We start from the raw sequence: 144,179 nt of genomic DNA, 5'->3' as shown, positions 1-144,179 counted from the left end.
ATCTCCTTTCATTCTGTTTGGATTTATTCTGTGTTTCTTTTTAATCTCTTATTTGAGATACATGTCTTTAATTTTTGTTTGTTTGTATTTTATTAGCTAACATGAGCATAAAATGATGAAAGTATTTGCTTTATCCTACAAGTGCGTCTAGTCAAGGCTATAATTTTTCCAGTAGTCATGTATGGATGTGAGAGTTAGACTGTGAAGAAAGCTGAACACCAAAGAATTGATGCTTTTGATCTGTGGTGTTGGAGAAGACTCTTGAGAGTCCCTTGGACTGCAAGGAGATCCAACCAGTCTATTCTGAAGGAGATCAGCCCTGGGATTTCTTTGGAAGGAACAATGCTAAAGCTGAAACTCCAGTACTTTGGCCACCTCATGCAAAGAGTTGACTCATGGGAAAAGACTCTGATGCTGGGAGGGGTTGGGGGCAGGAGGAAAAGGGGAGGACAGAGGATAAGATGGCTGGATGACATCACTGACTCAATGGACGTGAGTCTGAGTGAGCTCCGGGAGTTGGTGATGGACAGGGAGGCCTGGCGTGCTGCGATTCATGGGGTCGCAAAGAGTCGGACACGACTGAGCGACTGAACTGAACTGAACTGAACAAGTTTTGTTTTTTCTATTCCACACGTTTTGATGAACAGGGTTTTCACTATCATTCTGTTCCAAGTATTTATTAACTTTTCATTATTATTTCTTTTTTACCCTGGAGCAATGTATATTTTAAATTTCTAAGTACAGTATCTCAAAAGGCTTTTAATATGGTTTTTTTTTTATTAATTTTTAATCCTGAGACCATGTTCTCTAATCACTCACTATTAAGTTAAGAATTAGCAACAAAAAGAGAACCCAAAAAACTTCCTCTGTAAAAGGCCAGGTAGTAAATATTTTAGGCTTTGCACAATATATATAATAGTTTCCGTGGCATAGTCTTTTGTTTTTGCCACACCACGTGGCTTCCCGGATCTTAGTTCCCAGGGCAGTAGCGCAGTGGTGTGTGCTCAGTCGTGTTCGACTTCTTTTGCCCCCATGGGCTGTAGCCCACCAGGTTCCTCCATGCATGGAGTTTTCCAGGCAAGATCCCAGACCAGGAATCTAACCCAGACCCACAGCAGTGAAAGTGCTGAGTTCTAACCACTGGACTGCCAGGGAATTTCTGTGGCATATTCTTTAATGGACTGTTATGTAGCCATTACGATGAAGCATTTTTAAAATATCAATATGGAACTCTAAGCTACATTATAAAATAGACAATGCACGATCTAGTGTATATATGGTAATTCAATTTGTATTTTAAAGAATATATTAAATATAGGTGCTTACATATGCATGGACTATCCTGGAAGGATATATAGGAAATTGTTAAAAATGAGTGTCTCTACACCATGACCAAGTGGGCTTTATCCCAGGGATGCAAGGATTCTTCAATATCCGCAAATCAATCAATGTAATTCACCACATTAACAAATTCAAAAATAAAAACCATATGATTATCTCAATAGATGCAGAGAAGGCCTTTGACAAAATTCAACATCCATTTATGATAAAAACTCTCCAGAAAGCAGGAATAGAAGGAACATACCTCAACATAATAAAAGCTATCTATGACAAACCCACAGCAAACATTATCCTCAATGGTGAAAAATTGAAAGCATTTCCCCTAAAGTCAGGAACAAGACAAGGGTGTCCACTTTCACCGCTACTATTCAACACAGTTCTGGAAGTTTTGGCCACAGCAATCAGAGCAGAAAAAGAAATAAAAGGAATCCAAATTGGAAAAGAAGTAAAACTCTCACTGTTTGCAGATGACATGATCCTCTACATGGAAAACCCTAAAGACTCCACCAGAAAATTACTAGAACTAATCAATGAATATAGTAAAGTTGCAGGATATAAAATCAACACACAGAAATCCCTTGCATTCCTATACACTAATAATGAGAAAGTAGAAAAAGAAATTAAGGAAACAATTCCATTCACCATTGCAACGAAAAGAATAAAATACTTAGGAATATATCTACCTAAAGAAACTAAAGACCTATATATAGAAAATTATAAAACACTGATGAAAGAAATCAAAGAGGACACTAATAGATGGAGAAATATACCATGTTCATGGATTGGAAGAATCAATATAGTGAAAATGAGTATACTACCCAAAGCAATTTACAAATTCAATGCAATCCCTATCAAGCTATCAGCCACATTTTTCACAGAACTAGAACAAATAATTTCAAGATTTGTATGGAAATACAAAAAACCTCGAATAGCCAAAGCAATCTTGAGAAAGAAGAATGGAACTGGAGGAATCAACCTGCCTGACTTCAGGCTCTACTACAAAGCCACAGTCATCAAGACAGTATGGTACTGGCACAAAGACAGACATATAGATCAATGGAACAAAATAGAAAGCCCAGAGATAAATCCACACACATATGGACACCTTATCTTTGACAAAGGAGGCAAGAATATACAATGGAGTAAAGACAATCTCTTTAACAAGTGGTGCTGGGAAAACTGGTCAACCACTTGTAAAAGAATGAAACTAGATCACTTCCTAACACCGCACACAAAAATAAACTCAAAATGGATTCAAGATCTAAATGTAAGATCAGAAACTATAAAACTCCTAGAGGAGAACATAGGCAAAACACTCTCCGACATAAATCACAGCAGGATCCTCTATGATCCACCTCCCAGAATTCTGGAAATAAAAGCAAAAATAAACAAATGGGATCTAATTAAAATTAAAAGCTTCTGCACAGCAAAGGAAACTATAAGCAAGGTGAAAAGACAGCCTTCTGAATGGGAGAAAATAATAGCAAATGAAGCAACTGACAAACAACTCATCTCAAAAATATACAAGCAACTTATGCAGCTCAATTCCAAAAAAATAAACGACCCAATCAAAAAATGGGCCAAAGAACTAAACAGAAATTTCTCCAAAGAAGACATACGGATGGCTAACAAACACATGAAAAGATGCTCAACATCACTCATTATTAGAGAAATGCAAATCAAAACCACAATGAGGTACCACTTCACACCAGTCAGAATGGCTGTGATCCAAAAATCTGCAAGGAATAAATGCTGGAGAGGGTGTGGAGAAAAGGGAACCCTCCTACACTGTTGGTGGGAATGCAAACTAGTACAGCCACTATGGAGAACAGTGTGGAGATTCCTTAAAAAATTGCAAATAGAACTACCTTATGACCCAGCAATCCCACTGCTGGGCATACACACCGAGGAAACCAGAATGGAAAGAGACACATGTACCCCAATGTTCATCGCAGCACTGTTTATAATAGCCAGGACATGGAAACAACCTAGATGTCCATCAGCAGATGAATGGATAAGAAAGCTGTGGTACATATACACAATGGAGTATTACTCAGCCGTTAAAAAGAATTCATTTGAATCAGTTCTGATGAGATGGATGAAACTGGAGCCGATTATACAGAGTGAAGTAAGCCAGAAAGAAAAACACCAATACAGTATACTAACACATATATATGGAATTTAGGAAGACGGCAATGACGACCCTGTATGCAGGACAGGGAAAGAGACACAGATGTGTATAACGGACTTTTGGACTCAGAGGGAGAGGGAGAGGGTGGGATGATTTGGGAGAATGACATTCTAACAAGTATACTATCATGTGAATTGAATCGCCAGTCTATGTCTGACGCAGGATGCAGCATGCTTGGGGCTGGTGCATGGGGATGACCCAGAGAGATGTTTTGGGGAGGGAGGTGGGAGGGGGGTTCATGTTTGGGAATGCATGTAAGAATTAAAGATTAAAAAAAAATAAAATAAAATAAATTAAAAAAAATAAAAATAAAAATAAAAATGAGTGTCTCTGGAGAAAACTGGGGACTGGGTACCAAAGATGCGAGACTTACTTTTCACTATATACTTTTTGATATTCTGAATTTCTTTTTTTATAACTTGTATTATCTAGTTTTAAAAGCATTAAACCTTTAAAAAATTATAGGCTGGCATTTTATCATATAACACTGTTTAATATATACTTTCCTCGCTTGTCCAAAAGAAATGTCACAAGTAAAAATAAAGGTTACTTTGAAAACAGGTAAGAATATTTTATTAACACCTATTCTCAGTAGAATAAAGAAATCTTAAATGTTGACAAAAGAAAAACAAAAGACCTTAAGCATGCATTAAAAACTGGCTGTTTGTGGCCTTTAAAAATCATATTTTAAACAAAATTACCTCTTGTCTGAAGTCTATTCAGATTCCAGAGGAGTTTAGCTCTTTTTTTTTCTTAATATATTTATTTTATAGAAGTATAGTTGACTTACAATATTTTAGGTACACAGCAAGGTGATTCAGTTATATATATACATATATTATTTAAAAATTATTTTCCACTATAAGTTATTATAAGATATTAACCATAGTTCCCTGTGCTATTTAAAAAAATTTTTCCAATTTTTTGCAGCATGTGGGACCTTAGTTTCCTGGCTAGGAATCTCAGGGATCAAACACACTTCACCTACATTGGAAGCAGAGTCTTAACTGCTAGACCACCAGGAAAGTCCCAAGTTTAGCTCTTTTAAAAGTTGAGCTGACGAAAGTTAAAATCTAGGAGAAAAAGTCCAAGAGTCATAGAACTTAATATGAGTTAGGAAAGTTAAATTTCAAAAGCCTTACATAAGAAGTAGCAGGGCACAGCAAGAGCATAAACTTTGAAGATTTCTCACCATGTAATAGCTACAGGAATTTGAATAATGGCTTACCTATTGGTTCATTTTCTTATCTGTGAAGTTTATCAACTACCTGACTCCTTGGCTGTTTTGGATCTCCTGAGAATACACATCCCAGAATGGAGTATTGAACAAAGTTGGTTTTCTCTCTCTTCCCTTGGTATATTGTCACATAGAAGGAACTATGATGATATAAATGCTGCTTTTACTTTTTTTTATAATAAGAAGAAAATGATAAAATAACACTAAAGAAAATATATGAATGATAACATATGAAATGTTGTTCATCAGTATCATTGTCATTGGGGAAATGCACATTGAAAACCACAATGAGCTACATCTACACACATACTAGAATGACTATAATTAAAAAGATTGATAATTAACAAGTATCAGCATGGATATGCAGCGATTGGAAATTTCATAAGTTGCTGGTGGGAATGTCAAATGGTATAGCCATTTGGAAAATAACTTGTTAGTTTCTTATAAAACTGAACATGTGTACCTCCTGTTATGACCCAACCATTTCACTCCTAAATAGTTGCCTGAGAGAAATGAAAACATGTTTAAATAAACACTTGTATGAAAATGACCATAGCAGCTTTATTCATAATAGCTCCAAACTGGAAAAACCCCAATTTCTATCAACTCATGAATAAGTAAACAGTTTGCTATATAGCCATGCAATGGAATTTTACTCAAAAGAAAAAGGAACAAATTATTGATACACAGTCATTCAACATGGATAAATCTGAAAAGCATTGTGCTAACTGAAAGAATCCAGAAACAAAAGACTACAAACTGTAAGATTCAATTTATATGAAATACCAGGCAAAATGGTAGTGTCAGAGACCAGATCAACAGGTGTCTAGGGTTGGGGACTGGGGGAAGGAACTGGCTGTAAAGGAGCACAAGAAAAATCTGGGGGAGGGGATGATAAATATTCTATATCATAATTGTGGTGATGGCTGCACAACTGTACGAGTGCTAAGTCGCTTCAGTCATGTCTGATGACTTTATGAACTGTAGCCCTCCAGGCTCTTCTGTCCAGGGGATTCTCCAAGCAAGAATACTGGGGTGGATTGCCATGCCCTTTTGTAGGGGATCTTCCTGACACAGGGATCAAACCCACGTTGCTTACACCTTCTGCATTGGTGAAGTGAAGTCACTCAGTTGTGTCCGACTCTTTGTGACTCCATGGACTGTAGCCTACCAGGCTCCTCTAGTCCACGGGATTTTCCAGGCAATAGTACTGGAGTGGATTGCCATTTCCTTCTCCAGGGGATCTTCCCGACCCAAGGATTGAACCCGGGTCTCCTGCATTGTAGACAGATGCTTTACCGTCTGAGCCACCAGGGAAGTCTAGATGGGTTCTTTACCACGAGCACTACCTGGGAAGCCCATATAACTGTATACATTTGTCAAAACTCTTTGCACATTTAAAACTGGTGAATTTTATTTTTTGTAAATTATACTTTGATAAAGCTGATTTTTTTTAAACTGATAGAAGATATAATGAACAACCTTATGTCCAAAATTTAAGTTTAGATGAAATGAGCAAATTCTTTGAAAAACATAACTTACTGAGGTGACACAAATAGGAAGGTTTTCTAAACTAAGTACGTTTGTGAGAAAGAAGCTAATACTGGCAAACAAACCAGCATCATACTTGTCAGGAGCATTAGAGGATGCAATTAGGACTTGTTATTTGTTGTTATTGTTGCTGTTTTGTTTGTTTCGAACTAGTATTTTGAAACCATATTCATCCCTCCTTTCTCTGTTTGCTTTTTTTTTTTTCCTGCACCAAAAGGCTTGTGGGATCTCAGTTTCCTGGCCAGGGATTGAACTCTGGCCACAGCAGTGAAAGTGCCTGCATCCTAACCACTAGATCACTAGGGAACTCATTATCCCTCTATTTTCTTAGGAACTTTATCAATGAGTACTCTATTGCTTTCAGAAAAAAAAAATTCAACTACATTTGTTTACCAGAAACCCGGAGACATGTATTGTTAAAATCAACTATGAAAACCACAAAAGAAAAACAAATGATTAAATATATGAAAGATATACATAACTCAGTGTGAAAATAAGTATATACCCAGGATATTACAAAAATTATAGTAGAAAGAATTTTTTTCCCCATTTATCCTGTCTTTGTAATTTCCAATTTGGTTTCAGTAGAAAATAAAATCTTACTTAATATGTCTTTATGAAGATCTGGTAGTGGGTAGGAGAGGAAGGTAGGTCTCTGGGTTGAATTTTTGCTTTCTTTAAACAGAAAACTATTAAAGAGATTATTCCTACCCCCATTTTTCTTCCCCTTAAAAAAAGATAAAGCTAAAGTTGAATCTGTAAGTTATTGACCTTGCTTTTGTGTATCTGCACTCATTCAAACTTATTTACATAGTGTACTTCCTCTTGGATATCTTCTCATCTATTTTTGCTCTTTTTTTTCACTCAATTTAATAAATCAAGAAAAATCATCCAGGGCACAGACTCCTAAAGTTGGAGACAGATTCCTTGGGTCAAAATCCCAGCTCTTCCATTTTCCAAATTCAAATTTTCCTATGCCTAATATTAATAACAATAAAAACATCACTGACAGTTATTTACTATATGGCATAGAGCAGTTAAGTAACTTGGCCAAGGTCATGTAGCACTTGCTACCTGGGAAAAGCCTCACCTTTATGGAAATTCTATGCAGAGGCAAATTAATCTAGACACTCCCATTCAAGTCCGGGAAGCAAATTTCCCTTCAACCCACCATTGTTGATTGAGCAGCCACGGAAACAAGACAAGACTTACAACCCTAGGTCCTTGATCATCTCAAGGGGAGGTGAATAAGGAGACAGCCCAGTAGTTATGTGTGAGAAACAGACATGGGAAGAAAATTGGGGAGCTGATTTAAGTATGGATCTGAGGTCCTAGAATAAATCAGTAAAAGCTACGGGACATTGGAAAGGCAGCCTTAAAACATGCTCTTTAGAATCACCTTGGGGCTTCCTAGGTAGCGCTAGTGGTGAAAGAACCTGCCTACCAATGCAGGAAACATAAGAGACGAGGGTTCATTCCCTGGGTCGGGAAGATCCCCTGGAGGAGGGCACAGCAACCCAATCCAGTATTCTTACTTGAAGAATCCTGTGGACAGAGGAGTCTGGTGGGCTACAGTCTATAGCGTCGCAAAGAGTTGAACGTGGCTGAAGCAACTGAGCACAGAATCACTTTGAACCTACAGATGCTGCCAATGTCTGCTAACACAATTTTTGTAGTGGTTCTTCCAAAGTGAATTGACAAAGCCAGTCTGGTGAACACAGGGTTCCAAGCTGTTTACCTGGGACTGAATGGTCTCCCAGGATGTGGGACTTTCAGTTTTGAAACTGAAGAATTAAAGCAACCCTGGTCAAACTGGAAGAGTTAGTTGCCACTGCAGAAGTAAACTATAACAATGTTTGCTAGCATCTGTTGATTACCTGTACTGTGTTAGGGGCTTCTCAGGTGGCTCAGTGATAAAGAATCCACCTGCCAATGCAGGAGACACAGGAGATGCAGGTTCGATCCCTGGAGGAGAAAATGACAACCCACTCCAGTATTCTTGTGAGGAAAATTCCATGGACGGAGGAGCCTGGTAGGCTACAGTCCAGGGGGTCACAAAGAGTGGGACACAACTGAGTGGCTGAGCATGCATGCCTACTATGTTAGATGGACACTGTTCTAAGAATTTTCCATATGTTTGTTCATTTAACTCTCCTAATAACCTCACCCACCATTTGAATACTATCAGTAGCTCCATTTGGAGAAGGAAATGGCAACTCACTCCAGTATTCTTGCCTGGAAAATCCCATAGATAGATGAGCCTAGTGGGTTACAGTTCATGGGGATGCAAAGAGTTGGACACGACTTGTTGACTAAACAACAACAATTAGCTCCATTAGGCAATGAAGGACACAGATGCTCAAGGTCATTGTTCCAGGAAGTGTTGGGACCAAATCCAGACATTGTCCTTCTGGGGTCGACCTTCACATTGTTCTATCCTGGACAAACATCCAAATATCCAGCTGTGCTTTATATCTGAGGTTCTTGGATCCCCGGGAAAAGCAGAAAGGTCAGATTTGTAGGGGGCCAGTATTACAATGGATAATGCGTCTGACAAATGATCAGAAGAAAGGTCAGACTTAAGAACCAAAGCATTAAAAATGTCTCTAAATTTGAACCCAGGACTGCTAGACTGACAAGTCCATGACTCTCTAGGGCAAAATTCCTTCTGCTTTGGATGAAGTTCTAGGTCCTTAGGACACTTTGCAATTGGTTCTTATGGGCTCTGACTTGTTCCCAGACAACAATGGTTTAAATAGGACTCAGTCTCAGTACTGCTTAGCCAATATTTTTCTCTCTTTAAAAAAATAAGTTATCATTAGTTGAGAATGTACTGTGTGCCTGGAATTGTTCTGAATACCTTGCCTATATTAAATCATTTAATCCTTATTTCTTGTAATGAGTCATATGCACACCTGCAGAAATTTGAAAGTTATCTCTTTACCCTCTTTTAAAATCGATGATGGCTCATGAGGAAAGGGAAATGTATATATTTATAGCTGATTCACGTTGCTGCATGGCAGAAGCTAAACAACATTGTAAAACAATTATCTTCCAATTAAAATATAAATTTAAAAAATAAGAAAAAAATAAAATTGATGCTGGCTAGTTGGATAAAATAAATTGATGGAGAATGGAACATGTTGATACTTCAATTAATATTTCTCCTAGTATATAAGTAATTTTGTTTTCTCACAGATAATCTCTGCTTTTGCAATATTCTGATTTATAACCTATTTGTTTTCCTTTTAAACACAATTTAATTCTCCCCATCGAAGTTCTATAGAAGTGTTCTTGGTGATTTATAAACTCATGATTTTGGTGTTAAGGAGCTTTAGAAATGTTGGTTTGCTTGTTCACAGAGGTTTTATCAGGCAGTTTCTATGCCCCCATGCTTTAGGGGAGAATGAGAAACCACCAGCATCTGTGGAATCTGTTGAATAATTTGGCTTAGAGCACTAATACTTGGGGAAGAAAGGATTTGAATGGAGAGGGCTCCGCCCCCCACCCCACCCCCGCCCATTTCTCAACCACTCTACCAGAGCCTTGGATTTCTGTTGCTAGAATATTCTTGCTTTCAAGTGGGATTTCCACTTCTCAATTTGTATGTTGCCATAGGACTAACAGTCATAAAAATTCATGTCCTCTTCCAACCACCCCATTTTTTTTTCTCCTTCAAAAAAGGAGGACTTTCCTGGTGGTGCAGTGGATCAGAATCTGCCTGCCAGTGCAGCGGATGTGGGTTGGATCCCTGGTTCAGGAAGATTCCACATGCCGAAAAGCAACTAAGCTGATGTGCTGCAAGTACTGAAGCCCAAGTGCCCAGACCCCATGTTGCAGTAAGGGAAGCCACTGGGATGACACTGCAGCCAGAAGCCTGTGCACACTAACAAGGAGTAGCCTCTACTAGACTCCACAATTAGAGAAAGCTAGCGGAAAGCAGCGAGGACCCAGAGCAACCAAATAAATAAATTAATTAAACTTTAAAAGACCTTTAAAGAAAAAAGCCTTCTCTGGTGGCTCAGACGGTAAAGCGTCTGCCTGCAATGTAGGAATCCCGGGTTTGATTCCTGGGTCGCGAAGATCCCCTGGAGAAGGAAATGGCAATCCACTCCAGCATTCTTCCCTGGAAAATCCCATGGGTGGAGGAGCCTGATAGGCTACAGTCCATGGGGTCACAAAAAGTCGGACACGACTGAGCGACTTCACTTTCACTTTTAAAGAAAAAACCTCCAAGGAGGGAGAGACTAAAACTTTCCTTGGAAAACCAAGACTAGTGAATCAAAAGCCTTTATGGTAAGGAAAGGCAGTCACAGCTTGGATTTGCCAGTTAGTCTCATCAATGGTGAATTATATTTATAGCATTTTGTATAAATTCTTGGCAAAAATGTACTGTCCTATGTCCAGAGCAGAGCCTGCCACCAACCAATAAGTGCATTTTTTTTCTTTAACATTTATTTATTTGGCTGTGCCAGGTCTGAGACATGTGGAATTTTTTAGTTGCAGTATGCAGGATCTAGTTCCCTGATCTTGGATCAAACCTGGGCCCCCTGGATTGGCAGCTTTGAGTCTTAACTTCTGGATCACCAGGGAAGTCTCACAACTTTCTGTTTTAAAATAATTTCAAACTTTAAAGAGTTGCAAGAATAGTACAGATTCAGCAGTTATTAATGATTTGCTACATTTGCTTGTCTTTTTTTATTTTGGGGGGCCCAGCTGAGATCTATTTATTATTTATGCATAAATTTTTAATAAATCAACAAATATCATGCTCCTTTATGTCTAAATAGTTTGGTATCTATGTCCTATAAACAAGGACATTCTCTTATATAGCTGTGAGGCAACAGAAAACATATATTGGTCTCTGCCCCCAATTCCTGAAATCTTTGTAAATTCCTTCGTGATAAGAGAGAGTACTAGGTACATCTTTTGTTCTATTGATGTGACTGGATGACCTCCCTGGATGGCTCCTAGGTGTGGGCTGGTCACCAGAAAGACCAAACTGTGATTAGAGGCTTGGAATTTTCAAACCCAGTCTCCATCCTCCAGAGAGAGGAGGGGTTTAGAAACAAAGTTAATAACTGATCATGCCTACACAAGGAAGCCTCCATAAAATCCTGATAGTGTGTGGTTTGGTGAGCTTCCAGGTAGGTCCTCAATGGGAGGGTGACACACCCCATCTCCATGGGGCCTGAAGCTTCTGCATTCAGGATCCTTCTGGACCTTGCTCTATACTCTTCATCTGTCTGTTTACCTATATCTATTATCATGTCCTTTAATAAACTAATGAACATAAGTAAACACATCCCTGAGTTCTGTGAGCTACTCTTACAAATTAATGGACTCCAAGGAGGGGGTCTTTGGAACCTCCCACCTACAGCTAATAGTGAGAGGCCCAACTGGTGTTAGAAATTAGTATGTTAGCTCACGGGGTGAAGGGCAGTCTTATGGAACTGAGCCCTTAACCTGTGGAATCTGATGTACAGTTGTAGAATTGTGTTAAATTGCAGGACACCCAGGTGGTGTCAGAGAATTGCTTAGTGTGGGGAAAAAAAATTTTTTTTGGTGACCAGAAATGGAGTGTTTGGGACTTCTCTGGTTGTCCAGTAGCTATGACTTCATGCTCCCAATGCAAGAGGCATTGTTTCAATCCCTGGTTAGGGAATGGATTCCCACATGCTGCAAACAATGATCCCTCATGCCACAATTGAAGATCCTGCATGCTGCATCCAAGATCAAAGATCCTGCATCTCTACAACTATGACCCAGCACAGGCAAATAAATATTAAATTTCAAAAAGTGAAGTATTTTAGTTAAGTAGTAAAGGAGACTCATAGGGAAAAAACATAAAGGTGGAAAACTGAGTTTTTTCCCTTTTAATAACCATGGTGTAATTTGGGAAATTTGTTATTGTTATAATACTTAATATATTGTTCATATTTGAATTTCACCAATTGTCCCCAGTCCCCTCATTTGGAAATTGATCATAGTGAGAGTATATGTAGTTCATTTATCTATAATGAGGTTTTGTAATAAAGCACTTAGCTCTTGGCTTGACACAAAGTAAGTGCTCAATAAAAATTAGTGATTGTTACTATTATCATCAACCTGTACAATGGCAGGCAGAGATAGCTAGTTCTCCTTAAAATTTTCTCAACTTTCGCCATTGGGATGGGGCCATGTGATCCAGTCTGGCCACAGGACTATAGGTGGAAGTGCCATGTGCCACTTCTGGGCTGAGGGAGAGCTTTACAAGCTGGGGCTCTTCTCCTGCCACAGTGACCCTGGAGGCTTTGTGTTCTAAACGGAGTAGCTACAAGGTGGAGATAGGCTGCCTATTTAAGTTGGTGTTGGAAAAAACTCTCTTGGTGACCAAAAGTGTCTTAAGTGGGGTGTTCTATACGAGTAGTAAAGGAGAGGAAACACACAGGTGGGAAACTAAATTTAAAATAAATAAGAAGTAAACTTTTTTGTCTTAAGCCATGGATATTATATTTTACTACAGCAACACTCAACATTTCCTTGATTAGGTAGCATGTCCACATAATATGTGAACAATAATTTGACAATTATTCAAAAGACTAAAACATACTGTTAATTCTATCTTTACTGCTGGTTGACTCTATGTTTATTGAGACTGCCTGACTGTCCTGCCAAGTGGTGATGCAAAACCAGGGTTCCTGTAATTGTGAGTATAATAGTCTAGTAGGGGAAACAGGCATTAATCAAATAATGGCATAAGCAAATGCAAAAATGTGACCAGCTTATGCTATGAAGAAGGGAGAGGACTGTAGTGCTACAAGAGGCTATGATTGAGAAGCAAGATCTGACACCAGCAATGTCATCTTGGGTAACCTGGCTTGTTGTTTACCTGCTAAATCGTATCCAACTCTCTTGCAACCCCATGACCTGTAGCCCACCAGGCTCCTCTGTCTGTGGGATTTCCCAGGCAGGAATACTGGAATGGGTTGCCATTTCCTTCTCCAGGGGATCTTCCCGACTCAGGGGTTGAACCTGAGTCTCCTGCCTTGGCGGCAGATTCTTTACCACTGAGCCACCAGGGAAGCAGCCTGGCTTAGTATCCTTAGTAGTTTCTCTATAAAATGAGTACATTGGCCTAGTTGATCCTGAAGGTCCCTTCTTTTTTAACTCTCATATTCTATATTTCTGTGTGGATTCCTCTTTTCTCCTTGTTTGTGTGAGCACTTTTTAATTAAAAAAAAAAAAAAACAAATTTAGCAGAAAATTTGGCTAGCACATGAGGCAATGTGACTTCTTTCTCTATAGCTAACTTAAATTCAATAGTGTTAGGCAGCCTCCCTCAATGTTTTTGCTGAAACTTTGGAATAATGCTTACTAATCATCTGCAGGGGAAACTTGTGAGCCATGAGTAAGCAGTTTCATTGAGTGACAAAGGCAGGCGGCTGACATCCATTTAGCAAATTCTCTGGGGTAGAATTCGAAAAGTCCATGAAGAAATCTGAGGGTGGAGACAATATTTCCCGCTTTGGCTACCTGAATTCCCATATTATTCATAACTTCATAAAATCTTGAAATAGCAATGAGTTTTCTCAGGAGCATCATAGTTCTTTTTTTCTAATGCTTCAGTGTGAATGTTTTGTGGTAGCTGGAAGTCACTGAGGGATAAAGAAGAGAAAGAGCTCAGAAAAACTGAGCTTATGGTAGCTCAGTCACTGAGGGACTTGGCCAGAGAATGCAGATTTGAGTCTGTGTGCTGAGGTCATATGCTCTAGGAAGGCCCTGGCTATCAGGCTAAAGAGACCACCCACAATGAAGGATCCAGGGACACAATCCTACCTCACAATGTTGCCAAGGACCAACAATGAGTACCTGGCTTGTTCATTATCAAAGTTCACTACCTCATACCAAGTACCATAATAACATGAAATAGTGGACTTAACACAATCTAAAGAAAGAAACAAAGTACTCTGAGTAAGAAAAGCAAAAGGCGTGATTTTCCCCCCTTTTTGCTAAATGGATGTAATGATTGGAGGTCTTTGCTACGAGTTTCATAACACTTGTCTGCCCTAGATAGGTGTCAAAGAGGAAAAAACGACAGAAAAAAATTAGCACAAACTTCAGTTCATGTGACTTTGATTCCCACGTTGATGGCAGCGAAAAAGCCAATACATAACTGCAAAATAACTTTAAAAAAATTACATGACTAAGCAAAACTGGTATTAATAAGCCAGTTCTTCTTTTTATAAAGGACTCGAAACTTGCTAACATAATAGGAGCAGTTTTCTCATGCCCATAGAACCATTTTCACATCCCACATCTTGCCAGTTTGATATTTCCTTCCTTTATTGCTTAAAAGATTGTCAGACATTTTTGAAAGGAGAGAAGTCAATTAAAATACATTTAGACTGTTCTTTAAAAATTCTAACAGGACAAGGAGAATTTAAAATATCAAAAATGATTAAATATGACGAGTTTATTTTTTGAGAAGGCAAGGAACTTTGGTTAATGTTCTGTATCTCTAAGGGAAAATACTATATTTTGTTCAAAGTAAATATGGTTTTTTGATTCACTCAAGCAAAGAAATTTACTTTACTTCATATTCTTGAGTTGTCTCAAACATTAAGTCCCCATAAAGTTCTTCATGATAATACACATATCTAAGATGGTATGGAGACTTTGGGGACTCACTGACTTTCAAATCCTTTTCTCTTTTAATCAATGGAACTAGTGTCTCATGGGAAATGTCAACATATGAAACATATGAAAGCCACTTTGATGGGAGAGATGACTGAAGACCCACCTCAAACTCAATCCAATATTCATGTCAAATAAACTTCATTTCACTACTTTATCACCAGAAACCAACAAAGTATCTGGCACAGATGTTTGTTGGAAGAATATGTTATGCTGCTTCAGTCAATATCAAATAGAGATCGCTTATAATACATATTACAAAAATTATAAAAATAAATAAACCCCAAATATTCATCAACAGATGAATGGATAAAATATTACATATACATATATATTTTATATCTGCAATGGAATATTACTCAGCCATAAAAAGAATGGAATTTTGTCATTTGCAGCAACATGGATGAACACGGAGGATATTACACTTAGTAAAATGTCAGACAGAGAGAGACAAACACTGTATGATATCACTTCTATGTGGGATCCAAAAAATGCAGCGGACTAGTAAGCAGAGTCACAGATGCAGAGAACAAACTAGCCACAGATGCAGAGTTACCAGTGACGAGAGGGAAGGGGGAAGGGGAACATAGGAGCAGGGACGTAAGAGATACAGACTATTAGGTATAAGATAAGCCACAAGGATATATTATACAACATAGGGAATGTAACCAGTATTTTGTGACTATAACTGGAGTATAACCTTTAAAAATTGTGAATTACTATATTGTACACCTGTGATGCATAATATCAAATAGCAAATATACTTCATTATAGAAAAAACAAATTAAAAATAATGTAATAACAGAAACTACCATTTAGCATATTCTTTTTAATAATAGTAATTAGCCAGGTAACAGCCTTTGAATACGTTTTAGTTCTTGGCAAAGCAATGTGAATTCATTTTCATTAGAGAAACATATTTTGAGCTCGATAGGGTACATGCATGCGTGCTAAGTCACTTCTGTTGTGCATGATTCTTTGGAACCCTATGGACTGTAGCCTACCAGGCTCCTCTGTCTCTGGGATTCTCCAGGCAAGAATACTGGACTGGGTTGCCATGCCCTCCTCCAGAGGATCTTCCCCACCCAGGGATCGAACCTACGTCCCTTATGTCTTCTGCATTGCCAGGCTGGTTCTTTCCCACTGGGAAGCCCCTCTCAGATGCTACAATGAACTGAAGAGCTCAAGTACCTGGTGTCCACTTTGCCTGGACACTCTTCTCTGGTCTTCATGTGACTGGCTGCTTCTTCTCTTTCACCTTTTAGGCTTCAGCTAAGATGTCACTTTCTTCCAGGCCTTCAGGGATCCTTCTATCTAAAATAAGCCTTTTCCCCCAGTTATATTTTATCACACTACCCTACCCATTTCCTCCACAGAATTTATTGCAATCTATACATACCTTGTTTATTTATTTGTTTATGTGTTGAAAGTGACATGTTCTGCCTCCTTTGCAGGTGAAGCCCAGGGCTAGGCACAGTGGCTGGCCTATTGTCAGGGCTCAATGAATAAAGAATCAAACATGTAGTGCCCCAAAGTACATAGCTGTCCATGGTGAGCTTAGAATTTAATAGGAGTTTGAAAACAGTTTTTGATTGGAATGGCTGCAGATGGAGGGGTTCCCCAGCCCTGGAGAGGCAGTCTGGAAGGACAGAAGACTTTAATACCAATTGATTAATATCAGCCCCCTGTTTGAACATGCCAGACCAACTTCTTCCCATCCATGGTATTGAACCTCACTTTCTCCAACTGTAAATGAAAATAACATCAAATTTGATGTCTATTGATAAAAACCTTCTCTTCTCCATGCATACTGATAAATTTCGCATGAGGCAAGGGGACTCTATGGGAGCGCCTCATAGTGTATATTTAGGAGATGGGAAGTAGGGGGTGGGATGGCTCATTTTGAGCCAGTGAACATAGTTTTATTACGTAGATTGAGATCCAACTGGGAATAGTTGCACTTTAGTTAGAGAGGGTCTACCAGTTTGTCTGAAAGACTCAGGAGCTTCCTAAAAGGCTCTTATTTCAGGGGAATTAGTTACTGGGAAAAAAAAAAAAGCCAATTTCGAGTGTTGTCTATCGTTTATCAGTCAGATTGAAGAGCTTGTGTATCGTGTCAAAAGCAAGAACTGGACAAGCTGTTTTGACACAAAGGTTTTAGTAGGACATAGTGGGGGAAGGAATGTCCCGTTGTTCTCTGTAGTGCAGTGATAGGGTTACCGAATCAGGTCCAGCTGCTTAGTACTCAAAAATCAATACTCATGAGACAAACAAATCTTGGTAGGAAAGGAAAGTTACTTCTAATCAGAATGCCAGCAATCTGGGGAGATGGTGGATTCAATGCACGCCCCCCCCCCCACCCCACACACCCCTTCTCAAAACCAGCTCCAAAGATTCTGCTCAGCCATGAAAGTTTTTAAAGGGAAATAATCTCAGTTAATCATTGAGATGGGGGTGTGGGTCAGAGTTGCCACCATCCCCCACTGTTTGCAGGCTTGTCGACTTTAGATGCTCTCTTGTTCACACAGTTTGTTGATGAGGTTACTGAAGGGGAAGCTAGGGAAGAGATCCGGTCATCTGTTAATTATTTATTCTTCATTTCTACTTCTTCGATCTACAGAAAGAATCAACAGATTAGGTGAGGTATTGTGTGGTCAAAAAGATCTGAAATGTGTCCTTAGGCCAGAGATGAGTAGAGTGTGGGGGTGCCTGGTTTTGGGTTAGTAACAAGACAAGGAGACCTCCTGCAGAGAGCTCTGTCTTTACAAAATCTACTTATAAGAGCACAGTGTGAACTCCCTGTATGATGGCATGAGTATCCACCTGTATCTACTCCCATTAACTGCAGGTTGAGAGGACATGTCTGTGGACTTTGCAGGGGGCCTAGGAATCTTCTAGTCACATCTAGAAGGTAGAACCTAAGAGATGCTCTTTATTACTGTTACTCAGTTTCCAGCTTTTCATTTCACTTTATTCCTCTATGTCTCCTCAACAGAACATTTTGCGAGTGTTAAAGAGAAGGAAGTAAATCTATGTGTGTTGATACAGAATATTCTCCAAGTTATATCATTTAAAAAATTTTTTATTGGAGTACTATTGATTGACAATGTTGGGTTACTTTCTGCTGTGCAGCAAAGCAAAGCAGTTACACATACACACACACCCACTCTTTTCTAGATTCTTTTATCACATAGGTCATTACAGAGTATTGAGTAGAGGCCAAGATATATTCAGTGTAAAAAAGTACAGAACAATGTAAATATTATACTGCCATTGATAAATAAAGGAAATATACATATAATGCCTAGAAGACATTGGAAGGATACACAAGACCACTCAGATCAGTTCAGCCTCTCAGTCATGTCTGACTCTTTGCAGCCCTATGGACAGCAGCACGCCAGGCTTCCCTGTCCATCACCAACTCCCAGAGTTTGCTCACACTCATGTCCATCAAGTTGGTGATGCCATCAAACCATCTCATCCTCTGTCGTCCCTTTCTCCTCCTGCCTTCAATCTTTCCCGGTATCAGGGTCTTTCCAAATGAGTCAGTTCTTCACATCAGGTGGCCAAAGTATTGGAGCTTCATCTTCAGCATCAGTCCTTCCAATGAATATTCAGGACTGATTTCCTTTAGGATGGACTGGTTAGATCTCCTTGCAGTCCAAGGAATTCTCATGAGTCTTACTCTAACACCACAGATCAAAAGCATCAATTCTTCAGTGCTCAGCTTTCTTTAGTCCAACTCTCACATTCATACATGACTACTAGAAAAACCATAGCTTTGATTAGACAGACCTGTGTTGGCAATGTCTCTGCTTTTTAATAGGCTGTCTAGGTTTGTCATAGCTTTTCTTTCAAGGAGCAAGCATCTTTTAATTTCATGGCTGCAGTCACCATCTACAGTGATTTTGGAGAACAAAGGCTCTTTAGTTTGTAGTGATTAATTCTGAGAAAGTGACTCTAGGTGTGGAAATCCGGGGAGAGAGAGACTTTTTTATTATTTCTTTTTCAAACATATCTACATATATATATTATCACATATCTTGTATACATATAACTTTTAAAAACTATGCATTGCAAAAAATAAAATTAAAAATGACTGATAAGGAGAGTGAAAAAGTTGGCTTAAACCTCAACATTCAGAAAACTAAGATCATGGCATTTGGTCCCATCACTTCATGGCAAATAGAGAGAGACTTTATTTATTATTTTTTTGAGCTCCAAAATCACTGCAGACGGTGATTGCAGCCATGAAATTAAAAGATGATTACTCCTTGGAAGGAAAGTTATGACCAACCTAGATAGCATATTCAAAAGCAGAGACATTACTTTGCCAACAAAGGTCCTTCTAGTCAAGGCTATGGTTTTCCCAGTAGTCATGAATGTATGTGAGAGTTGGACTATAAAGAAAGCTGAGTGCTGAAGAATTGAAGCTTTTGAACTGTGGTGTTGGAGAAGACTCTTGAGAGTCCCTTGCGCAGCAATGAGATCCAACCAGTCCATCCTAAAGGAGATCAGTCCTGGGTGTTCATTTGAAGGTCTGATGTTGAAGCTGAAACTTCAATACTTCGGCCACCTGATGCGAAGAACTGACTCATTTGAAAGGACCCTGATGCCAGGAAAAATTGAAGGCAGGAGGAGAAGGGGACGACAGAGGATTAGATGATTGGATGGCATCACCAACTCAATGGACATGAATTTGGGTAGGCTCCGGAAGTTGGTATTGGACAGGGAGGGCTGGCGTGCTGCAGCTCATGGGGTCGCAAAGAGTTGGACACAACTGAGCGACTGAACTGAACTGATAAGTTAGTCTGAACTTTCTTATATTGACTATTACTATCTAGCCTAAATAAAAGGAAAAGAACATACCATTTAGAAAATAATATGTAAACATTTTCAGTTTTCATATATATGAGAAATATTTTCACATACACATATATGTTGTCACTAAGTCATGTCTGACTCTATATGTGTATAAATATATGTATATATACATGTATATACACACATACATACATATATTATTATTATTTTTTAATAAGGAATTTTCTTATTTTGGGTAGGCTGGTTTCCTTCCCAGAACAGAACATAGCAATACTGCTTAAGAGGTCTGGCTCTAATATCAAACAGCTTGAGATTTAATCTTAGGTATGCCACTTACTAACTATGCACCTTGGGTAACTTAACCTGTCTAAGCTTCAGTCTCTTTGCCTTTGAAATGTGGGAGAATAGTCGTACCTAATTTATATGGTTGTTAATGAAGATTACATGAAGTAATGCACTTGAAGTGGTTAGCGTATTGGCTGACCCAAAGTAAGCACTTGATAAGCATTATTAGAAAATGCATGATGAAAATGAAGGGCACACAGCAGTGAGGATTTGTGGGAAGTTAAATCTGTTTTCCTTTTTGAAAAATGTGGACATCCAGTGACAAATATCGATAATAAAACACTTTAAGAGAAATTCCATTGTGTAATTGATAATCTAGTAATTTCCAGTCACTGCTTGAAGTTTTGGATGTGGATTAAATGGCAGGGCTCAGTCAGTTTAGAAGAGACTGTATTACCTGTGTTATTGACACGTCTTTCTGGATGCTCTCACTATTCCCAGTTTTCCCATGTGTCACTTAACAAGGTGGATAGAACCAGGGAACAAAGAGAAAGAGAATAGTCCAAGCTTGATTATAACTAATGAGCTAAGCAACCTCAAGGCCACACTGGCCCCACTTGCAAAACAGGGAGACTGGCCCAGATGATTTCTCAGGTTCTTCTAGATCTAACAGTTCTACAAAAAAGCCATGCCTGCTTAAGCTCTCCTGGTCTCTACCGATTCTATATCCTGTGTTACTCCATTCTGATGAACTCAGGTTATGAGGTGACAGAAAGCTGTGTAAAGCGGGAGCTAAAAATAACCTCTTCCCATAAATATTTTATCAAAAGCTAGAGAGCTAAATAAAATAATTAAAAATCAGTATTAATGTCTGTTTTCTGAGAATTTTCACTTTGTTATTCATTTTGTGAAGAGAAGTTTCCACCAGAAACTAAATTAAGAACGAAAACCTTCAGAGTTTAAATAGAAGAAACAGACTTAAGTGACTAAAATCTACTAAGAATCATTCTGCTTTATATCTACTATTCAGGTGACCCAGTACTCTTAACAGGTGTACTCATTTAGCTCATATTTTCTAGCATTTTGTAGAAATGTTATAAATTATGTGTAATAATGATTAAATGCTTTGCATTTGTGGAATTGGTGTCTCATAGTTTACCAAGAGATTTTTACAGTTTAATAATTTACAATCAAAACACCTGTCTGGTCATGAATTTGATAATATACAACATAGCTCTTTTCTCTTGTCAAAATGATAAATTGATATTTGAGTTAGGGTTTATTTTATTTTATAAAGCAAATATTGCAAATTGGTTAAAAAAAAACTGTTCAATAGAAATGCAAAATAGGGTGGTATGTTCTGGAATGCTTCTTTTTTCCCACAATAGTGAGTTAGGCAATATTCAAAGAACTTCCTTATTTTAACTTTAAAATTTAAAACAACTTCTCTATATCAATAATAAAGTTTCTTTGTTTTTTACCAGGCAGGGAGTTCACTTCATTATTTGATATGCAACATGGTATTTGGTATAAAGCCTGTTGTTTAACCAGGCTACTAAAATCATGTTATGATACTAATTCATATGCTATAGGACCAATCTTTTATTCTCTATAATGCTGAAGTTCTCATACAAACTATGTGCTTTTGGTTTTGGAAGTTGCGACAGAAACAGCAGTAGCAAATTTCATTGTTTCAAATACCAAAGAGAAAATTTTATAAACTCATTTTAGGAATTTTAATATTGTTAATTTTTGAATAGATCAAATTATGGGGAAGTTCCGCATTGCCTCTTTCCTCCATGTTCTGGAAAATGACAGTATAGACAAGCAAAGCACTTGATTTATCTTTGGGATAATAATGCTGAAGTGAGTCATTCAGTCATTCAACAACACTTTATTGTATATTTACAATTTCTTTCCTCACAGGAAAGAAAAAGAAGTATATAACTGTGTACTTGCACATACACAATGATAATCATTAATTGCTTGTAGATGATGGTTTCAAACTCCAAGTACCAAAAATGGATACTCTAATAGATTAAAACAACAACAACAACAACAAAACACTGGGAGCAGCAGCACTAGGTTAGCCAGGGAAGGCTTTGTCCAGCACAAAGAGCTGGAAAAAGATGGATTTAATTCAAACAGGGGGAAATAAATGGAGGAAATATCCCAGGGACAAGAAGCAATATATAAAACATTATAGTATTAGTCAGGCAAAAGACATGTCCTGAAGATAGTAAATAGGTCACAAAGCATAGAGCTTAAGGGGTGGTTTGTGGACCAGTAGCATTAGCATCCTCCAGGAACTTGTAGATCTACAGAACCAGAACATAATTCCACATCTTCATGGTTTTTGAGTGCTCTGTATCTATATTAAGGTCTGAGAAGCTCCAGTCTACAGGTTCTTCATTTCATGGAGGAATCTGAACTCCAGAGCAATTGGATGTCTTTCCTGATGAAAATGCAAACTGCACTCTAGAACCAAAATCTAGCCATTCCTGGAAATGGTGAGTTTCCCCCCAAATTCCACAATGTCTGCCTAGTTTGGAGAGAGGAAGTAAGTCAGATATGATTGTGAAAGTATTTGATTGCCAAGCTAAGAAACTCAGGTCTCATCTACTCATGAATTCAATAAACATTTATTGAACTCCATTGTGATAGCACTGGGGATACAGAGAAGAATAAGAAAAGCCCTACCCTTAAGGAGGTCACAGTCTTATGGAAAACTAAGTAACCAACAATTATAAATATCATTGTGAAAAAGAATTTTAAAGATTTATAACTGAGAAATTAATGATTTATTCAGTTAACATTTACTGAGTGCCTAGTATATGCAAAATGATGGTATTCAAGCATATTTGGGACTGGGGAGAAAAAGAGATGGAGCAATTAAGTGGCTACCACCTAAGAGTAGGAAATAAAGGAAGAATAAATAAAGTTTGGTTCCTGTGAATTTGATGGAAGGTCAGAGAAGAAGCAAGTCTTCATTAACTCAGAGGTGGTGGGGTGAGGTAGAATTTGGATCACTGAACAGAGAAACAGGAAAGTGGAGAGAATGAACCATATTTTGGGAGGTTTGTTTTTTACTTTTTAGCTGGGTGACAGATATGTTCGACTTTAGATATGTGGATCTTGAATGCATGTTCAAAGAGAACTTTCTAGTAAGGAGTGGGAGGTTCAGAACTGGAGCTTAAGAGAAAAACAGGGCTGGATAAATGATTGATCAGATGTTTTTTCTTCCTAACAGATCATTTGAATCATTGGACAGTAAATAGGATTGATTGTGCATTTTGAAGCTGTCTGTTGCAGGTTAATTACATTTTGTTTAAAATAAATCTTCAAACTTTCCTTTCTTAGCTGAGAACAACACATGCTAGTTCAGTGATCTCAATCACAACTATTATGTTCACTAACATCACTTTATTTCCTTTTCCTGCTAGTGCAACTGTAACAGCAAAAAAAAAAAAATTACAATAGCAAGTTTTTCTTTCAACTCCATTTGCAAAGTCCTACTCTAGTACACTTCACCTGTGTTCACTTTTTAAATGTGTTAGCTAACTTCGGAAACCACAGCTGTCTTGTATCCTACAAAATGTGAACAACTGTATCAACGGTTATTACAGTCAATGCGCAGCTGAGTGACTCAAATTTCTCAAGAGTTAATCATGCAATTTAATTTTAACATGCAGATTTCATGCTATATTTACCTATTATGCTCTTGCTTTCCCCAAGCTTCTGGCAAGATTTATTGACAGATTTATTCCAACTACCAACTTCTACGTGGTATTCTCATTTGGTAGGGACTGAGTCTTATTGTGGTAGACTTGGGGGATGGAGTGTCCTGGGGTGATTTCTGAGCACTGATGCCACCATGACTCAGCGGTAGATTTCTCCTACATACCTGCGGTGTTGATTCAGTTCATATAATGGAGCTTCCATGCTGGTTTTCAGAGAGACCCTTGCAATGTAGACAAATACATTCACTTTATAGAGGAAAAAACTGAGACTCCACACGAGGAAATTCAGAGTTACAGCTGATGGTATGGGCTTTGCTGTTAGACTAGGACTTGAATCTAGGCTCTGTCACTTTTAACTAGATGACCTTGGACAAGTAAAAACAAACAAAAAATTCAGCTAGTTTACTTTTATTAAAAGAGTAATCCATGTACATGGTATAAAATTCAAACAATATAAAGGGTATACAATAAAAAATGTCTCCCTGCACTTCAAGTCTGTAGTCCTCTGTGCAGAACAACCATTCTTAAGTGTTTCTTGTGTAAATGTTCAGAATGTCATGCATTTGCAAGCACAGCATAGTACAAATGTGGCTGTGCAAATGCGCAAGCATATGTATAATTCCTACAGCTGACATTTTGGTCAGGGGTATATATATTTAAAATTTTGTATGTAGATCCTGCCTAATGGTAAATGCACTGTGGATGAGAGTGACAATTTTCCCACACGGAACTACTTAAAAATTTTACAAATTAGATAGGTGAATGTCATCCTAATGTGCTTCCTTCAAATTATTTTTTAAATATAACACATAGACAGGAAAACACACAGAATATAAATATGCTACTCAGAGAATTATTAAAGAAGCAAACAAGCCAGGTCAAGAAAGAGAACATCTAAATATTCCAGAAACTTTCCTCATGCTTCTTCCTACCCCATTTCTCCTTTCCCAAAATTAACATTATAGTTCAGTCATGATAGCTTTGCCTGATTTTGAATTTATATCCATGGAATCATACATAGTACGCTTTCTTTGGTGTCTGCTGCTTTTGTTCAGTAATGTGTTTATGAGATTTCTCCAGTATACAACTCTAGTGCTTTTGTTTTGTTATATAGATTTCCATTATGTAAATACATGGCAATTTATGAATTCTTCTACTGTTGACAGATAGTTGGGTTGCTTAGTTTTTTATGAATAAAGCTACATACATGTTTTTGTACATGTCACTTGGTACACATGTGCATGCATTTCTGTTAGGTCTATACCTAGGACTGTAGCACTGTCACGGCCATGTCAAGATCAGCCTAGCCTTTGAGAAGATGAACCACCACATGCAGAGAGAAGCCAACCACCTCAGCCAATGTACCAGTTGCATATAGCTGCGTGAACAACTTCCAGCAAGATCAGGAAAAAAACTGCTTAGCCAATCCATATGATGGTGATAAATAATACTTACTGCTGGTTTAAGTCCCTACATTTCAAAGCAGTTTGTTACACAGCAATAAATAACTGACCTAGAAATTGGTACCAGAGAGATATGGTACATAAAAATTGCATTTCCCCATGTAAGGAAATGGCAACCCACTCCAGTATTCTTGCCTGGAGAATCCCATGGATGGAGGAGCCTGGTAGGCTACAGTCCACGGGGTCGCAAACAGTCAGACACGACTGAGCAAACTCACTTCATGTACATGCATTGACTTGGGAACCATACTGTGAGTGGAGGCTGGAAAAACGAAGAGGTTGTTAGTGAGAGCTGGAGGACTGGCAAAAATTATTTTAGGAAAGGATAGAAAGGTGGTGAGAAAATATTAACGAAGGCTTGGAAAAGAGTGAACTGTGGCAAACAGTTGTGGAACAGTGGATAAAAATGCTGCCTGTGGTAACTTGAAATAGAGATAAATGAACTTGTTGAACTGATATATTTCCAGGAAGAAAACTGATAGTGTCATCCGGCTTCTTAGCACTAAGTTTGATAAGGTATGGGAAGAGAGAAAGGCACTAGAGAGCTTTTCAGTTTGTAAGAAGAACTTGGAGGAAATACAGAGAGCCCAGACTTCCTGGGTCAGAAAATAAAACTGTTTCTTATCCCAAGTTTTTCCAGCTGGCAAGAATTTCAAAATAAGAAATATCCCCTATTCTATAATGAGGTTTGAAAGGAAATAAAGCAATGAGAGTAAAGCTCTCACTTCTGGTATAATAACTTTGATAGAGAGACAAGCCAGTCTTGCCCTTGGGGAAAAGGGGAAGGTGGGAGGAAGGGGTAGGGTTGGTCAAGAGGGCAGTCTATAAAAGAGACCACAGACCCTCTGCTACTGTGGCTTGTGTTGTGTCCTCTGGAACAGGGGATGATCACAGCAAGACGTAGTTTAGGAAGAGCCATTAATACTGTACCTAATGCCTGCCACATCCACCCCAAAAGGACAAATGCTGGTATCAGAAAAGAACTATAGTGAACACCTATTGTGTCCAGCTTCTATAACTTCCCCATTCCTGCACCCTTATTCATGCATATGGTGCATATGAAAGCAAATATGATTTTCCAATGGGCACTGTTCTGAGCTCCGAAGAATTGATGCTTTTGAACTGTGGTGTTGGAGAAGACTCTTGAGAGTCCCACCAGTCCATCCAACCAGTCCATCCTAAAGGAGATCAGTCCTGAATATTCATTGGAAGGACTAATGCTGAAGCTGAAACTCCAATACTTTGGCCACCTGATGTGAAGAACTGACTCATTTGAAAAGACCCTGATGCTGGGAAAAACTGAAGGCAGGAGGAGAAGGGGACGACAGAGAATGAGATGGTTAGATGGCATCACTGACCCAATGGACATGAATCTGAGTAAAATCCGGGAGTCGGTGATGGACAGGGAAGCCTGGCGTGCTGCAGTCCAGGGGTTACAAAGAGTTGGACATGACTGAGTGACTGAATGGAACTGAACTGTTCCCCTAGCCACAGCTGACAGGTCCAAGTGTGAGCAGCCTCGTTACAAAGAATTTAGTGTGTGGGTGTGGGGAGAGTGGGTGCAAATGGTAGGGATAATTATCAAGCAAGAGTGACTCTGAAGTATGGCCATAAATTGATGATTATTACAGATGAGTGTTAAGTGCATGGGTGTTCTTTGTAACTGTTCTCTCAAGAGTATTTTGAAATTGTGTATCAAATGAGAGTACGATGGAAGTGCTAGATTGTCTTTCTAGGAAAAAATGCATGCATACAGAGAGAGAAAATTCTAGAGATAATTTCAGTAGGTTTACAGTCTCCCACAAGTCTATCTATGGATTTCTGTGATGTCAAGTTAAGAACCCTTAGTCTCAAAAAAGCTCAAAATATTCAGGAATAAGTTTAACCAAAGTAGTATAAGACCTGTACACTGAAAACTACAAAATATTGCTAAAAACAAGTAAAGATGACCCTAATAAATGGAAAAACATCCCATGTTTGTGAATGGGGAAGACTCACTATTATGATGGCAAAATTTCTCAAATTAACCTATAGAGTCAGTGCAATCCTTACTGAAATTCTAATTGCCTTTCTTTGCATTAACAAACTGATCCTAAAATTCATATGGAAATGCAAGGGATCTAGAACAGCCCAGACAATCTTGAAAAAGGACAAAGTTAAAGAATTCACTCTTCCTGATTTCAAAATCTAACACAAAGCTACATGATGGTATTGTATGAGAACAATACATGAGAACAGATATAAACATCCCTGTACTAGAACTGAAAAGTCCACAAATAACTGAAAAGTCCACAAATCTGTACATTTATGGTCAACTGGTTTTCAACAGAGTGAATGACATGACCATTTAACAGAAAAATCAGTTTCAACAATGGTGTTGGAACAGCTGAATATTTACATGTAAAAAAATGAACCCGGGCTCCTACCTCATAAATTACACACAAAATAAACAATTAAAAATGGATCAGAGACATAAATGTAAAAGACAAATCTACAAAACTCTTAGAATATGGGTGTAAATTGATGTGAGCCTGGATTAGGCAATATTTTTTTTAGATATGACACAAAGAGCGCAAGCCGAAAAATAAAAATACATAAATAGGGCTTCATCAGATTTTAAGTTTGTGCATTAAAGGATACTATCAACAAAGGGAAAACACAATTCACAGAACTGGAGAAAGTACTTGTGAATCATGTGTTTGATAAAGATCTAGTTTCCAAAATATATAGAGAACTTCTACAACTCAACAATAAGATGACAAATAATTCATTAAAAAATAGGTAAGGGATTTGAGTAGACATCTCTCCAAAGAAGATAAACACATAGCCAATAAGCACATGAAAAGATGTTTAACATCACTAGTCACCAGGAAAATTCAAACCAAATCCACAATGAGATATCATTCCATACCTATAGGATGGCTATAAGTTAAAAGTAAAAAATAAGTGTTGGTGAGGAAGTGGTGAAATAAGAACCCTCAAATGTTGGTTTGAGGGAAGCAACCAGGGCAGTTTCCTTGGGGGGAGCAGTGGGGGAGTTATTGCTTAATGGGTATAGAATTTCTGTTTGGAGTGATGAAAATATTCTGGGATTTGATAGTGGTAATAGCTGCAAACTTCATGAATATATGAAAAACCACTGAATTGAACACTTAAAAAATCATACTATTGTATGTGAATGATTTCTCAATTAAAAAAAAGACCACATAGTCTAACGAGAAATTCTCTGACAAAGTACATATTATTGCAAAGAAACATCTGAGATGTAACACATATGTGTGAAAATCACACATCTAGTTATGATTTCAAAATGTTGCTTAGTTTAAAAAATTATAAATGCACAGTGTGAAAAGCCCTTCTGAAGCTTATATTTACTATACTTTTATATTTATTATATTTCATAGGTTCTGCTTCATTCTGCTTGGAATTTATTCTGCTTGGAATAAAATCTAAGCAAAGAATGTAACTTTCACTAGCAATGGAACCCACTTAAATCTTAAGTTTCTAACTTCGGAAACTACAGAAAACTACAGTATGGTAGTTTGCAAATCAATTTACCAAACGTAAGGTTACAGAAGGCATCATAACGTAGTTACTTTAGGTCTGGAAGTTAAATGATCACAGTAGATGTCCTAGCTCTATCGCTTAGCTCTTTTCCACTTCTTCATCTGTGACTGAGATAGGTGGAATTGAAGTTCCTTCTAGCTTTAACATTTTAAACTTACTCCATCTAATTGTGGCTTTACAGTCAAAAGAATTTTGGAATTGTTTTCCTTGCTTGGACTGTATTAAAGCGTTCACATTTTAAAATTTAACATATTATTATTGTACCATAACATTTGAAAGGGATTAAATCAATTAGACCAACTGATCTCATTCCGCTGAGAATTGGCCTGAGGCAATACCACCATCTGGTGGTTTCTCTTCAAACATAACTTTCTAGAAGACGGTTTGGCCTCATCAAATTAGGACAGGTGGTTTACATATGCCTATTTTAGGAAACAAATTTAATAATGTTGCATATGTTTTAAGTTAACTAATGCTTATGTAATTGGTCTTAAAAACTTGTAATTCAACACATTGTCTCAACAGCTATTTGTTTAGTGCCCAATTATAAGAACAAAAGAGCAAACAAAATAAAAAATACTTGCATTCATAGATGTAACAGTCTAGTGAGAGAAAGTAGACAGATAAGCATAATAAGTAAGTAAATTATGTTAACTGGTAAGTTCTATTAAAAATCAGGATAAGGGGAATGTAGGGTAGGTTGCAATTTTAAATAAAATCTGAGCAAAGATTTGAAAGAGGTCACGTCAACTCTACACGCTTGTCTCAAGAATAAAATTCCACTGACTTACAATCTAAGTATCTAGCTTTAATTCTATCGTGCTACTATACTTCCGCTTCCTCAAATGTTCCTTTGTAGTAAGCAGGGACTGCAATACCAGGTCAACATTAACAAGGTTATTAACATATTAACAGGATAATAAAATATTAACAAGGACTGCATTGTGAAAAATGACGGTGCCCTAAAAATACATACCTTTCCTAGAGTAATGACTTTAGTATCAGGAAAGGTACAGGTGGAAGAAAGGAGGGGCTCTAACGCTGACCCTACAGACCACTGCGACGCCTAAAATCTCAATAGCCGCCTCACTGTAAGGCTGCTCCGCAATGGTGGCGCAGGGCTCTTCCTATCATTACTATGTAGTTCTATTTCCTGATCCGAGAAAGGAACCGGGGAAAATCAGGTAAACTCCGTAGGGTGCTTCTGGACCAGGAATTTCTGCGACGCCGCAACCTGCGCCCGCGCCCAGTCAGACAGCCGCATCCAGGCCCGACGCGCATTCCTGGTTGGCGGATTCGTCACTTCTTGGTGTCAGAAGTTAAAATGAAAATTCTAATTTCTCTACTTCCGAATCACTTCTTTTCCAAGAAAACAGAAGCAAGAGCAACTCGGAGTCCTTGAATCTTTTTTTTCCTCTCGTGACTCCCACAATATCTACACCATGTTTTCCGGGGATTGCGTCGAAAGCGACGACGCGGACGCTCAGGCCTCGGTTTCCAGCGCGCAGTCGCGGCGGCCCTCGCTCCCGCCCCTGCCGGGAGGTCCGACGTGGAAGTTGCTGGCTGACCCAGCTTCCAAAGAAACTGTCTGGGAGCCAAGAGTCCGAGCCGGTGCCGGAGCGCAGGCCTAGGCGAGGGGAGGTGGCGGCGCCGAGACTCGAATAGGAGTCGCTGCCGAGGTCGGGGCCGGTCTCTGACAGTGGACGAGAGCGGACAGGCGGTTCATCATGGGTGAGAGATCTGAGAAGGGAGCCTGGGCGCACTGAGAGGCCGAGGCCGAGGGGGCTGGGGTTGGGGAGAGGAGGAACAGAGGGGCAGGCCTGGGAAGCCCAGCCAGCGTCTCAGGGAGCTGGTTGCTGAGGACTTCGGTCACCTTGGCTCTTCACTAGTGTGCGTGGACTCTGCCTCGAACCTTCGCTTCCTGTCTCCCCGCGGCGTCAGGGTTGGGTCACCGTGGGTCGGTGAACTTTTCCCTTACCTCCTCGGACCCAGCGCCGCTTGCTGGACGGAGTTGGTCTGCGAACTTGGCAACATGTCAGTCGCAAGTTCGCTAAGGTTTCTTGGGTGAAAGATGAGCTCTGACCTTGTAGTGGCAGCTTGATACTGTCTCCCTGGTCGCTGGGACAGCGTCAGTTTAAAATCCAAAAGGTGTTGCTCGTAATGTTTTATTGCCAACACGGCATTTATCTGCTTGCCTGTAACTTTTTCTGTAAGAGGAATGTGGCGGGGGAAGTGGGCAGGGAAGGTATTACTGGTCAGTGATGACGTTTTAAACCCAATTTTTGGAGTGCTAATTGAGAGAGCTACATTGTCGTCAAAAGCATCAGATAGAGCTTCGCTCCCCAATGGAGCGCAAATGAAGGTGCAGATTTTTTAACTTGTTCACAACTCTCCAAGTGATGCAAATTCTTTGGGTTATTTAAATACCTCAGCTATTTTCTGGGGAGTTTCCATCTTGCTCTGAAACATCAGAAGCACTGCCTTGTCTTTTTGCATAACCCTTTAAGTTTTTTTCCTACTGCCTCTTTTTAACCTGTGAGAAAGGATTTTGTCAAGTCACACTGCTTATGTTACAAACTTTCAGGGTTCTCTAGCCCATGGTGGATTCATTTTTCCAGACTTGTAGTTTAAAATTTTGTCATTTCTTTGTAAAATAACCAGGTGTTGTTTGTGAGCATCGTTTCTGTTGTCAAGTTTTTTATATTGTCAGTGTAACTTTTTTCTAATCTTTTCAAATGTCTTTTGGTAAGAAAGGGCCAGAGTGCTTTTATTGGGTGGGGAGGGGTAATCATTAAAGAAAGAACTTATTTTAAAAGAGCATCTTGTTTGATTGTAGAAATGATAAAGATTCTGAATTTCCACCTCCGTCACTAAGATCTTAGGGGTTATTTTATTTAAACACACATCAACAATTTAATCTATTACTGGGAGGCCCTGCTGACACAGAGGATGATTTTAAATTTTAACTTTTTTTCAGCTGTATTGAGGTATGAATGACAAAAATTGAGTATATTTAAGGTGTACAGCATGATATTTTGATATATATATACATTGTGAAATATTACCACATTCAAGCAGATTAACATGTCCATCACCTTACAGTTACCCTTTTTGTGTGTGTGATGAGAACACTTTGAGATCTGCTGTCTTAGCAAATTTCAAGGGTACAATATGTTATTAATTAAATATAGTTACCGTGATGTACATTAGATCTCCAGAACGTATCTTCTAATGAAAGTGTATACCCTTTGACTAACACTGTCTGATTTTCCCCACTCTCCCAGCATCTGGTAACCACCATTCTATTCTCTGTTCACAAGTGCTTTTATATTACACAGTACCTTGTGTATAGGAAGCTTTCTGGTAATAGTTCATGATATGTTGAATGTAGCTTTATTACTAATTTTTAAAATGTTTTCATCAAAAATAATTTTTGTTATTTTTGGCTTCTGTCTCAATTTCTTTGCAAGTTACATTCCTTATGGAGAATTTTAAGTGATTGAAGGTACTTACGGTACTACTGTTGTACAACAATAATAATTGCTTTTCATGTTCAAGGACTTCATTGTCCCACTATCATTCTAATTTGCCCTTTAATTTCTAGGGATAATGAGGATATCATGTTAAGCTATCCATATTCTCTAGTTTAGAAAGTGAGCTACATGAGGGGAGTCATATTTCTCTTATTTTTTGCCTATATCTTCTGAGCCTGCCTAACATAGTATCCAGGACATTGTAACAATCAGTAATTACTAGTTTGATGTTGAATGATGTATTTCATTGGAAGCAATGTTCCTATGAATGGAGGAAAATACTACAATGTTATTGAATTTAGTATAGCTTTTAAAGAACAAGATTAAATGTTTTGTGGATCTAGTTCTTGAAATAATATTGAAATACATTTTTGTTATTTTCTAAGGTGGCTTTTTCTCAAGCATTTTTTCCAGTCTGTTTGGAACTCGGGAAATGAGGATTTTAATTTTGGGATTAGATGGAGCAGGAAAAACTACAATTTTGTACAGATTACAGGTTGGAGAAGTCGTGACTACTATTCCTAGTAAGTGTTGGTATGATTAATTATAGGATAGGGGCTTTTGTTTTCCATTGGAAAAAACTCTATTTCTGAATACATATGTAATGTAATTAATAAGATTTATAGACTTCTATGAGCATAATATTGATAACATTTTTTTTCATATATTTATGGACAGCTTGGTGTAATTTATGAACCCCTGTCCATGGCTGGGTTCTGCTGTTTAGAGCTGTTTTAAAAGTTGGGTAGAGTTAAGCCACATAATATCATTGAGAGCCAGTATCTTTATTGATAAAATGAAGATAATAAATATTCATTCGCTTTGAAAATAAAGCCAATGAATAGGGAAAATGAATCAAGTATATAAAATAATTCATAAATCTGAGTAAAGAATTATCAGTATGTCGATACTAAGTTATACTATTACATGTGCAGTGTTTTTTTTTCTGTACTTGTTATTATTTGATTAAGATTAGGTTGTTTTTTTTTTTTTAGTAATCCTATTGATTATTTTTAAAGATCTGAGTTGAAGAAACTGAATGTTGAATTAATCTGGAACTTAAAAATATCAAGAGAAGTGACACCTTTAAATCAATTGATATCTTAGAAAAATATTCTTTAGTAGTACTAATTTACTACATAAGAAGACTGTTCTGTTACTTATACTATTTTCATTTTTTTACCCTGATCATTAGTATACTTAAACTAAGTTTAATAGTTCGTAGAGTTTGTTCAAGAATGTCTTTAAGTTACTCCGTCACTCAAGGTATTTCTATTTAGTACTATTTAAACTTCCAGATTAAAAAAGAAAAGTCTAGCTTTTACAAAAGAACTTTTTGGACCATGTCATCTGTTACTTCTTGCTACCGCATTCAAGAAATTTCAGTTTCTTTGGTTTTTGGTTCTCAAATCTCCTATCTGTGCTGCAGTTGAGGTGGCCGTTGTGGTACCCACAGCTCAGTGGATTGCGTTTTAGCAGATGTGGTTTATACCACGTTCTTTCTGCAAATAAACAACATTTGTAATTGAGGTTGAAGATGGCGATTACACTGCTACCTAATTCTAAGGGAGACATCATGAACTTGCTTTTTACTTTTTCGCTCAAGATGTGCTATAGTAATTTTTTTATACTTGCCATATATACTCTTAAGCATCATTTACCAGTATAAACTTAAATCTAAAAAAATAATTGTCCAATTATAGCTGTAAGTTACATCTTACTTTGATTTTTTTTAAGTTTATAAAATCTTAGTAATTTTCATATGTATAGCTTCTAAGTTTTTTCAGCATCTTCTCCAGCTCCTCTGGATTCCTTTCATTGAAAGTAATAGTATCTTGCTTTAGGCATGTGATGCCAAGCTCCACCTAAGAAAGATGGCAGGGAAAGGGGTTGAGACTCTTCCCTTTTGACCATCTAGCTGTGACCTTACTGTGGATGAGCTCTTGAGGAAGTCTTCAGAAGGTCTGTGAAATTCCCTGCCTTAGCGAACTCAGCTTCCATAAAGAGGTATACAGCCATTGCTGTGCCTTACTGAAGTTTAGAATCTAGGCTTTTATCCTATTTGCTACATACCAAAATTCCATTTTTTGTAATACGTTTACAACTGTCCTTTCTAAATATAACTTTCTGAACACTTTTGTATGCCATCGTTTAACATAATAGGATTTCCATTGAGCAAATTATCTAATTGCAGAGGTGGCTGGGGGTTCTTATATACCCTGAAAGTGGGGTTGATCTTGCTTATTGGGGGAGGGTGGTGTGTGTGTGTATGTATAGCACAGCATACTGTCGTAAATGGAATAATATTTGAACTAATAATGTGATTCAGCAATTACTGCTAATTGCTGAAACTCAGACTGCACACTTTGAAGACAGAAGGTATTAGTCTACATATACTATTAATTTGCTTTCTCTTCCAGCCATTGGATTTAATGTTGAGACAGTAACATACAAGAACCTTAAATTCCAAGTCTGGGATTTGGGAGGACAGACAAGCATCAGGTATGGTATAAAGGCCAGACCATTTTGTAGTATTGGGACCTTTATTGCTCTTTTAGGGTTAACAGCAATAAACCAAAATATGTCTTCCTTTGTAATGTAATGGGAGCTACCTAGTTTAAAATGAGGTAAAACCACCTTATTCTCTCAATTAAAATCTGAGAATTAAAGATTTTTAACTGAAAATAATTAAAATCTACAGAAGTCAGTTTCTCCTATATCACTTAGATGAAAATTTTTTCCATGAAAGTCTCAAGACCTGATTACTTAAGTAGTTTTTAAATAAAAAGAATCCTCTAGTTAATACTTGTCAGTCCCTTCCTCTGTGAGACAGACTGTTTTGGATTTCATGAAAATACCTTTTGGGCCCACTATTTAGGACTAGATGCATTCCCCAAGCACTTTGCTACCTTTTAACTCATTTTATTTCTTGAACCACTTTGGATTCATTTGTTAATTTTAGCCATTTCTACTTCTTGTCTTCAGTGATCAATTTAAAGTCTGTTACTAAAATTATTTTTAAAGAACCCATTTCTCTTAAGGAGTTTCTAGTTAAAGATTTATAAGATACAGTGATCAGGTCTGCATGAAACATTTTTTCATCAGTACATTTAGTGATTTTATAAATTCTTCTCTCAGCCTGTAGTCTAAACTTATTCTGAAGCTCCTTGATCCTATGTTTTATCAATATTCTTTCTACCCATTCCCATCTGAGGGATATGATACATGTCCATCAGAAACACTCATCATGGCATTGATACTGATATGGGTGCAAAAGGATTGGCAAGTAACACCCTTCACCCCACCATAGCCAAGTCCTAGCATATAAATTAACCTATCAGTTTCATCTTTCAAATAATAATATATTCTCCCTTTCTGAATTTTCTTTAGGCCATACTGGAGATGTTATTATTCAAACACAGATGCAGTCATTTATGTAGTTGACAGTTGTGACCGAGACCGAATTGGCATTTCCAAATCAGAATTAGTTGCCATGTTGGAGGTAAGAAAACTTTATTAAAATGTGGGTAAGTCATTTATATTTGCTTGCTCTTTTTATTATTTATTGTCACATGCAGAAATACGTAAAAGGGAAACAGGGGTCTTCCCCACACCCATGTCTGTAGTATCATTTTCTTTTATGCAAATTACTTTCTATTCCAAAAATACTGTTGGGAAGAGTTGAAGACAAAAAAAAATTCCAGTCCTGTAACTTCCTTTAAATAAAATTCCTTAATTTCCAGAAAATTCAGAGCTAAACCCTTTCTAAACTGAAGTGACTATTCTACGTCACTTCTGTGAAGTGATTGTTTTTTTTAATGTCTTCATTTCTGGTTGTATAAATTAGCATATGGAAGCAGATTTATTATATAAGTGTATAGATAATAAAGTATATTTGTTTTAGAAGCATTGAAGTTCAGAATGGATTTCTGGCACAATTCTGGCCCCTGTTTACCTCTCCCAGCTTTATCATTTTTTTACTCTTTCCTGTGTTTACAGTACTTCAGCCATACCAATATTTCTTTTCTTTGCTCAGTGAGTTTGTGTACCTGACACCTGGTTTAGGGTTTTGCACTTGCTTCTCCTGCTTGGAATTCTCTTTCCCCAAATCTTTGTGTGGCTGCCTTCTTGACATGTTTTATCTCACATGTTTCTTCCTCAGAAAGGAGGTCTCAGTTATATTCTAACCCTTTATCTTACTTTATTCTTTGTAACTATTTACCATTTCTTTCTATTATTTGAAACATTTGTTTACATATGTATGCTTCCCACCCTAAAGTGTAAAGTTCTTTGCCTTTCCCTTGTACCCCTGATGTGTGGAACAGTGTATCACAGCTCTTAACGAAGAACCCAATACATTATATTCACTGAGGATTGTAAGATACTGATAAGCTAACTGAATTTAGAGGGTGCATTAAGTAGTCATCTAAAAGATTTAAAAATTGTTAAATAAGCTTCTCAAATGTACTAATGATTAACTTAATAATGAAATTGCCTTTGCTTGAGAAAATTAGATGTATAGGTTTCCTTTTCCCACTAAAACTATGATTCTGAATTACTCAATTATTGAATGTTTAAGTTCCAGGCAACTTGATTCCTAGTTAGAACCAAAACTTAGAATATTTTGGACTTCTGAGTTCTTGGATGATTAACTTCTTAGTACTTGCAATTTATAAATTTCAACCTAAAGTTTTAAAGTTTTGCCAAATTTTTTTTTTAAACAACATAGCATCACATTTATCATAAAAGCTTCTTAGACCAAATTCAAAGTATAAGGAATTTTAAGGGACTGGTTAAATGCCTCAGCTATAACATATTTTTAAAATATAAGCTTTATTTAGCTGTAATTCACATGGTATAATAAACTTTTATTATATGAAGTATGGCATAAAAGAAATGGATTATTAACTTCAGTTCCCAATTCTCAAATTGTATTGGATTGTTGTTAGGTTTTTTGTAGTATTAGGATTTGACTTGTGTAATCTTTCTCCATAGAAAACTAAAAGTTGTATTCATTCTTTAGGAATTAACTTTTAATTAATTCAATCAATATTTATTTATTAGTGATATAAAGTACACGTGGAGGTTGAATCAGGACTATTATATTAAAACTTACAGACACAAAACCAATTTGTTTTACCTTTGTACACAAAACATCTAAATGGAGTAAAGAAATATAAAAAGGAGTTAGGAAATATGCTTTTAAAATAAGATTTTTGTTTTGACATTTCTTCCTAAACTCAGGAGCAAATTGATTAGAGAGTATTTTTTTATTTTACTTAGGAAGAAGAGCTGAGAAAAGCCATTTTAGTGGTGTTTGCAAATAAGCAGGACATGGAACAGGCAATGACTCCCTCAGAAATGGCAAATTCACTTGGGTTACCTGCCTTGAAGGACCGAAAATGGCAAATATTCAAAACTTCAGCAACCAAAGGCACTGGCCTTGATGAGGCAATGGAATGGTAAGTATGTTTCCAGAAGCCATTTGTGGATTTGTGTGTACATGCATTTGTAATTTCCCTTTGGTCTTAAGGATGAAATCCAGATTACTTTGCATTTTATCATATTAAATTCCTCCACCTTTTTCTTCCACTCGTTTTCGTGTATATCTGCTATTGTTTTAGCCACACATACTAATTATAGTTAGGTAAACCACCTCTCTGCTGCATTAATAGCTTTTTCCTTTACTCAGCTCACCCTCCAGTTCCTTATCCTTCAGGACTTAGGTTGAGGCTCTCTGCTTCTCGAGTCTTTCTACCTCCAGGCCCACTGCCTTACCACACACACAGATGTCCTTGTCAGAGATCAGTGATATAATAGTACTTGTTACACTGTCTTGTAGTTGGTTTGTGCATCTGCTCATAAAATTATCATCTCCTTGAGAACTGAGGCTAGTTTTCATCTCTGAATCATCTACATCTGACCTGGCTATAGTAAGTAGCAGCCTGGGAAGTAGCGATTTTTCATTCAAAGCATAGACAAAGTGAGAGCTAAAATATACCCTTGTGGAGACTGAGTCCACAACTTCATTCTTCTAATATAACCATCTTAACCTTCATCATTTAGAGTGCTTTGGAATTCATCTTCAGTATGAAATTTATATTATAAATGGTCATTCTCTATATCTGAAAATTTGAAGTTAATTTTATGAAACTGTTCATGTTCTCTTCACAGGTTAGTTGAAACATTAAAGAGCAGACAGTAATTCAGTCACTTTTGCTCCTCTGAAACGAAGACCACATCACATATCCCTTTGGAAACAGTTAAGTGTGCTCCACACTACTAAATGTTAAAGCTGTCTGATTGTCAGCATATACCGAACTGACTGGAACATTTGTAATACATATTAAAACTAAGTATTTGGTTGGAAGGGTAACTCATCGTGATTGAACCAACTGAATGTCTGCCCTATATAATGTAAAATATTCCTTCCTTGTTATCTTGTGTTAAGGTATATATTCTATTTGTATGCAGTCCTATTATTCAGATACAGTCCTATTAAAGAATGTACTCTTAATGAGGAAAAAAACCCTCCGATTTTTAAATTAGTGGTTGCATCTTGTTTGTATTAACACTAATGAATATCTTAACTCAGATTTTTCCCTCTAAAATGAATTAGGTTTTTCCAAAGATTAGGCTCAATAGAGAAGGCCAAGAACTTAGCATGGGTAATTATAGTCTTCATTTGTTTAATGACCACTTTATCTAAGCTGTTTCGTTTAAAAGCTTTTGGTTATAGGCATGAAATAATTATTTTGGTGGCTAACTTCACTGACTTATCTGTAATTATTATTTTATACTATTTATAGTTGTTTAGGAACTTTTTTCAGATTTGGACCTACTCAGTCAATTTGTACAGGAATCCTGCCATGTAGCTAGAACATCATTTTTACATCTTCATTTTTATGGACATGGGCCCAAAATGCTGATAGACTGGCTTGACTAAAGTCACCTGCAAGGGGATCTTACAGTGAGATTTCAGGGTCAGAAGCTTGTCGCATGAACTATACTATAAATTCCTGGAAGTGCCAGCATTGACAACACAACTTAATTCCTTATGTAAAATTAAGCTAATAGAAGTAGACATAGTGCATTCAAAATAATGTCTATAAATTTTTCCATACTAGTAGAGGTAGTAGAAATAGTCCTCAATGGTTATATTTGATCAAATTCACAACACATTAAACAGAATTTCATATTAAAGGAAATTTTTTGAAAACAAGACTTATTTTAAGAAGCATTATAAAGGATGTTTTTTACTGTCTTTGGTTCCTTCTATCTGCCTGTAATTGAACATGTGACTTTGAATGGTGAAAAGTCAAAATCTTATTGATTCTAGAGGGAGAGAAACTAAGTATTCCTGATTTAAAAAATTAGACTTACTGCTGCTAGACTATCAAAAACAATTATTTTCTAATGGACTTTTTAAAGGAACTTTACAAACAACCCAGTCTACAGTGAGACAGAAGTAAATAGAGACCTTAGTAATTACTAAAATTGGGAGCAGTTTTTTTCAGGCCTTCTTCCAGGAGCATGTGTTCCCAGTGTACCCCAAAGTACTAACAGTATATAACTGACATCGTGTCCTAGTTTGCAAGGCACTCCTGATGAGCAAACTGTCTTTTTCATATTCATATCCCTAATGTCCAGTATGGTACCTGGCACATTAAGGCACCTCAGAATATGTTCATGGTTAAAAATGGTAGGCTGTATGTCTGTCAGCTAGGAAACTAGTACATCAGCACTTTATACTTGGGTCCCTTTCTGGTCAGTGGCACATATCTAGTGTTAGACTTGTACCTAAATGGATAAGCACTCCCCGGTGGTTCAGGAACACTGTGAAAATAGAAGTATGGGGAGGTACAACCTTGGCAGGCAAATGCTGCCTGACAAATAGCCTTGGTAGCAAAGGCCTGCACTTGGATGATCCTGATCCCTCTGGTTTGCCACAAAGAATAGGATGGGATAAATAGAGCATACACTGACATTAACCTGGTATAAATGAGAAGGTCCTTGTCTAGCAGGAAACAGCTGTACGTTACAGGAGGTTGAATGTTTATATTTATAAAAATCTACTGAGTCTTGTTTCATGAGAAGCCTGAAAAGGACCAAACTTGAAATCAGAGCATATGAGTTCTAGGCACAAAGGGCCACTCCATCAGTTTCTGTTTGGTTTTTCTTTTTGTACAAATAATATCAAAGGTTTCTTTTAGCGCTAACATTCTGTTTTATAATTCTGTTTAGTAGTTGTGCTGTGTCATGTGATCAAATTTAGAAAGAGAAATTGAGAGTGGAATTCTATTATCAGAATACCTGAGATGCACTTTAAATTGTGGAACTGTAAGCTCCTTGAGGGCAGGGACCATACCGTATTTACTGTTAGAATCCCTTGCATCTAGCGTGGTGCACCTGGCACATACTTGGTACTGGGCTCTCAATAAATATTTACTGGAATAAATATTGATTAAATACTGATTAGAATGATTAAATATTGATTAAAACAAAGCTGTGCTCAATATACTTGAGATATTTATTTTTCCTGACTTTGCCTTTAGTATTAATAACTTTTGATTTATAAACTTTCTATAAAAGCAAATACCTGCACTTTAAATCACTTAGAATTGGGTCTGCTTTCCAGGATGCCCCATGTTTATCCTTTTGGGATATTACAAACACCTTGGAAGTGTGAGAACTCCTGTTTGAGATACAAACTACATCACAACACAAATTGTGAAGTTCATGAATGTTTGAACATTTGATTCCTATGCCATATGCTGTAATATTCTAACCCTGTCACCATAAAGAGCATGGGCGTTCAGTCCCAGGTTTAATCTTGACTCTGCCACATTCAACCTGTGTCACCTTTAGGTAGATTATTTAACCTGAGATGAGATTCCTTATCTGTAAAATAATGAGTTTTAGGAAGCTGTTAGAAAGACTTAAATAAATGAGTTAAATAAAATGTAAAGTGTAGGATTTTTCCTCCCCCTACCCTTCCAAATGTATTGGATACTAAAGAATATTGCTTCTGTTTAATACATCAAGTGTAGAGAGGCAAAAGATAACATATGGTTGAACAACATAATGCCATACTGTTTTCCATAGTATTTTATAAAAAAGTTCCCTTTCTTCCTCCACGCGTCCCCACATTTGGTATTGTCAGCCTTGTTAATCTGAAGGGTTCAAAATGGAGTTTCACACACATGTTAATCTGCATTTCCCTAATTATTAACAAGGTTAATACAGGAGTGACTCAAAAAAAGGACATAGCTGATACCAAAACCCTACTAGTACAGGTTTTAGTCCTTTAATTTCTGGTGTGGTGAGACAGTGGTGTCTAGGGACTCCTACAGCCAAGGTGGCGGTTTTGAAGTTCATGAGTGCCACCACGAGCTGGTCTCAAGACAGTGACTTACTAACCAGTACACAGTTCAGTTCAGTCGCTCAGTCGTGTCCGACTCTTTGCCACCCCATGAATTGCAGCACGCCAAGCCTCACTGTCCATCACCAACTCCCGGAGTTCACTCAGACTCTGGTCCATCGAGTCCGTGATGCCATCCAGCCATCTCATCCTCTGTTGTCCCCTTCTCCCCCTGCCCCCAATCCCTCCCAGCATCAGAGTCTTTTCCAGTGAGTCAACTCTTTGCATGAAGTGGCCAAAGTACTGAAGTTTCAGCTTTAGCATCACTCCTTCCAAAGAAATCCCAGGGCTGATCTTCAGAATGGACTGGTTGGATCTCCTTACGGTCCAAGGGACTCTGAAGAGTCTTCTCCAACACCACAGTTCAAAAGCATCAATTCTTTGGCGCTCAGCCTTCTTCACAGTCCAACTCTCACATCTGTACATGACCACAGGAAAAACCATAACCTTGACTAGACGGACCTTAGTCGGCCAAGTAATGTCTCTGCTTTTGAATATGCTATCTAGGTTGGTCATAACTTTTCCTCCAAGGAGGAAGCGTCTTTTAATTTCATGGCTGCAGTCACCATCTGCAGTGATTTTGGAGCCCCCCAGAATAAAGTCTGATACTGTTTCCAGTTTCCCCATCTATTTCCCATGAAGTGATGGCACCAGATGCCATGATCTTCATTTTCTGAATGTTGAGCTTTAAGCCAACTTTTCCACTCTCCTCTTTCACTTTCATCAAGAGGCTTTTTAGCTCCTCTTCACTTTCTGCCATAAGGGTGGTGTCATTTGCATATCTGAGGTTATTGATGTTTCTCCCAGCAATCTTGATTCCAGCTTGTGTTTCTTCCAGTCCAGCATTTCTCATGATGTACTCTGCATAGAAGTTAAATAAGCAGGGTGACAATATATACAGCCTTGACGTACTCCTTTTCCTATTTGGAACCAGTCTGTTGTTCCATGTCCAGTTCTAACTGTTGCTTCCATACCTGCATACTTAAGGCAGGTCAGGTGGTCTGGTATTCCCATCTCTCTCAGAATTTTCCACAGTTTATTGTGATCCACACAGTCAAAGGCTTTGGCATATTTAAGCAGAAGTAGATGTTTTTCTGGAACTCTGTTGCTTTTTCCATGATCCAGCAGATGTTGGCAATTTCCAGTTGAGCTATTTCAAATCCTGAAAGTTGATGCTGTGAAAGTGCTGCACTCAATATGCCAGCAAATTTGGAAAACTCAGCAATGGCCACAGGACTGGAAAAGGTCAGTTTTCATTCCAATCCCAAAGAAAGGCAATGCTAAAGAATGCTCAAACTACCGAACAATTGCACTGATCTCACATGCTAGTAAAGTAATGCTCAAAATTCTCCAAGCTAGGCTTCAGCAATACGTGAATTGAGAACTTCCTGATGTTCAAGCAGGTTTTAGAAAAGGCAGAGGAACTAGAGATCAAATTGCCAACATCTGCTGGATCATGGGAAAAACCAGTACACAAGTACTGGTTACAGCCTGTTACAGCCATATTTGGTAACTGGGTTAAGGGCCACTTACGTTTCCTTTGCAATGCCGATTTCTATCTTTTGCCACTTTTTCAACTGTATCATCTTTGTTGGTTTTTGGTATTTGTTATCTAGCCTGGGTGCTGTTAATCCTCTATCAGTATAAGGTACATACCACATCCCGGGTGTGTCATCTTATAAGTAGAAGTTCTTTTCTCACATCATCCCTCTCTAGATAGCACTTACTTTTTGTCTTATTTTTCATTCTCTGACAGAACAAGCCCCTTACGCTCTTCTCCTTTTTTGAGTATCATGGCTATTTTCGACTTACTATCTTCCATATAAATTTTAGAATCAGCTTGTTGGGATAATACGAGGAACTCCTTTGGGATTTTGCTCAGATTTGTATTTAACCGTAGGTTTCCAACTGGGGAAGAACCAGCAACTTATGATACTAAATCTTCCTTCCCATGAATGTGAACTTCTCCATTTGTGCAGATCTTTCTTAATGCTCAAGTGTTCAGTTCAGCAGTCGCTCAGTTGTATCCAGCTCTTTGCTCCAGGCTTCCCTGTCCATCATCACCTCCAAGAGCTTGCTCACATTCATGTCCATTGAGTTGGTGATGCCATCCAACCATCTCACCCTGTCCTCCCCTTCTCCTCCTGCCTTCAGTCTTTCCCAGCATCAGGGTCTTTTCAAGTAAGTCAGTTCTTTGCATCAGGTGGCCAAAGTACTGCAGTTTCAGCTTCAACATGAGTCCTTTCAAAGAATATACAAGACCGATTTCCTTTAGGATGGACTGGCTGGATCTTCTTGCAGTCCAAGGGACTCTCAAGAGTCTTGCTCCAACACCACAGATCAAAAGCATCAATTCTTGGGCACTCAGCTTTCTTTATAGTCCAACTCTCACATCCATACATGACTAGTGGAAAAACCATAGCTTTGACAAGACAGACCTCTGTTGGCAAAGTAATGTCTCTGCTTTTTAATATGCTGTCTAGGTTGATCACAGCTTTTCTTCCAGGGAACAAGTATCTTTTTAATTTCATGGCTATCATCTGCAGTGATTTTGGAGCTCCCGTCTCACTGTTTCCATTGTTTCACCATCTATTTGTCATGAAGTGATGGGACAAGATGCCATGATCTTGGTTTTTTTAATGTTGACTTTTAAGCCAGTTTCTTCACTCTCCTCTTTCACTTTCATCAAGAGGCCCTTCAGTTCCTCTTTGCTTTCTGCCGTAAGAGTGGTGTTATCTACATATCTGAGGTTATTGATATTTCTCCCAGCAATCTTGATTCTAGCTTGTGCCTCATCCAGCCCAGCATTTCTCATGATGTACTCTGTATATCAGTTAAATAAGTAGGGTGACGATACACAGCCTTGACATACTCCTTGCCCAATTTTGAACCAGTCTGTTGTTCCATGTCTGGTTCTAACTGTTGCTTCTCAACCTGCATACAGATTTCTCAAGAGGCAGGTGGTCTGGTATTCCCATCTCTTGAATTTTCCAGTTTGTTGTGACCTACACATAGTCAAAGCCTTTGGATTAATCAATAAAGCAGATGTTTATTGCTTTTTCTATGATCTAATGGATGTTGGCTATTTGATCTCTGGTTCCTCTGCCTTTTCTAAATCCAGCTTGAACATCTGGAAGTTCACGGTTCACGTACTGTTAAAGCCTGGCTTGGACGATTTTGAGCATTACTTTGCTAGTGTGTGAGATGAGTGCAACTGTGTGGTAGTTTGAGCATTCTTTGGGACTGACTGGAATGAAAACTGACCTTTTCCAGTCCTGTGGCCACTGCTGAGTTTTCCAAATTTGCTGGCATGTTGAGTGCAGCACTTTCACAGCATCATCTTTTAGGATTCTAAATAGCTCAGCTGGAATTCCATTACCTCCACTAGCTTTGTTTGTAGTGATGCTTCCTAAGGCCCACTTGACTTTGCATTCCAGGATGTCTGGCTCTAGGTGAGTGATCACACCATTATGGTTATCTGGGTCATGAAGATCTTTTTTGTATAGTTCTTCTGTGTATTCTTGCCAGCTCTTCTTAATATCTTCTGCTTCTGTTAGATCCATACCATTTCTGCCCTTTATTGTGCCCATCTTTGCATGAAATGTTCCCTTGGTATCTCTAATTTTCTTGAAGAGAGCTCCAGTCTTGTCTCCTTGCTATTCTTTGGAACTCTGCATTCAAATGGGTATATGTATCTTTATAAATATCTATGTAAAATTTTATAATTTTGCAAATCTGCTTGATTTACTAACTTCTTCTACCTGCTGTCTTGCTATTTTAATGTGTATTTTTAATAAAAGAAAACTACATTTTAAACTCTTTAGTGTCAAATGCTTTTTAGACAGTGAAGATACAGTAGTAGTATGAAATATTTTAATTAAAAACAAACATGAATTATATTAAACTATATAATATACAATCTATGCCAAAGTTTAAATTAAATAATAAAACCTGCTATGATTGTGGACCAGCAGGTACACCAGAAAGTTCATGTTTCCGGGTAAGTTCGGACACAGCACAGGGAGCACTTTACTCCACCATTGCTAAATCTTTCAGGCTGTGGCTCTTTTGTCTCTTGGCCTTATAGCCTGGACGCAGGAACTCAATCTTTCTCTTCTTTGCTTCACTTTTATTTTTGTGTTTCTTCAGCTTTTTCTTGGCAGCAATATCAGGATTAGTTACAAACTTGAAAAAAGAATAGAAATTTTGTATTACTTTTAAAGTAAATGTTAAACCAATGAAATTCAAATGCAGAAATGAATCATTTTTGAACATCACAAAATATGGAGCCCCAGCTATAAAGTCCCACCTCTCAAACATAGCCAATTCCTCTTTCCTCCCTGGGTAAGTATGACACACACATGCACACACGCCTGGTTAAAAACAGTTAAGCCCAATGAACAGATCAATTTGAAGCAGCAAGCCTACCTCCAAAGCCTTTCTCTTTTTCCGGAGTGCCCTTTTCTCAGTAGCCTGTTTCTGTACAGAGGCAAAGGCTAATGAGAAGCTCTCAAGCCCGACCAGCTTTTTCAGTAATTCTATAATTTCCTGGGATAGATTCTTCAGTGAAGGATCTAATGATACACAGAGTAACAATTAGGAACACATAGGAAAGGACATATTTGAATATGTACAAAATTAACATGCAGAATTTAAATTCCCAAGGCATGATCGCTTTTGTTACTTCAGCATTAAACACTGATCTGAAAACTAGTCTGTTTCTGAGTTCCTGAGAGGAGAATAAGCAGAGGTGTTGGACACAGCATTCCATGGCACCTCCTCATCAAGGATGCGGCCAGAGATCAGAGACCATGAAGCACCTTCCCACAGGGACCCTGGCTCAGAAGACATGGAAGTAATCTGAGAACTGGACAGACGCTTTGTGTTATCTTTATTAACCTGCTCAGGTCTGTGCAGATGGGGGCAAAGAAAGGTAAGCATGTATCTCTAGGTCCTCTCTAATTCATGGGTCACAGAGGCTTGGCTCTGGCTGTAACCTCTTTTTTTTGCGGGGGGTGTGGGGATCAATGACTCCTTTTAACCACCAGTGCCTGGCAAATATTTGGCGCTCCATAAGTGCTGGTTGAGAGCCAAAGCCAACCTGACCTACTCTAAAACACTCTCAAGGTTGTAGGAATAAGATAGCTACTGTTTTGACATTTACTTCATTTATTAATATTTTAAAACGCTTAACATTCACTTTACTCCCTTGCTTTCCAATCCCGAATTTCCACTAGTCTGTTACCAAGAGAGAGAACTTAAGGATCACTGAGGGAAAGTTACCAAATGAACCAAGCAAGAAAATATACTAGGAAAAATGAGAACATCTGAAGTAAAAACTATTTGATAGTTTTGCCTTATAATTCTTAACAGACTTATAGTGACATTTGTTCAGTATTGTTCACAGCACTGTGAGGTTTAAAACCACCCCAAATTGGTTTTCTTTTAATATTTAATCTACACTTAGGAGTTAAAAAAACATCATCCTTTAGGAGAGAAACCTTGACTCTTAGACACAAAAAAGCATACAGAAGATAGTAAAAAATAACACAAATATGCTTTGTTTGTTTGCTGTCACCTTGATACCGAGCAAGTTTTCTTTCTTAAACTCTGGCAGAAAGGGAGGACAGAAAAGAAGAAGGAAGCATTCAGGATAGAAGATAGGTATTTTAACATGTAGAAGACGATGCAGAATTACCCTGCTCTGAATAGGTGCTGTTCAGTTCCCGGAACAAAGGCGCTATGATCACTGGGAGGTACGACTTCACCTTGTCTCTTCCAAGGTCCATTGCTATGGCTCCGAGAAATTTAAAGATGCATGTTCTCTGAAAGTATAGATCATTTTTCTTTTGTACTTGTAGCTACAGAGTTAACTTAGAAAACAAGATCTTTTTAGGGGCAGATATTATGCTACAGTTGTAGGTTCAAAAGGTTTTAGGGACTTGGGAGGATAGCTAGTGTCATTAAAAAAAAAAAAGACTACTTTTAGCCATTTTGCGTATGTACCACACCTTTAAGGGGTTTCTAGGTGAATACGCAGCTTCCACTTTTGCAATCCGGGACAATTTCTGGATCAGCCAGAGCAGTGTGGCTGGCCTGCTGTGCTCTTCTTTCTCATCTGCACACGGCTTGTGTTCTTCCACACCCTCTCCGGCCATGCCATCACCTAAAACTTCCTGTTCTTCCATGTCTTCTTTTATGTCCCCTTGCTTGTCCCCAGAATCAGGTTCCAATAAATACAAGACTTTGGCTACAAACAACAAATTCTTAACAACCTTAAATAAAGGGGGTGTGGGGAGTGGGAGAGAGGGGAAAGGTAAGAATTAGATGCTGATTTTGCAATAAATATGGCTTGGAAAAGCAGAAGCTAAAACAGTATCCTACAATTAGACAATAAAAAACTGGTATTCCAATATTCATGAGCAGTCCCTTTTTGTAAAAATTCAGTTTACCTGACAGTGTGTCCAAATCTATTTCCATGTAACTTTTATCCATTTGGCCTACTTCTGTTAAGGTCCCACTGAGTAATTTCATTCTTGACTATCCATTTATATTTTTCAAGAGAGCTTTCATCCTCATTGCATTAAATTCCTTCATCTAGTCCTCATAGAAATAACAATTTTCATTTTCTGAGCACTGACTAGTTGCTTTGTATACATTCCAATTCACCTTTAAAATATCCCTATCAGGTGCTACTGGGCTTCCCGGGTGGCATTAGAATCTACCTGCCAATGTGGAGACGCAAGAGACATGGTTTTGATCCCTGGGTCAGGAAGATCCCCTGGAGCAGGAGATGCAACCCACTCTAGTATTCTTGCCTGGAGAATCTATGGGCAGAGGAACTTAGCAGGCTACAGTCCACGGGGTTGTGAATAGTCAGACACAACTGACCACATCAAGTACTATTATCAGCAGGGAAAATCAAGGCAGGCTCAGAGTTGTTGAATCTCACCCAAAGACAAAGTGGTCAGCCGGAAGTCAAAGGTCTTTAGAATTTAAGCCCAAGTTCTTATATACTGAGCCTCTTCTTTCCCACATATCCCATTAAATCAAACTGTCCAGGGGTGGTTTTTTCAGTCTTGTAATAATGGACCCATTTATCGAATCCTAATCTTGGGACATCTATGAAATCTCTGCTGTGGGTACGTCACACCTATTGTGTGATGGAGGAAATCAAGTTGGTTTTGAGCTCCTTCACCATCCTGGCTACTCAACAGAGTAGCAGCCACGAGAGTCTACTGTGTGCCTGAAGCTCCCCCAAAGGTGGCACTCAGAGTACTGCACGCTGTCCAAGGCTAGCCTGGCCACCAAGAGTTAATGCCAAGAGTATCCCTTCCTTCTGGAAGCTGGGCCTTTGTGAGGACAGTACCAGATTTAGAGGCCTTTCCCTCCTTTACAGCTCCTTCACATTGTTAACTCCAAGACTAAGATGAACTAAAATCCATCATTTCGTTCATCCTGAGTCAGTACTAGTCAATCTCTTCCCACCTGTCCTGGGTATGTATGGTTTATCAGCCTCTACTAAAATATATTGTGTGAGACCCCACCCACTGTCCACCCTGGACTTCTTTGGCCTCACTTTGCTATCCATTCCCCCTGCATTGGGAGCACAGTCTTAACCATTGGACCACCAGCAAAGCCCCCAAATATCATTTTTATTGGTAATTTTAAACAGAGCCAGGAGTAATCCCAGTTTGGACTCCAGAGTCGATTAGATATGTGTGCCTAATTGATCATGTATATAAGTGTTTATTTATATTTCATTTAATTCCCCAAGACTTAACTAGGAAAAACAAAAACCAAATGTGAGCTTACTCCTATACTGCTGGTAGCATAGGTCCCTTATATTTAACTGGAAGGATCATGATACTTACCTGCTCTCCTAGAGACTGGTCCAAGAATTTGGAGTGCAACTGATGGCAAGAGGCTAGGCAGATACTTTTCATCTGTGAAAAGAAAATGGACATTGGTAGACAAAATACAGGGTATTCCTGATTGTTTTCAAAGACTTCAAGTAACTGTAATAATGCAACTATGGTAGTAGATTTTTGTCTGAATGAGCACCTGCATAGATCTAGAGAAGGAAGGTTCATGAGCAGAAATTAAATGTTCCCTTCTGTCTGTCATAAGCATTTTAACTAAAGGACATGGGGATATATAAATCATAATCTTTAGATTACTGGTAGACAACTTTACAACCTTCAAATACTTTTCCTTCCTCTTTTCTTTTCTTCCATCCTTCACTCTCTTTCCTCAGAGAAAAATCCACTACCTTAGTTGCACTATTATAGTTACCTGAAATGTACCAAGGGAACATTTCATGCAAAATGGGGACTATAAAGGACAGAAACGGTATGGACCTAACAGAAGCAGAAGAGATTAAGAAGTGGCAAGAATACACAAAAGAACTGTACAAAAAACCAAACAAACAAAAAGAACTGTACAAAAAATACCTTCACGACCCAGATAATCATGATGGTGTGATCACTCACCTAGAGCCAGACATCCTGGAATGCAAAGTCAAGTGGGTTTTAGGAAGCATCACTATGAACAAAGCTAGTGGAGGTCATGGAATTCCAGTTGAGCTATTTCAAATCCTAAAAGAGGATGCTGTTGAAGTGCTGTGCTCAATAAGCCAGCAAATTTGGAAAACTCAGTAGTTGCCACAGGACTGGAAAAGGTCAGTGCTCATTCCAATCCCAAAGAAAGGCAATGCCAAAGAATGTTCAAACTACCACACAATTGCACTCATGGCACATGCTAGCAAAGTAATGCTCAAAATTCTCCAAGCCAGACGTCAACAATATGTGAACCATGAACTTCCAGATGTTCAAGCTGGATTTAGAAAAGGCAGAGGAACTAGAGATCAAATTGCCAACATCCACTGGATCATAGAAAAAGCAACAGAATTTCAGAAGAACATCTATTTCTGCTTTATTGACTATGCCAAAGCCTTTGACTGTGTGGATCACAACACTGTGGAAAATTCAAGAGATAGGAATACCAGACCACCTGACCTCTTGAAGAATCTGTATGCAGGTCAAGAAGCAACAGTTAGAACCAGACATGGAACAACAGACTGGTTCCAAATTGGGACAGGAGTACCTCAAGGCTGTATACTGTCACCCTGCTTATTTAACTGATATACAGAGTACATCATGAGAAATGTTGGGCTGGATGAAGCACAAGCTGGAATCAAGACTGCCAGGAGAAATCTCAATAACTTCAGATATGCAGATGACACCACCGTTATGGCACAAAGAGAAGAACTAGAGAGCCTCTTGATGAAAGTGAAAGAGGAGAGTGAAAAGCTGGCTTAAAACTCAACATTCAGAAAACCAAGATCATGGCATCCAGTCCCATCACTTCATGGCAAATAGATGGGGAAACAATGGAAACAGTGGCAGACTTTATTTTTTTGGGCTCCAAAATCACTGCAGATGTTGACTGCAGCCATGAAATTAAAAGACACTTGCTCCTTGGAAGAAAAACTATGACCAACCTAGATAGCATATTAAAAAGCAGAGACACTACTTTGCTAACAAAGGTCCATCTAGTCAAAGCTATGGTTTTTCCAGTAATCATGTATGGATGTGAGAGTTGGACTATAAAAAAGGCCGAGTGCCGAAGAATTGATGCTTTTGAACTGTGGTGTTGGAAAAGACTCTTGAGAGTCCCTTGGACTGTAAGGAGATCCAACCAGTCCATCCTAAAGGAAATCAGTTGGTCCTGAATATTCACTGGAAGGAGTGATGTTGAAGCTGAAACTTCAGTACTTTGGCCACCTGATGTGAAGAATTGACTCATTTGAAAAGACCCTGAGGCTGGGAAAGATTGAATGCGGGAGGAGAAGGGGATGACAGAGGATGAGATGGTTGGATGGCATCACCGACTCAATGGACATGAGTTGGAGTAAACTCTGGGAGTTGGTGATGGACAGGGAGGCCTGGTGTGCTACATATAGTCCATGGGGTCATAAAGAGTTGGACACAACCGAGCGATGGATTTGAACTGATCCTCCACTCATTCAATGTGTTTATGGTGTTCCCACTATAAGCCAGGTGTTGTGCTAGGCCCTAAGACATGGGAGACAGATAGAACATGGTCCCTGCCTAACATTTTCATGAACATGCTGATCTCACTGAGGCATCAACAAGGTTATGAAGGAGGCACGACAGACAATATCTTCCTTTCTAGCACTGATAAAGAACTTAAATATGTAATGGAGGATACATGTGCTAACTAAGCAAATAAAAAATCTGATTAGGGTCTAAAATTTTTCTTCGAAAAACCTTGGCCTTGAGGGTGACCCCTCTCTAGTTACTAATACTCATGTGGATCCACATGTACATCAAGTTGTTGACTGGAAGAGTTCCTCCCAAGGGCCAACCCTAAGATGGTAACATGAACCAGAATGAATACCTCACGAAGATGAGGGAAGGAAAAGGTGTTAGAGAAATCTTACCTTTTGCTCAAGGTCACTTGTTAGGAAGCGGATTGCGACAGGTTCCGAGACTTTGTTTTTAGTTTTTCTGACATGCCATTTTCTAATAAGTTCCTCAGGTTGGCAAGAAGCAAAGAGTAATCCAAAAATCTGGGCTGCTGTGAGCCACACCCAGCTGTGTGGATATCTCAAGTGGGACTGTACGTGACCTGAGGGAGCCAAAATGCATTCTCAGACGTCTCAAGGCTTTCCTGACTCTATGGTGGCGAGCATGACTAATTTAGGCATTTCTTGAGTATCTATTATATGCTTGAATTTAGGAACCAAAGATGAACAAAATAGTCCCTGCTTCTCAGAAGTGAGGTGGAGTCTGAAATAACTAGAGAACCAACTTCTACCATGAGAAATGACATGACGAGAGAGATCTGAGTAAGCCTAAAAACAGGCCAGTTTCATAAGAACTTAGCTTCAGATTCAAGGAGGTAAGGTAGCATCAACAACTGCAATTTCAAATTAAAATTAAATATATATATGGGTACACGCGTTTCTCCTAACTGTTGAAATCAGTGGCACCAGGTAGCTGACTGGAAAGGTATCATTTAATAAGGCATTCTGTGCGCCAGCCACAGGCTAAGTGTATTACACATATTAGCTCATTTAGACCTCACAACAGTTCTGTGAGGTTTGAATTGTCATTCACAGTTTATAGTTCCAAAGGGGGCTAAGTAATGTGCCAAGCTGTACCAGGCAGAACCAAGCCTGGACCCAAGCTCAATCTGGCCCCAAAGCTCATATCGTTAAATATGGCCTCGTAAAGGATCTTCATTATGTGCCCTCAAAGCTCTTATTCTTATGCTACTCTCAGAGCCACTCTCCATATACCACACTTGGGAAGTGCAATAGAAAAGCCTTGTGTTGGGGAACAGGACTAAAATTTTGAACGATCCGTGTCGTATCTGAGTTTTAGTCTATGCTATATTTTATGAAGATGGTTTTACTTTTTTTTATATGAACCATTGTAATATCTCAATGGAGCCATACCAGAGTAGGCTATACAGTAACTTAGTAACTGGATTATTTTTCTCATAAAATCATGAGTTCTCTTGAAACAAATGGTTATTTAAAGCATTCATTGCAGTGTCTATTTCCTAGTATTTAGTTTTGATTAATCAAAGCTAAAATGTTTAATTAATAATTCTAGGATCTTATTTTTTATTTAAAGAGTGTTACATAACAAATATTTCCATAGCAATGGAATGATTTAGTAAATTATGGCACATTTACATACAATGGATTATTTATAGCCAATTAGAAGGATATCTATTAAATGTTATATATAATATGCTTACTTAAATATAAACAGGATATAAAAGTTATATGGAATTAGGCAACCTCAAAAAAACCCTATGGCTATTTGACAAAAGTAAGACTGGATGGAAATGTGTAACAAATAAGTAGCAAGGAGGACTTCGGGAAACTTCTTCCTTTCTTTTACTCCTCCATAATTAACATAGCTGGGCTTCCCTGGTGGCCCAGCGGTAAGGAATCCACTTGTGATGCAGGAGACACAGGTTTGATCCCTGGGTCAGGGAGATCCTCTGGAGAAGGAAATGGCAACCCACTCCAGTGTTCTTACCTGGGAAATCTCATAGACAGAGTAGCAGCCTGGAGGGCTACAGTCCATGGGGTCACAAGAGCCAGACAATACTTAGCAACTAAACAATAATTAACATAATCAATTTATTTATAAATGAAATATATTATTTATGAGATTATACTAATTTGCTTTTCCTCCCAGAAAAACATACTTTCACTGGGTGTCATTGCCTTCTCCGAATCAATCTGAAAGGCCTATTAAATCTTTTTCTTATGAACTTTCCCCCGATATTATATATTCCTAATGTGTTTATTTTTAAAGAAAAAGGAAATACTCACTCCAGATTTTACTCAGAGTTTCAGAGGGCTTGGTAAACTGAATGATATTACATTCCTTGATGAGTTTACTTATCAGTACAAGAAAACTGAACAGAAGGCGATCTGCAGCTTTTTCTTCAGTCTCTTCCATGATCTAAAAGTAGGAAGAATGTTTAATTAATTAAGACAGTAATTTCAAAGTATTCTACGGACATTTTTACTCCAGGATGTACATCTATAGCAGGGTTTCTCAACCTCAATACTGCTGACATTTTGGTCAGGTAATTCTTTGCTTTGGGGGACTGTGCTATGCATTAGAGGATGTTTAGCAATACTCTGGCATCTACCCATTAGACGACAGTAACACCCTTCTGTCCTCCAGTTGTGACAACCAAAACTATCTCCAAACATTGCTCAATGTCCCCTAGGGGCTTATGAAATTTTGATCGTCATATACTATGGAAGATAACTTAATCTTCATTTCAAAAAAGAAGAACTGCACTGAGTTCTTACTTTTATTAATAAAAATTTTTTTTGACACAAATATTTAACCTGTTAGCTACACTACCTCAAGTAAAACTACAAAAATAAGCCAATACTTTTACTCCCTAACAAATAACTTACATCTGTAAAGTTTTCAGGATCAATCTCCTTTTCAATCACAGGGAGAACAATTCCAAGTCTTCTCTCAAAATTGACTCCTTCACTCTCCGCAAAAAAGCCACAGATCAGGGCAGCTAGTTGTCGATTTAAGCGCTACAGAAAATAAGACCATGACAAGACAATAAACTTGGGAGGCTATTTCTAAAACTGAAATGAAGGTGGTAATGACTGTCCTCAGTAGTTCTTTATGATACCAGAAGTCAACAGAATGTGGATTTTTGGTAGCTAATATGAAAAATACAAAGAAATCTTCATCTCCCTAGAAGAGAAATTTTAAAAAGTGGTATTCATGATTATCCACTGAATAACTCTTTTCTCATTTTTTTATTTAAAAAAAAAAAAGCATTCCAGGCCCCCTGCCCAAAATCCCATTCTGATTTTAAAGCCAGTGTTGCATTACGATGTGTTGTTTATATTCCACAAAGATGGGCCAGTGATGATAGGGATAGATTTAGCAAGTTGATACAATTATTGGCAAAATACATTCTATAAATTGCATAAGCAGATATTCATCAATGGAGATGAATTGGAAACAAAGATATCGATGGAGATTGATTAAGTAAATTGTAATACATTCATGTAGTGGAGTAACTGGGCAACCCTGACCCTGCTGTGGGAAGACAGGTGATTTTTATGTTGTTCTCTATTTGTTGTTACTCTCTATAACTTATTACCATAATCAAATAAAAACAATAAAGCTACTTGGGAAAAACTAATTCAACAATGTATAATATGTATTCTTAAAGTATAAACACCAAAAGCTCAGTATTCTTTGCAGTATGACTATAAGCAACCCTGACCTTCTTTGCCCCAAACCAGGTGGTAACCATATCGAAGAGCCAATCTTTTTTCTCAAGGCTGATTTTACTGAGTAAGGATTTGATTGCCATGGATGCCATCTTCTTACACGTGGCAGAGTCATCGTTCACCATCATTAGACAAAGAGGAATAAAGAACATTCCACAGTTCTCATGGAGCAGTCCCTAAAAGAAAACAGATACTTATGAGCACACTGAGACCAGAATTCTCACATACGTCCTACCAAAGGAGGACGAGGGGCTCCCAGGAGCCACAGCTAACAGAGAGTCTGTCTCTGTGATTCACAGTACCTGAGGGAACGTGTCAAAGAGATAAGCAATCATTTCCAAGGCGGACTCTCTCCCGGTCTCATGTTCATAACTAGGGTAAGAACATCAGAAGGACTTGTTAGTAACTTTAAAATTGACCAATAATTATTTTTAAGAATTTAAAATATTGCCTCAAGGTGCCAGTCTATTTCTTAAAAAGTGGGAAAAAACTCCATTTTCCCAACTTTAATACAGGTACTTATCAGGCTACTTTGCAGTTTAAAATATAACTGTTAGATTTTTACTGTTCTCCTAAGCAGACTTTAAGGACAACTGATGATCAGACCGAACTGAAAAGCAGCTTACAGAACTGCTCTATGAAGCCATGTACAGTGCTTGGCAGTCAAGCCAGTGGTTCATAGGATAGCACCCTGGGAAAATGTGCCATTATGTTTTGACTTTGCTCTTTTCAAGACAGCCCACACATTAAAAGGCAGCCCACTGCCTTGTATGGTTTATGACTTCAACTTACGTCAGTTGAGCAAGCATGAATTCCAAGTTTGGTCGCAATTTGTCACCCAGAGGATAGTCAAGAATGTATTTCAGAAAAACCTAGAAACAGAAATCACACAAGAGCTTATCTGGAGCCCGTCTCTCAGGATTCCTTTTTCCTGACCTGCTTTCTGGGACACACTGGTAGGCTACGAATAGTGGGGTGATAAGTTAGGTGAAGTCTGCCTCCTGAGTCCATAACTGTGCCTCTCCCCTCTCCTCCCACTTCACTTCCTCAGGTCCTGCCTGGTGAAGAGTCAAGCCCTGGCCCACCATGAGCCTGGATGTTTAGAACTCCAAATCTTAGCTCACACCCTGGCAGCTCATCACTCTGAAAAGAGGCTTTGGTGAACTGAGTATGGACTGTGGTTCAACCCCATATTTCTCCTGAAATAAGACTTCCCTGGTGGCTCAGATGGTAAAGCGTCTGTCTACAATGCGGAAGACCCGGGTTCGAGCCCTGGGTTGGGAAGATCCCCTGGAGAAGGAAATGGCAATCCACTCCAGTACTATTGCCTAGAAAATCCCATGGACAGAGGAGCCTGACAGGCTGCAGTCTATGGGGTCGCAAAGAGTTGGACACGACTGAGTGACTTCACTTCACTTGACTTCACTTCAAGAATAGCAATAACAGCGATAGTAATAATAACCATTGCATTTACTGAATATCTTCTGTGTGTCAAGCACAGGATGAAGTGTTGCTCAGTTGGTTTTCATACTCCCTTAAGAAGTAGATATGACCCCTTTTACAGATGAAGAGAATGGAACGGGCACAGAAGCTAAGTAACTTGCTCAGGTGATAGTACCAGAATCCCATGCCTAGTGTATCTACATCCAAAGGCTCTCATTTCAGAGCCTTCAAACTGCTGTATTATTCAGCTTCCTTTATTAATAAGCTGTGAGAACTAAGCACACCATTAACCTTTCCAAAGCCTGTTTTTCCGTCAACCATAAAACGGTGGTACTGTTTCCTTTGAAGGGAAGTTACAAATAGAAGCCGTGTATGTAAAGTGCTGGGCGTGCAGCTAGTGCTTAATAAACAGCACCTGGCCCTCCTGCTTCCTAAATAAGTTAACTTTCTCTGAAGATAGCCTCAGCAGCCCAGCCCTCCTTTAACTCCGAGTTCATATTTGCAATTCAGAACCTTCTATTTCCTGGGTTGATATGTGGTCATATTATCAGGACAGATGTATGAAAACAAACCTGCTAATGTCATTCCTCTGCCTACTGATTTCAATGACTTTTTGTTATTCTTAGAACAAAGTCCTAAATCTTTAACAAGACTACAAGGTCTTGCCATATCTGGCACCTTCAACAAGCTAAGCTCTTACCCACCTCAAGGCTCATCTTCCAGCCTGCAAGGCTAAGCCTTATTCTTTCCTCAAATTCTGCTTACATGCCAATCCTCAGGAAAGCTTTCCCTCACTGTCCCACTAGGGTGGTCTTCCACTGTGTCATATGGTTCTTCCATATTTTGCAGACTTTAAGAAGTACAGTTTTCCACATTTTAACATATCAGACTGAAATTGAGATGTCTTACAATGAATGGCATCATACCACTATGTCAAAGTTTTTTTCCTTCTCTGAGGTATAATGGTGTGTCTTTAAGTGATGAAATAGAAATATGACAGTATTGTTTTCCTCATGGCACTTACGATGATTATAATTAAATAACCATTCATGGGATTTCTTTTTTTTTCATTTGTGGGATTTCTGCTTTGTGTGTGTCTGCTATAGGACATACAGGGACTCTGACGGGACCACCATATGGAAATCTTTCTTGCAGGTTACCATGCCGCTGAGGAAAATGTATTTCTTCATCCATCTGAAATATGCCACATAAGTGCTATACTCAAAATGCTCCTTATACTGAAAAATAGCCCTGTACTTGGTATGTGAATGGGCTCCTGAGTCTCAGAATCAAGCAACAGCATGACACAAAGTTTTCAGAATTCAAGCAGTGTTGACATCTCTCTACCTAAAAACCAAACAGAGAAGGGCGGGCCCAACCATGGGAACAAACTTCTCTCCACAAACCTGTCTGCACTGGACTCTGGCAGGTTCGCTTTGTGCAGAGATTGCCAGCTTGGATACTTTCCGCATGACATCATCAATTTCTGGGACCAACAACTTTCTTGATAAAATGGCCTAAAACACAAAACGAGAAGACATACTCATTTCATGTTTTACCGCAAATGGCCTCTTGTTTACTAAGCCGACCTGATGTTCAAGTAGCCTCAGGCAGTTTTCAAACATAATGAAAGTATCTCCAAAAGAAAAAGAATATAAACTTAAAAAAATGGTTATAATGGTCAATTTTATGAAATGTACAAGTAAAGTACCTGCCTTTGTACAGAATTCCCTGAAGTGTAATATAGAGCTCACGTTCAAACATTTTGGTAAGTAGATATGTTAGCTTATAATTAATCAACCAAAAAATAATAATCTTTTTAAGAACTATCTACAGCTAGTCAGAGCACTATGTTCCATGTAATTCTAAATATCTGACATGAGGCTCGTATACTGTACAACCCAACAATCTGGTGATGCCATACCTTTAGAAGACCAAATGCAGTGGCTTGTCTTGTAGTATCATAGATGTCCTCCTCAGCATATGCTAGTAGAACTTGAAGCTGCTTTTGAGTTATCTGGTACGACTTCACTTTCTTCACAAGTATGGTCACACACTGCAAGTCAACAACAGTGAGGTTAACAGAACATCTCACAGACAAGCATCCAGTGTTATGATAAGGACTCAATACAACAGCAATGTTTTTTCACACAGTTTACTAACACTCTGGCCTTACCAAATAAATCTGGAAGAAATTTTGACCAAGACCATAAAGGATGATGAGGAAAATTCACTATGTTGCTAGTCCTGGTCCTGGCTTTTTCTAAGTGCAAGTGAAAACACCTCACCTTGAAACAATTTACCACCAAGTGGAAGTTCTGTCCCCTGGCAGCCCCGAGTTTTGCATAGTCCTTCAGCAAAAGAAAAAGGTGTTTTGTCAGCTGCTCTGCTTCTGTTTCTATAGATGGCAGGGGGAACCTCAAGATCCAGATCAGGCATTGCAAAGCACCTGTGATCACCTGAAAAACAAAAAACAGAGAAAGCCAATCAACTGAGGAAGTGACCAAACTCAAGAATCCAGCACCCGAGGCTGTGAGGACTCTGGGCAATCAAGCTGAAGGAATGAAGTGCTCTGGCAGTCTACTCAGGAAGCACTATGCCCGAAGTATAAGAATAAGATAAGGAACTTTCCTCTTTCCTGTTGGAGAAGCACCACACAACAGAAGGTACAGCCCAAGCAAGTGAGAAAAGGTGCTCACTTACCACATTCTTACCCTACTATGTGTAAATGATTAGATGAGGTGGCTAATTTTAGCACTTTTTTAAAAAAAATCACATTATAAATCCCTTTCCAATTTTCTAGAATGGTTCTTTCATGTAATCCATTCTCATTGAGCTTATGTCATAAGACACTCTACAGAGTGTTAGAAATATGACAATAAAAAGGATGCCATTCTGCATTTAAAGAGTAGATAGCTGACTCAGAAATTAAGCATGAGAACTATGACCTATAATTTGATATAGTTATGTGGAGTGCCAAAGATACAAGAAATGTGCTGGGATCAAGTGACTACAAAAGGATCCCTGAGTCTTCGAGATTATCTAGATCAGGTGGTTCACTTGGCTCAGCTCTACCCAATAGATGCCTACACTCTGATTGCCGGAATGGCCTTATTGGCCTAGAGCAGATGAAGACAGAGGAAAGAGCTTAGGAGTCAGAAAAACCAGGGCTTCAATCCCAGTTCTGCAGCTTATTACCTGTTTGACTGCAGAGATGTTCCTTTACCTCTTGGCACCTTTACTGTAAAACAGGCCATCTGACAAGGTTGGCAAGGTGTGGGCTTTGGAGTCTGATAGACTGAGGGTCACATCCTAAATCTGTCATAGGCGACAAGTCACTTAGCTAAAGGCCTGGATTTCTCATCTTTGAAGTAGAAGCATAAATAATATATACTTCATGGGCTGTTATGAGGAATCATGGCAGTGAGCAGTAGTGACAAGGAGAAGGAGATGATCACTGCCATGGGGACAGCACCAGTTACTCTCAGGAAGTTGTGAGGATCAAATGAAACAACTAAAGTACCTAGAAGGGCCTTTTTTTTTTTTCTTTCGGCCTCATTGAGTGGCATGTGGACCTTCCCAACCAGGGATTGAACCTGTGACCCTTGCATTGGAAGCACGGGGTCTTAACCACTGAACTACCAGGGAAGTGCCTTAGAAGGGCTTTTATAATTATTAAGGGCTCTCCATTATTATTAAATTGCTATTAAGGGAGCAATTTAATGCACGGAACAGAGGTGGTTCATGTTGTTGTAAATGTCTTTAAAAACTCAATCACCCTGTGAAGCATGAGCCTAGAAACAAGTTTTAGGTATTCTGCACAACACAGGTCCTGTGAAGCAACAGATGCTCACCTTCACATCCATGGAACCCAGGCAGTCTATGAGGAGAGACACAAAAGGATCCAACATTTCCAGGACATGTTCACTTGAAGACTTGACCTTGGAGGTCTTCAGACTAAGGTGCAACAGCTAGAAGTTTTAAAAAGATACTTCATAAGACTGAGGTTAGGCGTAAGAATAAGATTAAGACTAAGGGCATAAGAATGAGGTTAAGGTGAAATGATTTTGAGACTAATGTGAAAAGTTAAGATGCTTCTATTTGAAATCAGAAAAAGTGCAAAGAAAAGGGAACCACCTGGGAGAGTCTCAGTAAATGAAGAAAGTGGGAGCTTACCATGCAGCTGAGATTTGAGGTTCATTTAAGAAGTGGTTATTGCTCAGCATCTACGTTGATTCTATGCACTGGCCCAGCATGAAGGATGTGGCAATAAACCAAGATGGGCAGGGTCCTGGCCCTGATGGATCTTGGCCAGGAAGACAGACTCTAGGGAATAATTCACTATAAAAGGAGGATGCTTTGAGAGTTCTGTGGGGACCTGGGCAGAGGGAGGAATAGATGGTGAGGTACTGGGATGGGAAAAGTGTAGTGACTCTAGAGAACGGAAGGGAAGCCCTGCATCCAGCATGAGGCCATTCCCCTTTGGCCCAAATGAAAGACAAGGCTCTCTCCTGGGAAAATGGGAGCCAATGAAGGATGAAAAAAATATATACAATAAAATGATCAAACTTGTGTTTTCAAAACCTCACCATCTTTTTAAAAGATTTAAGAGTAGTTCAGAGGTACAAACTCATAGGCAAAGCAACAGTGAAAGCACCGTAAATATTAGGTCAGAATCACTAATTCTGAGAAAGTTCTACCGTCAAAATAAGTAACAAATAGTAAATGGACCAAGGTACCTCAAAACGAATTCCATAATTTATGGTAAAAAGTGTTTCCAGAGGAAATGAGCAGTACTGGACACTCAGCAGAGGATTAAAAGGCACAGGCTCACTGTGGGCTGCAAGTCTTACTTAAGGTTAATTCTTACCCGAAGCCCAGACTCAATAAATATGTGCATGTTGGTTTTCTTGCTCACGACAGCTTTCTGTCCGCCTCGAACTGGAGTTGGGGGGAGCAGAAGACAGCTCTGGGGTGGCAGGCGTGGATCTGGTGCGGGGGCTGCTGGATTTCTGTCAATCAAATGGAATGAAAACCAGTGGAAACAAACACATTGAGATGCTGCATCCCCAAAAGCTACTGTCTCTTTCTGGTGACAAGCCTCCAGCACCAAATACTGTGCTCTTGGCTGTGGGGTTTTTCTCCCTTAACCATGAGACACAGAAGGGATGATCAGGTTGCTGATCAAAGTTTCAGAGGAGGTGAACGCACATCTAAGTTAAAATCAACAGCAAGAGGATGCTCCCTTTGACTTCTGAAAATAAATGCCAAGGAGTCTTTCTTAGAACACCCCAGAAGCAAAATCCAAAAGAAGTTCACAAATAGGTATTTAAAAATCTTTGGAGGTCTAAGACTCTGTTTGGTCAGAACAAGAAGTACATATTTAAAATCTACCCTAATTTGGATTGAATAAATATCTAAAAAGTGGTGTCAGAGAAATGTTAAAATAATTGGTTGCCTTCACAGCTACTTCATTCAGCAGAAAAATAATCTTGTGTTGACATGTTATCACTTGGAAGGACCTCAGTCCACAAAGTAGTACCGTCTCACAGCTCAGATAAATATACCCTTTTTTTTCTCTTTTACTAAAGCCAGTTAGTTATTAAATGAATCCACTTAAGATGCTGAGAACTGAATGGCTTATTTGAAGCAAGCACCTAAAGGATACTCGTTTTTTTCAAACTTACTTTTCCTTCTGTGTTAACAGGGGGAGATTTTCGCTGACCAAACCATAACTAAGCAACAGAATGGATTCTGCTGTCATTTCCTGGTTTACAAGTAATCCTGCTATGATTCGGCGTAAGGTTTCGTGAACTTTCCGGGCCAGTTTTAAACTTGTGGTATTTTGCAAGATCTAAAGGCAAACACAAATGCATGCTGAGGTGATAGAACGGCATTTTGATTTGTTATAACAGTAGTTTTATATATTATTTTTAAAATGTTTTTTCCTAATTAAAAATGAAACATTTTAAATAAAATTTCAAATGTAAGTATAACATAAAATCAAATTTACCCATGACCTCATCCCCAGAAATAATCACTGCCATTAGTGTATGCCTCTGGAGTGTTTGGGCCTCCTCTGTATTCTCTTTGTTGTTGAGGTCTGGGCACAGGGCTGGAGATAGGACGTGACCCTTGGAAGATGCCAGCCTTCCAAGTACATTGAATGCAGTGATTTACAGACAAGCACATACACATCAACACAATGCAGTCACTCCTCACAGGAAACCATGCTAATGAAGACAGATGATTGCCAAGTCTCAAGGCTGGATATTAGGTATTGGGCCAAATCAGAGGAACTTAATGGGAGCTTAGCACCTCACCCCAGGAAAACACTCAGCATGTCACAGCTAGTCGTCTGCATAGGACATGGTATTAGTAACTTTCATTACCTTGAAGGGACTTGATAATTTACATGGAAAACGTGTGCTTTGTTGACTCTTTTTCATCTTAAAAACATATCTAATGTTCTTAGATCAGGCTCAGATAAGCTAAATGTATTTCAGGAACAATTAGGGAGTGAATCTAGCATCAAAGCATGTGGAATTAGTTGATTTACATCATTAGATAGGGTTTTTTGCTCTAGGTTTAGAATGTAAAACTGTAATAAAGTGAATTAATAATGCTTGTTGAAAGTTCACCCCTGCAACAGGCACAGTGAGCACTCTGAAGGCAGGTAAATTACAGTCCCTGCCCAATAGGAGGCAGAATGAAAATGGAAAGAATGTGAGCTTTGAAATTCCAGCTTCAGAAAGATCTGGCATGAATTCCTGGCTTTTCTCCTTATTCAAGTTTCTTTCTACCTTTTTGAGCCTGAATTTTCTTGTGTGTCAGATGGAAGTACTGTCAGTCTCAGGGATGGCTGTGCAGATTAGAAGACATAATGAAGCACAGTGCTAAGAACACAGTGATATGTTCAATAAATGCTGGTTCTCATCCTCTTGGCAATCTGGGAGCAGCAGTCTCCCTCCAAAGGCTATTCTCAGTTACTGATGGGACTCAGCTGTGTAATCCACCTATAATTCAATTTCTGTTGCCCTTGCTTCTGCATCTCATGGTTCACATCTGACTCCTGGATCAGAATGCTCATCTCAGGGCTGCCAGACACATGGTACTCGTGTTCTTAGTACTAAAGTGAATCACAATGCTCAAGGCTCTTTTCAAGAACTCAAGACACTGAAAGGTGGTGATTCCCTATATTACATTCAAGTCTTTACCTCTTTCAGTGGAAGGATAAGTTTTGTAACCTGATCTTTTCCTACAAACTTGCCCAAAATTTCATAAGAATCGTAACTCTTGCTTCTTCGTGCCTCCATGACCTTGGAGAGGATCTGCTTTACTTCCTTCTCTTCAGCAATGGCACCAAACAACTCGTGGTTAAAAATCTTTAAAAGGAAAAAGCTAGATGGTAATTATGTACACTCAAGCAAGATATGCCAACAAAAGCAGTCTCTGCTTATGGTTAATTTCTATTAGATTCCACTTTTTTTCCAATGTAGCTTAGAGACCAATTACAGAAACACTTCAAGATTTATACCAATGGAAAACAAAAGAATACTACACAGATTTACATATGTAACTATATAACATACAAACAGGGACTTTTTTGATATTAGCAAAAGGTACCTTAATTTCCCTTTAAGAAAGTCTCATGATATTTGATATTTAATTATCAAAATTCATTTAAAAACACAGTATCTAAACTTTTAATGTATAAACAAGATTGTGTGCCAAACTTAGTGTCTTTCTAACCCACCCTCCAAATTACTGTATTATCCAATTTTAAAAGTTGAGTGTTATTAATTTTTCACTATTATACATACAGCTCTGGTGAATATACATTTGTACAAACCCCAGATCACACCTGATTATACCAACTCAGGACCTACAGCAGGGCACCCATCTCATGTCACTTGAATTTTAGCTTTTTAAACCTCTTCCAGCCTAAGAGGTGAGATAGTACATTATTTTCATGTTTATGTTTTATATTTACTATATGTTTATATGTTTGTTTATAGGCTATTATTGTGTCTTATTTTGTGAAATGATTTGTGTTCTTTGAACTCTTAAAAAAAAAATCAGAATTCCTTTCTCCAAATCTTACCTCAATCATTATATCCAAACAAGAGTCCAAACTCCCTACTTGGAGCTTGTTGGCGAGGCCTTGCAGCAACATATAGACAGTGAAAGTCAGCACATGAACCTGAGGTGAGATATATGAGAAGAGCACAGATGGTCAGGACCACCACAGTAGGAAGAACAAGATCCAGGAGGACTGCAAAGGGTACACTCTGATTATCTATCTGTCAGCATTGCAGGAAGCTTTGCTAAATGACACATACTTATATCAGGGTCTAAAGTCCTTTAGCCAAATGGTCACTTTGTAGAAAAGATACTCAGAAACACATCACATGCATAGGGTCTATCACTGTGACCAAATCAGGCCAATCATTTATAAAGAACAGCATGCATGCTAATTTGCTTCAGTCATGTCTGACTCCATGGGATGGATTCTCCAGGCAAGAATACTGGAGTGGGATGCCAGGCCCTCCTCCAGGGGATCTTCCCAACCCAGGGATTGAACCCCAGTCTCTAATGTCTCCTGCATTGGCTGGAGGGTTCTTTACTATTAGCACCACCTAGGAAGTCCATAAAGAACAGCACAAGTCTTGAACTTTTAAAAACCAACCTCTGAATTAAGGAGCCTACACGAAGAAAACAAGTTTCTGCCCTTAACAGTGATCACACCTAGCATTCCTTAGAGCTTACTATGGGCTAGACACTGTATTACTACTCACATGTACTATATCGCTTATTCCTCACTCACTCTATCTATGATGTAGGAGAAATAGCATCAGTGCTTTCACTTGAGGAAGCTGAGACACAAAAAGGTCAAGCAACTTGCCCAAGGTTATAGGAACAGGAAGTGGTGAAGTCAGGATCTGAAAGCAGATGGTGCCAGAGTATACACAGAGTACGTTCTCTACACTGCTCCCACTGCTGTAAGTTATCAAGGTAAACAGGTAATGACCATGTGCTAAGAAAATACACTTGGCTGTCAATATACAGACTGTATTTTAAAGGCATAATTTCATATATATCCACTTATGATCTTTAAGTACCTTTAATATACTTAAAGTGTTTGCTGAAGACGCTGGACGCATGGAACCACTACTGGGGAAGAACACCAGAGTGCAAGTACCACCAAACTTCCAATCAGTTTACCCCTGTTTTCTATATGGCTATCCCCAAGCCAATATGGAAATCATGCTAGGATTCAGAGAAGTCTATGAGAAGTCCTGTGGCTTTAGGAATAGGAGAGAAAACTCAAGAATGTTCCAAGAGAATAAGGAAATCTGTTTTTGTTTTTCTTTTCTCCATTTCCAACACCCCAAGGAGCCTGTGGTGATGGTGGCAGTGGCCTAGACACAGGGGCTGCAGCAGCCACAACTCTGCAGGGAGACCTTCCTTTCCTTCAGTGGGACTGCAATTTGGAAAGGGTGGGCCCACAAGCTGCTTTTCTCCTCTCCAACTTGCCACTGCCTAGCCTCTGTGTGGTTACAGCTGTGGGAAGTGTGTGGTGAAGTAGGAGAAACAGCCCCAGCTTTGTAGCTGGAGATCTGAAACATGGAAAAATAAAGTGTTAACAAAGAATCAGAAGATATAAGGAACTAAGGAAACTTGAGAAGTGAAAAGAAAAATAACTGACATAAGAAAATTTACTGGATGGGTCCAACAGCAGGATGGAGATTAAGAGGAAGGAGTCGGTGAACTAATATGAATCAACAGAAATTATGTAATCTAAACAGAAAGGAAGAAGACTGAAAAACAAATGTGAAGCACGCATCAGGGATGGACGCTGTTACTGCTTAGTTGCTTCAGTTGTGTCCAACTCTGTGTGACCCCATGGAATGTAGCCTGCCCGGCTCCTCTGTTCATGGGAATTCTCAGGCAAGAGTACCAGAGTGGATTGCCATGCCCTCCTCCAGGGGATCTTCCTGACCCAGGGATCAAATCTGGGTCTCCTGCATTGCAGGCAGAGTCTCTATCGCTGAGCCACCAGGGAAGCCCCCAGGGATGGATGGGACCCTTCAAAAAAGTTTAATATACAGTTCACTGAAGTCCCAGAAGACAAGAAAGAATGCAGTGCAGAAAAGTATTTGAAGAAATAACAGCTGAAAACTTTCCAAAGTGACCAAGAAGCTCAACAAACCTCAAACAGGGTAAAACCAAAGAAATCTGTGTTCATAATCCAACTGCTGAAAAAGAAAAAGCCTTTAAAGCTGCCAGAGAAAAATAACGTGTTACTCAGAGGGGAAGAACAAATTTATCAGAAAGGCCAGAAGAAGCGGCATGACATTTTCACAGTGCTGAAAGGAAAAGAAATAGCTGTCAATGCGGAAGTGTATGTCCTTCAGGAAAGAAGGTGGAACAAAGACAGTCACAAGGCAAAGAAAACAAACAGGGTCTGCCGCCACCACACGTGTCCTACATGCTTGTCTAGACCAAAGGGAAATGATAGCAGAAGAAATCTGGAAATTCAGAAATGAAGAAAAAGCAGTAGAAACAATAAGAATCTGAGGATTAAAGACAAAACTCTGCGCTGCACTCGCTGTCTGCAGTGGCCCACACTCTTGTCTGCGGAGCATGCTTCTCTCTGAATCTGAAGAAGTCTACTTCTTACCTATCAAAACAAAACAAGGCAAAACAGCCCTAACACTGCCTGATAAGTTTTCAACATATGGTGAAGTAATACATAAACAACTATTAAACAAAGGAAGGGTGAAGGGATCTGTAGTTTTACATTCCACTTGAAGTAGTAAAATATTGACTCTAAACAAATTATTAAAAATTAAGTATAGTTATGGTAACCTAGAGCAACCACTCTACCAGGAGTCTTGGCTGGTTACTTCAGAAAAACAAGCTGTAGTGTTTCTCAAACTTTCGATCACTTGGGGATCTTTAAAAATGCAGATTGTATAGGTCAGGGCTAAGGTCCTGATTGTTCTCCTAACAAGTTCCCAGGTGTTGCTGATGCCACGTGTCCAAGGCCCACATTTAGGAGCAGCAAGACAGCCAGGTAACTACTCAGAGAGCTCTGCATCCCACCTGGTGCTCTTACTAACTTCATGACATGTATGTTTCAACTCAAAACAAATTTTTATTGTTCACATTTGTGGCAATACATTCAACAGGAATTTTATTAAGAACTCACGGAATAGAAAACCTGGTATCAAGTGATTCGAGAGAAAATCCAGATTCTTCCAAAAAATAAAAAGGCTTTTTAAAAACTAGATTTTTTAAAAATATGGATTAGAAATTTTTAAATATTCTTGCTTGCACTCTTAGTACATCAACTTTGCAAAAGATAGACCCAAAGTACCATGACTTAGTGTTCAAAGTGCAACTATGTGAACTCCAACCCAATTTGAATATAAAATGCATGATGCAATTTACCTGATAGCCACGCACAAGTGTAGTCTGTAATTCTTTTAAAATATATTGTAGATAATGCACACCCAGATCCTCTATTATTTTTGCGAGAGTGCTGCGTGCAATGTCTCTGATTTCCTGTGCTCTGTTCTTGAGGAGGGCACACACTTTCAGCAAAATACTAGAACATGAGTTGAAAATCTAATTAGCAGAAACAAATAAAAATACAAATATCCTTTTGTTTCCTAATTACTCATAATCCAAATTATTCCAGTTAGGATTCTAAATTACAGCCAACTGTGACAGTGCTCCTCTAACAAAAAAGAAGAACCAATTTCTGATTTGTCACATAACATACCTTGGCAGATTAGTTTCCATAACTTCTCTTGGAAGGGATTGCATTAGTTTAACCATGGCAAAAGCTAAAGGAACTCGAACCACTTCCTCATCATTCACAACCTTCGATTTTATGAGTTTGTGTTCTTCGTCTCTTTTAGTCTGTAAGAAAATAGATAAATAAACTGAAACAAAAATAAATGGATTAGGGACCTACCAACACTACAACCTTGAAGCTGAAAAATTATCTACTGGTATCAAAATGATCATGAAGAAGGATCATTACTCCCTTAGCTGCAGGAGAGGAATCTGAAGATGAGGAGATAAGAGAAGGAAAGTGAAACGTGAAATGTAGAAAAAAAGAAAATCCAAAAGCTGATGTCAACCCACGCAGTTAGGAGCCTCAGTCTGATATGGCCCCACAGACACCCAAGTTCAAAAAGACCTGCTGGGTCCCAGACAGAATGATTACCGTAGATGCCAGGCATTTATGGAGCCTGGGCAGGATGTCCCCAGTTATGGTTCCTTGGATATTTTTAATTGTTCTCTCCAATTCTTCCTTATTCCGAGGAAGGGAGGAGATGGACTTTGTGATACACTCAGATTCCTTAGCCGCTGTCCCTTCATAAACAGCTGGGTCAGGGTTCTCTGGCTCTTCATTCTTGTCCGACAAAGTCTTATTACATTCATCCTCCTTCTCGTCCTCATCCATATGCTCTAATTCCATGGCTTCGTGCTCTGGCAACTCAATCGCTTCTGGGGTATCTATGTTTAGTAAACAACAAAAGTCAACTTAGATAAGGAAACAACACAGTTGTGTTAAGTAGTCTTTTCTAGCAACATCTAATAAACAAAAATCACCAAATACAAGGGCACGATAAAGACTGAGGAAACAGAAGTAAATGACAGTGTTACGGCTCTTTTTACTTTCTTACAGTTTAGTCTAATGAGGAATAGAGGCAAGTAAACTGATAATTATAAAAAAGAGTGGAATAGCAAGTACAGGGTACTTGAGGAACACATGGAGAGGCTGGGAAAAAGGTTTCTAAAGCTTCCAAAGTACTGTGGTTCAGTTCAGTTCAGGGGCTTAGTTGTGTCCAACTCTTTGCCACCCCATGGACTGCAGCACACCAAGCTTTCCTGTCCAGCACCAACTTCCAGAGCTTACTCAAACTCATGTCCATCAAGTAGGTGATGCCATCCAACCATCTCATCCTCTGTCGTCTCCTTCTCCTCCCGCCTTCAGTCTTTCCCAGCATCAGGATCTTTTCAAATGAGTCAGTTCTTCGCATCAGGTGGCCAAAGGATTGGAGTTTCAGCTTCAGCATCAGTCCTTGCAATGAATATTCAGGACTGATTTCCTTTAGGATGGACTGGTTGGCTCTCCTTGCAGTCCAAGGCACTCTCAAGAGACTTCTCCAACACCACAGTTCAAAAGCATCAATTCTTCGGCACTCAGCTTTCTTTATAGTCCAACTCTCACATCCATACATGATTACTGGAAAAACCATAGCTTTGACTAGAAGGACCTTTGTTGGTAAAGTAATGTCTCTGCTTTCTAATATGCTGTCTAGGTTGATCATAGCTTTTCTTCCAAGGAGCAAGCATCTTTTAATTTCATGGCTGCAGTCACCATCCGCAGTGATTTTGGAGCCCAAGAAAATAAAGTTTGTCAGTGTTTTGTTTCCCCATCTACTTGCCATGAAGTGATGGGACCAGATGTCAAGATCTTCGTTTTCTGAATGTTGAGTTTTAAGCCAACTTTTTTACTCTCCTCTTTCACTTTCATCAAGAGGCTCTTTAGTTCCTCTTTGCTTTTGCCCTAAGGATGGTATCATTTGCATATCTGAGGTAATTGATATTTCTCCCGGCAATCTTGACTCCAGCTTGTGCTTCATCCAGCCCAGCATTTCGCATGACATACTCTACATGTAAATTAAATAAACAGGATGACAATATACAGCCTTGACATACTCCTTTTCCGATTTGGAACTAGTCTGTTGTTCCATGTCCAGTTCTAACTGTTGCTTCTTGACTTGCATACAGATTTCTCAGGAGGCTGGTCAGGTGGTCTGGTATTCCCATCTCTTGAAGAATTTTCCACAGTTTGTTGTGATCTACACAGTTAAAGGCTTTGGGGTAATCAATAAAGCATAAATAGATGTTTTTCTGGAACTCTCTTACTTTTTCGATGATCCAGTGGATGTTGGCAAAAACCTACATTCTTGAGCATGAATGTATGCCAACAGGGCTAATGCAGAAACATCCCTTATTACAGGATTCAAACTGGGCAGTGTGGTGGGGCAAGTCCAGACCTGGCTCTGCTAACAAGCCATGACTAACTACAGTCCATTAACTTAACTCTTGTGAGCTCTGGATTCTTCACCAGTAAACTGGAGATGGTTTACTTGCAAGGCTATTATAAGTATTAAATGTGATAAAATCTCATTTCTGACACTTCATTGACCTTAATAAATAACAGCTATATGTTAGTCTTTGTTTTGTTTACGTGCTGTGCAGCTTTAGGAAAGTTACTTTATATCTGAAATCTCAATTTCTCATATAAAAAATATGGAGTAACACCTAAGGTTCTAGTAAGATTCTTATGAAGACAAATGAGAATTTCTGTGTAAATAACCTTTAGCTCAGATTTTTGCCCCATACATTTTAGACTGGACTTCTCTATTGTTAAACAAGTTTTCAGAATACTACTCAAACGATTCATATTAACTTCCTCCTGACTCATTCACTGGTCACTGCTACAAGAGCAGAAAAAGGGAGTTAAGCTGAATTTTGCCTTCTTTAATTCATAATAATAAATAACAGAAGAATAGGAAGGAATTATGGTTTAAGAAAGTTTAAAAAACTTACCCTCTTCACTCTGAAGTTTTCTCATTTGTTCTTCAAGAGTTTTGTGGTCAAAGTGGAATGCTTCTAACACTATCACTAGCAAACTGTTAAAAAAAAATTTCACAGAACCATTCATTTGATTAATAATATCATTTGACTCTTAAAAGAAGTTAGACTTCTAAAAATTAATATTACTTTTTCCTATTTTAGGTATTTTTTCACTTTAACAAATCTTAGTATCACCTCATTGATACAAATTAAAAGTAAACTGGGATTATACGAAGGTTATTTCAGAAAGGAATCAAAATTTTACATTTCATAAACAAAACAAAAATAAGAAGTTTGGCCATACCTGACACCCAACTTTTGATTGATCTGTCCCGCCTGTAAGACATGAATGAAATGTTTCAAGTAGTATACATATGCTGACCAAGAGAGACGTTTGCAAACAGCTCCAATGACTTCTGTGGCAGCAATGGTTATATTTTCATGCTGTAAAACAAATCAAGGGCATCAGTAAGAGTAAGTATTTGCAAATAAAATACACACACACAGCTAACTTGGTACAATAAAAATCTTAGATAGCAGGTGATCAGAAATTATAGAAAGGAAAGAATGCCCAAACTATGTTAAATAGTTTTCCTCTAGCTCTGGAAAAGCTTCTGTCAATTTCAAATGATATCTTCCTTTCATTAAAGGATTTAACACATTTTAGACTCTATTTCACTCAGACCTCCTTTATAGGTTCAAGCCTACAACTGTGAAGTAAATTCAAGGTATAAAAGTTGATAAATGTTAAAGTTAACTATAGATTGCACTATTGAGCACTCATAAGAACAATGCTTTGGAGACAACTCTTTCAGACCTCATGAAGAAGAGAAGCTGGATTTACTCTCATACCTTAACTAGGAAAGTAGAGAAGAATATATCAAACAATTTTCAGACTTTGAACATCAGTACAGGACAATGACCCCTGACAGAAAATAAACAAATAAAGTGAGCCTTATAACTACCCTCAGTTGATTGTGTGGGGATGACTGTCAGGCCATAGCACAGGAGAAGAAACCCCAAAAGAGACCTGTATCTCCTTGAGTTAAGGGGTCAGAGCTCAGGCTGTGGAGCTAGAGTCCGTAGGGCAGAGTACCAGCAAGAAGAGTTCAGAGAGAAAAGCTGCCCAGAGAAAGAGCCCCTTAAGCTTCAGCTGAGAATTGACCAGTACACTCTGAATAAGGAAGAGATGAGGAGAGAACTACCAAAAAGGAAAAGATGCACCAACCATCAAAGACCATACAGGGACAAGAACAGTTCATGTTCCTCTCAGCCAGAGTGAAAACCCTCACGATACACGGAGGACTGGGTATTCAGGTACTCAGAAGGTTAGTACCTCAGTGGCAGGTTCAAATGAGCACCACACCAAGGGCCACTTGTGCCTAACAGAGCTTAAAAGTGAGCCTCAAAAGGACCAGACTACTCACAAGTAGCCTAACTGCATCTGAAAACAATTCTCAGAAATACTCAGAGAAATACAAAAATACCCAGCACCTAGCAAAGTCAAATTTATGATGTTTGGCATCTGATAAATAACTACCAAGCATACAAAGAAGCTGAGAAATAAATCTAATAAGAAGAAAAATCAAACAACAGAAGCATAGAAATGACACAGATGACACAGCCCTGAAAACAACTGATACAACTGTACTGCATATGATTAAGAAGGGAGAGGAAAGCACGAGCATGTTACAGAGACACATGCGAGGCATAAGAAAGGCCCAAACTGTACTACAGAGATGGAAGAGACAATTCTGAGGGAAGAGATACTGGATGGGATTAACAGTAGATTACACATGGCAGAAGGAAACACTAGTGAATTTGAAGACATAGTAATAGAAAAATGAAACCAACTGAAACCCAGAAGGAAAAAAAAAAAGCCTCAGTGAGTTATGGGATATGGGACAATTTGGAATAGCCTAACATATGATGTTATCTCCAAAGACAAGCTGCTACTGCCGCTGCTAAGTTGCTTCAGTCGTGCCTGACTGTGTGTGACCCCATAGACGGCAGCCCACTAGGCTCCCTCATCCCTGGGATTCTCCAGGCAAGAACACTGGAGTGGGTTGCCATTGCTTTCTCCAATGCATGAAAGTGAAAAGTGAAAGTAAAGTTGCTCAGTCGTATCTGACTCTTAGCAACCCCATGGACTGCAGCCTACCAGGATCCTCTGTCCATGGGATTTTCCAGGCAAGAGTACTGGAGTAGGGTGCCACTGCCTTCTCCGAAAGACAAGAAGGGGAACCAAAAATATCTTTGAAAAAGTGATGGCAAAAAATTCAAAGTCTGACAAAGACTACAAATCTATAGATCCAAGAAGCTCAGCAAACTTCAGGCACAAAACAGTAAGGCAATAAGGCACCTGATAATCAAATGGCTTAAAACTAGTGATAAAGAGAAAAATGGGTGGGGGGTGGGAGGGGGAAAGAGATGCTCCACTCAGAACAAAGGGTGACTTCTTTTGGAAACAGTATAAACGAGAAGTCAGTTCCAAGTATTCTTCAAGTATTAGGGGGGAAAAATCCAAAACCTGTCAAACTAGAATTCCATACCTAGAAACATTATCTTTCAAAAACAAAGATGAGAAAAGACAAACAGAAGCTGAAAGAATTCATTACCAGTAGACCTGCACTACAAAAAATTTAAAGAAAGTCTTCTTGTCAGTAGTAAAATGATACAGGGTGATTATCTGGACCCACACAAAGGAATGAAGAACACTCAGAATTATAAACATGGAAACAAATACAAAAGATCTTTTCTTTAGTTTTAAAGATCTCTTTGAAAGATAACTGATGCTTTGAAGCAAAAACAACAGTGTATTATGTGGTTTAAAGTTAACATACAGGTAAAACTTATGAAACAAAAACAGCACAAAGATAACAGGCCAACAGAAGTAAAATAAAATCACTAAAAAAATATCCAGTTAATCCAACAGAAAAAGAAAAGGAGGAAAGAGAGGAAAAAATGGGACAAATAGAAAATAAATAAGATCATAGATTTAAACCCAACCATATTAATAATCATCAAATGCAAATGGTCTAAAACTAATCAAAACGTAGAGATTCTCTGAGTAAAAAAGCAAGATTCAGCTATATACGCTACCTATAAGAAACCAACTTTAAAAGTAAAAGTGAAAATCACAAATAGGTTAAAAACAATAGAAAGGTATACCAAACCAATATCAACCAAAGCTAAAACAGTTTATTTTTTCCACCTACACCTCCTTCCTGTTTTACTGCCCTCTATCCCTGAGGTGCTTAAACTAGAATTTAGGGACTCATTCTTTTACCTACTTAGGAAGTTTAAAAAAATTCTTTAAACATCCTGAAAATACAGAAGAAACCTATCCTTGAACAAAATCATATAATCAAGTCACAAATCCTGCTATTAGGTCAATTAGACTTAAATATTTATCAAGTCTTTACCATGTGCAGGCACTGTTCTTAGGCACTGTGTCAGCTGCACAGCTGGGTCCGACCCTTTGCGATCCCATGGACTGTAGCCTGCCCGGCTCCTCTGTCTATGGAATTCTCCAGGCAAGAAGAATATTGGAGTAGGTTGCCATCTCCTTCTCCAGGGGATCTTCCTGACCTGGTTCTCCTGCATTGCAGGTGGATGCTTTACTGTCTGAGCTACTAGGGAAACCCATTCTTAGGCATACGTAGTATATACCTGAAGATATTCTGAGTTCAAATATAGGTTCTGACTGTATGTCTCTGAGAAAGTTATATAACCTCACTTATTCTCAGTTTATTCTCCTATAAAATAGCAATACAGACCCTACCCCATAGGGTTGAGTTGCTGTGAGGATTAAATCAGAATTGTGCTTATATCTGGTATAGTGCTGAAGAAAGGTAGCTATTGTTTTATTTCATTTCTTACAAGCCATTTGGGAAAATAATGAGAATTAAGGCCTATGATACAAAAATAAAAGTATGACATCTTGGTGATGTGATCATTTCTGTGAAAGGAAATATTCTGTGGTTAGCCTTTGTGAGCTAATAATAGTGAACATAAAATAATAGCCACCATTTTCAGAGCATGTACCTGGTACAATTTTAAGGGCTTTTATAAGATCTATCTTTAAAAGAACTATTTTAAGTCTCTAATTATGGTGAACAACATCAGTATGGATGCCACCAACCCCACCTACACTTTGCAGAAGTTCTGTCATGGTACAGGGAAAAATTTACTGGCTTCTACAGCTAAAGCCCTACCTTGAGCATTTTCTCATCAAAAACTGGTGCCATAGCATAAGGCATGATGTAATTCTGAAGAGATTTAGAAGACAGCACGACTTTGCCTTCCGTTAGTTGTTTTGCCAGTTTCTTCAAGGCTCTTGCTCTTCTGTGGATCTATGAGTTAGATAAAATATAAATTAGTTACTGAATGAGCTCACCAACAATCAGCTCCATTTCAGTATCACATTCCTCTTCGATGAAAAGATTAAAAGAGTGAAATACAGTCCATGTGTTACATGAGCAAACACCTGTGCCTTGATTTGTTTCCAGAGACATAATGCATAGCATTTCTTTACCAATGAATCCCAGAGCATTTAAATTTCTTAGCAAATGGCAGGGAAAGGTGACACTATTATTATGGCTTGTGATACCACCAAGCAAACAAGCATGTGCTATGCAAATCTGATGACCACAAAGACCAAGAAATGAGAAGCTCAAAACTTTTTGGAAAATTAAAATATATCTTTTAAAATGAGAACCGTTGAAATGTTTGTTTCAAAGACAAGGGGGAAAGAAAAAACAGAATTGTCTTCTACCTGAATGTGCTTCATATTCTCAAAGAAGTCCATTTCCGGATCGTGGCAGTCAGTAAGCTGAACCAAGTCTTTAAATTCTGGTTGATTTGGAAAGGTTTGAATTAAACAGGAAAGCAGTGTGGTATAATCCTGTTGAATACTCTGCAAATATCAAGTTAAGAAAAAAAAAATTTTAAGAATTTGATTAAGTAATACAAAGAAACACCAAAAAGTCATTAAATTTTTTTAAAAAGTAAAACACTGCCAATGTAAAAACAAACTATATAAAATTAGAAATGACTACTCTCTTCTCCATTCCCACTCCCCTGTTAAAAGTCTGGTGAGTATTTATACAATCAGGTATTTTAATTAAGTGTACTAAGGTTGACTGCTTTTCCACAAATTATAGCAGAAGTACAGGAAAACAAACAAACAAAAACCCCACAGATAACAAGTACTTAATTGCAACCCTCAATACCTCTGTCTGGCTCTTCAATCCTTTCCTCAATTTCTCCAGGAGAGAACGATGAATGATTTCTCTATATTCTTTCTCTGTGACATTCAAAGCAGCAATCTTTTTGATGATATTCATCAAGCACATGCTTGCATTATCACTTAAAGACATGTCTCCTAACTGGACACAGGAAAAAGCCCAAATTATACTGTGCAATAACTGTAATATGGACTATTATTCCCTACTGAAAGAGCTTGTAACATTTAGCCACTCTTCTGTATAAAACTCTCTACTAAGAAATGTCCCACAGGCACTTCACACTTAAGGAAGAACAAATATAGGGGTGTGAGGAACACAGTAAGCGACTTGGAAAATCCATGCTTACTGAAAAGGGTTGGTTATTTGAGAAAATACTATGATATGTTCTTTTGTAAAATTACTGATTTTGTCTTTTGAAATTTGGTATTTTGTACATCATGGCTTTTCTCCCCCCTCCCCCCACTTTTAATTGAAGTATGAGATACAGTTTTTAATTAGCTTTATTTCTCAAAGCAAAGAGAATAAAAGGTTCCCTAAAGCCAGTTTCAATATTCAAAATCAGCCGTTCAGTTAGAATGACAGAGTTGGCTGGTGTCATTCTGGTTAGCTGCTCCACAGTTCATTTATAAAGAAGGTAGGCTGTAAGTGTAGAAAAATATTCTCAACTACGCTAACGAGGCAGTGATTCAGAATGCTGCATGTTGAACTTTGATATATGAAAAATGAGCCCCAAATGGGGAGATTACTTTTTCCTCTATTACTTAATCCTTAATATTTGACAAATAACAATAAAATACCACCGAAGATTACTGATACCACTACATAGTTAACTATTAAGCAAGGGTTTCATTTTCCCTATTTTTGAAATTTAATTCATTTTAGCAACATGGCACTTAATATATAGCTCCAAACCTTTTTATCTCTACTGTATCAATAAAAGAGGGAAACTGTCAAGTAATATGGCTATTTAACTTAAAATTGATAGGTAACTGACACACTGTGAAATTTACCCTTTTAAGTTGTATAATTCAATGGTTTTCAGTATATTCCAAAGGTTTTATAACCATAAAACCACTAGCTAATTTTAGAAAATCTTTACCATCCCCAAAAGAAATTTTGTACCCATTATAATACAATCACTCAGTCCTCATTTCTCTCTCCCGTCACAGCTCCTGAGAACCACTAATTTATTTTCTGTCTGTGAATTTTCCCATTCTAATACACAGCTTTTGACTTTTCAAAGTGCTTCCACATACATTATTTTTTTCAAAATATCTGCCTTTCATATCATGAGAGTAACAGTATGGTCTTTGCTAAACTAAGTATTGAGCAACTAAAAGAAATTTTATACTAAAAATCCCATCCCTCTCAAAAACCAAATTAAGAAATTAGGTTATATGGTTGTACTGTCAAAAGAATAAAAAATAATCCATAAATTTTTACTATTAAAAAACCTACCTCCATGTTATAGAAACAATTATGCATAACCGGAATTAGGTAGTTAATGTCTACAGTTTGCATCTCTTTAATGTAAGAGGTAATGGTCTGGAACGCCGAGAAGCGAACATCAAAGTTGATATCATCAAGATGTCTTTGATCAAAGGCGTTAAGCTATAAGAAATGCCAGTGAAACCATATAAATGAAGGCATATAAATCTTAAATAAGGAAAATAATAACAGTTTTGAAGCAAAAGAGACTTAAGATTTTCTTTCTTACCTTGACAACATCAGTAATATATGTTAATCCACTCTCAAAATCAGAAAGGGTCTAAAAGGAATGAAAGCAGTATATTATTAATGAATATAACCTTAACTTTTCTGCTCCCCATCCTCTTTGATTCCCTCCCTGCACTCAAAAGTACATGAAAACATCATATTGGTACCAAGAAAGCTGCTAATATACATTCCATGTTATAGTGATCTTTGGAAAAGGAGTGATTTAGGATAAAAATGAGTATTACAGACCTTGAAAACTGCACAAAGCAACTGTCTTGACAATTTGTTCTTAATAACTGAGAAGAGTTTTGCTAGAGGCTTGAGGAAGCTTGTAGGCTCCAGACAATGTTTCAACAGGTTTTGTATTGTCACCAGAATGTCAATTTCTGTATCCTTAAGAAGTAATAACATTGAGAGAAATAATATTTCAGTAGTTCAGAAAACTGGCCATGTTGTTTTTAATATATTACAGCACAGAAAACAAATAAATATGTGTAACAAGTAAAAGTAGTAGTAATTAGGAAAGTTATTTTATGGTCTTTTAAAGTTCTTTACATTTTAACTTGATCAAAAACCCGTAATAGTGTCCACCAACAGTTTCTTCCTTTAGTTCTAATAGAAAATATGCATGGTTTTAAAACATAATTTCTTATATTTTCTAGTCAAAAAAGAAACAAAGAAAATGAACTTGCTGACAAAAAAACACACACTTTCAGCTGTGCAGAAATGCGTGGTCTTCTAAAACTGAACTGCTACACGGTAAGAGTCATTTAGTATAACTACTAAGGCTTTATAAATGAGTGTGAGAACTGGGGAGACTCTTCTAAAAATTAAAGGCTAAATTAGGGTTTGAAAATCATACCAGAGACTCTCAGCAATGTGTGAATATAAGTGAATATGAAAACAGTTTGACTTTTCATTCAGCTTGCCATTCATATTTAAGATCACTATCATTCACATTTAAGATCAATGTACACCTCAGGTTCCAGATTTGTGACTGATCAAAGCCAGAGAGGGGAGAAAAACCCTGAAATGGATAAGAAGCTAAACAAAGGAAAACAAAGAGGTGAGACTTTTACTGTAATAGTAGATGATGAAATCTTCACTTTCTTACCTGCCCTCATTCATCTCTGTCCCAATTTTTCTCCCGTTTTCAGTTTTATATTGCTTTATGAAGTCTTCTCACAAATACTCTGAGACAAATATCTCACAGACTCTAACCAATAAAATTATTTTTCACAAATAAACCTAATAATAAACTGTCACTTCAAAGACAAATAACCGCTGTGAATTCATACCTGAGCAACACTGCCACGGTAGAGGAACGGCAGGAGCAGTGTAATGAGCAGAGAACTTTGTTCTTTTTCTTTCACAAACTTGCTGATCCTGGAGAAGGAAAAACAAATGGGATAGGTAAGGAAGACATGTAAGATATTTCCCAAGAAGTTAAACTTTTTGTAGAAAAACATCAGCGAGGGAAGACCCAGGTAGCTTGTAACTATGTGAACATGTGTACAAAGTTTAATTCAGTTTTTGAACAGTGCCCACTCTCCTTCCATCTTCAGGTTGGTGGCTACCATTCCATTGTTCTTGTTACATCTGATTGTGCATCGCTGCTGCTGCTGCTAAGTCGCTTCAGTTGTGTCTGACTCTGTACGACTTCATAGATGGCCTCCCACCAGGCTCCCCCATCCCAGGGCTTCTCCAGGCAAGAACACTGGAGTGGGTTGCCACTGCTTTCTCCAATGCATGAGAGTGAAAAGTGAAAGTGAAGTCGCTCAGTCGTGTCTGACTTTTAGCGACCCCATGGACTGCAGCCTACAAGGCTCCTCTGTCCATGGGATTTTCCAGGCAAGAGTACTGGAGTGGGGTGCCATTGCCTTCTCCGGATTGTGCGTTGGTAACTGCTTATTTTGCAAGGAAATAACATTTTTAAGTGTCGAGATTTGCTTTAGGCTTTATATACATTTCAATTTAACTTCCACAAAAGCCATATAATGAGGAATTATTAACCCCACTTTGCCCAGAGAAAACTGAGGCTCAGAGAAACTGATGCCACACAGAAAGGAAGTGGCAGAGCAGGGTTTGAAAGACCTGGTCTTTCTGGTGCTAATAATCATCATCGTCTCACTACCACATAGCCTATGATAAAATGTAATAAATATATTTGGTATGGTTTCCCGTTCTATGTAAGTTAGAAATACACTAGTATAACCGAAACATTTAAAAGAAGTTCCTGGAAGATTTAACACATCATTTTCTGTTGTTGCTCAAAGTAACAGAAAAAATAAACTTTCAACAACTAAGTCCTGTAACAATTTAGAGTTTAAGATATAACCATTCTGGGGGAATTGCCTGGCAGTCTAATAGTTATGACTCCGTGCCTCCACTGCAGGGGACAAAGGTTTGATCCCTGGTCAGGGAACTACGATCCACATGGCACGTTCCATCCCCCTACAAAAAAGACACAATCATTCTGTGCACTCAGATTTACCAACCAGACACTTTATAGAAATCATAGTTACCTACTACCAGGTCTATAGTATATAGAGAATTTTTAAGAAAATCTTTAAAAATCCTTACAAGATCTTGACTCTTAAAAAAAAACAAACATAGCAACCTGCTCTTTTAAGTTAGTTACTTTAATCAATCCCACTAAAAAACTACAACTTTATGATCTCACATAACTCAAAATCCTAATTGAACAAAATATGCAAAGGCTAATAAAGCAAATCTATTAGTCTACTTTAGAATTCTGAAAACTCTTGTTATATTTTATAATAAAGACAGATGCTATAAAAGGTCTATTCCAGCAAAGAAAACGAATTCTACATAAACTTAAAACTGGAGGACATTTAAAATACTGAAAACCTTTTTAGGTTTAACCTAAAACCTTTAACCTTTACCCTGCTAAAGCAAACGAAAAGCCAAATATAATTAAAAAAAATTAAAATCACAAGTGGTAACATTACCTTTTAAGAACCAACAGACCACTTACTTTGAAAGAATGCCAAGTTCCTTACTGACTTGTGCTCTATTCTTCTTCTTCTTTAACTTTTCTGCACTTATTGTGGTTTTGCTGAGATATTGGAGAATAGCAGGTACATGAGGTAGAATTAATCGTCCTCCTATTGTGATAGACTCTGAAATATAGGTAAACGTACTGATTTTAATTAACTGCACTCTTAAAAGATAACTGTACAATATCTTCTCAATGCCAGAAAAGGCAGGCACTCAATTACCATGAAGCTTTCATACATTTCAACCTCCAAGATTAACTAAATTTCTTCTTAGTTAAAACATCTATGCTGTTGTTCAGTCACTAACTCATGTCTGACCCTTTGCGACCCCATGGACTGTGGTACCCCAGGTTTCCTTTATCATTATCTAAATTGAAAATCCAATATGAGACCCTTGAGGTTTTATTTAAACCACTTTCAGTAGCACTAAAAGAACTGTTAGGATAACATGGTAAGAAGAATTCAGAGACATGACAGTGGAAATCATTCGATAATGTCCTAGAGGACAGTTGAGCTTTCTGGAGAGTAAATAATCTGAATTTCTAACTACTGCAAAGAAAATTCAGTTTATATAAACTGAATTATTAGGTATTTAATTAATCTAGATATTAATTCCTAGAGAAGAGAAACTCTCTTAATAGCCTAGATTACCTGAAGAATCAGATTCTATTGACTTTTTCGTTCTGAGAGTACAAATGATACCTCAAAAGTAGAAGAACCCTTTTTGCTCTGTACAGCTTACATACCATCTGCACTTTCTGTGTATACACATCCTGTCACCGGCAAGCTCAAAACTGTTTCTGAGGGTTCAAAATCTGGAAGGCTAAGAAGGTCGTCGGCTATTTCCATCACAAGACTAGCTGTGGCTTCAGAGAGGTTCTTTGCTGAGAGAATCGCAAAAACATTGGTCAGGATATCACATTCTGGGTGCCCAGGTTTCTGTTTAGCCAGGAAACAGAAATATCTGCAAGAGGAAGCATTGAAACAGTCACCTTCTTTCTCAATATGTTTACTTCTAAAAACATGTTCCTTATGGATTTTCAGTTTAATGAAGATATATGTGTATGTGTGCAGATGAATGCTTGCTAATAAGCTCAGAAGGGAAATTACTTTAAAATTTGATGGATTATAATTCTAGGCACCATACAAACATTGTATTATCTTGACACTTTATGTGTATTTCTCATATCATCTTGGCACTTTATATATATTTCTCTTTTTATGTATATGTTAATCTTCCTAACATCTCCGTTAGGGTGGTATGCTTATCTCTACATTACAGATGCAAAAACAGAACTGTCCAAAGCCACTAAGCTAATAAGTGGTAAAACTGAGCTCTGAACTGCTAGTTCTAAGAGAAATGTACTAAAGACAGGCTATTTTTCAATTATAAGCCTTCTAGAATGTGAATGTTTATGCTATTGCTGCTAAGTCGCTTCAGTCGTGTCCAACTCTGTGCAACCCCATAGATGGCAGCCCACCAGGCTCCCCTGTCCCTGGGATTCTCCAGGCAAGAACACTGGAGTGGGTTGCCATTTCCCTCTCCAATGCATAAAAGTGGAAAGTGAAAGTGAAGTCACTCAGTCGTGTCCAACTCCTAGCGACCCCATGGACTGCACCCCACCAGGTTCCTCCATCCATGGGATTTTCCAGGCAAGAGTACTGCAGTAGGGTGCCATCGCCTTCTCCGGTAAATGTTTATACACTCACATAAAAACCAATGTACTACAACACGAAAATTAGGAAAACAGACCACAGGTCAAATAAACAATTGCTGATCTAGGATATGCAACATTCAGATTAGGATCATTTGTGAAAGGAAAGGTGATGAACCCATCCCCAATAATGAAAGCCTCAGATAAACAATGCCCCAAAGAGAAGGGAACACAAAAGCTTTCTAGCTACACATAAACCAGCATTTGTTTTACAGCAAGAGATGCGATCCTAACAATCAGTAGGAAGGTCAAACTGAAAAAATTCAAATAGTTTGCTTTACCAGTTCATCATCACTGGAAAAAGAGCTCAAGCACTTGAACATGTTTAATCTTGACAAACTCAAAGAAAAGTTCTAAGAGGTTATGTTCATACAAGTTTGTCCAGTAGATACTGGGGACAGTGTGGGCAGGCACCAAACAAGACAGTTTACTTATTATCGTCTCTATTGTCAACGAGAAAGAAACTGTAGCAAAGAATGAAAGGGCATCCAGTGACGTGGCTCTATCCTTGATGAGGACCTAATTAACATAAAAACGGAATCACTATTGTAAAGCCTTCTTCGGTGAAAGTCCTTCATACCTTAATTGTGTAACAATGATACAACCATAAAACGTTTCTCAAGTATGCCTATGAAGTCCTGCTTATAAACGTCCAATGAGAAAACAAGATATGAAATCGCTTTATCCAACTGGGAATTAAAAGAGCCCTTCTGACAGTAAAGACAAAATAGGCTTTCCTGAGGAAGACAATATCAAGGTATTCGGTTTGTTTTTGAAGACTATTTAATGACATGGGGAAATGTTCATGACAATATACATGAAAAAACAAAATCAAAAGATAGCTATACGGTATGATCCCAATTTTGTAAACTGATGCCAAGATTTTAACATCACTGAATCAATGATGAAACACATTCTCCTTTATTCTATCTTTTGTTCTTCAAACTAGATAGGACAAACAAGTCTGCTTCCATCACTCTTCAGTAAATATGCATTTAGTTTTTATAACAAAGCATCTCTGAACCATCAGTCAATGAAGGTTCTGTTAATGGCTCATAATGGCCATAAAGGGATACTGTATCTGTGACCATGAGTGCTGCATGCAAATTTAGATGGCGTTTTATAAAGAATAGAAGAAAATGACCTATAAAATCCAGGAAACCTATGAATTTTTTTTTAAGTGGGAACTGAGAAAAAGACTAGAATGCCAATCACAAATCAGCTTTTACTGATTTTCTATTTCATTTTATATTTATACATAGATACACATGTAAAAGCATTCTTCCTGGATCACACTACACCTATGATTCAGCAAATGCACTTTTCTTTAAACTATGGATTTTGAAATTCAATGACTTTATTCTCTTTAACTGCACTAAACATAGGTCACTACGTGGAAAGAGCATAAATGACACTGTTAGTTCCCTTTATTCGTTTTGACTAGATTAGTCTAAAACACTGCCATTTTTAAAGGTACAAAAAAAAAATTTACCTTGCATTTCTGCACCAGATACTAATTAGTTTCAGTAGAGGAGTAGGAGAATACTGACTTTCAGATCCAAGCCTGCTGATCTAGATACAAAATAAAAACAATACAAGATAAGAACATATACAGACTTGAAGGAAAAAATCAAACAACTAAAAAGCAGAACAAGAACAGAAGCCACACGAGGATAAAAGAGCCAAGAGATAGAGATTAATATTTAAAGGATAAACTGAACAGTGAGCAACTGTGCCTAAGATCAAGTCTCTGCTACAGTCTTAGCTATAACTACACCAGTTATCATCACCAAGTGTGGACAACCAGAGAAATCAAACAAGAAAACATGCGACAAAAATCCCGGTGTGTTTTTCCTCATGCTTGTCAAAACCCAGAGGCATACCATGTGAGGTGCTATAAAAGTTATATGGCATTTGCTTAAGAGACACAGTCATATTCAAATTAGCCTTAAGTATAAATGCTACTATACCACAGAAACTAGCTCTTGAGCTTTTGGTGGTAGTGGAAGCAAAGAAAAGTGTTCTAAAACTTCCAGAAACAAAGAAAAGCTTGACATGACAGAAAAGGCCAGGATAAGCATTCATGCCTGGGTGTAGACTGTGCGGGTAAAGCAGTAATAAAGGAAAAAGCAGATGGCATCTGGGCAGAATGTGGAAATCAAGGTTTACCTGGGGCCAAACTACACCATGAAATACTGCATCAATTTCTTCTGTTCTGAATGGATAGGACTCCCAATCCAAAAAGATATCAGTTACCATTTTGATTCCAAGACGTCTTAAATTTTTCAGTGGGTTAATAAACCTCAGCTGTATCTGTAAAATAAAGATCTTCTATTATAAGAAAGTATTGTTTTTATCTTTGATTCCTCAGGGAGGCACTCCTGCTCAGAGAGCTAAGAATCAAGCTGGAAATCCTGCTAAGTCGGTTGACTCTGGTTCTGATTCACATGGAAACATCAGTAAGTCATATCGCTTTTCTCACCGAACAAGAAGGGAATACAGACTTCAAAAAAAAAAAAAAAAAAAGAAAAGAAAATCAAGTGGTGGTATGTGTTCTATTATCAATGTCCAGCAAAATCACACTAAGTATCCTCAAGGCAAAACAAAATCTCAGTGGGAACATCTGTTTTGTATTCCACACTGTTTTACTTTTTTATTCAAGCAAGTGTCTCAAGTAAAATTCTGATTTCTTTCCACAAATAGAACACTCTAAACAAAACTTTTTCTCCCATTATAATGCTTCGGATTAGGAAAAATAAAAATCTAAATGTTCATTTCAAATGAAAGCCACTTTTCTATTTTTTTATATTTGTATTATTATTTTTACTTTTTTTTTTTTAAGACTATGAGTTTTTGGTTATTGTTAAAATTAGTCCACAGGACTGAAGAACTTATAATTTCTTCAAACAGTGAAATACTTTGTGCAGTAAAGGAGAATGAAGTGACTGAATTAAGGCCTGCAAAGATCTCAAAATATACAGCTCAAAGGAAAATACAATTTGGAGAAAAATAAGATTTATCTGTTTAGAGGCATAGAAGCTAGAGTCAGTAGATGTCTAAATTAACAGCAAATTTCTTTTATTAGCAGGTTCTGGCATCTCCTTTCCTACGAGTTATAAAATATAAATAATGTAGCCAATTTTTTTAGGCTCAGAGTAGAAAAATATACTGAGCCTATACTAATGAGTCCCATGGTATGCTAGCCATAGTCCTGACCTCAACTTATAATCTTCCTGAACATTTATTAAACTACATGAGAAATGAAAAATAACAAAGATATCTGACTTAGGACAAGAATTACTATAAATTAGAGGAAGGTTAAACTTCAGGCAGAATTTCCACTGGATCTTAAAAGATGAAGAGATTTAGGTCAGGCAGAGGGAAAAAAAGGCCTCAGAGAGATTTCTCCCAAGCACAGAATGTTGTAAAATCAAACAAATGGGAGACGATTCAAAACCTAATTGTTTTTCCACTTGATTAACATATTGCGAGCTCCAGATATATAAGTGGCAACTTATTTTCTACACTTGACTTTAATTAGTGACATTTAAAGCACACTAAAATGTATGAAGACAACGCAAGTGCTCTCACATAATGAACATCAAGTCTTGTGGCCACGATAACATGGAGAAAACTCTTAAGTTACTTGTCATGAGAATCTGATAATCTGATGAACGGAAGTATCTGAATATGAAACTGAACATTTTAAATTCAAGAGAGTATGAAGATGCCATTAATTTGCTATGTAAATCTGAGGAATCATGATGGCTGGCATACCCATCAAGTTTCTACCACTCACTTCTAACTAATTATTTCATTATACAAGTTACAAAGAGAGGAAGTGACAGACAAGCACAAGACAGTGACTCTGTTACAAGTCATTCTGTTTTGCCTCAGTTCCACTGGCAGTACTTCCATTGTTCTCTGGATCACATCTGGCGAAAGATAAAAACTATTACTGATATTTGAAGAAGCACGGTATCAAGATCCCCTGGAGCAATAAGAAACTAACCTTGGCAAACATGACACCAAATCAGAGGCCCCACTTTCCCCCACCTCCATCAGCCGCCCAAGGCCCCCATCATGTAGAAGCTGCATGTTCTATTCTCTTTTGTAACTACAGGGCCAACTGCCCAGTCTTCTCAGTAATTGTTGAGAAATTAAACTGGAGAAAAATCCTAAGAATGAGCAACTGCAGACTTTAATTCCTAGAGGAATACTCCATATGACAGAGTTTATGGACATTTACAAGTTACTTCCTTACTTAAATATACCAAAACAAAAAAACACAAAAAACTAAAACCAAATCAAAACAACCTTCAAGACACCATTTCAGTGTCAGTCAACGCCCTGAAGGATCTGAAAGATACCAAAAAGTCAATGTTTGACTTCACTCAAACACACAAGTGCAGAACTTTAACTCACTTGAGCATATTACTATGTGATAATTCATTACAGAAACTCAACGGATTCCCTGGACTTGTCCAAGAATTAACAAGAAGGAAGAAAAGAAGGCTCTTATGTGTCAGGAAGGCTAGCATCTCACTGTCTAATGAACTGTGAAACTGCATAAATGATCCTCTGAATTACTGATTGTTGACTCAGGAGTAAGGCTGCATTACTGAGTAACATCTTCTAAGTTAACCAGAAAGTCAGAGGACTTTCGTGATTTAACATGCCCACGTACAGGCAGTCACTGTCACTCACTATAAGACAAAAACTAAAGTTCTGTTTCTTCCTGGGATATGTCAATACTGCTCTACCCCAGGACTTTGTGCTACTAGTTGCTTTCTCTGCCTGAAATGTTCTTCCAGTGGCTGGGTAGGTATAAGCTCAAATATCAGCTCTTGAGAGGTGACCCTGAACACCCTACTAAAAGCAGCACCCATCTACCTCTGGTTATTTTAAATTCTTTACATCTTCATGTCTTTCCCTAACATGCTCACGCTTTCCTTTACTTTTGTGAATGTATGGCACGTATTTCTTAATGTCCTTGTCTAATTCTATCACCTGTATCATTTCTGGGTCTGATTCTATCCTTTTTTTTTTTTCCCCATTACCGGCAAAATCCTCCTCTTTCCTGGTAATACCCGACTGGATGTTAGACACTGTGAACTCTAATTTCATTTAAATCACCCAAAAGGTTTTGAGCTTTATTCTGGGATGCAGTTGATTTACTCAGGAAAAGTTTGATCTTTTTAGGCTCTGTTAGGTGGAGGCACAGCAGCTTTTATGCCTGGGCTAATCTGGCTCCACTACAGAGACAGTCCCCTTCCAAGGACACTCTGTGATGCCACATTTCATGAGGTTTCTGCTCTGGCTGTCAGGAACATGAGCTGCTCCCAGCCCTGTGTTAGCTGCAGGGCTGCTGTGCCTGATCTCTTCAGGTGGTTTTACTGCTTCTAGACATGATAAAATAACAGGGACCAGATTTAGCCTCCAGTCTCAAGACGCTAAAGAATATATGAAACAATGATTTTCTGGACACTGGACAGCAGTTAACAGAGGACAGTCATCCCTGAGAGAGGAGAAACAGTCGAGATGAGTCCTACACATTCCTTGGCTTCCTGCCTGCAGACTTTCAGACCTTGGTATGGGAAGGAAGTGCCCAGAATGAGGGGACAATGGTGCGGCTCGGGGAGGCCAAGGTGGCTAGAAGTCACGAACAGAGGACTGAAGAGAAAACAGGGACACAGAGAATGACTTACAGACGTCTGCAGAGGGACCTCCTGAGTTTATTTTCCTCTTAGAACTTACCAACTGAAGGAATTTATTTATTAAAGGCTGTAGTCCCTCTCGAGCCTCTCTTTTGAGAGGGTATTGTTTCCAGTTAGGAAACCGAGTGGGATCTCAGAGGACAATGATGACTGGTTCAGCTTGGTGGGTTCGTCCAGGAATCCCCTGGTCCCACACCTGGGGGTTAATTTTGTCCTCCCATAGTTTTTGGTCCCTCTCTATTGGAGGTGCAATAGGTTCTTCAGTAGTAAGCAGGAGCTGCAGGGCTCTAGGGGCTGAAAAACTTCCCATCTAATCTCCCCAAGATACTGAGCCCTTACTATTTCATTTTCCATCTACAACAATGTCTGGCAGATAGCAGGTGTGAAGTAAATATTTACTAAATAATTAAATGGACAGGAACTTTTGTTTGATCCTTCACCCCAGTGCTTAGTACAGTGTCTGACACAGTAGGGGCTCAATGAATAAGGCAGCATAAAATTCTGGCTGTATCTGAGAGGCAGTTTACCAGGCACATCGATAAAACAAATAAGTGTTAGCCAAATTAAAACTGTGCCTATTTGTCATTAACAACAGCAGAAACCTGAGTTATGAATCAACAGCAGAAACCTGAGTGTGGATTTTCACTTCAGGTCCTATCTCCTTCAAGAAGTCTTCAGTCCATAAAAACATTTTAAGTTCCCCTAAACTCCGCAGAGTAAACTTATGTTCACACACCTGTTTCAACAGAACATAAATGTATCATCTTCAGAATCCTTCAGAAAACATTTCCTAAGCACCATCTCATGAAGTCTCCTGGCAGTTAGCTAGTTGGCTTATCATGCCCAATCTTGTTACTTACCTTCACTTAAAACACTGCATTTAGAGTAGGTAAGCATTTACTTTTACAAGACTTCTGGGCAACTCTATCTCAACAAGGACAATGCCAACAGTGTTCTCTTCATTCTCCAAATACTCTGAATAAATGAGAGTTAGAAGATGTCTCTCATACTTTCAGGCTTCTGAAATTATAAATCTAAGAAATATCAGTTCAACTATCCCAGACTTTGGTCTCTGAGACACAGATAGAACTAAGTGCCTCCCTACCATTTCACCTCCTTTTTAAATAGACACTTGATATAATCTGCGTTTTCTAGCTATTCATAAGCATTTATAACAGTGAAGATTCCCAAAAGGAAAGGTCATTTTAAAGAGACACCTTACATAAGAAAGATTTAACCTAGAATGATGTTAGCTATTCAGGCTCCAACCAATTTTCCAAGTAAAACACCGACCTGTATTAGCCCAAGAAGAAAGTGATAAAAGTTGCTCAGTCATGTTCGACTCTTTGCAACCCCGTGGACTGCAGCCTGCCAGGCTCCTCCGTCCATGGAATTCTCCAGGCAAGAATACTGGAGTGGGTAGCCATTCCCTTCTCCAGGGGCTCTTCCAGACCCAGGAATCGAATCAGGATCTCGTGGATCACAGACAGATTCTTTACCAGCTGAGCTACCAGGGAAGTCCTATTTGCCCAAGAAGAAAGCTAAAGTTTAAAGTGAATCTCGCTCACCTTTTCTCGTTGGTCAAGGATGTGAGATACAGTTGCAGTCATGCAGAGCAGTAGCTGCAGAATCTTTGGTAAATATGCGCTGATCAGGTGACTAATGTTCTTCAAGACTATCTCAAGGCTATTTAATATGCCGTGCTGACGACCCAAAGGAAGAACTTTAGACAAATCTAAATCTTCTACTGCTTGAATGACAGCAGAATGGCACTCTCCTGGTAAAACACAGAAGAGCAGAGATAGTATGTGAAGTGAAATATTAGCTCGTTCCCATTTACAATTATAGCTTCCTTTCAATTTCTCCCAATAATAGAGCATTTTCTATTGTTATAATTTACAGATAATATATTTTACTTATTTTTTTCTCCTTTTGATTCTTACCAAACATTAAATGAGCTAGATATAGTAGGTTTTACTATTATCACTTTATAGATGAGGAAACTGAGGAATAAGAGAGAATAAGAAACCCGTGAAAGAACAAAGTCTCTAAGCCCAATTCTTCCCCTATTTATACAATTCCTCAAAACCTGAGGAATTCCATTTTATTAATATTCCGTCTATCAACTTTCCACATTTTCCCCTCTGAGCTTTCATGGACTATGCTAATTTCAGCAGTTTCAAAGAAAATACCTTGCTATGTGATAAGCTCTTTAAAGGCTGAGAATCAAATGTTTTATTTCTCTTGCAGCTGCTTGTGAATAAGTAAAACAATGGTCCTTTATAAATGGGTGCCAAACTGATTCCATAACTTACTTAAAAGACTTGAATTGTTATTGCTTGAGCTTTACTTCAGACCAACTGGTATGAGATCATGAGCTTGCTGATTCACACACCTAAGTGGTTTATCCATAAGGGTATCATTTATCGCTACGCTCTTACAACAGAGGCCATTGCACTGAACAAAACCTTTCTATTTGTTAACAGCCAACTTTCTTCACAGGGCAATATTATACTGAATGAAAACTTTTTAAACAGCTATACTTATTATTAAAAAAACAAAAAGCAACACATTACCCTACAAATAAATCTATGTTTGCCTAAAGCAAACCAATTATAAAACTGGAAGAGAGGTATTGTAGTCAGGAAGATCTGGGTTCCAATCCCAGGGCAAAGTACCTACCTCTCTAAGCCTGTTTCCTACCTGTAAAATGGCAACAAATAAATACTGAACCCTAATGTGGCTGCTTTAAGGGTCAACTGAGTTTTAGGTAAAGGAGCCTGTCATTAATTCTGGCACAAAGTAGATGCTCAATAAATGTCAGCCAGTATTACTTTTAATTACTAACCTCGCATACCGGAGAACATATGACAGAACATCACATTGTATACAGTTACTAATCCACTTTGTTTAGACTGTGAGGTTAAGAGCAGAGGTTATAAATGCTCGGTTTTCTATTTTCAACAGTGTCCAGGGCACAGGGGGTATTTGACAAATCATTATTTAGTAGGTGAATGACTCAGTGAAAGAATACCTGCCAGGACAATTAAGATTCATTCTGCAGCACACTTTAAGTTTCTAAGGAAAAACCTTTTCATCATATATGTCTGAGAGGTACCACTTTTCAAGGGCTTGCTTCCTTGGTGGCTTGGGTTGGTAAAGAATATGCTTGCAATGTGGGAGACCTGGGTTCGACCCCTGGGTTGGGAAGATCCTCTGGAGAAGGAAATGGCAACCCACTCCAATATCTGTGCCTGGACAATTCCCACGGAGAGAGGAGCCTGGCGGGCTACAGTCAATGAGGTCGCAAAGAGTCAGACACGACTGAGTGACTAAGCACTTGGCACATGCTCTACAACTTGGCATCACTTTTCAAATGGCCAAAATGTACAATAGAAGCAGAAAATACACATTTTCTAATCAGGGGCTTATTAGCACAAGGCTGATGATAATCCCAAGAACATTTGTGAGGTCCACCTAATTCAATCAAAATTTAAATGAATTGCATGTCAGCAAAAGACCACCACTGAGACTGGGAGGAGCAACCAACCCCCTGAGAAAGATGCCCAAGAGCGTAGGGGAACAGCCTGAGACAGCAGAGGTCTGAACAGAGAATGTGCATTCAGAGCACGGCAGGCAGTTGATACCTACCATTCCTGAAGTGCTTCACAGGCTCAAACAGCAGGTCTAAGAATATCTCGATCTCTTCTGGCTGGGTCCCAGCCAAGAACCTCAGGACGATGGACATGCGGGTACCAGAAGCAGATTTCCCCTGAGTTTTACTTCCAGTCTTATTCTTCATTCGACCATACAAAATTCTAAAATGTCCAAGAAGGTTATTTGTTTGCACATTAATCCTAAAACATTATTTTTTTGCACATTAATCCTAAAACACAGTTGTTTTGTTTTCCTAGAAGGCTGGAATAGCAGCTCAACAGATTTAAGTGAATGTTTCTAAAACAGGGAAGAATGAAATAAAAATCAAATTTTTAACATGGAGATTTTAAAATAACAACAACAAACAAGGCAAAGGGAAGCAGGAAGAAGAAAATGATAAAGACAATGACTGGAAGCTGGTTCTTTGGAGGAGGGAAAAAAAGAAATAAAACAGGCAGGCCAGAGATAAGTCTCAACAAGGAAAAATGAAAACAGGAATATATAGATTAAAACGAAGTAAAATAAGAGTACAACTATAAGTAAAACAAGGAAACTGGAAAGATTTCAATTAAATGGGCAATCTTCTGGAAAAAATCGACATCTATAAATAGTCAAAAGGAACCTAACAAAACCTGAAGAGATCAGCAATCATGAGTAAACTTGGAGTCAAAACAGTTTTACAGATGAATTGTTAAAACTTTCAGGGAAAAACAATCCCCATGATATAGTTCCACAGCAGGGAGAAAGGAACTAGTCCTTTTTCAGGGATGGATCTAGAGATTATCATACTAAAGTGAAGTTAAGTCAAAGACAAATATTATATGATATCAATTATATGTGGAATCTAAAAAATAATACAAATGAATCTATATACAAAAACTGACTCATAGGCACAGAAAACAAACTATGATTACCAAAGGGGAAAGAGATGGGGAAAGGGACAAATTAGAAGCATGGGTTAACAGATACAAACTACTATGCATAAAATAGATAAGCAATAGGATCTACTGTATAGCACAGGGAACTATATTCAGTATCTCATAATAACCTAAAATGTAAAATAATCTGAAAAATATATACAAGTAATAATCACTTTGTTGTACACTTGAAAGTAACACAATATTATAAACACTTCAATAATAATAACTACATAATGGGGTGGTGCGGGAAGTCTACAACATTTCTGAAAACTGTACCCAGTGCTGCATTAAAACGGTATTAAAGCTGAATAAGGATTACTCCAGGAAGGCAAGAAAGAATCACCACTGAAATCTATTAATACAGATCAATGGCTCATAGAAAAAAGTTAATATGATCATCTAAATACATGTCAATAGGCATTCTAATAAAATTCAACATCCATTTAGAAAAAAAACTAAATAACATAGTAATAAAAGCTACCTTCCTAGCGTGATAGAATTGCTGACTTAACATAAAAAGTTTAAAGACAATGGTTTTCAAACTTTTTGATATTAGGATCCCTTTTTACTCTTAAAAATTACTGAAGAGCTTTTGTATATGTGACTTTTATCTATTAGTATTTATACATTTTTAATAAAAACTGTATTTTCCAAACCTGCCCCTCTCCAAATGAGAGAGACCAGAGGCATTGTTGTACATTTTTTTCCTCTCCAAATTTCTTTATTGCTTGGCTTATTAGAAGATAAACGAATCCTCCTATCTGCTTCTACATTCAATCTGTTGCAATATACTGTGGTTGAAGAAAATCCAGCCTTACACAGATACGCAACTGGAGAAGGGGAACATATTTTATAAACTTTCAGATAATTCTTCTCAGATAATTGTGAATATTCCACTTTGATTCTACACCAAAGCTCAAGAAGAGGCAGTTTCTTAAAGGCTAGCTGCAAGGTGGAATCTAAAACCATTATCAGTGAACTTTGTAAACTCTGTTACATCAAAATCCATCTGTCTACTCTGCACTTTGAACAGATCTTTACCCATGAATGATTCTGTAATATGCATCAGTTACTTGGAAAACCTGATAAAAAATTCCATGGAAACCAGTGAGCTGAAGTGTTTTATGCATACCTCTCAATTCATACAGAATAATAAAGACAAGTCGCTCAGTCGTGTCCGACTCTTTGTGACCCCGTGGACTGGAGCCTACCAGGCTCCTCTGTCCATGAGATTCTTCAGGCAAGAATACTGGAGTGGGTTGCCATTTCCTTCTCCAGGGGATCTTCCTGACCCAGGGATCGAACCCGGGTCTCCTGCATTGGAGTCAGACACTTTAACCTCTGAGCCACCAGGGAAGCTCAATAAAGACAAGTACTCAAGGCTCAAGATGCAATAAGGGCAGTGAGTGAAACCAGCTTTTAATTTTTAACTCTAGGTTTGTGGCAATGAAGAATGACTAGCACAGTTTGGAGCCACTGTCCTGATTCATGCTAAGCACCTGGAGTTTTATACATCATTGCTTTTTCCTGGTCAGCACAAACAGGAGCACAGTGAGAAAAGGGAATGTCTTTATGAAGAAAGTTTTAACCTCGTGGATGTCCTAGAAGCATCTCTGGGACAGCCCCCACCAAGAAGGAGCAGACCACACTTTAAGACAAGAACAGCTGTTCTAGAAACATTACTGTTAAATACAGTAGCTAGACAAGGATAACCACAACTACCACCACTCCAATTAATTCATTAGGCTCTGTAGGGAATATGTAGATCAAATGACAAAACAGTGAAGAGGGTATTTATATCAGAAAAGAGAAGACAAACTTCACCCTACCACTACTGCCTAAGAGGCATGGAGTTTGTCTTCTGGTAGAGAAGACAGATAGTAAGAGGCCATGATGGATGATTAAGTACTGTGAAGAAAGACTGTGGTGTGGGCTCTGAGAGGGGTGGTAAACGAGAGAGATGTTAGAGAAGCAGGTCTGGGCTAGGTCATAGCCGGCCCTTACGGGAGCAGTAAGGACTCCATCTGTTGTTCTCAGTAAAATGGGACCTCAGAGGTTTTTAAACAGGGACTAACAAGCTGACTGATGACTGTTATTTACAATTATTTTTTGACCCAGAAAAATCAGTAAAAACTATAATAAAGTTTTATATATGGTTAGTTTTTATATCTCATAATTCGTTACCTATCAAACAAATACATTATTTTTACTATTTCTCAATGGCTTAAACCTTAGAGAAATACTGGATTTAATTTTAATAGCACTATTAAAAAAACACAATGTCAAGATCTTTCCTCTTATTAGGGAAAAAATATTTAAAATAAGTCTCTATAACAATTTGACTTTCCCCAAAGAACCAATTATAAAAATGAATAAAATTCAAGATGAAATATTCCATTACAATTGCTGAAAGAATCATAATACTATATTCACAACTGTTTTTGTGATCAATCCTTATGATCAGTTTTGAAAGAGTATAAATTACCTCATCAGAACAGGAAACAGCTCTACTCGGTGGGCTGCCTTCACCACTGTATTGTCTTCAGAAATGCTAAAATGTACTATCTCTTCCTTAAAGTTTCTGTCTTCAAGCAATCTTTGTAGGTTTTCCCTTTAAAAACAGAATTTAGCACAAATCACTTAAAACTACTTTTTAAAAATATAATTGAGTAATAAATATATACATAAAAGAAATAGGCATTAAGAATATTTTACATCGTAGCTGACATCCATAAAAGAAAGTCTTCACGCAAATACCTTCCCAAATGGCAAGTTTCAAATTTTAAAAGGTAAGAGGGATCATAGTGAAAGTGAAACTGGCTCAGTCGTGTCTGACTCTTTGCTACCCCATGGACTATATGGTCCCTGGAATTCTCCAGGCCAGAATACTGGAGTGGGTAGCCTTTCCCTTCTCCAGGGGATCTTCCTGACCCAGGGATCAAACCCAGGTCTCCAACATTGCACACGGTTCTTTACCAGCCGAGCCACAAAGGAAGCCCCAGAGGGACCATAAAGGGTTAGTCAATAATTCAGCTGTTTAAAAAAGCATAATATGAAAGCTTTCTTCAGTTCTTGGAACGTAATTACGATGATCCTTAAGTAATCACCAAGATTTTAATGCCATTATATAAAGCAAGAAGAAACGACATAACCTCAACACATATTTTTCAATTAATATTCTCTCTCCTACCTTATTATCCATGAAGAAGCACTCTTAACAAACAAATATATTTCTAGTTTTCATTTCTTACCTGAAAATAGCATTATGATTACCTTAGAAAAGAGGGTTAATTTCCTGGGGCCTTTAAAAAATTATGAGGCTCTTTGGTATAAAGAGTAAAAATAGCCCCCTAAACACCATTTCTTTAGCTTCAAATAACTTACCTGTAAGGGAGAATATGTGGATGTTTATATGTCATTATGCAATCCAGTGTTATTTTTTGTACCATCTGATCCTGATGTAGCAACAACTAGGAATGATATTTTATAAAATAAATGAATGAAGTCAAATATACACATGCCATCAGATAGTAATTTACTTTTACTAATTTGCTAAATTAAAATTCTTAGAACCTAAATTTTTAGATGTGGGTTAAAGATGATTCATGACAATAGCTTTACATTGTCCTGGAGGTAACATAAGATAAATAGAATGTATGTAAGGAACAAAACAAAAACACAACTCTGACACCTGCATCCCACATGCCAAACTCTCAGGTCTGTCTTTTGGCCAAGGCCAATTCCCTACAGGACTTTAGATTTACACCAGCTGGATTGGTCCTGTAATGAGGGAAAGCTCTTATACCATGAAGGTAACCAGAGTCAGTAAGATGCCAGGAAAGACCCAGCTCTAAGGCCTCTCTGATCAGTCCAGATCTTTGCTTCCTGTCGACAACTGAGAATTTTGACTTCTGATTTTATAAACAAGTTATATCTGAATTATAGACAAAATAAGGATAAATTCTGCCAAAATAATGTTTCATTTAAAAAATCTCCAAGTGAAAAGAGAAAATCTTATTTCCCCAGATGGCTAAGAATGACATCCCATGCTTTACTCTGCTTCTGACATCAGTTTTTTTTTCCTTCTGCAACATTTTCTGGAATTTAAGGTCATATACTATAACTGCAACGGACTATTACTCCACCTACTTTCATTCAGTCTACCAGACCCTGAAACGCTAGGGCTCCATAATGCTAACTTGCCTAGCAGTGAAAAGTAGCAGCTCTCTTGGCACAAACGCCTACTCCCTTCTAAAACCTAATTCTCATGAGACAACGAACACTTTGCTACACCCACTGTTAACACAGCCAATCAATGTTTAGTCACCCTCAATTTCTTTAAAATCCACTAAATCAGTACTGTCTAAAACTGTTCCTCAAGGTATAGACAGTATCTGTTAGTTAAAAAAATATATACTTAAAATGTAGAAATCAGCCCTAGTCAACAATTACTGAAAACCTAGACGTTATTTGGGTAAAGAAAATGGTAGAAAAAAGTTCACAACTAACTACAGTGACAAGAATTTATTTTACTTACCTGAAGATACAGCTCGTATAATTTGGATTCCAGATATAAGGCTCGTGGATTTGAAAACTTAGAGAAAACTTGCAAATGAGCAATTAACTGCCTAAAATGCAAAAAACAAACAAACAAAAGATATAGAGAGAAAAACAGAAAAAAGAAAAACCAGATATAAAAACAGACATTATTTTCGTAAGATGAAAGTATCTACCAATTTTCTCTGACAAGTACTCTAAACATCTCAAATACAGTTTCACTGTTAATTACACTAGCAAGTTTTAATTACTTGAATTTAAGAAATCATTCTCCAGAAATTCCAAATCTCAGACAGGCCTTTCCCCGAAATTCAGGCTCCCAACCTCAGAAAATCATTCAGGATGTGCTTGCTAGTTGCTAAGTCATTTCAGTCGTGTCCAGCTCTATGTGACCCCATAGACGGCAGCCCACCAGGCTCCCCAGTCCCTGGGACTCTCCAGGCAAGAACACTGGAGTGGGTTGCCATTTCCTTCTCCAATGCATGAAAGTGAAAAGTGAAAGTGAAGTCGCTCAGTCATGTCCGACCCTCAGCGACCCCATGGACTGCAGCCTACCAGGCTCCTCCATCCATGGGATTTTCCAGGCAAGAGTAATGGAGTGGGGTGCCATTGCCTTCTACCGCAGGATGTGCTTAGAACGGTTTAAATGAAATCAAATATAGAAAGAAAGTAATCAAAACACTAACATATTCCAAAATTGAACACAGATGATTTTTGGAATGATCCTTTTTTTTCTGTCTAGTTTTTATGCAGTAGACAGGAAAGTGGAACATACTACGCTGCCTCACTTTCATATAACATAAAAACTGATGTCAGGCAACAGGGGTCCAAGTTTGGAAAACCATGGCTCTTGCTTACCAAGAAACAGAAAGATAGCACAATGTTCTGTGGTTGGAATTTAAATTTGAAGATGGTGTTGCCTTCAAATAAATGGTTCCATCTAAACAGAATGAGCAGAGAGCTTCCACTGCATTTACATGTTCAGCTTCCTAATACTTAAGACTCCGTGATGCTTTAAAAACACGTGAGAAAACTGTTTTCTGTGTATAATTTAAAAGAGGTATTAAAACTTAAAAAACTGAATGAATAAATTAAGATCTTGAGAAATGTTATTTGCCTATTTCAAGAACCTAAGCAGGGAGAAGTGAAGAGAGATAGAAACCAAGCCACATGTATGGTTCTGCCATTCTGAGCTGCTGACTTTGGGAAAAGTCCCAGAATGTCTCAGCGTCTTATTCCTTATCTCAACAAAGAACAAGACTTCCAGCTTTTCTGCAGGACTGAATTAAAGAAAACAAGTTGTGGTACTTCAGTTCCTAAGAGCTTAGTGAACAACACATTTCTTTGCCTAAGAATAGGCGAAAAAAAAAAAAAAAAAAAAAAGCAAAACTGAAAGTCTTACTAGTTAATAAAAGCAGCCGGAAATTATGACCTCTTTAGATATCGTAGAAAAACAGGGGTAAGGGAAGCACTATTATTACATTCAACCTAAATGCCTGTGACGATTAGTCTTATGTGTCAATCTAAGTTACCGTCCCGGCTATATAACAAAACACTAATCTAGGTGTTGTGACGAAAATATTTTTGTACATGTGGTTAACATCCACAACCAGTGGACTTTAAATAAAGGAGATGACCCTTAATAATGTGGGTAGGCCTCATCGAGACAACTGAAAGCTGGAAGAACAAAAACTGATGTTTCCCAGAAAAGGAATTCTGCCATAAGGCTGTCACATAGAAATCCTACCCCATGAATTTCACATGTAAGACTACAGCATCAAATCCTGCTCCAGTTTCCAACCTACCCAACAAATTCTCTGGTAAGCTCTGACTGATACAATGTCCCTGTAATTATTTATCACTGAGCCTTTGCAGTTTTACAAAACATAATTTTAAAATCTACTGAAACATACATTCCTTCCCTCAACATTTACTAAGTATTTTTCATGTGCCATGTAGCCTTCAAGAGACAAATAGAAGTTAATTTACAGGTTCTCATTAAATACCTACCAGTGAGGGGTGTGTTCCATGGGTTAATAAAATTGGACTATGAATATACTGAGATGGCCCCCAGAAGAATGCGATTATCCATTTACTTACACTTTCAATGATGGTGAATGCTAGCAACATTCTAGGTTTGGCTACACGGGGCAGGGAAATTAATCAAGACATGGAACTTGTCTTTAAAGAGCTTTAAATTTACTTGGAAGATTTATTTAAAAAAAAATTAATATCCAAGGCAAGGAACAGCATCTGACCAGAGGAGCTGCTATCAAAGTTTGAAGGTAGGTAGATAATTAGATAACTTCAAAAGACAGGAAGAGCTTCACTGAAGAGGCAGTGTGAGAACTGCGCCTTGAAGTTATGACTAGAATTTCCCTTGGCAGCAATGAGGCAAGGGCACTGCAAAAAGAATGCTATAGCAAAGGTCCAAGGATAAGAACAAAAGATGTATGAGTGCTTGAGTAGCTTATTCATTCACTCAGCAAACAAATATGAGGACAAACCCTTGGCCAGCTGTTATGCTGAAGCACGTGAAGACAAACGCAGCAGTCTCTGTCTTAGGGGAAGTAGTAGGCGACAGAACACTCAGAGCTGTGGAAAGGCAGGAGCAGAGAGGCTGGGATGTGATCTTTCTCGCCCCTGTGCTTTATACACTATTTCCATCAGCCAGCATGTCCTGTGCCTGGTAAACTTGTTTCTCAGCTCCAAAGGTGATCTCCTCTTTGTAAAAGTCTTCCCTTTGTGGTAGAATTATTATTATTATTATTTTTACTGTGCTCCTGTAACTTCTTTAAAAACATTTCTTCTATTAAAATATTTCACCAGGCATTAGACTGCTTTCAGCTCTGCAGAGGCTAAAGACCTCTGTAGCTCTGCATTTAGCAGAAGAACCTCAATACAGCTGCTGAATGCTAGGCGAATAGATGACTCATGGGAAAGACTCAACAAGTGGGCACATGAGATTGACATGCAAAGTGTTACAGTAACACAGCAGCACCAATCTGGTGAATCCCTGACACTTCAATTCAGACAATCTTTAAGTGAGCTGAAAGCACAGTCCCTTCTTTTTTCTAAGATTTCTAACAATTTAGGTAAATGAATAATCCAGAGAGCCAGAAAGAGAATATAACAGCATGAAAAAGCAAAGAAAGCCAAAAGTAATCAAGACAGAAGTCAAAAGACCAAGTTGAGAGTGCTGACACCCTTGTTTATGAAAGAAAATATGTTCCATTCTGTGTTCCCCTAGCACACAAACATAATGTCCCAGGTGCTATGAAAGCGAACGGCAAAGGTCAAGGCCATTTAACTGCTACAGGGCCCAGGGCTCTCATCTATAAAAAGGTGCTACAAGCAAATGATTCCAAAGTCCCTCAACTCTAACACACTGCAGCTAAACAAGAAAAAATAAAAAATAAGCAAGCAAAAGAAAAAAAACTCAGAACACTGGCAGTTTTCTTTAGGCTGTAAAAGAAAATCCTGGGAAGATGCAGCAGTTTGGTAAATAATTATCTGAGTAATTTCATCTCATTCCTGGCTACTTCACAGGCGGTCACACGAGGTCTCTTCCTGCCCCTCCCGGAGCCCTGACTCTTTCAGCAATGCTGAACCTACTTTGCCGCAGCTCTTCTTGTCTTTTTCTTCTGTGAGGGCTCCTCTTGAGGCCCCAGCTCTTCCTCCAACTCGTCCTCGTCTCTGGCAGCAGTTTCCTCTTCTGCTTCCTCTATTGCCAGCCCTCTGCCTTTTCTTCGCAGATCCTGGGTTGGTGCGACCTGAAGATCTGCTGGGTAATACTCATTGCTACAGTGGAAAGAGATCAGACAGATATCCTAAACGCTTGTGACCAACGTGTGCCCCCAGTTCACAGACTCACACACAGAAGAAACGCCAGAGGCCCCTTAGTGGAGGTCTTCCACAGTATTTAAATGCAGCCTCTCTTAAGGACCTTATTTGACAAGTCAATCACTAACTGCAGAAGAGAGCCTGCTTCATTGTTACACTGTTGAGAATAACTGAAATGTCTATTTTGGACTAAGCTGAAATCGGCCTCCCTGTCTCTGGAACCACAACTCGGGGAGGAGTGTGTAGGGGTAGATTATATTACAGTATTTAGACCATGCTGTATGTGTATCCCAAATACATTGTTTTGAAGATGTCCTTTCAAAAAGAGTGCCACAACAAATTCCAGTCCTCCAGGTATGGCCTGGTAAGACAGGGAGGACTATCAGTTCTGTTGCTTTTGAGGGAAGTCACAATATGACAGACTCGAATGGAATGTCCACACAATGAAAATCAGTAATGCTTCATGTTTTGGCTCCTCTAAGCTTCTGCAGTTGGTATTCATATGTGTTATTGAATTCCATAGCTTAAATTTTGGTCCCCTGTTGTAGGTAACTAATACTACCTTGAAGGCTATTGTTCAGTGCACTACTTTTGTGTCACTTTGAGTCATTAATCTAACAATTATAAATATCTTGTCTATTCTGTGCATGACGCTGGGTTATAGATGTGAGGAAACTGATCAGACTGACTTTAAAGTCCTCACTCAAAAATATGCTGACACATGTTTGAGGACAGCATCCTATAAACACACCTTAAAGAAATATACTACAGGTTAATACACTACACCACACCTGGAGGGCTGAGACACTACCAGGCTCAATGCAGTAATCTTAGCTAGCAGGCTCTTCCCCTTAATAAATTAAAAAAAAAAAAAAGAATGAATGAATGAAATGAACAAAGTTGCTCTGTCCTTTACAAACTGTACCATCACTATTTAAAAACATCCGCATTATACTCTCAACGCTCAATTAACCAAATGAAGTATTTTTATAAATAAGACAGTTCATACAAAGCACTTATAAGAGTGTCTATAAGACACAGCAAGTAGTCATTAAATGTCACCTATTATTAAGATACTGTTTCTATTGTTAGTCATTCATTTCTGCTGCTGGTTTGGGGCTTCTTAGAAAATGTTTACAAGGGATTCACAGTTAGTACTAATATCAAATTATTTGAAAAATATTTAGAAGTATAAATGTATAAGCCCCCAAAAGAAAAAGCCCATAATGTATTTCAAAGCCAGACTTAGAGGTGACTCTTGGGTTTTCCATTAGTTTGGATCATCTATCAAGATATTGTTTATAGGTATTAAGTGCCAATTCACCTTAAACATTTTTTAAAAATTATATCTTTTTAGTCATTATCTTTTTAAACTCAGAGACTCACTTTCTGTTACAGCTTCCTCTCTCCATCCCCACCTCCACAGTACCTAGTCCTAATAGATGTAGATGTTTACATGAGGCTAAGGAGTAATTTATTTCTTTACAGAAAAAGTTTAAAAAATCAACATGACAGGAACTTCATATCCTACTAACACCTTTAATACCAGCTTACATAGGTACAGCTCCTTGAAATTCACAAAACAAATGATAAACATTACTTTACATGATCTTCAAAACAAGGAAAGGAAGCTAAATGTCACTGTTCTTGTTCTAGAAATAAATTAAAGCCCAAAGGGTGAAAAAGAGAAAATCATTACACTACTACCACCGTATCTATTGACCTGTGTGCATCTTTGCTCGTAACCTTTCCCAGAATGAATTATTCATGCAAACCTTTTTATTTATGCATGGGATCCTTTCTCCCCTTACCTATTCAAAGACAGGGCTCTAGCGATTTTACCCCCTCTGGTGTGACTAGTTTCCCCCCACTTTTGGATCACTCACACCAGCATTACATACATAGAGACTGTCTAATTAAGTTAAACAGCAATACCACCAAAGGCCTTCTTTCTATTCCCACACTTCCTTCCACCTATGTCTGCTTCCTTTCTATGAGAACTGTCCATACTTGCTGTTTCCATTTTTCTTCTCCATTTTCTCTTAAGCCCATTTTAATCATACTTTCATCTCTATCAGATTAACCAAAACAACTCTTGTTAAGGTCATTCTAATGGAAACAACCTAGATGTCCATCAGCAGATGAATGGATAAGAAAGCTGTGGTACATATACACAATGGAGTATTACTCAGCCGTTAAAAAGAATTCATTTGAATCAGTTCTGATGAGATGGATGAAACTGGAGCTGATTATACAGAGTGAAGTAAGCCAGAAAGAAAAACACCAATACAGTATACTAACACATATATATGGAATTTAGAAAGATGGCAATGACGACCCTGTATGCAAGACAGCAAAAGAGACACAGATGTGTATAACGGACTTTTGGACTCAGAGGGAGAGGGAGAGGGTGGGATGATTTGGGAGAATGGCATTGTAACATGTATACTATCATGTCAGAATCGAATCGCCAGTCTATGTGTGACGCAGGATACAGCATGCTTGGGGCTGGTGCACGGGGATGACCCAGAGAGATGTTATGGGGAGGGAGGTGGGAGGGGGGGTGCATGTTTGGGAACGCATGTACACCCGTGGTGGATTCATGTCAATGTATGACAAAACCAATACAGTATTATAAAAAAACAAACAAAAAAAATAAACACTGTGGATCCATCCAAAAAAAAAAAAAAAGTCATTCTAAAGTCAAAAGTCAACCCTTATTCTTCATCTAATTGATGTCTTAGAGATCTGATTCCACTGATTACTATAAGAAATACTGAGTGGTCTTAGTTCTTCTATTACTCTGTCCTGGACTCCTCTGCTGGTTCCTTAACCTCAAAATATTACAGTTGGTCCTTGGAAATCTTTTCTCGCTGCATTTACACCCCAGGTGTGACTTCACTCCCTATCTCATAATTTTAAAATCTATCCATATACTGATGAGTCTCAAATTTATTATCTTAAAACCAAACCTTTCCTTTGAACTTTAAACTCCACAATCAACTGTCTACTTGAAATCTCTACTTAGATGTCTGTTTAGTATCCCAAACTTAATATGTCTTTAAACAAAACAAAACCAAACAACTCTTGATCTTCCCCACAAATCAGCAAACTTCTGCATTTCTTCCCATCTCAGTCAATGGTAACTTTCTCCTTCCATTTGCTCAGGCCCAAAAAACCTTATAGATATCCTTATTTCCTCCCTTTTTTCCTTACTGCATACCCACCACCACTCACAACCCCTATCCTACATGTAATATTAGCAAATGCCTTAGGTTAATCTAGTTGCAATTCTTCAAAAACGTACCTTTTTAAATTGAAATCTGTAAAGTGTCCAGAATTCAACTACTTCTCACCATCTGCATTACTCCCACCATGGTCAAGTCACCATCGTTTCTTGCACAGATTTTTGCCATCTCCTCCCAACTCCCCTCCCCAGTCCCTGTGCTCTCACCACTTCTGTCCCACAGTCCATTCTCAAAACAGAAGCCAGAAAAATTCTCGAGAAAACATTCGTTGTGTAATCCTTGTTTAACCTTCCCAAAGGCTTTCTATTCCACTGACAATAAAAACCAAAGTCTTTACTGTCACTTCAAAGCCCCTACACAAATTCATTCTCCTGTTAAATTTTTTGCTCTCACCTCCAACTACTTTCTTCCTGGATCACCCTGCTGTTCCTTGAAAAGGCTGGCAGGCTGTGGTCTGTGGCCTGCCTAACCCAACCCTACACCATTTTCCCATGTAACAAAATGATAACAGAAAATTTACCTTTGATTGACTAGTACTGTTCTATATTTTGCACCCCTTATCTTTAGCGTTTTAAAGCAATCTGACTCTCACAGAGCATATCTAGTCAAAGTAAAACAGTACTCCAGAAAGTTCTTGTTATTCTTTGAGAGCACATTCCTCAGCATCATGAGAAACATTCAAGAGGTTCAAAACAGAGTGGCTCAGTCATTAAGACAGTATGGTACTGGCACAAAGATAGAAATATAGATCAATGGAACAAAATAGAAAGCCCAGAGATAAATCCACACACCTATGGACATCTTATCTTCGACAAAGGAGGCAAGAATATACAATGGAGTAAAGACAATCTCTTTCAACAAGTGGTGCTGGGAAAACTGGTCAACCACTTGTAAAAGAATGAAACTAGATCACTTACTAACACCACACACAAAAATAAACTCAAAATGGATTCAAGATCTAAACGTAAGACCAGAAACTATAAAACTCCTAGAGGAGAACATAGGCAAAACACTCTCTGACATAAGTCACAGCAGGATCCTCTATGATCCACCTCCCAGAATACTGGAAATAAAAGCAAAAATAAACAAATGGGATCTAATTAAAATTAAAAGCTTCTGCACAACAAAGGAAACTATAAGTAAGGTGAAAAGACAGCCTTCTGAATGGGAGAAAACAGCAAATGAAGCAACTGACAAACAACTAATCTCAAAAATATACAAGCAACTCCTGCAGCTCAACTCCAGAAAAATAAACGACCCAATCAAAAAATGGGCCAAAGAACTAAACAGGCATTTCTCCAAAGAAGACATATGGATGGCTAACAAACACATGAAAACATGCTCAACATCACTCATTATCAGAGAAATGCAAATCAAGACCACAATGAGGTACCACTTCACGCCAGTCAGAATGGCTGCAATCCAAAAGTCTACAAGCAATAAATGCTGGAGAGGGTGTGAAGAAAAGGGAACCCTCTTACACTGTTGGCGGGAATGCAAACTAGTACAGCCACTATGGAAAACAGTGTGGAGATTCCTTAAAAAATTGCAAATAGAGCTGCCTTATGACCAGCAATCCCACTGCTGGGCATACACACTGAGGAAACCAGAATTGAAAGAGACACATGTACCCCAATGTTCATCGCAGCACTGTTTATAACAGCCAGGACATGGAAACAACCTAGATGTCCATCAGCAGATGAATGGATAAGAAAGCTGTGGTACATATACACAATGGAGTATTACTCAGCCATTAAAAAGAATACATTTGAATCAGTTCTAATGAGATGGATGAAACTGGAGCCGATTATACAGAGTGAAGTAAGCCAGAAAGAAAAACACCAATACAGTATACTGACACATATATACGGAATTTAGAAAGATGGTAATGATGACCCTGTATGCAAGGCAGCAAAAGAGACACAGATGTAGAGAACGGACTTTTGGACTCTGAGGGAGAGGGAGAGGGTAGGATGATTTGGGAGAATGGCATTGAAACATGTATACTATCATGTAAGAAACGGAAGTGCCAGTCTATGTTCGATAAAGGATACAGGATGCTTGGGGCTGGTGCACGGGGATGATCCAGAGAGATGATATGGGGTGGGAGGTGGGAGGGGGATTCAGGATTGGGAGCTTGTATACACCCGTGGTGGATTCATGTCAATGTATGGTAAAACCAATACAGTATTGTAAAGTAAAATAAAGTTAAAAAAAAAAAAAAAAGAGTGGCTGGGGTTGAGTTACCTGAAAGTACTTTTAAGCCCTAGGCAGACAAAAAAACAACGAACAACAGGGCAAGAAATAACAAGGCCACTGTGCACTGACCTAAGTCAGTATGGCCTTTCTTACTTTGCAACCTGGAATTTTTTATTAAAACCATTTATGAGCTGGTTAGATTTTGATTCATGTAAGAACAAGTAAACACAACTAGTTTATTTGTTATCCATAGAGCCAGTGCTTTAGAGATGTGCTAGTGATTTGAAAAGAAGACAGATATAAGAACTCAGCCAATCTGGGAATTTCACTTTGTACCTTCTCTTCCTCACACACTACTAGCGACATATTCCTAGGAAAGAACACTTACTTGATAAATCTCAAGAAAAGTGGAGAAAGCTCCCTGGACCGAGGCTCTACCCTTTCTGGGAATTTTGCCAGAGCTTGCCAGAGCAAAAAACGAAAATTGGTGTGGTCCAGTCTTTCCTGAAGGTCAGTTTTCAATGTCAACTGCTTGTGATAAAGAGCTCCAACGCTTCCTTCCTGAGTCTGCTCCCAATTTGCATCTCCAATGGACTTCTCCTCATCTCTTGTGTCATTCTGCAATGCTTTCTCTGAAAGAAAAAAGGTCATCATAACCACTAGAGAAATGTTACTAACAACATCTATGTATGTCTTCCAGTGGGAGAATTTCCTTCTCTAGTAATACAAGCAAACAATAAACCACATACAAAGGTTATTAAAGATAATCTATTTCTCATTTCTGTTTCCCAATTTCATGTGTAATTAAGCAACAGTAATTAGGGAATTCCCTGGCTGCCTAGTGGTCAGGACTCTGCCCTTCCACTGTAAGTGGAACAGGTTCAACCCCTGGTTCAAGAACTAAGATCTTGCAACCCTCACCCTTCTCGCTAGAGAAGGCGTTCTCACCGAGGGCGTGCCGTCCCTCCCCCGGACCGTCTCACCTTCAGGCCCACGGAGGCGCTCCGCCAGCCACCAGGCCTCAGCTGGGCGGGAGGGGTCTGCGGTACAGGGAAGCGGACCGCCACACAGGAGCGTGTGCGCCGTCAGGGCCAGAGCAGAGCCCGCGCGTCCCGCCCCCCGCAAGGCCAAAAAATAATTAAATGAACAATCTTTCCCCCCACCCTCAGTTCTCTTCTTTAAATTCCTTTACATACCAGCATGTGTAGCTGCTTTTTCTAGATGCTCATAGTAGACTTTCCAAAACTGCTTGTTTTCCATTTCATGTGCATGAGAACTAAGAGTAAAGATCATAAAACAAATATGTAGTATAGGTCTTATTTTGAGAGATCTCATAGGGGAAAATAAAGTAAAAAAGGATATAATTAAAATATTAAGTTATCCCTGAATGTGAGTCATAAGCAACTTTTGTACTTCTTATTTTTCAAAATACTTACACTACTTAGAACTAATAATTAGGCTTTTGAGAGGGCATATATATTTCCAATCTGACAAAAAGGGTAGACAATCTGAAGACAAATGCCTACAAAAGAATAGATTTCTACAAATGAGGCACAACATATGCATTTTCATATGATTATGACAGTCTTTTTTAGAATTAAAGGGTTTTGGATACTAGATAGCAAAGGTTTTAAGAAGTCTTATTTTAAAATTAAAGTTTGGCTCAATGATTTTATATCTATAAATAAAATTATGTATTAAAATTTTTACTTTTATTATATTAGTTACTATAAAAAATTCAATAATACAGACATGCAACATTAAGTAAAAAAGAGAAAGTTCCTCAAAGTGATTTCGAAGCACAGAGAAATATATATAAAACATCTGACTTGTCAAACAATTGGTATCAGATAGAATAAATCAATGTTTATCTTTTCTTCATCTTGTCCCATAATGTCTTTAAGGTAACTATAAATACTATACACATCCAGTCATTTAAATCACACCCTGGAGTACAATACTGGCTCCATCATTCTGCAGTAATGAAAGCACAACAGCTTCATCCATTTCACCCAGGCTCACCTTATGAGTTCAATAACAGGATCCCAGAGAGCACTGAAGTTTACATACAACATGCCTAATAAATAACGAAGTGGCACCTGTAATCATAGACAACTAGTTCAGATCAGCATCAAAATGCAAATATCCTGACTTAGGACAACCTGAGGTTTGGAAGGAAGCTTGTGTTTTAAGAAAAAAACTTCTATGTATCAATACAGATTTCAGTTACAGTAATTTTCCTCCTCTCCCCAAAATGTCACTGGCTATTCAACAGAGAAGAATCACTAAAGCAAACATAGTATTCGAACTCACTCCAGATGTTTATGCAGGAAGAATGTATCTGAATCAACAGATTTGACTCATGATTAAACTCACTCCTAACAAACACTGCTATCACCTGACAAGACAAAACGTGAACAGTAATTAGGAAAGTACAGGTGCTTAAGAACCCAGCACAGTACTGTGAGTGGCAGCTGGGGCTTCATGAGCAGATATGTGAGTTCTTAAGACTATACATCAAGAGTTTAGTTCAGAGGACCTAAAGTCTTCTCAATCCCTTTTGGAATGATAACCATTGTCACCAGCATCCCCATGTGCTCAGGAAGCATCATGCAACATAGTAGTTTCATTGTTATTGGGGGGTGGTGCGTGTATCTACTTTAGCAGCAGAACCCTTTTCCAAGCGAAACATAACACAGGACATACAAAACAAGTTAGGGACAGAACTGCTCTGACAGAAACGGGAATGCCTCCACTTGGCCTTCTTCCCAAAGGGATCATGATATATCAAGGGTAATGGACAGAAAATGCCTCATAGAAAAGGTAGAGGGCTGACATCCTGCTGCATTGAAAAAATCGTGAGGTGAGTTGCTATTCAGTCGTTAAGTTGTGTTTGACTCTCTGCAACCCTATGAACTGCAGCATACCAGGCTTCCCTGTCCTTCACTATCTCCTAGAGTTTACTCAAACTAACGACCACTGAGTTGGTGATGCCATCCAACCAAGAGACTCTTCAAGAGAATTCTCCAGCACCACAATTTGAAAGTATCAATTCTTTGTACCTGATTGTTAACTTGACATTGCTCCTCCTGCTGCTACCTACTATTTATCCTCACACACGTGTGTGCTTAGTCGCTCAGCTGTGTCCGACTCCTTGAGACCTCACGGACTATAGCCCACCAGGCTCCTCTGTCCATGGGGATTCTCCAGGAAAGAATACTGGAGTGGGTTGCCATGCCCTTCTCCAGGGGATCTTCTCAACCCAGGGATCAAACCCAGGTCTCCTGCATTGCAGGCGGATTCTTTACCGTCTGAGCCACCAGGGAAGCTCCCTTATTCTCACATACTATACACACTCAGGAGAAGGGAGGATAATAGAGTATTGTTACTATTGAAAAGGCTGCAGAGTCATTTAACTCAAAACACTGAACAGAGCTGGGAATTTATTTAAATTCTTTTTAAAAAGTTCTTTTTTAAAAAAATTCTCTCCACTTTTCTACTTGGTATACTTCCCTCTTTAAAAAAAAAAAAGCTAGCTAGGCAGATCTTAAAGTATAAATTAAATATTTTTTAAAAAGTGTTTTACCTCCTGTAATGGCCCATCAGGGACTGCAGACTGCACTACATCATGCCTGAGTTTTCTCAAATGAAGAAGCTTCTCTCTGTAATCATTCACAGTGGCTGGCACGAGCTCTGCCTGGCGCAGTATAGCAAAAACAGACTGACGCTCTGAGAGCCCATCATCCTGAACAACCACAGGAAACCAAGAGGAAGGTCAGTGTTTTTATTTTCCAAAAAGAGTTATCAAATGTGCACAGAAGTCTAAAAGATAAAAACTGGCATATATTAACGTTTTAAATTAAATAAGTAACACATTTTTGGAGTAAATGATTCTTTCTTCACACTATTTACTTTTTGGTCAGTAATTTATGTTAAAGGTCTAGCACAGGCATGAAAAGTAAAAAAATCTCTAGACTGGCAACATTTATCAAAATAAAGCAAATGTATATATACTTTCACTGTATAATTCTACTTCTAAGTAGAAGTAATTTCTACTTCTGGAAGCAGTCATTCATGTTACTGTACAGATATCTGTGTAACAATGTATACAGCAGTATTATTGGAAATGATGAAGACTACCAATAACCCACCTAAGCATCCAGCGAGAGAGAACTGGTTAAATACAACATTTTAAACAGTGGGGCACTATTCAAACTTTAAAAGAAATGAGGTAGCGCTGGAGGAACTGATATGGAAAACCCTGTGTGACACCATTTGTTTAAATTATATAAGTATGTACTAAATTATATACATATGTACGAAAGTCTAACAGTCACCAAGTAACTGGATTTTCAGTGATGGCCTTACTGAAAGGGCAGGAAAAAGAATTACAATTTTTTTTCTTCAAATTTTGTGATAGATATTTACACAGTATTTGAATTTTCTGCAAAATTATCATTTTAGGAAAAATATATCATATTACATTTTTTTTAAGTTATTCAAAACGAACAGTTAAAATACCTCCATTAATTCCGGAAGCCGAACCTCAAAGTGGTTTAGGATCCTTATTGTCAAAAGTCGAATCTACAGAAATTAAAAAGCATGTTTCAAACTCCAAAGTTGAAAAGCAAGAAGAAACTGACAGAGTCAATGAGAGCTAGAGTTAAGTTTCATGGAATTATAAACGATATACCTGCCACTTGTCAGAGTAATACATGTTTATTCTATCTTATTTCATATTCCAACACCAACCAACACCTGACTCAAACGGTCCATGGGAAAATTAATGACCAGACTAGACTGAGAAGATAACGAAACCATAAAACCATGCTCATAAAACCATGCTGTTTCTTTGAACTATGACACTATAAGCATCTCTATAAATAAGTGCAAAGATTCTGACTGAACTTCTAATTCCACTGAAATTAGTGATCCTTATTTACAAGTAACATGTTCAGGTATTTCTATACATCTTAATGAGCAGCAGAATCACCTAGAAGAAGTCTTTGAAAAATCGTGTAGATATTTTACTTCCACCCTATGCCTGCTGAATCAGAACTTGGGACTGTGGCGACCCAGAATCTATATTTTTAGTAAGCTCCCCAATTAATCCTGCTGTAATCAGCTAGTAGGTCAGTGTTTAGGAATCACGGCTTTAAACAGAAACCACCTCAAAGCAGCATTTTCTGATTAAGGAGCTCTGACAACCCCTGGCAATACAAATAAAAACAAAAGATGAGAGGCAGAGAATACACCACAAAACCATAGTACCTTGGATATACCAGTCGAAATATTTGCTTGTAACTTGGGAAATAATTCCATTAAAGCCTCCTCTGAAAGTGGCCCCCTGCAGCCACATAAGGATAATCTCTGATAATAGAGATCAGCCAACAGCAACACAGATGGCTCCAAAGGAAACGTTCTGCAATGAGATATTTATTAGACCCCAAGTGTGCCACACACCCCAAAGACGTCAGGCTATACTAGAAACCACAGAAGATTATCACTGACGGAAATGTAAGACAGAACACATAAAAGTTAAATGTGGACATTTAGCATCACTTAAGACATGAAGAATCTGAGGCTTAGCAATAGAGAGTCACAAGCTCAAGAACAGACACACAGCCAAATGGAGGCAGAGACAGGATTATAATACTGTATTGTGACTAAAGTCAAATGCTATCTTTTCAGCAATAAATGACAATGCCATATGAGAGGATGTGTAATATTTGTGGGGTGTTTTCCATGTCCCAGGCACTGAGTTATGAGGGAAGAGGTACAGAGCAGGGGCCGGCACACCAGCTCTGGGGTAGGGTAGTCAGCCCATCCGCATCAGCGATGGAACCCCAAATAAGCCACTTAACCACTGTGTACTATCCTCCAACAAATATCTATTATCTATCACGTACCAGTGACTTTTCCTAGATATAGCAGGAAACCACGGAAAAAGTCCCTTATTCTAATAGCAGAACGTAGCTCACAAGTAAATAATTAATGACAGTGGTGAGGATGGTGGACAAAAACAAACTGGGGAAAGGAGGCTGGACTGAGAAGACTGGTGTGGGGGGTCGGGAGAGGTGGTCATGGAAGGCAGAAACTGAAGGAAGTCAAGAAGTGAGCTGCAGGACACCTGGAAGAAAAGCATTCCAGGCACAGGGAGCAGCAATGCCAATTCCCAGATAGGTGTGCCTGCCCCTGTGAGCAGAACTGAGGCAGCCACTCCAGCTGGAACAGGCTAAACGAAGCATGATGGGGGATGAAGTCAGAAGCCAGGGCTAAGATTATAGAGCCCCAAGGAACACCATGAGGACTGTGGACTTCATCCCGTAGGAGCTGGATACCATGAGAGCAGGGTTTCTCAACAGTGGCTCCACTGTTGTGTGGACCAGGGACTTTGCTGTAGGCCCGTCCTGTGCACTGCAGGACACTCCTCTACCCACCAGACCCCACTGGCAGCCCCCAGTTGTGACAATCAAAAGGTCTCCAAAATTGCCCCTGGCTAAAATTCAGTGTCAGAGGGTTGTTGGCAAAAGAGCGACATGTACTCTTTCAACTGAAAAGAATCACTGTTGATGGGTACAAAACAGACAGCAGCAGGGCCAGGATGGAAGCAAGGAACCTTGTTAGGAAGCCACTGTCATCACCAGATGAGAGATGGTGGTTCCCAACATAGCAGCAGTGGGTACTGAGCACCTAGGATTCTGGACTTACTTAAGAACGTTTTTTGGGTTGTGCTGGGTCTTCACTATTGCACGGACTTTTCTCTAGTTGCGGAGAATGGTCTACCCTAGTTGTGCTACGCAGGCTTCTCATTACGGTGGCTTCTCTTGTGGAGCAATAGGCTCTAGGGCATGCGGGCTTCCGTAATTACAGTTCCCAGACTCCAGAGCACAGGCTCAGTAGCTGTGGCTTACGGGCTTAGTTGCTCCACAGCATTTGGGATGTCCCCAAATCAGGGGATCAAACCCGTGTCTCCTGTATTGGCAGACGCGTTCTTTATCACTGATCCATGAGGGATGCCCCTGAATTTATTTGAGAGCTTTAGTTCTCCCTTTTATCATGTGAACAGTACTTCCAGTTCAGGGAGTTGTGAAGACTGCATTAATTAACATACAGAAAATACTCAGAAGAGTGACCAGCACAAAATGAAAATACAATAAATGCAATTTGCACAGTTACCACTGCACTCAGGGTTTGATTCCATCTCTAGGAGGGAAATACGGCTGTTCCTTTTTGAGAATAAAGTGGAGATGAACTAACTCAAGGCTATTGAGCTGGTAAGTAGTAGAGACAAGGTTCAAATCCATATTGTCGTGGCTGTGAAACCTCTGGCTTAACAATAACCAGCCCACATCCAGCACAGAGGCCTCCACCTACAACTTTTACAACAGGAGCTTTCACCGCCACCCTCCAAGCTGATCCATTCCCGTTAGAGGTTTCCAGGCCTCCAAGGCTAAGAGCACCTACCTGGGAGACCAGCTGGCCTTCTGCAGGGGACAGACAAACCCTACTTTGTTATGAGTGCCTTTCTGTTTCAAAACCTCCACAGATGCCTTAAATTCTTCCCACTAAAGAACACAGTGTGAGAAGTTTGATGATTTTAAAGAAACAGTGGCTGGGGCGCAACATATGTAATATGATAAGTAGGATGACAGCAAATTCTCTCCTTAAAGGAATTTAAGGCAATTCAATTCACAATAGAGACAGGGCTGCCTTGCCCAGATTGTATTATTGCAGTAAGTCTCCAAACTGGTCTCCTTTATCCTCCTTCAGTCTCTTCTCAATATAGCAGCTGGAGTGATCCTGCCTCAGCCTGAGTTACTCCCCTATCAAAAAAAAAAAAAACCCGGGCTTTCCCTTTCACTCCCGAGTAAAAGCCCAAGCCCTCCGATGGCCAGATGTCAAGCTCTGCCTGCCACCTCCACCTCTCCTATCACCTACTCCAGGCTCTGCTCAGGGACAGTGGCTCCCTGATGCTCTAGTCAGGCACTTGCATGGAGCCCCAGCACTCACATCTCCCCCAAGGCCCCGACATCCCCATGGCTTACTCCCTCACTGCTTCTGTGATTCTGCTCACATGTCCCCTTCTTCGTAAGGACTCCCCTAGTTAAAAATCCTATTGTTTCCAACCTCCAGACTCGCCCTATCCCAACTTTACTACTGTCCAACAGGCTACATATTTTAAAATATGCAGTTGTTTATTTTGTTTAGTGTCTCTTCTTGCTAGTGTGTTAGCTCCATGAAGGCAGGGGATTTTGTGTCATATACTGTGTCTCCCAGTGCCTAGAATAGGGTCTGGTATATGAGAAAAGCAATAACTATTTATTGAATGAAGTAAATGAACAAATATATTTTTAAAAGCATGGAGATAAATTGGATTAGACTCCGGAAACGGAAGCAAACTACAAGATTTTCAAATGGCCTGATCTTTAGAAGGGGCGCTAAGCTGAATGGCTCTGAGTAATGGCCCTGTGTTACAACTCAAATAAAAATAAACTTAAGAGACCAAAAACTGAATTGGCTGGTATATAGTGAAGGACCACAGCGGAGTTTGCTAAATGTGTAAAGCTGAGAAAGATGGTGAAAGCAGCAGAAATGTATATGCTGGAACCACAGTGCAATGTCATGCGACTGACATTATCTACCCACAATACTCTGTGATACTATAAATCTACATGCACAGTACAATACCTTGTACAAAGATGAATCATCTTTAAAGACTGTATCTGAAATGTTCTTATTTTAACTGAAGTATTTAAATCAATAATAAATTTGCTATGTGAATACAGCTCAGGTAAAAAATAGACCCAAGATTTCACAAACACAGAAGCCTTTATATCTGATTCATCATTAAGCTGAACGGAAGGTACGTCTACTCACAACACTAAGTTCCTCACACGTTCCACAGGAACCAAACGAAGAAGTTCGGGAGATTCTTCCAAACCTAGCAGAGTATTTACAGCTTGACAAAGAACAAATAAGTTTCCTAAAGGCAGAAAAACAGGAGAGACCACATTTATTTCTTTGATACAATAACTATCATAGAGTTCCTAAATTAAAGTCAATCTGTGCCTTCTGAAGGATTTTCTGTCAAATGTCAGAATATAACAGAAAGGAACTGAAAGAGGTTTCAAATCTTTAACTTTCTTAAGAGAAAAATATATTCAGAAATAGAGTAAAAATGTATGTTTCCTTCAACTGAGATGAGAAAATTCAATGGTTCTACTGACTGGCATTATCAAAATTAGAACTTTTGAGGAGAACAGACTTAAGACTTTCTAAAAGCTAAGAAATTATCTTTGTATAAAACTCAAGTTGATTTTATGACTCCAATTTATAAGAAATCAAACAATCCACTCCATTTATGTTAGTTAGATAATCATCTAACCCTAGATCAAAGGTTGGCAAACTATGACCCACAAGTCAGATTTTGTAGGTAGTCTGGTTTTATATGGGCAACAAAATGAGAATGCTTTTCCCATTTTTAAAAGGTTGTTTAAAACAACAAATAAACAGAATATGCCACAAAGACTGAACGTGGCCCACAAAAGCTAAAATCTTGACTGTGTGGTCCTTTACACAAAAAAATGGCTGACCTCTGCTCTAGCCTTAGAACAAGGCTATCCAATAGAACTTTCCGCAATGGTAGAAATGCTCTGTACATGTGCCAGTGTGTAGCCACAATCCCATATGGCAGTCACTAGCCACACGTGGCTACAGAGCACTGGAAATTCTCTAAACATGTCTGCTTAGTATCTAAACAGATACTAAACACAGAACCTAGTACATTAATATTTAAATGAGTGACTACCATATATACAGATTAGGAACAAAAAATACTGAGCTAGAATAAAACAAAATACCTTTTATTTATTTTTTAATTGTAGCAAAATTTTAATACTTACCTTCTTTTGATCAAAATGCCTACTTTTAAACTGCTGTTATCAGGGAGTAGGGAGAGATGGACACGTATACAACAGGAATGGTGTTTGGGACAGGGCAATCCAATTCTGCCTGGATGAGTCAAAGGCCTTCTTAGAGATACTGTGCTGGAGTTGCTTTGAAAGCTAGGAGTTCACCGAATGATGACAGACCCAGAAAGGACTCCAGGCAGAAGGGACACATACATAAGGGCAGCTAGAGGGGGTACAAGAGAGTGTCTTGCCCAGAATAAGTAAATGCTGAGGGACAAGTGTACACTGGGGCTGGACTGGGCATAGAAGACGCGAATAAGACACAAGCTGGTACTCGAAGTTGTATCTCATCTCTTTGACAGTAGTAGCATTCTGCTGCTTTACCTTTGGACTCAGGCAAATGTTCAGACCATCCTGACCTGGTCACCACATTACGAGGTGGTAACCTTGTAATTACATCTCAGCCTCTTTCTTCCCTATTTACATTTGGGGGGTTCTGCCAGAATGTAACGCCGGTACTATTCTCTGGTACCCATGTGTTTACAGTTCCTCTGGGTGTGCCAGGAAAGACAACAAGAGAACAAATGGTGATTGTAACTGACCTTTTCCAAAGCTCCCTCTGTCAACAGTCATGAAGAGGGACTCAATGAAGCCGGTGACTAGTGGTGTCACCTTCTCCTTCTCCAGGGGCCTGTCCAAGAAGTGGAGAGAAAAAGGGAAACACTCAAACTGGCATGCAACAACTTTCTCATGAAATAGCAAAAAAATGACTACTAAATATTTTCATCAGTTTGCTAAAATACTTTTCACAATTAAACACAGTTGATTTTCTCACCTAATATGAGGTAACACGACAAGGGCCGCCCAAGAACATGAAAGGTAAGTAGTATCTTGATTCGGGGGTGACTGAATTATAGATAAAAGATGGTCCAACACCGAGATCTGTTCCTTTCCTCCCTTGGATTTCGTCGTCTTCTGCCTTATATAGGATCTGAAAGAAGAAAAGATGAATACTTAAAATAAGAAAAGGAGGTAGTTGCTTTTGCCCTCTGAAGCTTGAAATAAAATTGGTTCCTCCACTGATACTATGTATAAAATAGACAACTAGGGAGAACCTACTGTATAGCATAAAGAACTCTACTCAGCACTCTGCAGTGACCTAATTAGGAAAGAAAACCAAAAAAGAGGGAATATATGTACACATACAGCTGATTCACTTCGCTGTACAGTAGAAACTAACAACACTGTGAAACTATACTTCAATTAATTTTTAAAAATTGGTTCCTTTCCATGTGTGGAGATTAGCAGGAAGGAGGGAACTGGTGCTGACGGTTGAATACAAATAACTAAACAAATATGACTCATTCACTGATTTTCAGTGACAAGGTTTTTCAAACCCACTGGTTCTGCTTTCTTTTTCTATTTTAATTTGCTTCATAACTTGCAAAGCAAGTCTCTTCCAGTTTTAGGTATTATTTCTGAATTTGAACTACTGATGGACAAGTGTTTAAGGTAATTTACTGTATGAACTGACTTCTTCCATCCCCCCCTTTCCTTTTTAACATGATAAAATGATTAAGGGGCTTCCCTGGTGGCTCAGACAGTATTAGAAGTTACTTCCTCTGCTGCTTTAATCTGGTAAGTGTTTACTCAATGATATTTTCTGACATGACACTCAGTTTTAGCTACCTGTTACTTTGGCAGTATTCTTGTTTACCAATGAACTCTACCTCAGTCTTATTTCAAAGACAGACTCTAACAGAAAAAAAAGTCAAAGAAACAATAAATAAAATGATCTATTATAATTTATCCTTCCATGACCAGTCTGGTAAAACTTGTTATGAAATTGAAGTAGAATATCAGGTTTTTCTTCCTATATCTTTTTATCTTTAAAGTTAATGAAAAAGTTGCACTCTGTTTTGTTTTATACTTATCAGGACACTGAATGCTTGGAAACTACAGTAGATAAAAATCAAGTTAATTTTATTGGTAATTTCTAAAAGTTGTTTTAGAACTTGTTTATACAGTCTTTCTAGTACTAACCATGACTCATAATCTGCAAGAAATCTTACAAACAAAAAAAAAATGAGATGCTTTATAAAGGTAAGTCATTAGTTGCTATGTCATCCCCCTGCTTTATCACACCTGCCAATGAGCTCCTCCGATAAAATCCATAACTCTTACCTCATCCTGCAAGGCCCTGGGTGATCGACCCTTGTCTCCTCCTCTCACTTCCTCTACTTCCACTCTCTTCCTTTCTCAATGCTCTTTACCTGCAGAGGCTTTCCTTTAGTTCCTCAAACATACACACTTATTCCAATCCTACGGTCTTTGCAGGAACTCTCCTCTCTGTCTGAAAAACCTTTCACCCAGCCTTTCTCTGCCAGGCTGGATCCTTCTACCATTACAATTGGACCAAAAGTCCCCTCTCCAGACAGGACTAGTGCTGTTCTCTATCTACTCTCTCTCAACACCCTGTTTTATTTTTCCTTTCTCACTATCTAAAAGTATCCTATTTACCTGCCTCACAAGCCTGCCCCACAGAAAGTGTCATCTCCTCCAAAGAAGCCCTTTTTCATTATTATATCCCAGTGCCTAGAACAGTACCTGATATGATACGTATCTGTCAAATGACAGAATACATTTATCTTCTGAAGACTCTTTTCACATCTATTATCTTCTTTAATTTCCACTATAAATTTGTGGATGAAGTGTGACCAGAAGTATTCAGAAAAAGACAAGTTATTCTACAGGGTGACAGAAATTTTCTTAGTGATGGAAGTTTTCTTACAGAAAGAAAACACAGAACCTGTGGCACTTGCTTTAAGTTAATATGCTTCCATTTATTAGGAATGATAATTTCTATTTGAAAAATAGTAAGCAGAATCCTTTCAAATAACTCCATAAACTTTAACTTCCAAAGAGTATGTATCATTTTTAATAAAACTGAGAAAGTAATCCACAGTCCTTTTAACAATTCAAACAATGCAAAAGTGTATAATCTAAAAGCTAATAATCACTTCTTTCTTCCTCTTACCATCCTTCTGACATAAATAAAGGTAACAGTTTTGTGTATCTTTAGGGAGTTGTCAAGTCTCTCCAAACTGACCTTTAGATTTAATATAATTCAAAACAAAATCCCAGCAAGGATTTTTTTGTAGACATAGGCAAGTTTCTTCTAAAATTTATACAGAAGAAAGGACCAGGAATAGATGAAGCAATTTTGAAATGAAGAACACAGTGGAAGGATTTAAGATTTCCTGATTCATTTTACTGTAGTAATAAGACAGTGTGGCATCAGAGGAGAAGAGACACATAGATCAGTGGAACAGAAGAGACAGCCAGGAAGTCCCACACATTAATGTCCAGTTGATTTTTGACACAGATGCAAAAGTAGTTCAGTGAGAAAGAATAGCCTTTTCAACAAATGTTGCCAGAGCAGTGGACATTTAGAGGCAAAAAAGGAAACTTGATCTAAATTTCACACCTTATAGAAAAATTAACTCAAAATGGATCATGGACTTAAATGTAAAACATAAAATGATAAGACTTTAAGAAAAGTAGGAGGAAATACTTGAGAACTATAGCTAGGAAAAAAGTTCTTAGACTCGACATCAAAAGCATTATCCATAAAAGGAAAAGTTGATAAACTGGACCTCATCAAAATTTAAAACTTCTGATCTGTGAAAAATCTTAAGTGAAGGAAGATAAGCTACAGACTTGGAGAAAATACTTGCAAAGCAGGTGAAAGGATTTACATCACAATATATAAAGCATTCTTGAAACTCAACAAGAAAGAAACAATCAAGTTAGAAAATGGATCAAGGAAATGAACATATATTACACTAAAGACAATATGCAGATGGCAAATAAGCATATCAACATCCTTAGCCACTAGGGAAATGCAAATTAAAACCACCATAAGATAATACTACATCCTATCGGACGGCAAAACCAAAAAATTAGTGATAATATCAAATGCTGGTGAGGATGCAGAGAAACTGGATCACCTATACTGCTGATGGGAATATAAAACCGCACTACCACTCTGCAAAACTACTTGACAGCTTATCAACCTGAACATGCCCTTATAATATCATCCAACAAGTCTGCTTTTAGGCATTTATCTCAGAGAAATGGAAAGCTATGTACATGAATGTTAATAAGAGCATTATTCATAATAGCCAAAAACTAGGAATGGCATAAATATCTTTCAAGAAGTGAATGACTAAACAGACTGCTCCATCCATTACCTTGGAATACTACTCAGGAACAACACACAGAAATATGTTCAAAAAATAACAGGTTACTGATGCACAAAACTTACATAGGTCTCAAGGGAATTATGTTGTGTGAAAAAGTCAATCTCCAACGCTGTAGAGTATAATTTTATGTATATAATATTCTTGAAATGACAAAAGTGTAAAAACAGAGTGTAAGATTAGTAGTTGCCAAGAGTTAGGGTTGGAATGCAGAGCCGCAGGGTGACTGTGGCTACTGAAAGTAGCACCAGAGATCCTCGCAGTGAGGGAACAGCTCTGTATCTTGACTCTGGTGGTGGTTGTGAATAGACATGATAAACCTGCACAGAACTATATATCCATGTACATTTACACACACAGATGAGTGATGTAAAACTGGTAAATCTGAATAAGGTTGGTGGATTGTACTGACATCAATTTTCTGGCTGTGATATTGAAATAAGTTTATGTAAGATGTTGCCACTAGGGGGAAACTACAGGAAAGGTATATGGAACCTCTCTGTTCTGTTTATTATGACCACACATGAATATATAATCGTTTTAAAATAAAAGGTTAAGAAAATTAATAGTGACTTCTTTCTTCCACTTACCATCTTCCTGAAGTTAACAACTTAACCTGTTTTTGTACCATTCCACGTGTTCCTATGCTTATATGTACTTTTGATTCTAACTTTGCAAAATGTCATGGTATTAGAAGTACTCTCCTACAACTTATTTTTTTCATGTAACAACAATATGTCAGAGACATTTTTCCAGTTAATACATGTAGATCTTCAGTTTTTACAATATTCTGAATGTGTTATTTTTAAATGGGTAACCCTACCTAGAATATAAGAAATTAGGATTTTAGAACTTACCCCACCGTCTGCTGGGAGAAAGGCAGAGGGTACTTCTCAATCGCCATGGAGCCAGCAGTGGGAGGTGCTGCTTTGTTAAGAATGAGCTTGGCCAAAATGGCCAGAGCTTCATCTCTGACTGCAGCATCATTCGTCAGGAAGCAATTCTCAATATACAAGAGAAAGCTGGGTAGGAAAAGCTAAAAATAAAAAAGGAAGTCACACTTATTAACAGATGTAAATTTCAGAACATCTAATGAAGAGAATATCCTAACACTTCCACAAAGAAAAAGAGATCATAAACAAAGATACCAGACCTCTCCACAGGAGCAAAGGAGGCAAGAAGACAATGGAGCAAGGCCTGAAAAACTGAGGAAGAACCTAAAATGCTATACCTGGGGTACTGGCAGTGTAGAGTGAGGAGACAAGACACTTTCAGACATACTAAAGCTCAAAATCTTACTACCGTTCACCTTTTCTCAGGAACCTCTGGAGAATGTGTTTCATCAAAATAAGAAAGTGAACTACAATGTAAGAATGCAAGCTATAGCAAGAGAAAGACATGGGACCCAGGAAATAGGCAAGTCCCAGTATGGCATCTGTGCAGTGGGCAGAGAAAGCAACCCGTTCAGAGTTAAATGGCTCTGGGAAGACTGTCTCCAGAAGAGAAAAGATCTGTTAAATGATCTGCTAGTTTGCTGTGTGAAAGGCATTCTACGAGGCTGCTGGAAGGCTCGCTGACGAACAATTTTAAAGAAGCAATTTCCAGTTTTTAAAAAATGAGGCAACTGGAAAAAATGAAAGGGTATACAAAAACGGAAATGTAAATATAAAATACTCCTTGCTTATAAGAAGGACTGAATATGACCTCAACCAAAATTTGTGATGTTAACTCTCTACTGAGAAGAGTAGTATAAAAGAAAAAGAATCCACCTACTCAGGAGGAAGCCTACAGATGAGGACTAAAATTAATGTCAAGGAAAAGCAGTATATTCAGATGATTTAAAAATATAAAGTAAATATTAGAAAAAAAATAGCTAAAAAAAATCATTTGTGCTTGTTACTGGTGAGGAAGATGGGGGTGGGAATTAATAACTGTTTTTTAGCCCTGTGTGACCTTTCAAACTACATGCATAGGATACTCTGATAAAAATAAATTATTAAAAAAAAAAAGACCAAAAGGAACAGAGAAGCAATGATGCAGCTGCCAAGAAAATGAGAGGGCTATAAAGGGTCCTCACTGGGCAGGAAAGAACAGAGCTGGGACATGTCTAAAGAAGTGGTGTTTTTGGTTTTTTTTTTGGAGACAACCAAAAATATATATTATTAAAGACTAAAGGGGAAAACGAGAGAAGAGATAGATTTCTATGCAGTACATAGTAGGATCACCAGTTTTAAGGAGTGGCAAATGTTCGATGGGGGTGAGGGGAAAAGATAAACTCAGGATTTGACGACACATTGTTTTATAACTTCCTAAGTGAAAAGTGTAAGTGTTTGTCGCTCAGTTGTGTCCAACTCTTTGTGACCCCAAGGACTATAGCAAGCCAGGCTCTTCTGTCTGTGGGATTCTCCAGGCTACTGGAGTGGGTAGCCATTCCCTTCTCCAGGGGATCTTCCCAACCCAGGGACTGAACACAGGCCTTCCACATAGCAGGTAGATTCTTTACCTTCTAGGCCACCACTACAGGCTATAACTTCCTAAAAGATTACTAAAACCAAATTGGTTACCTATTATAACTGAAAATGCTTAGCATGTGGAATAAAGTTTCACATGTGACCTAGAACAGGAATATAATTGCTTCAAAAAAAAAGAATTAAAACCATCAAATCCTTTTCCTTTCAAAACACAAAAATCACAGGATTTTTTAAATTGATTATTTTCATCATGACAGAGTCAAATCCAAGACTTAATAATCTCACTCACCTGCTCAAACTGCTTCATACCAAACATGACTTCTGAAAAATCCAAAATTAAGCGTCTTTCAAAGTTGCTTTCAAAAATCTGTGGCAAAGAATACTAATGTAAGTACAAAGAGAGTACTCTCCCATTCCTGAAAATAAAAACATCCCAAATCTTCAAGGCCCTCTAGCTTGCAAGGAGGAAGTAGTGGGATGCTCAATACAAGTTAAAGTAGTCATGGGAAGCAAGAAGAACTGGACTGCTGAATCTGCCACTGCCAGGTGTGAGCCCAGGCACTGGGCCCCCCTCCACAGAAAAGGAACTACTGAAGTGAAGGAATGGTGGGCACACTCCCACCAGCATTCTAAGTGCTCAGCCTTCTCCAAAGGGACTTAGATTCGAAGGGCACTGTACTTCCAGTGATTAACACAGGAGCTCTGCCTAAGACTTGCTCATTCTTTCCCAGCTACACAGAAACATAAAAGGGCAAGCAACACTTTATACCTTCTTTGTAACTTTACACTGCTGCCCTACAAAGAACCTAACTGATTTTTACTTTCAGTCCCACCTCCCTCCAATTCATCTTAACTCACTAAGATGCCAATCTCATTCATTTCCCCGTTTATCGTTTTCTCAGGACCCTCCACTACTTGCAGAGGGAAAAAATCCAACCTAATTTTTCAAAGCCAAGCAGAGCCTTACTGATATATATCACACTTCCTGTGCCCACAGCCCATACATTTTTGAACACATCTTTGTTCTTCTCTCTCCTAGAGTTTTTAATTCCTTCTCTGACTGGCAGACTGATATTTAACCTTTAAGGACTATCCAAAATATAAGTCCGTTGAAAAGCGTTTACTGTTCCACAATCCCAGACAGAATTAACCTTTAAGTTCCAGTTCAGTTCCGTTCAATTGCTCAGTCGTGTCCAACTCTTTGCGACCCCATGAACTGCAGCATGCCGGCCTCCCTGTCCATCACCAACACCCAGAGTTCAATGTGACACAAATGCTGACAGACTGATTCAACAGATTTTAACTATATACTACCAAGACACTCAGAGGTTAAAGCGTCTGCCTGCAATGCAGGAGACCTGGGTTCGAACCCTGGGTTGGGAAGATCCCCTGGAGAAGGAAATGGCAACCCACTCCAGTATTCTTGCCTGGAGAATCCCATGGACAGAGGAGCCTGGTGGGCTACAGTTCACGGGGTCGCAAAGAGTCAGACATGACTGAGCGACTTCACTTTCATCAAGACACCACCTCCCTAACAAAAAAATCACAGGCAAAAAAAACACAAAAAACTGTCCATCCTACCATATCTAGTCCATAGCCTACACTTGGTTAAGTAATTATTTGTTCAGGTGAATATTTGCTGAGCAGATTTAGCTTTTATCACATTTGTTTTATTTCCAATACAGCATGTGATTCACATCCCCTTAACAAGATTATAAATTCCCTGAAGGCAGAGCCTTTGCCAGGCTTCACTGGTATTCCCCTAAAGGCTTACTCAGTGCTAAACATAATATTAACTACTCGATTAATATTGGCTGAAGTAAATTACTTTTTCTATGGTTTCTCTGATGAGGGTCTCTGGCAAGGAAACATTTTCGCCTAGGATCAAAGCAGAAACTACATCCAAGAGTGTCTCCCGGCAAGATGTAGAGAGATGGGCTGTTTGTAATGTTTGAGACAAGACCTGTAAAACAAAAGGGAAAACAATGAACACTTAGCAGTCAGCTTCTAACAAACATGTTCTAAGCAAACTAAGTTGGGAACTTACTTTACAAACATCAACAGGTTTGGTTATCTTTGATCCATTTCCATGTTTTACAAGTATCAGGTATGTTTCTAACAACCTTTTAATCTGTTCAGAACTTTCACCACAGTTAGTTTCGGTTACTTTTGTATGTAGGTCCAGGAGTGATTCCTGCAAACGAAGAATTTAAGAGAAAAACTATCAACTATCAAACTCATCTGTTAATGAAAATATTATGTGAAGCCACTCAAATTTTCACAATCTTTTGCTTTGAAAGAAAAAGACACCTTTACTGGGAGTCACTAATGATAACCATGAATGTTACTCCCATCCAAGTACTAACCAGGGCTGACCCTGCTTAGCTTCTGAGATCAGATGAGATTGGGTGAGTTCAGGGTGGTGTGGCCACAGACATAACCAACAACGTTTCTGAGTGCACTGTTTCAAGTTCTTAACAAGTATTTCCTCACCATCCTCACAGGTAGAGAATACTATTACTCTTAGTTACCAGATGAAAAGAATGAGGACTAGACACTTAAATGACTTTCCCAAGGCACAGGAGCAGTAAGTGGCAAAGAGGCCATCTGGCTCCGAAGCCTGTGCTCTTAACCACTACACTCCACTGCATGCCTCTCAAGATACTGAAAGCAAGTAAAAATATCAGTACAAGGGGGAGAGGGAAGGAAAATCCTAGGAAGTGTGTAAAATTATGGTAACAACAATTATAGGATATAATCTCCAGCAGCAATCCACTGAGCTAAGAACAACAGCAATCAACTCCTGGACTCCTAGTTACACACAAATACTTAAAAACCACAACTCACTTGCAAACATTCAAAGAATATTCCAAAATGTTCCTTGTAGATATAGAGTGCAGTGGATTTGACCATGTTTTTGAGTGTTTCTCCAACTAAAATCCATGGAAGTTGAGCTTCTGTTTCTGTAACTGGTCCGAGCTTTTGCAAAATTAGCTTTATTGCCTGTGGAAATCCAAGAGTCATGAAAATGAATGTGTACACTCTTAGTCTCAAGTACTACACTGTTATTTCCACTCTTGATTATTCTCCATTCTGATCAAGCTATCTTAAAATCTGATTCAGGATAATCAAGGATATGACAGTTTTGGTGGTTAACTATGTGTCCCAAAACAATTTCAAAACTAGGATTACGAATTTTATCATACAACTGCCCACCCGCCATCACCCTCACTCACTGATCAATTTGTCTTACCTTCCAGCATGCAGGATGAAAAAGAGAGCAGTGATTTTTTACATGAGAAATACCTAATAACCCAGGGCCTATACTAGGTAAGCACTGCTTTTAAAGCCCTAATGCTCCCCAAATGTTTTCTATTTATTCTACGTAATCCTCTCTCTGAATCACCTGTGTATATCTCATCCATTTCCTTTTTAATCCTTTTCACAAAGACTCAGGGAACTCCTCTAGCTTATTTACCTTCTCTGTGCAAGAGTGAAACATATTTCTAACTCCTTTGCACATTTCAAAGAGCAATTGTCCAACGCCTTCTACTTTTTCTGGATGTTCATCAAGATCAAGAAACATTAAATTGAAAAGTGCATTTTTATCAGAAACCTAAAACACAAAATGCAAATAGAAAACTGCATTTACAACATAAACATATCCAAAAGAAGAATTACTATTTGCTATTCTACAGATTTATATTTAAATGTAATAAGGAAAAAAATTCTGAAAAAGAGACACTTGCAATGATTTCAAACTACTGTGAGAGTACAGTAACATTTTTAATGTTACACAGAAGTGATTAATTCATTGGTATAATATGAAGGTATGTACCAAGAAAAACTATATAAGGCAACATTCTATCATTTATGAGTATGAAAGAAATTTAATAGCAATGATTTTATTATAAAAACTCTTATAAAAACAAAAACAAATGACACTATACAACCAGTTGCTTACAGGAAACTATTATAAAAATCCCTGTTAATCTCACTGCTCATGTACAGACTGACGTGAATTAGAGAATGTATATACACCATATAATAATAAAAGAAACAACCAAATTATTTCACATTAGTAAGCAAAAACAACAATGATGAGATAACCTCAAAACAGTAACTGGTTTCCATTTTTATATATATGTCAGTCCATAATAACCATATTATAAAAGATATTGCCTTCTGTTCATCAGATTCTTGAGGATTAATGAGCAATAAACATATAATTATCAAACTAACCTTTCTCATCAAAAAAGTAAAGCTTTCAGCAGCAAAATTTCTTATATGTAGCTTTTTATGAGCCAGAAGTGTACTATACATGCTATAAATGAGAAAATAAGATGTTTAAGTAATCATTTTAATAAAGATGCATTAATAGTACATGTCAATTATGTTCTTAACACTATGCAAGGAATGCAAGGAAGGTATAATAACATAAGCAGTTTAAAATCTCATTTGATTACATGACACTCACATGCCAAATGGAAGACTGACGGTAACAGACATTAAAAGTTCTAGGATTGGCTCTTGTCAGTATCAGTAAAAACTGCCTGGACTTCCCTGGTGGAGTAGTGGATAAAGAATCTGCCTGCCAAAGTAGGGGACATGAGCTCGATTTCTGATCCGCGAAGATTCCACGTTCTGTGGAGCAACTGAGCCCTGTGCCGCCACTCCTGAAGCCCACGCACCTACAGCCTGGGCTCCACACACTGAAACTAGACAGCAGCGCCTGTTTGCCACAACTGGAGAAAGCTTGTGTGCAATAACAAAGAGCCAGCGTAGCCAAAAAATAAAAACATAAAAACCTCCCTTGACCAAAAGATAAAAGCTTAACACAACTTAAACACTAAAAACTATCACTGTAGAAGAGGATCACTCTTCTGAAGGGCTTCGAGCACACAGTTGTTTCCACAGAGGAAATCTTATGTTCGACAAGCGCATATTGCTTTTGCTCTCAAAGTGATACAGATGGGGAGCAGGACTGACTGCAGAAGGGCATGAGAAATCTTTTGGAGATGAGGGAAACATTCTTAAACTGGATTGTGGTGATCGTTGCATAACTTTATAAATTTACTAAATAGCACTGAATTATATACAAAATAAAATTTTTAAGCTAAAAAAAAAGAGGAAAAAAAGAAAAATGTGTATGAGAGAAAAGGGTTACCTGTATATATGGGACATGTCTTTCACCATCAGTCTCCAAAGGTACTTGTACAGGTATGACAGAGAGGTGAAAGCCCATTCTAACAACTCCGTGTCCTGAGTCTCCAGGATTGAGGTGATGGTCAGAAAAAAATCCTGAAAATGGGGATAGAAGTCTGTCTGCAGATCTCGTGCCAACTGTACAACCAAACTGGATGAAAAAAATAAAGAAGGTAACTGATTCTGAGACATGAAGATTAAAAACCGAACACTACGAATCTAGTTCACAAATGATAACCAATCGCCTATGATGAAAAGGTTAATTGAACCTTCTAAACTAAGTTTCAAAAGAAGTATAAAATTTTTCATGTTTTAAGAGTTGAGCAAAGAAATCAGGCTAGAGCAAGAAGATACACTATCACAAGTTACGGTTAATCGTTTCAAAGCTGTCAAAAATCAGGTTCTTATAAAAGTAGAGAAAGCAAAAGAGTATATATCCTCAAGATTCTGCTTTACAGTAATGTACCAATATTTTAATCTAACAACAACCACAAAGGTAAATTCTTGCTTCTACATTACAAACACTAGATCTAAAGCACATGTAGCTATAAAGCAACCTTTCTTAAAATTCAGATAAATGTTGTCACCTTTCTCTCAACATGCTACTTACTCCAAAAGGGGCTGATAGGCGTAACTGTTCTTGATTTGCAGGTGAGTCTTCAAACTCTGAACTATCTCATTTTGATGGTACACCAGCTGATTGAATGACTGGCATTTGTCAATAACCTCTTTGTAAAATTTCCCTGGGTAGAGGAAAAAAAAAGTTCTACTTTTCCATCACACCACTCTTTAGCTGTTTTGACCATATTCAGTGCAAATGACAGGTGAATAAAATAGAAACAAAACAGAAAATACCAAAGTGTTCCGTCAGGTTCAATTCTCTCCACTTCAGCAGACCCTCAAAAAAGTAGGTTTCAACTTCCTGCCAAGATTAAAGCAGTCCATCAATCAGACAACTCAAAGAAAAACTATAATCAAGGTAAATAAGAATAAAGATACATTAATATTTTAAGACAATGATGATAGACAAGAGTTGAAAAAAATCCTTAGTTTTTTTTTTTTTAGAAAAGGGCATTAACTAACACACCTTAAAAAGCAATCAGGGATACAATACGGGTAGCAAATTTAAACATATGCAATAGTCACATTTTTTAAAAAATTTATTTTTTTTCACAATTTTAAGCCAGGAAAAATGTTGACTCTTACAGTTCTTTCATTCTGCTTTTGGAAAAATGAACTGCTACACTATTACAGAGAAGTAATCTGGCATGTCTATTAAAATTAAAAACAGGTATGTCCTTTAACCCAGTGATTCCATTTTTGGAGATTTTCTTATAAAATTTGTGATTTTATAAGTATAAAGATGTTCATTCAGCTTTATTGTCGGGGGGGCATACCTCATGGTCTACACATAATAAGATATACCATGTGTCAAAAATTATATCTATTACTGAATTAGAAGGATGTTGACAGTATTCTTTCAAAGTGAGAAAAGCAGGTTTTATAGTGAGGAATATGGTAGGAACCAATTTTTCTTAAGAGGAAAAAAAGAAAACCTCTTTAAGTGTTTGCACGTATTTATATGAAACTAAAGTTCTTACTTAGATGACTACCAAATCATCAAAAATGGTTGCCCTGACTCCAGTTGTGCTCTTTCCTCCACATTAAAGCCAAAGAGATCTAAAACTTACACTTGGATCATGTCACACACTCCCCTGCCTTATAATCCTAGAATGATTTCCCATAGTTTCAGGATAAATTCAAACTTAGCTGGATATGAAGGTTTTCATGGTCCTTAATTATCCCTTCAGCATTATCTTCCACCAGCTACCCCTTTCACCCATTCAGTTACCATCAACACAAACATCCCACATCCAATTATAAGCATACCAAAATGCTCTGCAGGTTCTTGAATGTGACATGCTCTCCTTAGCCTCTATTCCTTTATAAAGGTTTCTTCCTCAGCCTGAATCAGCCTTTCCTGCTTTCTTTGCCATGCTAAAACCCGCAGAAACAAGACTCAATTCATGTAACACTTGTCTACTTAATCTTTTTTGACACCTCACTTTACACCCCTAAAGAATCTTGGTTAGGCTCCCTTCACTGTGAGCTCCCAAAGGATTATGTGCCTACCTAGATAACATCACTTAGCTGAATTCACATATTACAGACAAGACATTCAAAGTGACAGTGAGCAGAGCCTGACTAGAGTCAAGTGAAAAGCTGTAAAAACTGAGGTTGAATCCCAAGTTGATGCATGTTATAAAAATTATGGCAGAGAAATGATGCAGTGATTTTTGAATAGAGTTATGGCTGAATTATAGCATGGTCAGAAATGGAAAAAGTTATATGGTCAAGCCCCCCTTTTTTTAAATAAAGGAGGAAACTAAGCCCCAGTAAAGTAACTTGCTCAGAATCTCTTTAAAACTGTACTTTCAGGAATACAGATCTGCAGCAGGGCTCAGAATGCACAAGGGAAGGAAGAGACTGGAGTCAGAGGCCACCTGAGAATCCAGTCAATTTTCTAACATCATCCATCAGAACTTTTGCAATGATGAAAATGTTCCATATCTGCATTTGGCCAACATGGTAGCAACTGGCCACATATAGCTACTAGAATTTTTTATTTAATTCTATCTACTAATCTGTCAAGTGTGGCTACTGTTTGAGACAGCAGAGGTCTAATGCATTTCAGGTTCATAAAAGAATGGCTTGAGAAATAATTCACATCTCAGACTGAAAAACCAACTATGAGTACTTGAAGATCAGCTAATTTAACATTCTCTTACCTCGTCATAGCTTGCAGTTCTATCAATCCGGTGAATAATGTCGATATTCACATTCCCCAGTCGCTCAGCAAATGTAAGAAACTGAAGGAGAGGAGTATATTTAAAACACATTATCATTTTATACGTTTCACATCTTGAATATCTGTTTTAGTGCTATATAATCATGTTGACAATTTCCTTGTGAAAGTATAAAGTTTAAAGCTTCCATATGCCACCTCATGTTCTATCATTAGAAAGGATGATAAGCTTTACTTTCAATTTCAGACTTGTATTTTCAATCAATCATAAAATGTATAACTGAGTGTTACAACTAGAAGTAGACATCACTGATGAATCACAAAAGACAACTTTAAACAAACTGAATGAGCGTTAAACAAATGCACTGCACTACTATAGGAAGAAAATGAAATATTTCTATATCTGCAAAATGTTTAAAATCAAATTCCCATGCTAAACTGTGTTAAAAGACAACAATGTGGCCTCGCTAGATCTACTGCTAGGTTTCATTCATACCCTACTGCAAGCACAGAATCTGGCGAAGTCGTTTCACCAACTGTATTTTTAAATATACACAGACCTACGGTTGTGGAGTAACAAAGAAACCCTCTAGAAACAAACAGAAAGGGCTGTTATCAGCCAGAAGCTGTAAGTCACTTACCTCCTCCACCGACCCACCTCCCCAATTCGATTTTCAACGACAAAAGAGCAAAAAAAAAAAAAAAAAAAAAATTCCTAACCGGTTAGTCTGTGATACTGAATTGGTTGTCTGGAGTTCCGGCTTCCTTCCCCATCCCATTATTTATTACGCTAGGAGAGAGGAAAACTCGTTTGCCAGAGCCTCCGGACAAGAGACTCCCGCTCGGGCCGGAGCACGGTACTCCTAGAATCCCGCTCAGAATCAGGCCCACCGGCAAGTTCCCTCGCTCACCCGGTACGTGTTCTCGGTCTTGTGGGAAACCGGCTTTGGCTTCATGGCTGCAGAGGGGCAGCGGCCCGCGAAGATCTCGGGAAGGGTCGAAGGGATGCTACAGGCTGTAGAGAAAGAAAACTGGTTCACACACTTGCACTCCCACGTAATTAGACTAGCTCACGTGCGGCTCGAGTTACTGGGAGCCGCCATGTTGGAAACGGGGAGGAGCCTAGGTGGATCACGTGAACGGAAGTAGCGGACGGAGCAGGAGCGCCAGTCCCCAGAGCCTTCTGGGAAGGGCGGAGCGTCTAAGTGAATAGGTGGGTGTGGAAGTTTATCAGCTGTCTTGAGCGAAGGTTTATAAGAGAAATGTGCGTTTTTATCGTAAAAGAAAACACGGCCGTCGTCATTAACAGCTGACCATCACTAACCCTCACTATGTGCCCTACACCAAGCAAAGTTCTTCACCTTCATGGTTTCACAGTAAAGCGCATTGTGACCGTTCAGTTCAGTTCAGTCGCTCAGTCGCGTCCGACTCCTCGCGACCCCGTGATGATTCGAAATGAGGTACATATTTTTAAGTCTCTTCGGCCTACGAAGAAAGCAAGGATTAGCAACCGATAAGTGGCAGTCTGGCAGAGGTCACTCAGCTTCAAAGTCTGATACTCTTAACCTGCCTGCCAACGCAGGAGATGTAAGAGACGCGGGTTCAATCCCTGGGTTGGCAAGATCGCCTGGAGAAGGGTATGGCAACCTACTCCAGTATTCTTGCCTGAAGAATGCGATGGACAGAGAAGTCTGCTGCTACTGCTAAGTCGCTTCAGTCGTGTCCGACTCTGTGCGACCCCAGAGACAGCAGCCCACCAGGCTCCCCCGTCCCTGGGATTTTCCAGGCAAGAACACTGGAGTGGGTTGCCATTTCCTTCTCCAATGCATGAAAGTGAAAAGTGAAAGTGAAGTCGCTGAGTCATGTCTGACTCCTCGAGATCCCCTGGACCGCAGCCCACCGGGCTCCTCCGTCCATGGAAGTTTCCAGGCAAGAGTATTGGAGTGGGGTGCCACTGCCTTCTCCCACAGAGAAGTCTGGAGGGCTACTAGTCTGTAGGGTCGCAAAGAGTTGGACAGAACTGAAGCGACTTAGCACACACACATCGCACAGTAACTCATGGTTTCATGCACAACCAATTAGCTTTTTGTTATTTTCTTACCAGTTTTATGTCCTGTTGTTAAACATAATTATATGAACGTGTGTGTGTGTGTGTGTGTGTGTGTGTGTGTGTGTGAGAGAGAGAGAGAGAGAGAGAGAGAGAGAGAGGTTTTTTCACTTCATTCAATATTTCTGGAGAGTCTGCTACGGCCGGTGCTCTGTTCTATTTGAACTGCAGTGTTGGAGAAGACTCTTGAGAGTCCCTTGGATTGCAAGGAGCTCAAAACAGTCAATCCTAAAGGAAATCAACCCTGAATATTCATTGGAGCTGAAGCTTAGATACTCTGGCCACCTGATGCAAAGAACTGACTCAGAAAAGACCCTGATTCTGGGAAAGATTGAAGGCAGGAGGAGAAGGGAACAGCAGAGGATGAGATGGTTGGATAGCATGCCTACTGGGTGGACATACCTTTGAGCAAGCTCAGGAAGTTGGTAGTGGACAGGGGAGTTGGTAATGGACAGGGGAGCCTGGTGTGCTGGAATCCATGGGGTAGCAAAGAGTCAGACACGACTGAGCTGAACTGAATAATATTACTATTAATAATAATTTTGTTTGGAAATGTTTATTCTGGTGTGCTTACATCGTAAATACCCAAGGAGAGATATTCAGTAGACAAACTGAATATATTCCTGCTTAGTCATGTATGGATGTGAGAGTTGGACTGTGAAGAAAGCTGAGTGCCGAAGCATTGATGCTTTTGAACTGTGGTGTTGAAGACTCTTGAGAGTCCCTTGGACTGCAAGGAGATCCAACCAGTCCTTTCAAAATGAGATCAGTCCTGGGTGTTCTTTGGAAGGAATGATGCTAAAGCTGAAACTCCAGTACTTTGGCCACCTCATGCAAAGAATTGACTCATTGGAAAAGACTTGATGCTGGGAGGGATTGAGGGCAAGAGGAGAAGGGGATGACAGAGAATGAGATGGCTGGATGGCATCACCGACTCAATGGACATGAGTTTGAGTGAACTCTGGGAGTTGGTGATGGACAGGGAGGCCTGGTGTGCTGCAATTCATGGAGTCGCAAAGAGTTGGACACGACTGAGCGACTGAACTGAACTGAATGCTCAGTGTAGAGGTCAGGGCTGGAGGTGTGACTTAAATACACTTAACTGAAAGTGTGAAGTTGTTGAAAACCATGGAACTGAATAAGATGATTTAGGGAGAGAGTGATGTAAAGGAGAAGGAAGAAGAGAAGAGAACCCAAGTTGAGCAATAGAATGCTCCAACATTTCGCAGCAGCCAGAAGGGTGACAGGAAAGAGAGTCATTGACAGAAACAGACTAGTCCTGGCCTAGAAGCAGAGCCAGTCACCAACTGTAGTGAAAACAGGAGAGAGAAGTAGCTGCTGGATCTGACAAGGTTATGGTCACTGGTGACTTTGAGAAGTACTGTCCAGTGTGGAGGAAAGGAAGGAAAGGAAGTGAGCGAAATATGTATGGTGAAGAAATAAAGTCGATATTGTACTTTTATATTGTTATTGATATTACATGTTTTCCCATGTTGTCACAGGGTTGTAAAAAATAATTTTTAATGTCTCCATAACATGTATGAGACTTAAAAAAAAAGTTTTTATAGGAGTATACTTGATTTACAATGTTGCATTAGTTTCAGGTGAGTAACAAAGTGAATCAGTCCTATATATACTCACTCTTTTTAAAATTCTTTCCCTCTATAGTCAATTACTTCCCTAGTGGCTCAGAGGTTAAAGCGTCTGCCTCCAATGTGGGAGACCCGGGTTCGATCCCTGAGTGGGGCAGATCCCCTGGAGAAGGAAATGATAACCCACTCCAATATTCTTGCCTGGAGAATCCCATGGATGGAGAAGCCTGGTAAGCTACAGTCCATGGGGTTGAAAAGAGTCGGACACAACTGAGCGACTTCACCTGCACCTTCACCTTGATAGTCAATTACAGAGTATTGAGTAGAGTTTCCTGTGCTATTGAGTTTTACTTTTTAATAATAAAATATAGAAGCACCCAGTGTTTGGCTGGCTTCCAGTAGGCTAATTGACTTTTTTTTCTGTAGGTGGTTGTTCACTTTGCTGGATCACAGATTCTTTAAGGAAGTCTAAGAAAGTTGTAGATTTTCTCTTCAGAAAAATGCTAATAAGCTCATTCACACTAAAATGCATAGATGATTTCAAAGAGTTAGAAGTCTGCAGTTACCTGAGGGTAAAAGCCCATACTTTAAGCAATGTTCCCAACCTATTCTTAAAATTATCCCCAGATAATTGTGTCCTTTTCCTTCTCTTATTTAGTTTTTAAAATGAAGTTAATGGGACAATAAGGAGTAGAGAGAAACATGAAAATCAAAAAGCTGACACTTGCAAGTTGTATATTGCATTATTACTCCTTATATCATCCTTACATATTAGCAGCTCTGGTTGAACTGTTTAGTAGTACACCATAGTGTTTAAGAGCATAGATGCTAGAACCAGTTTACCTGGATTTCGTTGAATCCTAGCTCTGCCATTTATTCCTGGTGTGGTTTGGGGGAAAGTTACCCTCTCTGAGCATCAATTCCTTCTATGTAAAATGGAGCTAACAAAAAGTACATACTTCATAGGGAGTGTTGTACAGAGTTAAGAAGCTAATGGATGAAAAGTACCATAACTGCACAACCTTTCACAAGTTACCTAACCTACCTGAGACCCAACTTCCTGACCTATTAAAAAGAAGTGACATTAATAATGATACCATTTTTAAAAGGAATTGTATTGGCACAGAGGATGGAATAAATGTTTACTGAATGGATAAATGGTCTACTATCTTCTACTTGACAAGTTCCTTAAGGACAGAAACCATGTACTTTTTCAACTTTGTATCACTAGTGCATCCCCTGAACTTGAGGTTAATGAGTGTTTGTTGAATTAACAAAGTGTGCATTTTGTTTAACCCTGACAAACTGAAGAGTAATGTAACTTCCTACATTGAACATGGTTTGTGTCACAGGATTTTTAATATTTCTTCCAAAACTGTTTCTTAGGTTCTATGGAATATCCAAAGCAGTCCTGAAAAGCACCACTGTTTACTTGGGAATCTGCTTTCCCCCAGCTATTGCCCTCTATGTCAGTCTTCAATACCCAATGCCATCCTCTGTTCCCTTTTACGACAATGGTTCTGCCTGCCCCATCCCTTCCAGACAGTTCATTTAGACAAATTCTTTCATTTCTTCCTTCATAAGCTTGATTGGGAAGTCTTGGCAATTTTGCTCTTTAATCTTTGTTTCCTCAGTGCCCTCTAATTTAAAGCCCAGGGATTACAAAAGCACAAGGAGTTTGCCTAGCTACATGAACCTCAGTTTAACTCATCCACAAATTAAGCGTAATACTAGTGCCCCTCATGGAGTTGTTCTGAAGAGTCAGTAACCTAATACTTTGGTTATCAAATTGTGGTCCCCAACCAGCAACATCAACTCTGTATGGGAACTCGTTAGGTGTGAATTCTGAGGCTTCACCTCAAACCTGTGGAATCAGAAACTGGGGATGAGATATTTTTATTAAGTATTTGCTAGTGTCATCATTTTATTCTCCTATCCATATCACCATGGTAGGTTGTATTATCCTCACTTTAAAGATAAGGGATCTGAAGCTCAGAGGACTTCTAAGCAGTGGAAGGATTTGAATTTGGGTCTTACAGTGTTTTTTTTTTTTTTTTAACTGTCCCATTTTTTTTTAACTTTTTACTTTATATTGGAATATAGTTGAGTAACAATGCTGTGTTACTTTCCGTACAGCAGAGTGATTGAGCTATACCTATACATGTGTCTATTCTTTTTCGAATTCTTTTACCATTTACCTTGTTGTGTGGTACTGAGTAGAGTTCCCTGTACTATACAGTAGGTTCTTGTTTTATATTTTAAATATAGCAGTGCTGCCCCACGTCTTAAGAGTGTGAACTAGGAGGGACAGACTTAAAGAAATAAATGCATGGATATCATGGTGGACATTTGTAGATTTCTTGACAGTGTGTGTTCTTTCTTCTTCTGGAAACAACATCCTGATTTTCCTTTCAGGACTCACTCTTCCCTCATTCTCAGTATCTGAAGTTCAGATTAGACACCTAGGAGGGCCTGTGTCCTAAGAAGTATTTCTTTGACCAACTAACTGGTTCAGAGGTGAGTATGTGTCCTAAACTGGACCAAGGGCCCTATCTGGAAGTTTCATTAGAGCTGTTGGGAAAGAGGTGCTTCTTTTTCTTGGATTTTGCAAGATGATAGTAGCCTTAAGCTGTTGGTGGCCATTGTGTGACTTCATGGAGAAGTCCACCTGAGAATGAATTCTGTGCAAAGTAAATGAGAGAGAGAGAGAGAGACAGAGACAGAGCAGAGACAGAGACAGAGACAGAGACAGGGAGAAGGGGTGAAGGAGGGAAGGAGATTAAGATGAGCCAATGGATCCCTCTATCCAGTTCTTGGTCTTTTCAGTTGCCCTAGTTCATAGATTCCCTCATTGTGTGCTTAAGTCAATTTTAATTGGGTTCTGTCACTTTCACCCAGTTCAGTTCAGTTTAGTTCAGTCGCTCAGTCGTGTCTGACTCTTTGCGACCCCATGAATCGCAGCACGCCAAGCCTCCCTGTCCATCACCACCTCCCGGAGTTCACTCAGACTCACGTCCATCGAGTCCGTGATGTCATCCAGCCATCTCATCCTCTGTCGTCCCCTTCTTCTCCTGCCCCCAATCCCTCCCAGCATCAAAGTCTTTTCCAATGAGTCAGTTCTTTGCATGAGGTGGCCACAGTACTGGAGTTTCAGCTTTAACATCGTTCCTTCCAAAGAACACCCAGGGCTGATCTCCTTCAGAATGGACTGGTTGGATCTCCTTGCAGTCCAAGGGACTCTCAAGAGTCTTCTCCAACACCACAGTTCAAAAGCATCACACTTAACACATCTGATTTAAACTTTTAATGTTGCTGATAAATAAGACTGGAAACTTAAGCCTTCCTCTCAATGCAAATGTTTATATGGTGAGTCGGAGTCAAAAAAAAAAAATCAAAGACAAAATCTTGAAAAATAGGAATCAGTGATAGACTGGAAAGAATATCAGACCAGGAGTCATAAAACCTGGTTTCTAATCCTGGGAGGTTCACTCAGCTGTGTGACTTTGTAAAATTAATGCTGCTCTGAAAGAAGTAATGTGTACATATGTGCTTTGAAAGTTCCATTGAGGTCAAATAATTATTAGAGTTTCTCCTTAAACTTCTTACATGTTTACAATGGTACATTTTCAGTTAATTTAGTGGTGGAGATAGAGAAGGAGATGCATCTCAGTTTCTTATGTACCACTCTTTGATCTGGGTGATAGAATACTTTAAAGATACATTTAAAAATACATCTTAAGAGAATGGAAAGGCAAGTCACAAACTTTATTTTTAAAAGTAAAATATTTTTATTTTATAAACATATATCTGATAAAATATCTGAAAAATATTTTTAAAACATATATCTGATAAAAGATGTGTGTCCAAAATGTGCAGAGAACTCTTATAATTCAGAAATGAACTGAGTTTAAAAATGGGTAAAAGATGTGAACAGACACCTCACCAAAGAAGTTATACAGATAGAAAATAAGTGAATGAAAGATGTTCAACATCATAAGTCATTAGACAGTTGCCTAGGTGTTAGATTGACTAAACTGTAAAACAGAGGTCTCCAGCCTCCATACCACAGACCAGTACCAGTCTGTAGCCTGTTAGGAATGGGGCCACACAACAGGAAGTGAGTGGTTGTCTTCCACGAAACCAGTCCCTGGTGCCCAAAAGGTTGGGGACTACTGCTCTAAAATATTGGCAACACTAAATCCTGGGGAGGAGCAACACAAACTCTCATTCATTGATGGTGGGAATACACAATGGTACAGCCACTTTGGAAGACAGTTACCTGTTTTTTGTAAAGCTAAACATAGGCTTATCATATGATCCACCTGTCACTCTCCTAGGTATTTATCTAAATGAATTGGAAATTTATGTCCACACAGAAACCTGCATATGGATGTTTATAACAGCTTTACTCATAATTGCCAAAATTTGGACACGTTCATGATGTCCTTCAATAGGTGAATGTTTGAACAAACTATGGTACATCCTCATTGTTCATTGATGAAATGAATCTGAAAAAGAATGGATATATGTATATATATGACTGAAGCACTTTGCTATACACCTGAAAATAACATTGTGAATCAACTATACCCCAATATAAAATAAAAATTCAATTAAAAAATGAGCTATCTGGTTTCAAAAAAAAATGAAAGAAGCTTAAATACATATTGCTAAGTTTAAAAAACCCATTTGAAAAGCTGCATACTGTGTGACTCCAACTTCATGACATTCTGGAAAAGGCAAAATTATAAAAACAATAAAAAGATTGGTGGTTGCCAGGGAGGAGAGGGTAAATAGGTGAAGCATAGTGGGGTTTAGGGCAGTGAATCTATTCTGTATCATACCATAATGGTGGATACATGACCTTATGCATTTAAGAGTACTCACAGAACAGTAGAACACAAAGAGTGAACCCTCAGTTAAATACACTTTCGTTAGTAACAATATATCAGTCTTGGCTCATCCATTGTAACAAGCATGCCACAGTTAGTTCAGTTCAGTTCAGTCCAGTTGCTCAGTCATGTCTGACTCTTTGCAACCCAATGAATTGCAGCATGCCAGGCCTCCCTGTCCATCACCAACTCCCACTCAAGCTCATGTCCATCAAGTCGGTGATGCCATCCAGCCGTCTCATTCTCTGTTGTCCCCTTCTCCTCCTGCCCCCAATCCCTCCCAGCATCAGAGTCTTTTCCAATGAGTCAATTCTTTGCATGAGGTGGCCAAAGTACTGGAGTTTCAGCTTTAGCATCATTCCTTCCAAAGAACACCCAGGACTGATCTCATTTTGAATGGATTGGTTGGATCTCCTTGCAGTCCAAGGGACTCGCAAGAGTCTTCTCCAACACCACAGTTCAAAAGCATCAGTTCTTTGGCGCTCAGCTTTCTTCACAGTCCAACTCTCACATCCATACATGACTACTGGAAAAACCATAGCCTTGACTAGACAGACCTTTGTTGGCAAAGTAATGTCTCTGCTTTTGAATATGCTATCTAGGTTGGTCATAACTGTTCTTCCAAGGAGTAAGCGTCTTTTAATTTCATGGCTGCAGTCACCATCTGCAGTGATTTTGGAGCCCCCCAAAATAGTCTGACAGTTTCCACTGTTTCCCTGTCTATTTCCCATGAAGTGATGGGACCAGATGCCATGATCTTAGTTTTCTGAATGTTGAGTAATGCAATGCAATTAATACTCAGGGACAGACTAATACTCAGGGACAGACTTCCCTGGTGGTCCAGTAGCTAAGACTCTGCACTGCCAGTGCAGGAGGCCCAGGTTTGATCCCTGGTCAGGGAACTAGATCCCACATATTGCAACTAAGAGTTTGCATGCTGCCGCTATTTATAAAAAATACCACGTGCCACAATTAAAAAAGAAAAAGAACCTGCATGCTGCAACAAAAACCAAAGATTTTGCATGCCTGAAAATAAGCCAGTGTAGCCAAATAAATAAATAAATAAAAATAAAACAAAAAATGGGGGAAATTGTACGGGAAGGGAAAGTTGGCATACCGGAGTTCTCTAGCTTTCTGTTCAAGTTTTCTGTAAACTTAAAGCTGCTCCAAAATAAAGACAATTAACTTAAAAAAAGTTGCATCTCCTCCTAACTCCTTCTTGTAAACCCAGAGTTCTTTGGAGAACATCATGACTACTTGAGATGGGATCTGGAAAGACAACATCCTGCTCTTGAATCCTGGGAGCTCCAAGAGGAAGTTGGATCAGAATCTCATTAACACTGGAAACCAAGAAAATCTGGATGTGTGATTCAGAGTGAAAGAGAAGCAAGTGACTCAGAATGCCAGATAGGGAAAAAAGTCTATTTACATACTCGATGAATTTCTATTGAGTGCCGGCTATATGTCAGAAACTGATTTAAAGGCTTAAGAGACAACAGTAAACAGATGAATTCCCTGTCTTTGTGGGGCTCGTGTTCCAGTGCGGGGAAATAAAAAATAAATATGTAAATGATGTTAATCTATAGTAGATCATCAGATGGCAATACATCCTATGGAGATGAATATACCAAGTGGAGAGTATGGCAGAAACTTTTAACTATTCCACAGAATTCATTCCCCTTTTCATTTTTTAGAAAAAGAACCCCTAGCTCAGCTTTTAACTGATAACATGGCCATGGCATTACAGTCTGCATTTCCCCTGCCTTCATTTTGCACCTGGATATATAGTGCTGTGACCAAGTTCAGTTCAGTGGGGTATGAGTGGAAGTGTTTTGTGTAACTTTCAGGTCATTAACTGAAGGATAAAGCCACTTTCCTCATATCCTCTCTTTCTCCTTCCAGCTGGCTAGGAGATGACACTGACTGGATCATCCTTGGAAGCCAACTATGGAAGATGACAGAGCACCCAGATTTAGAGTGCTCAATTACTGACTATTACACAAGAAGGAAGTAAACTAACATAAGCCACTTTGGGTTTAGATCTCATTTCTGGGTCAGGAAGACCTGTCGGGCTACTTACTCCAGTATTCTTGGTCTTCCCTGGTGGCTCAGCTGGTAAAGAATCCGCCTGCAATGTAGGAGACCTGGGTTCAATCCCTGGTTGGGAAGATCCCCTGGAGAAGGAAATGGCTACCCACTCCAGTATTCTGGCCTGGAGAATTCCATAGACTGCATAGTCCATGGAGTCGCAAAGAGTCGGAGATGACTGAGCAACTTTCACTTTCACTTTCATTGCCACTTAGCTAATACTTAATTTGGAGAGCACCAGAGCAAAGTGGGGAGGATTTGCAATGTTATATAAGGTAATCGGGGAAACAGAAGCATGAAGGAAATAGAGGGAGGGAACCATGGACATGAAGACAATTCCAGGCAGAAGAACAACAAGTGCAAAGGCCCTGAGGCAGTATTGAGCTTCAGTCTGGTCCAGGAATAGCCAGAGGTCTAGCATGTCAGGAACACAGCAAGTAGGAGAGGAAGTCAGAGGGTTGAGGAGCAAGCAGATCGCATATAGTGAGTTATAGATCATACTAGGAGATTGCTGAAATGGCCTCTTAGAAAGAGTGGCCAAGGTCCAAGGGCAAGGACAATGAAAGAAGGCCCATGGAAGAGGAAATCACCGGATGTCTCATAGGAGCAGTGAAAGAAGACTGCTGTGCATTTCTCGATCAGCTATAAGTTGATTTATGCTTATATTCATGGGGAATTATAGAGACAAAGACATTATGATTTCAATATATACTCTTGGATGTATTCTATTAAACAGATACTGTATTTGTAATCAAATGCTGTCTGGGCAGGTGCGTTTTCCAGAGATTCAGTGGGGATTTAATCTAAGTGATGAGTAATCTTCCACCAAGAATAACCACAACCCAATGCCCAGGAACATCTTTGTCACAAGAGCTATGCAGTCACATTGTTACAGGCATTCCCCATTTTACAGGCTAGGGTAACCCAGAGAAAGCAAATGACTCATTTGAGATGACACAGGAAATTAATGGCAGAATTGGGAACTAGAATCCAGGTTTCCTGACCCCCAATTTAATACGCTTCCCATTACAATTAACTTTACTTCATGCTAACTACAAAAGGTGATGGTGGATATTTCTAGTCACAAAACAATCCTAATGACATTTGCCACTGGATTTGGCAGTATTCTTGCTTGAAAAATCCCATGGATGGAGGAGCCTGCTGGGCTTGGCGGGCTACAGTCCATAGGGTCGCAAAGAGTTGGATACGACTGAACGATTTAACAACACTTTGG

The 144,179-nt window shown here is 38.6% G+C and overlaps 2 protein-coding genes across 3 annotated transcripts; one reads left to right on the top strand and one right to left on the bottom strand.

The window, feature by feature from the left end:
• Positions 1–29,816: 29,816 nt before the first annotated feature.
• Positions 29,817–40,913, top strand: ARL1 (ARF like GTPase 1). 2 transcript variants are annotated; one of them, XM_069581062.1, is made up of 6 exons: positions 29,848–30,606; positions 32,795–32,932; positions 34,829–34,910; positions 35,799–35,910; positions 37,692–37,870; positions 38,583–40,913. In XM_069581062.1, the coding sequence occupies exons 1-6, from the start codon at positions 30,603–30,605 to the stop codon at positions 38,611–38,613; spliced, it is 546 nt and encodes a 181-aa protein (XP_069437163.1). In that variant the 5' UTR covers positions 29,848–30,602; the 3' UTR covers positions 38,614–40,913. The 2 variants fall into 2 exon arrangements, with proteins under 2 accessions (XP_069437164.1, XP_069437163.1); XM_069581063.1 differs by lacking the exon at positions 32,795–32,932 and having other exon boundaries at positions 29,817–30,606.
• A 4,775-nt stretch (positions 40,914–45,688) lies between these two features.
• UTP20 (UTP20 small subunit processome component) lies at positions 45,689–133,404 on the bottom strand. Its single transcript, XM_069581061.1, has 62 exons — positions 133,178–133,404; positions 132,250–132,330; positions 130,316–130,382; positions 130,071–130,203; positions 129,423–129,611; positions 128,498–128,579; positions 127,734–127,871; positions 127,103–127,258; positions 126,303–126,449; positions 126,084–126,218; positions 124,545–124,622; positions 122,642–122,820; positions 118,358–118,513; positions 118,125–118,213; positions 116,489–116,594; positions 112,880–113,030; positions 112,130–112,192; positions 111,195–111,353; positions 109,631–109,707; positions 108,805–108,884; positions 107,997–108,240; positions 101,934–102,119; positions 98,299–98,389; positions 97,146–97,231; positions 96,247–96,372; positions 92,836–93,002; positions 90,753–90,961; positions 85,637–85,780; positions 84,960–85,039; positions 82,499–82,716; positions 81,731–81,875; positions 80,031–80,118; positions 78,982–79,125; positions 78,734–78,784; positions 78,475–78,627; positions 77,002–77,157; positions 76,545–76,685; positions 75,985–76,122; positions 72,072–72,211; positions 71,741–71,823; positions 69,342–69,634; positions 68,892–69,031; positions 68,558–68,714; positions 65,205–65,303; positions 64,318–64,485; positions 62,788–62,954; positions 61,971–62,112; positions 60,955–61,071; positions 59,389–59,559; positions 59,025–59,156; positions 58,507–58,617; positions 56,450–56,529; positions 55,960–56,029; positions 55,651–55,833; positions 54,812–54,943; positions 54,209–54,341; positions 52,295–52,482; positions 49,704–49,775; positions 47,841–48,104; positions 47,528–47,654; positions 46,258–46,403; positions 45,689–46,014 (listed from the first exon to the last, which is right to left on the bottom strand). The coding sequence occupies exons 1-62, from the start codon at positions 133,220–133,222 to the stop codon at positions 45,859–45,861; spliced, it is 8,349 nt and encodes a 2,782-aa protein (XP_069437162.1). The 5' UTR covers positions 133,223–133,404; the 3' UTR covers positions 45,689–45,858.
• Between the last annotated feature and the right edge of the window lie 10,775 nt (positions 133,405–144,179).

The sequence above is a fragment of the Ovis canadensis genome, chromosome 3 (genome assembly GCF_042477335.2).
Source record: "Ovis canadensis isolate MfBH-ARS-UI-01 breed Bighorn chromosome 3, ARS-UI_OviCan_v2, whole genome shotgun sequence".
Taxonomy (NCBI): Eukaryota; Metazoa; Chordata; class Mammalia; order Artiodactyla; family Bovidae; genus Ovis; species Ovis canadensis.
Note: the sequence above shows the minus strand (reverse complement) of the source record. Positions and strands in the feature narration are given on the sequence as shown.

Coding starts and splice junctions, on each gene's coding strand:
- ARL1 (XM_069581062.1), top strand. Junction 32,933..34,828: donor AGTCGTGACTACTATTCCTA/GTAAGTGTTGGT, acceptor TTTCTCTTCCAG/CCATTGGATTTAATGTTGAG. Junction 37,871..38,582: donor CTTGATGAGGCAATGGAATG/GTAAGTATGTTT, acceptor TTCTCTTCACAG/GTTAGTTGAAACATTAAAGA.
- UTP20 (XM_069581061.1), bottom strand. CDS start 133,222: ATGAAGCCAAAGCCGGTTTCCCACAAGACCGAGAACACGTACCGG. Junction 129,612..130,070: donor GCCTATCAGCCCCTTTTGGA/GTAAGTAGCATG, acceptor TTTTTCATCCAG/TTTGGTTGTACAGTTGGCAC. Junction 71,824..72,071: donor AATCAAAAGTTGGGTGTCAG/GTATGGCCAAAC, acceptor TTTTTTTAACAG/TTTGCTAGTGATAGTGTTAG.